Here is a 144,179-nt window from a genome sequence, read left to right as displayed (position 1 = left end):
TAAACATCACCAATATTGAGGAAAACCCAACACATAAGTGAAAAAGACAAGACTGAAGCATCTGTAACTGTGACCCGACTTTTCGTCCGACGTCACTTCGTCCAACGTCACTTCGTCCACGTCTTTTGGTCCTACGTCTTTTTGTCCGCACGTCTTTTGGTCCTACGTCTTTTTGTCCGTTTCGTCCAACGTCACTTCATCCACGTCTTTTGGTTAAAGTAGTATACTCATTCTCTCTCTTAGAAATTGCTAAAATTAAATGTAAACTTTCTGAATTTGCCCATCCCGAAATGGCAAAGTTCATTGTGTCGACCAAGAACAAAAGAAAAGTAGTTGATGAAAGTAATTACATCTACGATTTTCATTCAAGCAGTACAAAACTAGGAAAAGAATACTGGAGATGTGAGAAAAGAAGGCTGAAGATTTAATAGACGATGAAGAAATACCTGCTGAATTCATCGTTTACTTCGACTTGACTTACATAGGCATTGCGAGAGGACGTGGTGCCAGACGAAGGAGAGAACCACCTACATTCCCGATAGCTGTATGGAATGTTAATCAGCGTATTCTTCAAGATCTACCAAGAACAAATAATGCTGCAGAGGGGTTTCATTCTGCGATAAAGCGTTCGGCGGGTGGAGCACATTTGAATATTTGGAAATTAATCAAAACTCTGAAGGAAGAGGAAGGGTTCGTTAAAGGCAAAAAGACTCAAATTCTTCGGGGGATCCGTCAAATTCATGTACGCGATATAAAAAAATAACTGAATGCCTCAAAAGATTGGTCACTGAATATGGTTCAACAAGAAAAATTGATTTTTTGAGGAATGTGGCATATAATTTGCATCAATTTTAAGTGATATCTTATTACTTTTAGTAATTTTTAGTAATTAGTAAACTTTTAGATAGTTAAATCTTATTACTTTTCTTAAATAACTTTTTTTTAAATACATTTTTCCACTGTATTTTACTTGTATTTTATCAATAAAATTCTCATAATAAATCATTAGTTCTGTGAATCTATCATTGAAGATATTATACCTTGTTTTCTACGGAGTTTATTTACAATTGGACAAAAAGTCGTTGGACAAAAAAACATCGCACAAAAAGACGTAGGACCAAAAGACGTGGACGAAGTGACGTTGGACGAAGTGACGTCGGATGAAAAGACATAGCACCGTCTGTAACCATCAGTAATTTGGAGTTATTGCCACATGTAACATTCACTCTTTCCACCACCGACACACAGTAGCAGCCGAGTGTACCATCTACATGATGCAATGCAGTAACTCACCAAGGTTCCTTAGACAGCACCTTCCAAACCCACAACCACTGCCATTTAGAAGGACAAGAGCATGGGAACCCTACCACCTGGACGTTCCCTTCCAAGTCACTCACCACGCCGACTTGGAAATATATCACCGTTCCTTCACTGTCGCTGGGTCAAAACCCTGGAACTCCCTCCCTAATAGCACAGTGGGTGTACCTACACAACATAGGCTGCAGCGGTTCAAGAAGGCAGCTAACCATCACCTTCTCATGGGCAATTAGAGACGGGCAACAAACGCTGGCCTAGCCAGCGAAACCCACATCCCGTAAAGTTGAATTTTTAAAAAAAGTTAATGAATTTTTATTTTATTTGCAAAAATTCTTTCATTTACACACCAGGAGAAATGTTTCTCTGCATGCACAGACCTCATTCCCTGATTGGTGCAAATAACTGGTTCTTATACAGAGCAGTAAGATAGCACAAATAACTCTCAGCAAATGGTCATTATTATCTGGGCGTCTATGTCCATAATGGCTTTCAAACAAAACTCACGTCTCAGCATCAAAACAAAGCTCAGCAACAAAACTAACGTCTTGTGCATGGCTTTGGAACAGCGTTAATGAGATAATGAAGCACAGATTTTTTTTTAAATTCACAGTACATTTATTCAAAAAACTCAATCTTATTATTATAAAATGTACTTGGATGCAGAGCTGAACTTGCAGTCTCTAAACCATTATGATCGTCAGCGATCAACATTTAAAAATTTTTTTAAAAAATAATTTTAATTCAAATTTTCACAACAATTTTTCTCCCAACAATAAAGTAACAAGGTGTAGAAATAAACAGAAAGAAGGACCTCCCCCCCCAATACAAAGCAATAAATTTATAACAATAGGCAGCACGGTAGCATAGTGGTTAGCATCAATGCTTCACCAGCTCCAGGGTCCCAGGTTCGGTTCCCGGCTGGGTCACTGTCTGTGCGGAGTCTGCACGTCCTCCCTGTGTGTGCGTGGGTTTCCTCCGGGTGCTCCGGTTTCCTCCCACAGTCCAAAAGATGTGCGGGTTAGGTGGATTGGCCCATGCTAAATTGCCGTAGGTCCTAAAAAGTAAGGTTAAGGGGGAGTGTTGGGTTACGGGTATAGGGTGGATACGTGAGTTTGAGTGGGGTGATCATTGCTCGGCACAACAGTCGAGGGCCGAAGGGCCTGTTCTGTGCTGTACTGGTTCTTAAAAAAAAAATACAAAAAAGAAGGAAAATAGCAAACACACCATCGCAAAAACAAACCTCCTTGACAGCCCCCTAACCACCCTCCCCCCCCCCACCCCCCCACCCCCCGGGGTGCTGCTGAGACTGACCACCCTCTAACCCTCCGCCAGAAAATCAAGAAAGGGCTGCCACCGCCGGAAGAACCCTTGTACCGACCCCCTCAGGGCAAACTTGACCTTCTCCAGCCTGATGAACCCGGCCATGTCATTAATCCAGGCCTCTGGGCTCGGGGGCTTCGCGTCCCTCCACTGAACATTGAAAAATTGATCACCTATTGCACTGACTTAAAACATACTGATCGGAGCAATGATGCCAGTGATCTCCATTGATCTCTCATTTCTAACAAGATTAATGCGAAAAGTGATCAACTCACCCAGTTCATTTTTGGAATGCCCCCCCCCCCCCCCCCCCCCCCCCCAACATCTAGCCAATTGTTTATATTCTTCACCCCCATGTTTTTAAACACTGTTGCGGACATTCTAAATTCTCCCTCTGTGTACTCGAACAGACGTCAGAATGTGGCAACTAGGGGATTTTCACAGTAACTTCATTGCAGTGTTAATGTAACAATAATAAAGATCATTATTATAAATATGTTTCTGTAGGTGCTGGCAGTCCTCAAGGGCATTCTTCCTGAATGTGTTTCTATGCTACTGGCAAGCTTTGAGACTATGGAAGCACAGCAAGCAACACATAAACATTCTTTCCAATTGTGGCCACCGGACAAAAGGGTTTTATGACTGATTCACCCTCTCGAACCTGGGGAGGCTCAGGCTAACTGCAGTGCCAAAACTGATCCCAGCTGAAATAAGAGCCAAAAATTTTGTGAATACTCAGTTCAGGCAGAATCCTGAGATAAAATGTTAATGTTTCAGGTTGATGATCTTGAGCTTGCCCCACCATTCAATAAGAACATAAAAGCAGGCTTGTTCTACCATTTACAAGTCCATGACTGATCTTCTACCTCAACTCTGCTTTCCTGCCATAACCCTGTATCTCTCCATTCCATTCCATAAGACCATAAGATAGAGTAGCAGAATTAGGCCATTCAGTCCATCGAGTCTTCTCCACCATTTGATCATGCCTGAAATATTCCTCATCCCCATTCTCCTGCCCTGTTCCCATAAACCTGATCCCCTTATTAATCAAGAACACCAGATTTGTGCTGAGGTGCTGTTACCTGCAGGACCACAAACCAAGAACTGGAAGGTGGAATTAGACAGAATAGGTCTTTCTTAGAACGTGAGAACTAGGAGCAGAAATAGGCAAATTTCACCTCTCGAGCCTGATCCACCATTCAATATGATCATGGCTGATCTCAGCAGGGCCTTTACTGCACCATCCTACCCGTTCTCTATAACCCTTCAACCCATTAATAATTAAAAATCTGTCAAACTCCTCCTTAAATTTACTCACTGTCCCAGCATCCACCACACTCTGGGGTAGCAAATTCCACAAATTCACAACCCTTTGGGAGAAATAGTTTCTCCTCAACTCTGTTTTAAATTTGCTATCCTTTGTCCTGAGACTATGACCTCTCATTCTAGAATGCCCCACAGAAGGAAGCATCCGCTCCATATCTACATTATCTATACCTTTTAATCATTTAATATACTTCAATTTGATCTCCCCTCATTCTTCTAAACACTAGAGAGTAGAGGCCTAAACTGCTCAATATCTCTTCAGAAGACAAACCCCTCATCTCTGGAATCAATCTAGTGCAGTGTTTTTCAAACGTTTTTTCCAGGGACCCATTTTTACCGACTGGCCGACCTTCGTGACCCACCATTTTCGCTTACCTTTAATGACCAGTAAGCACACAGAACAGAGCAGCCAATCATCAGACAGGACACGACCACTCTAAAGCCAGAGGGCACCAGTTTTCCCGCTCTCTCGGGATCCAGCCTCTGAGACAGTCAGAGCTTGTGAGCAGCAGCCAGTGCAAACACCATGTGGTAGTCAATTAGTCTGGTCAGGCTAGCCTCAGGTCTCCAGTCAAGTCAGCATAGTGTCAACCCACAGTTGAACATGTAAATTAGTTTAGATGTTAAATAAAATCGTGTTGCATCTCATCAAGTGTTGGACGTCTGTCTCTCGCTACACTGCATCAAGTGCAGTCCACATCGACCCAGCCTGCCCAACACATCAATGACAGGTGAGCCTGCTTGGTCCCCATGATTCTATAATTAGGAGTTTTGAAAGTATCATTTGTAAGCAGGATCGAGAGTGCCCCATGGTATGTTGCCTGCCCAGTGCCAGGGTGAGGAGCATCTCTGACCAGCTTGAAAGGATCTTAGGAATGGGAAGGGGAGGATCCAGTTGGCGTGGACCACAGTGGGACAAATCACATAGACAAGACTAGGAAAGAGGACCTGTTGGAGGATTATCAGGCACTAGGAACTAAATTAAAGAGCAGGTCCTCAAGGGTTATAATCTCTGGATTACTACCCAAGTCATGTGCAAATTAGCATAGGGATGAGAAAGTGAGGGACATAAATACGTAGCTAAAGGAGTGGTGCAGGGAAGAGGGGTTCCATTTCATGGGGCATTAGCATCAGGATTGGAACATGAAGGATGTGTACCGATGGGAAGGTCTCCACCTGAATCAATCTGGGACCAGTATTTTAGCGGGAAGGATAAATAGAGTGGTTATAAGGACTTTAAACTAGCAAGTGGTGGTGGGGTGGGGAGGGGGAGTAAGGGAGGTGGTGTAGCTCTGATATTTAATGATGACGTCAGAATGTGGTGAGAAATGATATAGGTTCTATGGAGAAAAAGTTTGAATCTATTTGGGTGGAAATTAGAAATAGTAAGGATAAAACGTCACTGATAGGAGTAGTCTATCGGCCACCAAATAATAATGTGCCAAATTAGGTTCAGAATTGTAGTTCTATGTTTGTAGGTGGGACAATCTAATATTTTCTAAATACACAGATGCATAATTAAGTGCGATTAATTAATCTAATTAAAAACATCTCTTCTTGTCAGCTTGCACTATTTCAAGTAATAACTCTGCAGAATTACAAAACAATTCTTGCATGGAACTGCAATGCAAGCTTCAGCATCCAGAACTTGTGGCATGAACATTAACTTTAAAAATTTGATGAGAAGGTTTCAAAAGTTAAATCCACCCACTACTTTTATTTTCTGTGTAATGGAATATTGACCCAGGACTTCCTTTTTTAAGTTACATTGCTTAAAAATATCTGGCACCCAAGCCCAATGCCCCTTCTGATGGTCAATTATTTTCTGGGTGAACAGATGTTGTGTTGGGATTGGAAATGGATTTACATTGCTTCGTAAATAGGTTTTGCTAACCCATAGAAAATGTTTTCATGGCATGTGAAAAGCTAAATGGATAATTTTAAAGAGAGTACAAGAACAGAGAGATCAGAGTGTGTATGTGAACATATATTGGAAGATGGCAAGATAGGTTAACAAACAAATTAATAAAGCATATGGGATCTAGAAGCTTGGACGGCATGGTAGCACAGTGATTAGCACTGTTGCTTCACAACTCCAGGGATCCGGGTTTAATTCCCGGCTTGGTTCACTGTCTGTGCGGAGTCTGAACGTTCTCCCCGTGTCTGCGTGGGTTTCCTCCAGGTGCTTCGGTTTCCTCCCACAAGTCCCGAAAGACGTGTTTGTTAGGTGAATCGGACATTCGGAGTTCTCCCTCAGTGTACCTGAACAGGTGCAATTGTGTGGTGACTAGGGGATTTTCACAGTAACGTCATTGCAGTGTTAATGTAAGCCTGCTTGTGACACTAATAAATATTATTATTAAGTATATACCAGTGAAAAGGAGGACTGTAGGAAAACGTAACTATTGGCCAGTTAGCTTAACTTCTATGGTGGGGAAAATGCTGAAATCTATCATCAAGGAAGGAATTGCAAGACATCTAAATAGAAATTGTCCCATTGGGTAGGTGCAGCATGGGTTCATGAAAAACTGGTCATGTTTAACCAATTTACTGGAATTCTTTGAAGACATTACGAATGCGGTGGAAAATGGGGACCCAGTGGATGTGGTGTATGTGGATTTCCAGAAGGCATTTGACAAAAGAGGCTGATTTAGCACACTGGGCTAAATAGCTGGCTTGTAATGCAGAACAAGGCCAGCAGCACGGTTCAATTCCCGTACCGGCCTCCCCGAACAGGTGCCAGAATGTGGCGACTGGGGTCTTTTCACAGTAACTTCATTGAAGCCTTCTTGTGACAATAAGCTATTATTAGTCAGCCATGGATAACTAAGGAAATAAAGGAGGGTATCAAATTGAAAGAAAATCCATACATAGTGGCAAAGATTAGTGGGAAACTAAAGGATTGGGAAACATTTAGAAGTCTACAGGGAGCCTTGAAGAAAACTATAAAGAAAAGTAAGATATATTATGAAACTAAACTAGCTCAGAATATAAAAACAGATAGCAAAAGGTTCTACAAATATATAAAACGAAAATTGGTCAACATTGGTCCTTCAGAGGATGAGAAAGGGGATTTAATAATGGGAAATGAGGAAATGGCTGAGGCCATTGTTGTGTCGGTCTTCACAGTGAAAGACACAAATAACATGCCAATAACTGATGGCGAGGAGGCAAGGACCTAGAAACGATCATTATCACTAAGGAGGTAGTTTTGGGTAAACTAATAGGGCTAAAGGTAGACAAGTCTCCTGGCCCTAATGGAATGCATCCCAGGTTTCTAAAAGAAGTGGAGGGGAAATAGCAAATGCGCTCGTGGTAATTTACCAAAATTCGCTGGACTTTGGGGCGGTTCTGACAGATTAGAAAACAGCAAATGTGACGTCACTGTTTTAAAAAGGAGGTAGACAAAAGGGCAGCATGGTAGCATAGTGGTTAGCACAATTGCTTCACAGCTCCAGGGAACAGGTTTGATTCCCGGCTTGGGTCACTGTCTGTGCGAGTCTGCATGTTCTCCCCATGTGCGCGTGGGTTTCCTCCGGGCGCTCTAGTTTCCTCCCGCAGTCGAAAGATGTGCAGGTTAGGTGGATTGGCCATGCTAAATTTCCCTTTCGTGTCTATAATTGCCCTTAGTGTTGGGTTGTGGGGATAGGGTGGAGGTGTGGGGTTGGGTAGGGTGCTCTTTCCAAGAACCGGTGCAGACTCGATGGGCTGAATAGCCTCCTTCTGCACTGTAAATTCTATGAAATCTAAAAGGCAGGTAACTATTTGCCAGTTAGCTTAACTTCTGTGGTGGGGAAAATGCTGAAATCTATCATCAAGGAAGGAATAGCGAGACATCCAAATAGAAATTGTCCTATTGGGTAGATGCAGCATGGGTTCATGAAAGACTGGTTATGTTTAACTAATTTACTGGAATTCTTTGAGGACATTACGAGTGCGGTGGAAAATGGGGAACCAGTGAATGTGGTGTATGTGGATTTCCAGAACGCATTTGACAAAAGGCTGCTGTGTAAGATAAAGGTGCTGCATAAGATAAAGATGCGTGGCATTACGGGTAATGTATTAGCATGGTTAGAGGATTTGTTAACTAACAGAAAGTAAAGAGCTGGAATAAATCGGTGTTTCTCTGGTTGGCGATCAGTGGCTAGATGGGATCGGTGTTGGGACCGCAATTGGAGCTCCATGTTGATAAATGTGAGGTCACCCATTGTGGTAGGAATAACAGCAAAATGGAGTATTATTTAAATGGTAAAAAATAGCAGCATGCTGCTGTGCAAAGGGACCTGGGTGTCCTTGTGCATGAACTGCAAAAAGTTGATTTGCAGGTACAGCAGGTAATTAAGAAGGCAAATAGAATTTTGTCTTTCATTGATAGAGCGATGGAGTTTAAAAACAGGGAGGTTATGTTGCAGCTGTATAGGGTGCAGGTGAGGCCACACCTGGAGTACTGTGTACAGTTTTGGTCTCCTCACTTGAGAAAGGATGTACTGGCCCTCGAGATGGCGCAGAGGAGATTCACTAGGTTGATTCCGGAGTTGAGACTAAGCAGACTGAGACTGTACTCATTGGAATTTAGAAGAATGATGGGGATCTTGTAGATACATATAAAATTATGAAGGGAATAGATAGGATAGAAGCTGGGAGGTTGTCTCCACTGGCGGGTGAAACTAGAACTAGGGGGCATAGCCTCAAAATAAGGGGAAGCAGATTTAGGACTGAGTTGAGGAGGAACTTCTTCACTCAAAGGGTTGTGAATCGATAAAATTCTCTGCCCGGTGAAGCAGTTGAGGCTTCGGCGCTGAATGTTCTTAAGGCAAAGATAGATAGATTTTTGAACAGTAAAGGAATTAAGGGTTATGGTTAGCAGGCAAGTAAGTGGAGCTGAGTCAACAAAAAGATCAGCCATGATGTCATTGAATGGCGGAGCAGGTTCGATGGGCTAGATGGCCTGCTCTTTTTCCTAGTTCTTGTGTTCTTACAAATGTACAGTTCTATATGGGTTGTACATGAGAGGTCATGGAGCTGACACCAGCAGTGCTTTGCTTGCCATGGACTGTCCTGCGAAGCTCTCTCCAGCAGATTCAGTTGTGAGATTCTGGCCTGTTTGTGTCTTTGGGCCTCTTTTCTTTAGTCCAAAAAGATCCAGCTTCAGTTCTTCAAGCGGTTCCGATGCTTGCTTGATGGCATCTACAAAAAGGAGGAACCTCTCCTCAGTAATTTTGCACCCAGAGTACGTGACATCAGTATACTAGGCGGGTGATCTGCTCTCTGCGCTGCTTCAGGTGGGAAGACAAATTGATTTCTGAAATAATGTGCTCCTGAACAGTGCGCTGACATACGGAGGAGGTGGTCTGCCTTACTGTGCTCCAGGTCTGCGCTCTGCTACATCCGCACGCGTGGGACGGTCGGAATTCTTGAAAGCCGGTTGCAGTCGGCATTTTAAAAAGTTTGCCACGGCAGTTGGCCAGTTCTTCTCGTGATCGGGAACGCACGATGATTGCTCCATGATCCTCCCGACAACCGTGGGTGGCAACCCTGAGTTTGAAAATGACTGATCTAGTGATCCTCCTCTGAACTGCCTCCATCAGCACTACAGCTTTCCTCAAATATGGGAACCAAAACTGAATAATACATCAGGTACACCCTCACCAATGCCTTGTACAGTTGCAACAACACTTCCTTACCTTTATACTCTATTGCCTTAGCTATGAATGCCAACATGCCATTCACTTTCTTTATTACCTGCTGCACCTACATGCTAGTTTTCTGTGATTCATGCACGAGGAGCCCAGATCCCTCTGCATCGGAGCACCCTGAAGTCTCTCCCTGTTTAGACAATAAGTTTCCTTTCCCATTTTCTGACGTAAATGAATGACCTCACATTTATGCACATTAACCTCCATCTGCCACATTTTGGCCCACTCACCTAACCTATCCACATGCATTTGTAAGGTTCTTATTTTCTCATTGCAACTTACTGTGCCATCTATTTTAAAATCATCTGCAAATTTGGCTATAGAACCTTCTATCCGTGCATCCAATTAAATAACTGGGGCTCAAGGACTAAACCCTGTGGCATCCCGCTAGTTACGTCTTTCCATCCAGAAAAAGACCCATTTACCCCAACTCTCTCTTCTTTCCGTCAGCCAGTCTTCTATCCAAGCTAATAAATTACCCCTAACCCCATGTGATCTAACCTTGTGTCTTATTCTTCTGTGCGGTACCTTCCGGAAGTTCAGATATACTACATCTACAGGATTCCCATTATCACTTGGCTTGTTACATCTTCAAAGAACTCTGGAAAATTAGTCAAACATGAGTTAACCTTCATAAAACCATGCTGACACCGTTGGATTGTATTTTGGCTTTCCAAATATCCTGATATTACTTCCTTAATAATGGAGTCTAACAATTTCTCAACAACAGATGTTAAACTAACTGGTCTGTAATTTCCTACATTCTGCCTGAGGAATTAACATTTTTCCATCCACTGGAACCCTTCCGAAGTCTAGGGAATTTTGGAATATCATTCACTCGTTCTGTCCCTCACCTTTATTTCTGATGTGGAGATGCCGGCTTTCGACTGGGGTGAGCACAGTAAGAAGTCTTACAACGCCAGGTTAAAGTCCAACAGGTTTGTTTCGAATCACAAGCTTTGGGAGCACTTCTCCTTCCTCAGGTGAATCATTTATTTCTGGTAACCATCCACCACAACCCCCCCCCCCCCCCCCCCCCCCCCCCCCCCCCCCCCCCCCCCCCACCCACCCATAATTCAGTTTTCTTTACTGTCTAAAAATCTATTGATCTAGTTTTGAATATATTCAATGACTGACCATCTACAGCCAGGATGAAGCAATTTCTCACATTAGTCCTAAATAACTGACCCTTATCCTGAAACTATGAACTTTAGGTCTAGACTCCTCAGCTAGGCTTCCTCAAGCTAGATCTCTTTGACAAAGTCTTTGGTCATCTTTCCTAGTAATGCCTTATTTCCTCACTTGAAAAGTCCTCATCACATCTTTTAAACTCATAGGTTAAAGTGAACCTCAGACATTGTTTCCCAATACTGCACCCGTCCAACTTCTGTACTCCATCAAAAGATGGATGCAGTTGGCAGAATAATGGCCTGCAAAGCTGTTCTCAATTCTTCCATGGCTCTCTGCTCAAAGCTCACTCTGGCTTCTTCCTCCTTGCAGTTTTATTCCTGGTGCTGGAATAAAACAGCAGAGCCGAGAACAGAGTCCAAGAGCAGAGGCATTTCAACTGCTGCCTTTTGGCTGCCACCTGTGATCATAGCACACAAACGGTATGTTATGTGGGTAGCACAGTGGTAAGCACTGTTGCTCACAGCACCAGGGTCCCAGGTTTGATTCCTGGCTTGGGTCATTGTCTGTGCGGAGTCTGCACATTCTCCCTGTGCCTGCGTGGGTTTCCTCCGTGTCATAATATACACACAAGTATATGATGGTGCACAGACAGACATTGATTGACACACAGGATGACCAATGAACACACAGAACACAGCAGCTAATCACCAGACAGGACACGACCACTATAAAGCCAGAGGGCACTAGTTTTCCCGCTCTCTTGGGATCCAGCCTCTGAGACAGTCAGAGCCCATGAGAAACAACTAGAACTTACACCATGTGTTAGTAAGATAGTCTGGTTAGGTCAGCCTCAGCTCTCCAGTAAACTCAGCATAGTGTCAACCCACAGTTAAAGTTTGTTTAATAGTTAAGAGTTCAATAAAATAGAGTTGCATTTCTTCAAGTGTTGGAAGCCTGTCTCTCTCACTGCTGCAGTAAACGCAGTCCTCGCAAACCCAGCTCACCCAACACATCATGGTACCAGTGAGTCATGCTCAAGTTTGACGGACCTACCTTTTGACCAGCGATCAGTCATCCGGTAACATGGACAGCGTCCGCCCTCCCCCGCCGCTCCGCATCACCGGCAACCTCGGTGCAAACTGGAAGATTTTGAAGCAGAAGTTTCAGCTGTATCTTGAAGCCACCGACCTCGAAGCCGCATCGGATGCCAGGAAGATCGCTCTCTTCCTCTCTACAGCCAGGGACCACGCTATCCACATTTTTAACTCCCTCATCTTTGCTGAAGGTAAGGACAAGACAAAGTTCAAAACAGCCCTGCTGAAGTTCGACAGCCACTGTGACATCGAAGTCAACGAGAGCTTTGACCGCTATGTGTTCCAGCAGAGGCTTCAGGGTAAGGATGAACCTTTTCAGTCCTTCTCAGCCCATCTCCGTATCCTCGCGCAATCCTGTAACTACGGCTCCACTTCCGACTCCATGATCCGCGACCAGATCGTTTTTGGGATCCACTTCGAATTCCTTCGCCAGCAGCTCTTTAAAGTTAAGCTTCTCACCCTCACCATCGCCATCGCCATCGAGACCTGCGTCCTACATGAGCACGCTAATAACCGGTACTCCCATTATCAAGGCGGCAAAGACGGCGCGGCACGGCCCCCACGATGCGGAGCGGGTGCAGGCCGTAAAACTGCTCCAGGGCCTGAGTCTGGATGAGGGCTGCCATTTCGTGTGCTTTTCCCGGGCTCCTGCGCATGCGTGCAATGACCAAGGGGACGGCGAGGCCGAGGACGAACTGCGCAGGTGCGCACATTGATCGACCGCACCGCGCATGCGCGGTGGCGCATGGAGCATCCTGACGTCAGTGCCATGACGTGCAACAAATGTGGCTCCGCCCATTTAAAGCGGCAATGTCCCCCAAAATCTCGACGCTGTCTCCAGTGTGGCAAGCTTGGCCACCACGCAGCCCTGTGCAGATCTGCTCAACTGCCCAACACACAGCAATCCCAGCCGCAGCGCAGGAACGTCTGGTCAGTGCAGCAACCCCTTGCAGACTCCGACACCGATATGGTCACAGAAAGTTGGTTTACAGGTGCAACAGGTGATTAAGAAGGCAAATGGAATTTTGTCCTTCATTGCTAGAGGGATGGAGTTTAAGACTAGGGAGGTTATGTTGCAATTGTATAAGGTGTTAGTGAGGCCACACCTGGAGTATTGTGTTCAGTTTTGGTCTCCTTACTTGAGAAAGGACATACTGGCGCTGGAGGGTGTGCAGAGGAGATTCACTAGGTTAATCCCAGAGCTGAAGGGGTTGGATTATGAGGAGAGGTTGAGTAGACTGGGACTGTACTCGTTGGAATTTAGAAGGATGAGGGGGGATCTTATAGAAACATTTAAAATTATGAAGGGAATAGATAGGATAGATGCGGGCAGGTTGTTTCCACTGGCGGGTGAAAGCAGAACTAGGGGACATAGCCTCAAAATAAGGGGAAGCAGATTTAGGACTGAGTTTAGGAGGAACTTCTTCACCCAAAGGGTTGTGAATCTATGGAATTCCTTGCCCAGTGAAGCAGTTGAGGCTCCTTCATTAAATGTTTTTAAGGTAAAGATAGATAGTTTTTTGAAGAATAAAGGGATTAAGGGTTATGGTGTTCGGGCCGGAAAGTGGAGCTGAGTCCACAAAAGATCAGCCATGATCTCATTGAATGGCGGAGCAGGCTCGAGGGGCCAGATGGCCTACTCCTGCTCCTAGTTCTTATGTTCTTATATAAATATTCCAGAAGATAGCACTTAATTGAGGCTGTTATGCATCGGGAAGAGCCGAGGAATACATTTGGATTTGTTTATGGTCACGTGTACCGAGGTACAGTGAAAAGTATTTTTCTGCAAGCATCTCAACAGATCATTAAGTACATGAAAAGGAAAGGAAATAAAAGAAAATACATAACAGAGCACCACAAGGTACACAATGTAACTACATAACACCGGCATCGGGTGAAGCACACAGGGGTGTAGTGTTAATCAGGTCAGTCCATAAGAGGCTTGTTTAGGAGTCTGGTAACAGTGGGGAAGCTGTTTTTGAGTCTGTTCGTGCATGTTCTCAGACTTTTGTATATCCTGCCCGATGGAAGAAGTTGGAAAAGTGAGTAAGCCAAGTGGGAGGGGTCTTTGATTATGCTGCCCGCTTTCCCCAGGCAGCAGGAGATGTAGATGGAGTCAATGGATAGGAGGCAGGTTTGTGTGATAGACTGGGCTGTGTTCATGACTCTCCGAAGTTTCTTGCGATCTTGGGCAGAGCAGTTGCCATACCAGGCTGTGATGCATCCGGATAGGATGCTTTCTATAGTGCATCTATAAAAGTTGGTAAGAGCTAATGTGGACAGGCCTAATCTCCTTAGTTTCCTGAGGAAGTATAGGCGAGGTTGTGTTTTCTTGGTGGTGGCGTCGATGGGGTGGACCAGGATAGATTTTTGGAGATGTGTACCCCTAGGAATTTGAAACTGGTAACCATCTCCACCTCGGCCCCATTGATGCTGACAGGGGTGTGTACAGTACTTTGCTTTCTGAAGTCAATGACCAGCTCTTATTTTTCTGGCATTGAGGGATAGATTGTTGTCGCTGCACCACTCCACTAGGTTCTCTATCTCCCTCCTGTATTCTGACTCATCGTTATTCGAGATCCGGCCCACTATGGTCGTATCGTCAGCAAACTTGTAGATGGAGTTAGAACTAAATTTTGCCATGCAGTCATGTGTGTACAGGGAGTATAGTAGCGGGCTACGTATGCAGCCTTGTGGGGCCTCGTTATTGGGGACTATTGTGGAGGAAGTGTTGTTGTTTATTCTTACTGTTTTAGAATGACTCCAGGTTTATATGGTAAAGCATGTTATGCTGCAATTTTTTAAATCTTAGTTGTTCATGGGACGTGGCTGTCATTGGCTTGCTCACAGTTTTGCCCATGGCTGTATGCTACCTTCTTGAACAGTGCAGTCCATGTGTTGTCAAAACACTCGGTGCTGTTAAAGGGAGTTTCAGGATTTGACTGAGTGACAGTGAAGGATCAGCAATATAGTTCTAAGGGTGGTGTGTGGCTTGGAGGGAGAAGTTGTAGACGCTGGAACTACAGGCATCTGCTGTCCTTGTCCTTCTATGTGGTAGAGGTCGCAGGTTTGGAAGATGCCTTTGAAGGAATCATGGTAAATTGCTGCAGTGCATATGAAAGATGGTACACACTGCTGCCACTGTATTGGTAGTGTGGGGGAGTAACTGTTTTAAGGTGGTGGATCTGGTGCCAATCCTGGATGGTGGCGAGCAGGGGATTGTTGGAGCGGCACTCACCCAGGCAAGTGGTGAATATTCCATCGTACTCTTGACTTGTGCCTTTGTAAATGGTGGGCAGGCTTTGGGGAGTCACAGTGAGCTACTCATCACAGAATTCCACCCCTCTGACCTGGTCTTGTAGCCACAGTATTTAACAGAGATACCTTTTGTCCTTAAATTGTGCCTCCTAATTCTACTCTCCCTGACAAGTGAAACATCCTCCCAGTATCCATCTTATCCAGGCCTCTCAGGATCACACATGTTTCAAAAGATCAACTCTCTTTCTTCTAAACTCCAAAGGGTATAGGCCCAACTTGTTTAACGTTTCTTTATAAAATAAGCCCTTCATCCCAGGAATGAATGGTGAATCTTCTCTGTACTGCATCTAAAGCAATCATATATTTTTCAATAAGGAGACCAAGGGTGGGATTTTCTGCCCCCCTCCCCAGCATGTATTTTGATGAGGCTGAGGCGGCACGCCATTGGTCAGCGGCGATGTCTTCTGGTCCTGCCCTTGTCAACGGGGTTTCCCATTGAATCACCTCCCACCGCCGGGAAACCCACAGCGGTGGTGAACCATCTGTGTGAACGGCCGGAAAATTCCAGCCCAAATCAGTAGTGCGGATGTGGTCTCACTAACATCCCAGCTGCAGTAAAACTTCCTGATTTAAATATTCTATTTCCTTTGCAATTGTCATGAGAGTACCTTTAAGAAATGGATGTTTATAAAAATAGCTGTAATGGATGTACCTTTACGAAATGGGTATTTATCAGTGATGTCAGAGTGTGGGTGGAGCTGGGCTGTCTGTCTGCTTTACTTTCATTTTAGGCCGTTTGCTACAGGGTGTGTTTTAGTTTTGTTTTGAGAGCTGGATAGCTGCAGGCAAAGTAAGAAGCTGCATAAGAATCTCTCTCTGCAAACTAAAGATTGTCTCCAGATCAAGTGGGTGATTTCAAAGTGCTGACTGCTCTCAGTAGTGAATTTAAACCTGATCTTTGTGTTCAAGAGGGTCTTTTGTCTTATGGATGTTAATAAGGAAAGATTAAGGTTTACTTTCACTTGGCTAAATCGCTGGCTTTTAAAGCAGACCAAGCAGGCCAGCAGCACGGTTCGATTCCCGTACCAGCCTCCCCGGACAGGCGCCGGAATGTGGCGACTAGGGGCTTTTCACGGTAACTTCATTTGAAGCCTACTCATGACAATAAGCGATTTTCATTTCATTTCATTTCATAAAGTATTGTATCTGTGGGGAGGATTGGTGTTGACAGTTGTTAAGATGTTTACTGTGGGTTCATAAAGTGTTAACTGGTTTCATAAATAAACATTGTTTTAATTTAAAAGTACTGTGGATCTCTGGTACATCACACCTATAAGGTGGGCCTGTGTGCTCCCCATAACCACAATATATTAAAAGTTGTGAGTCAGGTGAACTCCATCATACACTTTGGGGTTCTCTAAACCCTGGCCCATAACCCAATAAACACCAACTGGAGGAATTGCAGGCTATGAGTTGGAAGGCCAGCTTAAGCGTTCCTGTAGCCAGAAAGCTCAAATAATTTGAGACCCAGTTTCAACATTTCATGAAAAAGTTGAACAATTGTAAGGCCAAATTCCTCACAACCACTATCTGCTTTCTTCAATTGCACCAATGTTCGGTATATCCCAGAAACATGGGATATGTTATGAAATATCTGAGCCATGAAAACCTATTTTGTCATGAATTTTACATCTTCTAGAAAGTCTACATTTCGAAGTAGCCCAAGCCAATGAGTATAGCCAGTTATTTAAGCAAATAACAGCCAATTAACACAAAATAGCAATAATCTAGTGTTGTGGTGGTTGAATGATGAATACTGACTGGGAGAGTTCCCCACAAAGAAGTGTTATGGGATTCCTTGCATCCACCTGAACAGACAACCTTTGATTTAATTCTAATCCAAAAGATTCTGTCGACAATAACATGTTTTTTTATGACAGGATTTGATTAATTTATCCACTCTAAATAATTCTCCTTTACAAACATTCATTTTTTTCTTAACCCTTAAACCTAATTGACTATAGATACTGGTCCAGCCATTCACCGAAGTCCCAGAACTTCTGCAGCCTCACCATGCTATTGTCAGCTCGAACTCCAAGAAGATTATGGCTTAAAAGATTTCAGCTGGAGTGCTGAAAAATAATTTGCAAGGCATGCTGCAAGATGCCCCACTCCAGCAAGATCCAACCAATGCCAGTGGCACCAGTCCAATGGTGCTTGCACACAAATGGGCTCCCAGCGGATCATCTATTTGCATCACTTACTTCAGTGTGGGTTTCTCAGGACACATCTGGGTTGTATTGTGGGCAGCAGCAAGTGCTTCTGGCTGCTCATTGTGCATTTGCATGCAGGAAGGGACTCAAAATTTATGGTAACAACCTACCTTTTCATTTCAAATAGATGCAATGCCTTATTTAAATAAAAAGTGCACAGCCTTTATGGGCCTGACATACAACACAAGCAAAAGTAATCAAAGAAACCAATCCATGCTTTGCCGCCTCCTCCAAACCACTGAGCATCTGTAAGGCAGAAACAAAGGGATAGGTCACTGCCAGTAGAATGTTTAGTCATGATGTAGAGATGCCGGCGTTGGACTCGGGTGAGCACAGTAAGAAGTCTTACAACACCAGGTTCAAGTCCAACAGATTTGTTTCAAATCACTAGCTTTCGGAATGCAGCTCCTTCCTCACCAGATTCACCTGAGGAAGGAGCAGTGCTCTGAAAGCTAGTGATTTGAAACAAACCTGTTGGACTTTAACCTGGTGTTGTAAGGCTTCTTACGGTAGAATATTTGATAGAAGCAAGGAGCATTTTGAAGGTCGTAACTAGGGTTAATCGGGTACTTTATGTCTGGACTTTCAAGTTTTTCGACAATGTCCCAGAACAACTGCAGTTCAGCAGAACATTTGGAAAAACAATGTAGATGGTTTTAAATGCCCAATTCTCCAGGATTCTGCAAATGTTCGGTGGGCAATCGTAAAAGTCCTACGGCAATTCTCCCCATGTTTAAAATAGATTTAAAGGCAACAAGATTGTGTATGTTTGACGCCACTACCTCTCTAATTCACCCCCAGCCACAAATCCAATTATCTCATAGAATCCACCACCCCACATACCTGGCCACTCTGTTACACCCAATTAGACTACTGTATCTGCATCCTGCTCAACCCTGGTATGAAACTGTGACAAGATAGCTGATTTCAAATTGCACACTATTTCTTGCCTCTGCCCCAATTTACTACTGAAATATGCCTGTCATCTAATATAACATAAACCTGATGTCAAGATGATGCACATACCATAGTTCCACTTGCTCATCACCTCAGTCACACACATTGCCTCCCAACACCCAGTACGTTAAGGTTAAAATCCTTGCCTTGGCCTTCAAATACCCCAAGTTCTTGCATCACACTCTCAGAATTCCCAATGTCACCCTGACAGCTCTTTGCTCCTGACCCTGACCTCTTTTTTCTCATGGCATTAAACTAATTTCCAGCTATGCTTCCTGGCCTTTCTAGAATAAAAGGGCTATGTCATCCATTTTCTAATTCTCAGATCTGGCTACCCAATTTAACATCGGTTAAAGCATCACTAAATTCAGTCCCCAGTTACACATGGTGACAAACTGCTGCAGCCAGTTACTTTTGGAGCGTCAAACCTATTTATAATAACCATAGGGGAAATCATGGATGGCACGGTAGCATAGTGGTTAGCACTGTTGCTTCACAACGCCAGGACCCCAGGTTCGATTTCCGGCTTGGGTCACTGTCTGTGCGGAGTCTGCACGTTCTCCCCGTGTCTGCGTGGGTTTTCTCTGGGTGCTCCAGTTTCCTCCCACAAGTCCCGAAAGACATGCTTGTTAAGTCATTTGGACATTCTGAATTCTCCCCGTGTACCCGAATAGGCACCGGAATATGGAAACTAGGGAATTTTCACAGTAACTTCATTGCAGTGTTACTGTAAGCCTACTTGTGACAATAAAGATTATTATTCCTCCAACTGTACCAGATTCCTTGCATAATTTCAAAGCCTTTTGTTTAACCGTACATTAATAATATGGCTTATGCTGCACATTCATTGTGATTGCAACCATGTGTCCGATTCTCCGGAACGATTTGTAAGTGCGGTAGCAAACGGGAACATCCACGAGTTTCCTGGCGCTTGCAATACAATGTTAATTGGTCCACTTAACAAGACCCCATAGGCTTCACGCCACAAATGAAGGCTCGCCAGCCGATTTGTCAGGACCGGGTTCGCCAGCCCCCCCCCGCTAACAATGTCGAGTAGCACTTAAATAACTCTTGCACAGCCAACCCACACAGCTTGCAGCCATGGCGGCGAGACGCCCGGCCCCAAGGTTTGGAGCCAGCCTTCCTGCACCTAGGAAGCTCCTAGATGCGGTTGAGGTCAGGAGGGATGTCCCGTTCCTCTGCGGGACCCACAGGGTGAGCCACAGGGCAGCATGCGTCACCTGGGATGAAGTAATAGCGGCTGTCAGCTCAGGAAATGTGACGAGGACTGGCCTCCAGTGTTGCAAGGTCAATGACGTACACTGGGCGGCACCGGTGAGTTGACACCAACCGCCCCCCCCCCCCCCCCCCCCACCCTTGCTGCCCCACGTGAGCAACCCCACCCTCTACCCTCTATGTGGCCCCCAACACTCCCTTCAACCACCCACCAATCTTCCTTCACCACCTCCTCCTCTCTCCCACCACCATGCATGTGGCTAATGATGCCCTCTCTGACTCCAAAGGAGAAGCTCTCCCACAATCGCTGGGAGAGGATCCAGCCTGGCAGGAAGGTGCTGGGTTAAGAATCCTCATGTCCTTCGAGGAATGGGGCCTTGAGGTGACGGGGGTGGCTGAGGACAGAGCAGTCACCATTGCAGAGGTTGACGCACGTCGCAGAGTTGAGGATCCACCGGGCCCCACCCGGAGGACCTGTAAAACATGAGTTGTTATTGCCGTACAGACTAACTTATCACTCCCACTGACCACATGTCCATTCTCCAACCGGTTCTTCAGCCGATGGTGCCACCCATATTGGGTGGCCTCATTCCCTGCCTCCGATGAGATCACCTCGGAGGAGAGTTCGGAGGATGCCACAAGCAAGGCGTCACAGCTGTCGTCCCCACCCTCCACCAGCAAGGAGACAAACATCATGATGGCAATGTTCGTAGTCAGGCTTCTGGCTCACACTCTGGCTCACACCACACAGTTGCTGATGTACATCAGGTGGAGGCAGTAACGCCCAGTGCTCTACTGGATCCCAGGACCCAGCTGGGTCCCAGCCAGATGCTGAGCCTATGGACGAGGCTATGTGGAGCTGATAGAGGCGTTAGGGAGCGTCTGGGACATTCAGAGGGGAATGTCTGCGACACTTAATTAGGTCCATAGCTGATTGGAGGAGTCCCAAAGGCTAAGAGCTCAGGAGATGTCGCTGGCAGTGTGTGACACTGAGGCCAACACTGCTAGGGGGTTGACAACAGTGGAGAGCCTGGTGCACAATGTCATCAGCATGAGTGAAGTTGCCAAGGCCTGGCACAGTCGGTGATGGCCATGGCTGAGGACTTCGGCGAACTGTCCGACTCAACGTGACACAGTACCAGGCTGACATTGATGAGATCCTGCAGGGCACGTTCCGTTCTCAAATGGTAATGGTCGAGGCGCTGCAGAGATTGTCCTAGTCAGAGGTGGGCATTGTCAAATCACTGCAGAATATGTCCCGATCACTGAGGAGCATCGCCAAGAGCATCGACATCATGGTACAGACATTGGGTAGCTGCGAGGGCTGGCACTTTCAGATGACGCAGCGGTCCAGAGGTGAACCCCAAGGTCCCATGGGCAGCAGGTGGGAGGAGAGGGCGTTGGGTGGAACCAGGACCCGTCCCATAGAGTGTGAGCTTCCTTGTGTCCCACCCCTCTGATGAGGCACCCAGAACAGGGTGGCACGGCTGTGCATGTGCCGAGACGTGCGCCGGGGTCCTCCGGCCCCAGCGGATGCTCGCCAGGGGCATTGAAGGCCACGGGACGTGGTAAGCAGTTGGCTGCCTGCACCTCTCATGTGCATCCTGGGGACACAAGACGTAGCGATAGAACAAGGAAGGCAAAGCACGCCGAGGACCACTGAGAGTGCACAGGGAGTGGGGGGGGTGGGTGGAAAGAGAGGAGGTGCATTGTTGGACACTTGAACACTAAACATCTTCACCACAAGCAGTATGGTGCTTCTGTCATCTTCTTCCGCAATATGGGCCAACCTCTGAACACTTGACCCATCTCTCCAGGCATGGCACTCCCCTCCTCAGGCACAATGTGTGGTGATAGGTGTGAGCGAGCACTCAGCAGGCAGACTATGGCATAGATTGAGGAGCACTAGCACTCAGCTCTCTGCAGGTTATCATCACGGCCCTGCCCTGGACAGTGACCTGCTGACAGTTCCAACACTCACAGCAGGCTTGGGTGATGTTACACATTCCCTGGAAGGGTGGGAATTTGTGGGAGGGAGGGGGGGGGGGGGGAAGAGAAACCAAGCTAAAATGGACCAAGCCACGTCATAAGTGAAGTGGGTGAGTTAGGAGGGCCGACCTCCCTGGCCCTCCGAGCGTGCCAGATCCTCGCCGTTGCTGCCTGTCCTGCAACATCTGACTGGTCCCCCGGTTCATCCCCAGGATCGTCCTCCAGTCCTTAAACAAGGCCTCATCATCCTCATCCTCGGAGGTGGTCACATGTTCCTTATCCCCCACCTCCAGAACGTTGCCCAACAGACCATCACCAAGCAGTTGACCCTCTGGGGGGTGTACTGCAGGGCACCACCAGAACGATTGAGATATCAGAACCGCGTTTTGAGCAGTCCGATTCACAGCTCAATGAGAGCCCGAGTGGTTACTCTGGCCTCTCTACTGGCGTCATTAGCCAGGTCCTCAGCGGGTTTCCCTTATCCCCAAGAGTCACCCGGCGATCCTGGGATGGTCCTCGAAAAGGCCAAGGATGACTGACTGCCCCAGGATGTAGCTGTCGTGCACACTCACTGGGAAACATGCAGACACATGCATGATCTTCATTTGGTGATCACACACGAGCTGTATATTCATCTGTTCAAACGACCAGTGACGCCGGTACACCCTGGGCCATCGCAGGACTCCCCCTCTCGGTCTCACCCTGGCTTGATGGGCAGCTGGGTCCGCAGGGTGTGGGGCATTGTCTGGCGCATGGGCCGCCGCTTTGAGCCTCTGCTGCTGTCTCCAGCGTCTGGCCGCCCGTCGACCAGCAGCAGAAGTAGGACCTGCTCTGTGGGGTCCAAAATACCATCAATATCTGTAAGGAATTGGGAGAGGGCGTTAGACTGACAAACAGTGATGGCTCCCAGCATGGGACCCTCTATTCCCCCACTGATATCCCCCCACTCACAGAAAGCCCTGCCCATACCCTCCCAACTGCAGCAGGCCCCCTAACAGACTCGACTCTGTACTCCAGGCACCCACAGATAACGTTACCTGGACTGGGCGCTGGTCCCTGCACCATTGCACTCACCCACCCTCCAGCCGTGGACATGTCCCCAGAGCTGTGTCCCAATGCCAGGATGTTCGGATGTTGGCTGCTGCGTCCGTGGCGTGGCCTCCCACAGTGTACAGGCATAGTGGTCTGATTGGGATGCTAGGCAATGACTCCCACATTCTTACTGGCCCGCCCACCCCCAGAAATCAACTTTGGATGTGTGAAATGCTTACTTAACCACGATTGCCAATTCAGCAATAGCCTTCAGCCAAATGGCCAGAGACCTCAGCAGTCGGTGGGGGTTATGGTGATCGGTGGGGCAGATGGGCAGGGCCAAGGTTGCCTGCCCCCCTGCAGCCAAAGGTGCCCCCCCCCAATGAGCATTGGGGAAACAAGCCCAGTTCCCCCAGGTTCTTTGCCTGTGAGCAAAGATGGCTACTCGGCTCCCCACAGAATCCCTTCCTGCCAGGTTCACGTTTTTTAAAAAAGTACTAATCGGCGCCAGTGTGACCACTTGCTGGGGAAGCCACTGAATCCTGTTGGATAGGATGGTGGATCCGTTAATTGTATGGAAATAGAGCTCAAGTGGTGATTATTGGCTTCTCGCCACACTACAGTGGGATCCCGATTTCGCCTACAGGAGCTGGCCTGTTGCATCGCAAACTGTTTGCCGCCTGTCCCAGTTCTCGTTTTGGCCTCCCGCTTTCACTAGCCTCACTTGAGCAAAACGAGGCCGGAGAATTGTGCCCCATATATTTTCATTAATATTTCTGTAAATCTTTCTGTTCTGGATTTCCCAACTTAGGAGTACAATTCAACTATTTTTAAACTCTGAAGTTCAATATTTCTGTGTCAATGTCCTTTTTTTATACCTTTGTGATCACTATAAAGATCACATCCGCTGATCACTGATTCTCTTTGCTGTCCACGAAGGATAAAGCATCACTACATATCAGACAGAATTCAATGCAGAAATGTGAGAGGTTATACATTTGGTAAGAATGAGGAGTGCCACACTTGCCAAATGATGCAAGCACAGAAACACATAGGAAGGGTTTATGCACACACCTTTGAAGGTTGCAGTGCTGGTTAACAAAGCAGTTTAGCATACAAGTTTCTGGATTTTATCCAAAGAATCATAGATTATAAAAGCAAAGAGGTTATGCTAAATCTTTACAAAACATTAGTTCAGTTGAAGTACTGTGTCTAATTATGGGCACCACACTTTAGGGTGTGTGTTAGGCTTTGGTGAGGGCGCAGAAAAGGTTTATTAGAATGGTTTCAGGAATGTTTGATTAGTTATATGGATAGACCGGTGAAGAGAGTGATTTTTCTTAGAGCAGGAAAGGCTATGAGGAGTCTCGATGAAGGTGCTTAAAATTATGAAGAATTTAGTCAGAGTAAATGAAAATAAACTGTTTCCAATGGCTGATGGGTTGATAACCAGAGTACAGATTTAAAGTGGCGGCATAAAAACCTGAGGCAACAAAGGGCAAAAATGCAGTGAACAGTTAAGAGTATGAAAAGCAGTCTGATGGGGTGGTGGTTATAGATTCAACAGCAGCCTCCAAAAGGAAACTGGATAAATACCTTAAGTAGAAAACAATGCAGGAATATGGGAAAGGTCTACCTGGTTTGCTTTTCAAAAGAGCAGATGCAGACTCACTAGTTTCAATAGCCTCCTTCTGTGTTGAACTAGTCAATGGTTCTGTAATTATATGAAAAGGGCTCGATGGGGACGACATGCTGTTTTCCTGAATTATCTTTGTATATTCAAAGTTAAATGTTTTTATGTGAAATGCATGAGAAATCATTATTCTCTTTCAGCCCCGCAGAAAAAGTCCCTAGTTTACATCAAGCTCCGACAAAATACATACTTACACTCAAACTTTAATTTCAAGATTGGAATTATAAACATCCGAAACAAAAGCTGGAAATTTCCTCAGAGCCGATACTGCTCTGCTGGCATAACTTTGCCGGAAGAAGCGGCAGAAATTGCATTTGCACACAAATGGGGAACTGGTTCTCGTGGAGATACAAGAACAGATCTTCGGGAAACCCAAGAACTTAAATGTGTTATTTGTAACTCAACAGGTAAATTAGAAGTAATTAATTTGCTTCAAATCTAAATGACAAATTGATGCACTGTAGCATTCTGTCTATGCACTTGATGCAAATTTACTGATTCCCTCAGTGTAAAAGCACAATTTCAATCAAATTGATTTCAATTCTGTAATAACAGATTTATAACTTTAAAAAATATACATTTTAAAAAACCTGAAATGTTCACACCAGTGATTCAAAACAAAGGTCAGAAAATCAACAGTGCTGTGAGGGCAACACGGTAGCATGGTGGTTAGCATAAATGCTTCACAGCTCCAGGGTCCCAGGTTCGATTCCCAGCTGGGTCACTGTCTGTGCGGAGTCTGCACGTCCTCCCCATGTGTGCGTGAGTTTCCTCCGGGTGCTCCGGTTTCCTCCCACAGTCCAAAGATGTGCGGGTTAGGTGGATTGGCCATGCTAAATTGCCCGTAGTGTCCTAAAAAGTAAGGTTAAGGGGGAGCGTTGTTGGGTTACGGGTATAGGGTGGATACGTGGGTTTGTGTAGGGTGATCATGGCTCGGCACAACATCGAGGGGCGAAGGGCCTGTTCTGTGCTGTACTGTTCTATGTTCTATGAAACAAAGGATCAGGCAGCAGGCAGATGTGATTTTATTTATTAAATGCTTAAATTGTTTAGAAAATTAGTATAAATGATTTCCTACAGAATATAGACAAACCTCCATCCACTCAAAATACACACTCAATGCATTATCAGAATTCAGAGCAAACAGCAATTGGTCTGTTAACTGACCAATGATATTTGAATTTAAAACATTCTGTACGGCTGTCTTTTTAATATGGAGTCCCAGCATTCAAGCAAGACCTTTTCCTAATGACATGGCTTTTTCCTTGGGCTAGAATATTTGACCTAGTTTCAGTTTTATTTTTGCTGCCACTTTTGTCATGTGTAGTCAGGCATAGATTCTGAGTGCTGGCCCTGCCCCCAAGTTTCCGCTGTCTGGTGCAGGTGCTGAAGATGTTGAAAAGCCCTTATGCTCATATTCAATGCAGGATGCACTTTACAAACACCAGATTCTCCAATTAAGGAAAGACCACAGATCCCAAAGTACGCATGCAAAGCATCTGAAACAGACAGACAATGGTCAGAATTAGAAGCATGTTTGAAGAAAAATAAAACAGGGTTGAAAACAGAATGAAGCCTTCCTTATTATAATAATTACGGAGTTGTCACATTTTGCTGTCTCTGCAAGGTAATGAACTCCTAATTTTATTGCTTTCTTTCTGAAAGGTGCTAACTAAAAATACAGCAGCATTGAATCCAACTGGCCCTTCAAAAGCTGAACAGAAGACTTCAGGGTTGCTGCAGTCAACTGTGATATACTTACTGCAGTCAACTGTGATGTGCTTACTGCCACCTTAACTCAGCATAGATCCAAGAGGGAACAGGGAATCTTAAAGCTGTTACCGCATTTGGCTGCTGAGTCATCAAGGAAGTGCATGATCTATTTTGTTGAGATGAAGGTTTAAGAATCAAGGTGGAAACCAGGATACTGGTGTGCAACCCAAAATAGTTTACCCCACTGACATCATGCAGTTTAACTACTGCCAAGCCACTTGTTCACTTCAGATAGGAAAGCTGTACAGAACTGTGACATCCCAAACAATTTTTTTCATTACATGATAGAGGGAAGGAGGAAGTGATAAAAAGTAAATGTGCAAACATTAAAAATTTGAAAAAAGTCAGTCACTATTTAAAATGTAAACAAAATGACCTATAATGAAAGGTCCCACACCAAACATTAACCATTATCCTCTTTCAGGTATTGAATCTTTCATTTCCTGCATTTTACATTTTTATTTTGCCAAACTTAAAAGAATATTTCTTGTATTGAAGAGATCAAGTATCTTTATGCAGTACATTATTTGCCTAGTCAAAGTGAACAAACACCTGGAGCTGACAAATGTTCTGTGAATGATGGATGACAAGCCTTGACTGCCTGAATTTCATGACCCAGATAAAACTCAGCAGTGCAATAACAGCCACACAGAAGAAAATGGTGGTCATTGAGAGAAAGAGGAAGTTGAGCACTATGTAGCCATGAAGGCGCATTCATTGCAACCGTAACTGCATGATTAGTCAAAGAGAATTTGCCTAATTGTACTCATACTAGGTAGTAATCAGTTTCAGAATTATACTTTAAACCAAACTGGAACCTTAAAATAACTTTTGCTTTCTATAAAATCCATCCACATTCAGCTTTCTAAATCACAAAGAACAATTCCATTTTACCTGGGTGACTATCTGGCCACTTCGCAAATCCTCCAACGATACGATCCTGGGTCGATAAAATGTAATTTCTGTTTTTCTCAAAATGAGTATACTGGAAAATCTGCAGAAGCTGGAAAAAGTATCCAAAATGTGTACTGATGTCTTTTACAATGTTCCAGAAGTCAATAGTTCTAATATATTATATTGCATGTCAGTGAATCATTCGTTAGGTAACACTTATGGGCTATCATAAAAATTGCTGAATGAATAAAACTATTTATTTAGCACTTTTCTCATCACTCAAAAGATGTAAAACATTTTACAGTGTACTATACAACCATAAGACATAGGAGCAGAATTAGGCCACTCGGCCCATCGAGTCTGCTCCGCCATTCAATCATGGCTGATATTTTTCTCATTCCCATTATCCTGCATTCTCCCCATAATCCCTGATCCCCTTATTAATCAAGAACCTATCTATCTCTGCCTTAAAGACACTCAGGGATTTGGCCTCCACAGCCGTCTGCGGCAAATTGTTCCACAGATTCACTACCCTCTGACTGAAGACATTCCTCCTCATCTGTTTTAAAGGATTGTACCTTTAGTCTGAGATTGTGTCCTCTGCTTCTAGTTTTTCCTACAAGTGGAAACATCCTCTCCAGGTCCACTCTATCCAGGCCTCGTAATATCCTGTAAGTTTCAAAAAGATCCCCCTCAACCTTCTAAACTTCAACGAGTACAGACCGAGAGTCCTCAATCTTTCCTCCTACAACAAGCTGTTCATTCCAGCGATCATTCTTGTGAACCTCCTCTGGACCCTTTCCAAGGCCAGCACATCCTTCCTCAGATATGGGGCTCAAAACTGCTCACAATACTCCAAATGGGGTTTGACTGGAGACCTATATAGCCTCAACAGTAGATACCTGGTCTTGTATTCTAGCCCTCACGACATGAATGCTAACATTGCATTTGCCTTCCTAATTGTCGACTGAACCTGCACGTTAACCTTAAGAGAATCATGAACTAGGACTCTCAAGTCCCTTTGTGCTTCTGATTTCCTAAGCATCTCCCCATTTAGAAAATAGTTTATGCATCCATTTCTCCTTCCAAACTGCATAACCTCACAATTTTCCACAGTGTATTCCATCTGCCACTTCTTTGCCCACTCTCCTAGCGTGTCCAAGTCCTTCTGCAGCCCGCCTGCTTCCTCAATACTACCTGTCCCTCCATAGATCAGTCTATCATCTGCAAACTTAGCAACAGTGCCTTCAGTTCCATCTTCACGATCATTAATGTGGGTTTGGTACGTTTCGGCGTGGCCAGTTCGGCGTGGCCAGTTCGGCGTGGCCAGTTCGGACGGAGGAATTTTCGACGGAGGGACGTTTTCGGCGTCAAATTAGTTATAGTCGCAAAATGTTTGTGCAGCCCATTTCTTGCATCTTTTCCTTCCAGCCGCCTCAGATATCGTGATTGTGCACCAAACCGGGTCTCTTAAAGAAAGGCACCAACATTAAACCAGTTCGCCAGTGATCTACACTGCTGTCTGACTTTACACAGCCGGTGTTACTGAAGATATCGTGTTTGTGCACCAAGCCGGGTCTCTTAAAGAAAGCCGGTGTTACTGAAAGTATTGAAGCAGCTGCCCAGTGATCTACACTGCTGTCTGACTTAACACATTGTGTAAAGTCACAATATCTTCAGTAACACCGGCTGTGTAAAGTCAGACCCGGTTTGGTGCACAAACACGATATCTTCAGTAACACCAGCTGTGTAAAGTCACAATATCTTCAGTAACACCGGCGGTGTAAAGTCAGACCCGGTTTGGTGCACAAACACGATATCTGAGGTGGCTGGAAGGAAAAGATACAAGAAATGGGCTGCACAAACATTTTGCGACTATAACTAATTTGACGTCCCTCCGCCGAAAAACTCCTCCGCCGAATCGGCCACGCCGAAACGTCCCATTCCAATCGGCTATGCCGATTGGCCCCGCCGAACTGGCCACGCCGAAACGTCCCATCCCCCATTAATGTATATTGTGAAAAGTTGTGGTCCCAGTTCTGCACATAAATATATCAAGTTGTTATGCACACAACAATGGAATAATATTTAACTTGTCTATTAGTAATATTTGCAGGAAGATACGCAGGAAATTCCCAGCCTTTTTCAAATAATATCTGAACGGTTCAATATCTTAGTTGAAGGATAACACTTTTGACAATTTAGCACTTCCTCAATATGACAATGAAGTGCCATTGTTGATTATGTGCTCAGGTTGTAAAGTAGAGCTTGAACTCATCCAGGTTAGATTTCACCGTGCCACATTAACAGGACAAGTCCTTTTTACAGGTCAGTTTTCAACTGGAGTGAACGTCACAAAGAGCAGCCAGGACAAAATCTCCTGGGAAGGCCGAGTAAGTAATCTGGATTTGCCCACCACCAACCCCACCCTCCTTTGACTTAGGGCAGGGTATCGACTAGCCAGTCCCTTTGAAAAAGACTACCAGAAAGAACCAGGGCAGAATTCCCACAGAAGTAGGTTCTAACTCAAATTGCAGCAATAGACTTTTGATCTGCCCACTCTCTACCCTTGAGAGAGGATGGATTCTTGAGCCAGTGGTTCCAGCATAAACATGGGAGTTGAATACAATATAAACAAAACCAGAAGATCTTATAGAAAATATTTCAGCACAAGCACAATTTTGAGTTTTGAATTACCTTGAGGGTTGCACCAACCCAGAATGAGTAGCATGTATCTACAGGTTTATTGGGTCGGCCATGGAAACCATTCTGCTGTCTCATTATACACCATCGTCTTATTCTATTTAGTTCCTTCTCAGAGAAGACCTCTTTCAGTTTCCCCATCAGGCAGAGTGAGGCAATGGCACAAAATGTGGATCCACCTAATAATCAACACAAGGGCAAATTTAATAGCTAGGTGTTGCTGGTTTAAAAATTACACAAGAATAACTAATGAAGACAATTATGACCATGCTTGTGAAATAATTCACTATGGTCAGATGAAGTACAACTAATTATAAATTACCCATAGTTTAATTTTTTTTGGGGGGAGGGGGGGGGGGGGAAAGAGTGAGAGAGAAGGGGCCTTAATTGGAAGAAAATACGTTTTCATTTTTTAAGGGTATAATGTTGGAACAATTTGACCAATTTCCACTTCGCTCTAATTAAATATGAATAGAAATCCTGTGTATAAACCAAGGATTATTGCATACATTGGAACTGAATGTACGATGCAGTCAGGGGATTCCTGGTCCTTCGCAACTGCCTGACAGTCACTCATTCCTTCTCTGCCTGCATACCCTTAAGGTACGGGCTGGTGCAGGAAGGTGTTATCCACAAAACTCTGAACTTCCCAGATGCGCCACAATAACACTAGTTGTTGTTAAGCTGCGAAACTCAGAGCACAAGCTGCTGCAGCTGAAGACACTTCCTGCACATGATTATCTGGGACATGAGAAGGACCATGGAGTTCCCACATGGAACAGAATGTGTACTCCACAGATCTGAGCTGTTGTGCCATATCCTTATTTATTCAACAGTTAAATTTATTGCTTAAGTAAAGAAAGGCTCACCACTGATCTAGCCATTGTTACTCTCCTTTTAGACACAATGTTTAAAATGAAATTAATACCCACCAAGTGACCAACAGACCTATGCCACAAGGTTTCAAGAGTTTAAACAAAACACATTTAATTGTATATCAAAAGGAATTAAACAAAGTCAACTCTATAAACTAAACACTACAGCCTACAAATATTTATGTTATAAACTCTACTTTCTATTTGCTCTTATCTTGGGAAATTCTGAAGACTCATTCATTTTTCCTTGGACCAAACCAAAAGGTATATCACAGCTCATCAGCATTCACTCTGATTTCTCTTCAGAGTTTCAGCTGTTTTCAAAGGTTTGGGTTCTATTAGCTTTTAGCTGAACGGCCCTATAACTTTCCTTTAAAACTTCATGACTCTGGATTCCATAGCTGAAACACAGGCTTTCCTGCAACTCATGTACAGCGGCTTAAAACATCAGAAAACACTCTTGGTTTCCAATATTTCAGTGATATGGTTCCAAACTGCAAGCAAACGGATTACTTCCAGAACTCCAATAGCAACAAGATTAACTGTCTTTCATTAAGAGGATTACTGTAGATTTATTTAGTTAGCATTCTACTAAACAAATCTTCCAGTCCTTTTTTCCTCATCAACTTTGCCTTATACGGAGTACCAGCTTTTAATCAGAGGCTGCCTCCTGTAGGATAAATCTAGCATTTGCCCTATTTCAGGTGTAGATCTGGCTTTATCTCCTGGCTTTCAAGGAGCTACAACTTACATAAGATGCAAAGCTAACAACAGTCTCTTAGCTGCTTTTTCAAGCGTTAACCAGTCTGCCCTGCTGGCTATATCCTAACTGCATTTACAGAGATATACTCAAAAATAAAACATCTAATTTAGCTCCATCCATCTCCAAGGCACTGAACGTACATGGCCTGTTCGCAGGTACAAGTGCAGGTCACCTTTTTACTCCAAAGCTTCCTCAATTCTGGGAAGCCACATGAACAACATATCTGTTACTTGAATAATTTCTAATGGCATGTCTCCAGTTCATTAGTGAAGTAAGCCCACCTGCTGTTTTATGAGTCTTATCCTTTTCCTTTACTGACCTCATTCCATAAACACAAGGTACCCATTGAATTGTAATTATCTTAAGTTTATGGGATTTGCCAGCCTCTAGACATTTACTAGGCCAGTCTTTTTCAAAGTGGGGTCGCAACCTGTGGGTGGATTGCGGGAAGGTGTAAAAAGGGTCGCACCCTGAAATTAACATAGGTATCCAAACTACTGGGTAAAATCAGCAGGATGACAAACAGAAAAAAGCTTCTGTGAGGGGAAGTTACGGGAAAATACATGGTCCAGGAGTGAGAAGCAGAGTGGACTGGCCAGACAGACGGACATCTCAACATCAAGCCAGACAGTTAGCTGAAATTTGGAACCAAGACTGATGCCGAGTAACAGGACATTGGATCATCATCAATCAATCTGAAGTCTTTCAATCAACTAAACTTAAATTGAGTAGCTTTTCAGGTTCACCCACCAAGAGGCTCAGTTCCCATTTCTGTACAAAGGCAAGCACAGACCCCCACCCTGAAAGCCCTCCGCTTACACACTCACTCTCTCAGTCCTCTTGCTGGAAGGAGCTTTTGGGACGCTAAACATCAGGTGGGAGAGTTTACGCATCCATTCAAAATGTGTGAAGGACAACAGGGTTTGGGGAAAACTGGCACCAAAACTCACTGCATTTGCCAGATTAAACCTGGTAAAGAACAATCACACTCGGACTCTTTCAGAACAACTACTGAAGGAAAATTCTCCGCATTTTATGGAAACTCACTGCCTTTGTCTACACCACCAGCCCCCCCCCCCCCCCCCCGCGCCCCCCCAAATCATCTGGTCATAAGTGAAACCATTTATTAGCACACTTCATCTTCTCCTGCAAGATTATCTTTGAGATTAAGGGCTATTAAAGCATAATTTTCTGTAGTCTCTCCTCTGTGTTCGTCGTGGCTCAGTAGGTAATGCTCATGTCTCCACATCAGACGGTTGTGGGTTCACCTTCACAACTAGGCTAAGTGTAGTACTGCAGGCATGCTGCCCTGCTAGAAATGCCATTTTTCAGCTACCATATTACATGGAGGCTCTGTGGATATAAAAGATTCCATGGAATACATTGAATAAGAGCAGGGAATTATCCCTGATGTCGTAAGTAACATTTAGCCCTCAACCAACATCACAAAATCAGATTTTCTGTTCTTTTAAAATTGCTGTTTAAGGGACCTTTTTGTGCATAAATTGGCATTGCAGTAGTGACTGGTTGCAAACTACTTTATAGTCATGTAGTTGTGAAGGTCCTCGAACAATATAATTTTTTTTCCATAATTCAAACATTGACATCAACCTCGTGGCTCTCGAGTTCGTTTACAGCCGGTTAAAATGAATGTGTTGCCACGATTCCTGTTTATTTTCCAATGCCTATTGATTTTCCTGCCAAAGGCATTTTTTAAAGAGAGATTGAAGGGATGATTACCTCATTCATATGGGGAGAGAAGGTGGCCAAAATTAGAAAGGTGCTACTAGAGAGTAAGGTGGGCAGGGAGTTTGGGTCTTCCGAACCTGATGTATTATTACTGGGTGGCGAACGTGGAGAAGGTACGTAGCTGGGTCAGAGGGGTTGACTCCCAATGGGTCAGAATGGAGGAGAGTTTGTGTAGGGGGTCAGGATTGAAGGCGCCAGCAACAGCGCCGCTCCCGACAGCCCCAGGGAGATATTCAGGGAGTCCGGTAGTAATAGCTTTGTTGAGAAATTGGAGGCAGTTTCGCCAGCAGCCAGCACTTTGGGTTGGGGGCAGGGTCAAGGGAAGTGCTGATTCTGGGGAACCACAGATTTGAGCCAGGGAAGTGGGATGATTCCTTTTTGTCATTTGTTTATGTTAACATAGAATTTACAGTGCAGAAGGAGGCCATACGGCCCATCGAGTCTGCACCGGCTCTTGGAAAGAGCACCCTACCCAAGGTCAACACCTCCGCCCTATCCCCATAACCCAGTAACCCCACCCAACCCCACCCAACACTGAGGGCAATTTTGGATACTAAGGGCAATTTATCATGGCCAATCCACCTAACCTGCACATCTTTGGACTGTGGGAGGAAACCGGAGCACCCGGAGGAAACCCATGCACACACGGGGAGGATGTGCAGACTCCGCACAGTGACCCAAGCCGGAATCGAACCTGGGACCCTGGAGCTGTGAAGCAATTGTGCTATCCACAATGCTACCATGCTGCCCACAACATGCGGACTAATGTTTGGGGTTTTGGTGAGAGGATGGGATCGTTGGTATTGATGTGGGGATTAACATTGCATTTGTTACTGATTGTTATTTATTGTTGGGTGTAAATTTGGGAGAAAAAGGAGAATAAAAATATTTATTAAAAAAAACCTCCTGGCTCTCCTCTGCACTTTGAATATATCTCTACTTTCATACAGTCATATAGTTTTACAACACAGAAAGAGGCCCTTCAGCCCATCATGTCTGTGCCAGCCGTCAAGTGTGTCCCGAAGGTCAGCCAGCTGGCAAAAGTAGGTCCTGGGAAAAAAAAGCTTGAAAAACACTGTACTAGGGGTTTCCCCACAATGAACTTATTTAACATTCAATTTATAAAATCAAAACGTTATGTCTCCAGATGTCCAAAGGTGTGGTTAGGTGGATTGGCCATGCTAAAATTACCACTTAGTGTCCAAGGAGGTCCAGGTTAGGTTGGGTCATGGGAATTATGGCGGCGAGCGGGCCTGATTAGAGTGCTCTTTCAGAGGGTGGGTGCAGACTCGATGGGCCTAATGGCCTCCTTCTGCACTGTAGGGATTCTATGGTTCTATGTACAGCTGCAGTAAAACATTCCTACTTTTTTTAATATTCTATTTCCCTTGCAATAAATGCCAACATTCTCCATTTGCTTTCCTTTTTTTTTCTATTTAAATTTTAGAGTACCCAATTAATTTTTTCCAATTAATAGGCAATTTAGCATGGCCAATCCACCTAACTTACGCATTTTGGGTTGTGGGGGCGAAACCCACGGAAACACGGGGAGAATGTGCAAACTCCACACGGACAGTGACCCAGAGCCGGGATCGAACCTGGGACCTCGGTGCCATGAGGCAACAATGCTAACCACTGCACCACCGTGCTGCTCCAGCCATTTGCTTTCCTAATCACTAGCATACTTTAAAAACTTATTTTAGAGTGTGCAATAATCACCAAGCCAGGTAGCTTCCGAAATGGAGCTCTCCGAGCCCTCCACTGAATTTTGTTAGAGGACAACATATTAACCTTTTGTGATTCGTGTACCAAGACACCCAGATTCATCTTGACCAGAGTTAGGCAATCTCTCTCCATTTCGAAAAGTGTTGTCTGAGGTTCCTCAGACAGCACCTTCCAACCCCACGACCACTACCATCTAGAAGGACAAGAGCACCAGGGTGCCGTGAGGCAGCAATGCTAACCACTGTGCCGCTCCTCAGATAGTAAATAGTTGAGGTCCCAACACTGATCCCTGTGGCACTCCACTAGTTACACTTGCCAACCCCCCAAAAAAGACCCATTTATCCATACTTTCTGCTTCCTGTTAGATAACTAGTCCTTTATTACCCCCTACACAGAGCCGGGATCGAACCCCCTACACAATGCCCACTTATTTTGAGCAGTAACCTTTGATGTGGCACATTGTCAAAAGCCTTCAGGAAATGAAAATACTCATCTACAGGTGCCCCTTTACCCATCTTGCTTGTTACTTCCTCAAATAACTTTTCTTTTAATAAATATTTTTATTAAAGTTTGCATTTTACACTGTACAAGAGATGGATGAAATGGTTATTATTTACAATTTACATGTTGTTCCTTTTTGGCACCCCCCCTCTCCACCTGCCCTTTGTTTCCACAACCCCCTGCTGCCCACACCTCTTTTCTACGGTCTCCGGGTCCTATCCCCAGCCTTCACTTCACCATAGATGGTTTGTTTTGCTGTTTGTTTTACTCTTGTAGCTTTGTGAGAGGCCCTCTGGTCCCAGTGTCGGTCTCTCCTTGGTCCCAGTGTCGGTCTCACCTTGGGTTACCCTTTGTTCTCTCCCCCCTGTTGCGCCCCCCCCCCCCCTCCCCCCGGGGTGATTAGGGAAGCAAATGCAAGGACATCAGCCCTCTTCCTCCATGAGATGTTCTGGCTGGTCCTATGTCCCGATGACTGCCACTCTCGGGCATGGCTCCACCCTCACCCCCATAACCTTGGACATCGCCCCGAAGAAGGCTGTCCAGAACCCGACAAGTCTGGGGCAGGCCTAGAACATGTGGGTGTGGTTGGTAGGGCCTCCCTGGCACGGTTCACATTTTACCTCCACCTCCAGAAAGAACCTGCTCATTTGGGTTCTTGTCAATGTGTTCTGCGCACCACTTTAAGCTACTTTGCGCAGGAAGAGGTGGAAATGGCCCTGTTCAGTGCTTCGTCCAGAATCCCCACCCTACTTGCGTCCCTAATGCCTCCTCCCATTTCTCCCTCGTTCTGACCAGTGGTGAGCACGCCCTTTCTAAAAGTCATCCGGATATGTCCCCGCAGTTCCCTTTTTCCATACTGTCCACGTCCAGTAGCTCCTCCAACAATGTGTCTCTCGGGGCCCTAGGGTACCTCGTCGTCTCCTTGCCGAGAAAATTTTTGACTTGTAAATATTGGAGTTCCTGTTTGTTCGGTAGTTCGAGTCTCTCGGTCAGCTCTTCTAAGGTCGCAAGTATGTTCCCCATGCAAATAACTTTAATGTATTAGTTAAACATGATTCCTCTTACATAAAACAAGGCTGACTCTGCCTGATCAAATCATGATTTTATAAATATCTTGTTATTACTTCCTTAATGATGAATTCCAGCATTTGCTCTATGACAGATGTTAGGCTAACTGGTCTATTTTTTCTTCTTTCAGTTTCTCTCCTTTCTTGAATAACAATGTTACATTTACAATTTTCCAAGCTGCTGGGACCCTTCCAGGATCTAAAGTATTCTATATTTAGACTAATACATCTCCATTGGTGTTTTGGTTTAAGGGTTAATGCAGGAGTGGGGAAACCGTACCACCCACATTATGATGGAGTCACATGATGATAAAATGTGTGTCAGAGAAGGGCGGCATGGTGGCACAATGGTTAGCACTGCTTCCTCACAGCTCCAGGATCCCAGGTTCAATTCCAACCTCGGGTGATATTGTGCGGAGTTTGCACTTTCTTCTCGTCTGCGTAGGTTTCCTCTGGGTGCTCCGGTTTGCTCCCACGGTCCAAAGATGTGCAGTTTAGGCGGATTGCCATGATAGATTGCCCCTTAGTGTCAAAAAAAGGTTAGGTGGTGTTCCTGGGTTACAGGGATAGGGTGGAAGTGTGGGCTTAAGTAGGGTGTTCTTTCCAAGGACTGGTGCGGACTCGATGGGCCGAATGGCCTCCTTCTGCGCTGTAGGGATTCTATGGATTCTTCTAACAACAATATGCCCTCGAGCTAAGTCAGCATGAAGATAGCACCAATTAGAGTTATCCCTTGGGGTATGTATATACTTGTTTGTCAGCAATAAATGGGTTTATATTCAACCACACAAGCTTCTAAGCCTCTTGGTGAGACACCAAACAACCTTACAATATCTATCTCTGCAATAACTTATTTTAACACTCCAGAATGCAGTCCATCAGGTCTTGGAGACTTGTCAGCCATTAAATCTAATAGTTTTTTTGAGTGCCTTTTCCCTGGTGATGGTGATTGTTTTAAGTTCCTGCCTCTCTTTCGCCTCTGATTTGAGTACATTTGAAAACTTTTCTACAATCAAAACAGACACAAAATACCTGTTTGATGTTTCCACCATTTCCTTGTTTTCCATTGTTAATTCAACAGACTCATTTTAAAAATAAATTTAGAGTACCCAATTCATTTTTTCCAATTAACGGGAAATTTAGCGTAGCCAATCCACTTACCCTGCACATTTTTGGATTGTGGGGGCAAAACCCACGCAAACACGGGGAGAATGTGCAAGCTCCACATGGACAGTGACCCGGAGCCAGAATCGAACCTGGGACCTCGGATACGCGAGACAGCAGTGCTAACCACTGCACCACCGCGCTGCCCTTCCCCAGACTCTCTTTACCAGAGGTAGAGGGAGGCAGAAGCCAGGAAATTTTAGGCCGATTAGCCTGGTTTCAGTAATTGATAAGATTTTAGAGGATGAGACTGTGGAGTACTTAGAAGTGCATGATAAAATAGGACTGAGTCAACATGGATTCATCAAGGGGAGGTCATACCTGAAAAATCTGCTAGCATTCTTTGAGGATGTAATGAAGAAGTTAGACAAAGGAGAACCAATGGACGTGATCCATTTGGATTTCCAGAAGATCTTTGACAAGGTGCCATGCAGGAGGCTGCTAAATAAGATGAGGGCCCATAGTGTTATGGGCATGGATAGAAGATTGGCTGACTGGCACAAGGCAGAGTGGGGATAAAGGGGTCCTTTTCAGGATGGCAGCTGGTGACTAGTGATGTTCCGCTGGGGTCAGTGTTGGGACTACAGCTATTCACGTTATACATTAATGATCTGAAAGAAGGAACCGAGGGTACTGTTGCCAAGTTTGCAGATGATACAAAGATATGTAGAGGGACAGTTTGTGCAAAGGAAGCAGGGAGGCTCTTAAAGGACCTGGACAGGTTAGGAGAGTGGGCAAAGAAGTGGCAGATGGAATACAATGTGGAAAAGTGAGAGATTATGCACTATGTGAAGCATAGACAATTTTCTAAATGGGAAAAGGCTTAGGAAATCAGAAGCACAAGAAGTTCAGGATTCTCTGAAGGTCAACATGCAGGTTCAGTTGGCAGTGAGGAAGGCAAATGCAATGTTAGCATTCATGTCGAGAGGGCTAGAATACAACAACAGGGATGTACTGTTGAGGCTGTATAAGGCTCTGGTCAGACCATTTGGAATAATGAGAGCAGTTTTGGGCTCCGTATCCAAGGATGTGCGGGCCTTGGACAGGGTCCAGGGGAGGTTCACAAAAATGATCCCAGAAATGAAGGACTTGTCATATGAAAAGCGGTTGAGGACTCTGGGTCTGTACTTGATGGAATTTAGGAGATCTGGATTTGTTCATTGCACCTGGGCCCAGTCGATGCAGACCGGGCGGGGTTTGTACAGTACTTTGCTTCCTGAAATCAATGACCAGCTCTTTAGTTTTGCTAGCATTGAGGGATAGATTGTTGTCATTGCACCACTCCACTAGGATCTCTATCTCCCCTCCTGTATTCTGACTCGTTGTTATTCGAGATCCGACCCACTATGGGCGTGTCGTCAGCAAACTTGTAGATGGAGTTGGAACCAAATTTTGCCACGCTGTCGTGTGTGTACAGGAAATATAGTAGGGACTAAGTACGCAGCCTTGCGGGGCTCCGGTATTGAGGACTATTGTGGAGGTGGTGTTGTTTTCTCTTACTGATTGTGGTCTGTGGATCAGAAAGTCGAGGATCTAATTTCAGAGTGAGGAGCCAATTCCTAGGTTTTGGAGCTTTGCTATGAGCTTGGCTGGGATTACAGTGTTGAAGGCAGAATTGTAGTCAATAAATAAGAGTCTGCTATGGGAGTCCTTGTTGTCGAGATGCTCTAGGGACCAGTATAGAGCCAGGGAGATGGCGTCTGCTATGGACCAGTTGCGGCGGTATGCAAATTGCAGTGGATCAATGCATTCTGGGAGTATGGAGTTGATGCAATCATGGGGCAGCACGGTAGCACAGTGGTTAGCACAGTTGCTTCACAGCTCCAGGGTCCCAGGGTCGATTCCCGGCTTGGGTCGCTGTCTGTGTGGACTTTGCACTTTCTCCCCGTGTCTGTGTGGACTTCCTCCGGGTGCTCCGGTTTCCTCCCACAGTCCAATGATGTGCAGGTTAGGTGGATTGGCCATGATAAATTGCCAGGGATCCCGTCCGGACCCGTCGGCTTCCAAGGGTTCACTTTCAGGAAGGCTGATCTGACTTCGGAAGTTGTGACGGTGGGTATGGGTCTGCTTTGGGCTGCTGGGGCAGTCGGCAGCGGATCAATGGATTCCTGCTCAACTGAGCATAGAATGCATTGAGTTCATCGGGGAGCAGTGCGCTGCTGCCGGAGATACTGCTCGGCTTCACTTTGTAGCCCGTTATGTTGTTAGGCCTTGCCACAACCGACAAGAGTCTGTTACGCTAGTCTGTGATTCTAGCTTGGTCTGATATTCTCTTTTGGCATCCTGGATGGCTTTGCAGAGGTCGTATCTGGATTTCTTGCATAGATCAGGGTCGCCTGACTTGAACGCCTCAAACCCGTCCTTCAGTAGGGAGTCAATCTCCTGATTAAGCCATGGTTTCCAGTTCGGGAACGTACATTTTGCTTTCTTTTGCACACAGCTGTGCACACATTTGCTGAGGAAGTCTGTGACAGTGGTTGCATACTCATTTAGGTTGGTCACTGAGTTCTTAAATATGGACCTGTCCACTGTCTCCATGCAGTCATGTAATAGCTCTTCTGTTTCCTCGGACCAGCACTGCACAACCTTCTTAGCCGGTTTCTCCCTCTTAAGTTTCTGCTTGTATGCCGGGAGAAGGAGCACTGTCTTATGGTCTGGATGAGGGGGGGAACACATTGAAACTTAGAGTATTAAGAGGCCTGGATACAGTGAACGTGAAGAGGGTTGTTTCCACTAGGAGGAGTAACTAGAACCAGAGGGCACAGTCTCAGACTGAAGGGACTAGCCTTTAAAACAGAGATGAGGAATTTCTTCAACAAGATAGTGATGAATCTGTGGAACTCATTGAAGCAGAAGGCTAAGGAGGCCAAATCACTCAGTGTCTTTAAGACAGAGATAGATAGGTTCTTGATTAATAAGGGGTATAGGGGTTATGGGGAGAAGGCAGAAGAATGGGGATGAGGAACATAGCAGCCATGATTAAATGGTGGAGTAGACCTGCGGGGCTGAATGGGCTAATTATGCTCATAGGTCTTATGGTTTTATGGATTTACAATGAAATACACAGTGCTGCAGCCTGGGCCCCCAGCCATTGGTGATGGTGGGGGGCGGGGGGGCATACTGATTGCTGACTGTGGTGTGGGAGCACCAGAGTCTGGTGGTTCTGAATTTGCTGTGCGCTTATCATTGAGCTGATTAGCAGGCAATACAGAACAATATCGGGCTCTAATTAGTGGAGCGGGCAAACTGTTTGTCAGACTTTGAGAAGTGGTTGAGACTCAAGAGCAGTTCAAACGGATTTCTTTAATTGGAGTGAAGTTTCTGAACTTTCATTGAGTGAAGCAGCAGCCAGGTTTCTGACATTCGATCCGGTGGACAACCCGAGGCATAAGTGAGGTCACCAACCTAACATTGGGGTGCGAGCTTGTGAAGTCTTAAGTGAGGCGAGGTGGCGGCGCTGGCTGACGGACATCGGGGGCAGCAGCAGGGCATTTCTTGACCTCCAGGCCAGGACTGAGGAGGGCGGGCAACCACCAAACGTAAAACAGAGACCCAGCGGCAGCCAGCCAGGAGCACACCTACAGCCATTGATGATCAAGGCCCAGTCACCTGACCAAGAGCCGAGCAGTCAGGAGGTGTTAAGGTCAGGCAGGCGCTGACGTCGTGGTTTCCGGGGAGCAGCTGCCAGTGGGGTGACTCGACCAGAGCCAGGGCTGAGAGTGAGAGGGCTGGGCAGCAACCAGATCAGTGAGGGTGAGAGAGCAGAGGCGAAGACAGATCGGCAGCAGCCAGCCAGGAGCACGCACAGTCGTTGAGGTTTGAGGCCCGGCTGCCCAAATAAGAACCGAGAGGTGAACAGTCAGGAGGTGTGAAGGTCAGGCAAGCCCTAATGTTGTTGATTTCGGGAAGCAGCAGCAAGCGGGACAACTCGACCAGAGCTGAGAGTGAGAGGGCTGGGTAGCAACCAGATCGGTGAGGACGAGAGAGCAGAGGTGAAGCCAGATTGCCAGCAGCCAGCCAGGAGCACGCACAGTCATTGTGCTTCAAAGCCCAGCTACCCAAGCAAGAGCCGAGAGGTGAGCAGTCAGGGGGTGCGAAGGCTAGGCAAGCACCAGTGTCGTAGTTTTTGGGGAGCAGTGGGCAACTTGATCAGAGCCGGAGATCAGGACTGAAAGGGACAGTGCTGGGTGGTAACTGGACCGGTGTGGACGAGACAGCAGAGGCCAGTCCGGATAGCCAGCAGCAACCAGGCAGGAGCATATGCGGTTGTTGAGGCTCAAGGCCTGGCCACCTGAATGAGACCAGAGAGTTGAGAAGTCAGAAGATGTGAGGGCCAGGCAGGCACTGGCTACGTGCTTTTCTATCAGAGCCAGAAGTCAGGCCTGAAAGTGAGGGGACTGGGTGGCAACCGGACCAGTGAGAGCGAGAAAGCAAAGGCCAGGCCAGATAGTCAGCAGCAGCAGTAGCCTTCCAGGAGGACACATGGCCCTCAAGGCTCAGCCGCCCAAGTGAGGAGTGTGAGCAGTTCGGAGGTGAGGGGACTAGACAGGCACCGACGTTGTGGCTTTTGAAGAGCAGCGGTTCGACTCGACCAAAGTCCAGAGCTGGGTGACAACCACAGCCAGTAGGGACCTTCAAAGAGGGAGCATGTGGTACTCCCAATGTAAGTCCACCTCTCATTAGGAGAGAACCAACACTCACATTAGTGACTCTTTTCCTTGTTAAAATACTTGGAGAAACTCTTACCTTCTGCTTTTATATTTCTAGCTACCTTTCTCTCATAATCTGTCCTCTCTCTGACCTGCCACAAATCTTTGCAGTTTTTTTTTTCCAATTTTATGCTTTTCATAACTTTCTCTTTTGCCATGTTCCATCCTTGTGCTAGACTGCTGAAAGCTATTAAATATCTCCTTAAAACAGTGGAGTCTGGGTCACTGAATTTATTCAAGGCTGGAAAAGATTTTTGATAGACCAGGGGTTGAGGTTATGGGGGGTGGAGAGGAAAATGGAGTTGAGACTACAATCAATATTTTTGAGTGGCACCGCAAACGGGAAGGGAACAATGGTCGACTCCTGCCCCTACATCCGGTGTTTAAACCTCTAAAACATATGAACTATGACATCAGGCATTTGTAACACCAACGTAAATTATAACAAGGTATTACCCCGATAGACTGTTAAATAGGGTGGCTTTTGGCTTTCATGATGGGCGGCAAGGTGGTACAGTGGCTAGCACTGCTGCCTCACAGCTCCAAGGACCTGGGTTCAATTCCCGCTTCGCGACTGCCTGTGTGGAGTTTGCACTTTCTCCGTGTCTGTGGGGGTTTCCTCCGGGTGCTCCAGTTTTCTCCCACAGTCCAAATATGTGCAGGTTAGATGGATTGGCCATGCTAAATCGTCCCTTCGTGTCCAAAAGGTTTGGTGGGATCACTGGGTTGCGGTGATAAGGTGGAGGCGTGGACCTAAGTAGGATGCTCTTGGGGCAGCACGGTGGCACAGTGGTTGGCATTGCTGCCTTTGGCGCCGAGGACCCAGGTTCGAATCCCGGTCTTGGGTCACGGTCCATGTGGAGTTTGCACGTTCTCCGTGTCTGTGTGGGTTTCACCCCCACAACCCAAAGAGGTTTTCTTTGGCAGCACGGTAGCATTGTGGATAGCACAAATGCTTCACAGCTCCAGGATCCCAGGTTCGATTCCGGTTTCCTCCCACAGTCCAAAGATGTGCAGGTTAGGTGGATTGGCCATGATAAATTGCCCTTAGTGTCCAAAATTGCCCTTAGTGTTGGGTGGGGTTACATGGGTTATGGGGATAGGGTGGAAGTGTTGACCTTGGGTAGGGTGCTCTTTCCAAGAGCCGGTGCAGACTCGATGGGCCGAATGGCCTCCTTCTGCACTGTATATTCTATGAAATTCTATGTGCAGGTTAGGTGGAGTGATCACGCTAAATTATTGCCCCTTAATTGGGAAAAAAAAATAATTGGGTACTCTTAAATTTAAAAAAAAAAGTAGTGTGCTCTTTCCAAGGGCTAGTGCAGACTTGATGGGCTGAATTGCTTCCTTCTGCACTGCAAATTCTATGATTCTGAAATAATAGGATGCATAAACAGCTTGTGGCTTTGAAAGGGCATCCGTGTTATTTCACAAACAATCTATAAGTAAATCTAGAGAAAGGTTTTTTGGAACTTTAATGCCAAACAAGCTCAGCTAATGATCCTTTATGTCAACCATGCCAATCATTAAAATGAACAATGAGAGCAAGTGGGATCAATTTAGCTTCAGCTAGAGAGCTTCCTTTCCTGCAGATACTTTTACTTAATTCATACTGCTAAATAGCCTAAACCACAGAAGTTACATGTGAAAACTGTGGACTTAAGAATTACATTTTGCAGACAAAGCAACAGTTTTTAAATCAATCCAATTTAATCAATAACAGAATAAATATACAGAAATTATGTTTTGTTCATTAGATTGATGGTGTTTAGAAGCACAATAGGCAAACAAATACGTTGACAAACAATTTTTCTACTATAAAATGATGCTCACCATGTGATTCCAGTCCACCTCCCTGGGCAAGTCCACTGTCATATGACTGAGAAGAAAATAAATGTAAAGAATACAATTTCTAAGTAGATGAACACAGTAATAAACATCTAATAAAGCTTTACAATCTTTGAGTTTCAGTCAATAATATTTTCAAAGATGATAATGCATATTATCTATGCTTTTAGAAAATTGAAAATATTGATTCTGTTTTCTCATCAGCTTGACTATTGACTTATTCAAAATTGTTTACTCAGTGGCACATTTATTTCAGTAATCAAAGTAGTATGTAGGAATATGTAATCTATACCTCTAATTGACTGCTTATAGAAAATACAATCACCCCTCTCCTTATGTGCGCACATCAACACACCCATTACACGTCCAACTCTATTCACATTGCTGATTAATATGCACAAGTACCATGTATACATTTCTGATCAGTGCAAACTAAAAAATCTGAAGTGAGTTGGTGCATGCTTGGTGACTGAAAGCTAGGGACATAAACTGGAAGCTATTACTGCTCATGGGTGTGTGTATGAGCATGTGGGTGTGTGAGTGTATGTGTGCACGTGGATAATAGGGACAGAGTCCAAGTGAGACCAAAACATTAGGGCAATTAAAACAAAAAGTTAATTCAGGCACCATTGAAAAACTTAAAGGAGGACTCATCAGCAGAAAAGCAGGGCATTAACACAGGCTTAATAGTGCAGCTCAAAACCAGCATAACTGTGGCCATACTATTTTTGGAACAATTGTATTTGGGGTACCTTATAAAATAATCTTAAATATTCATCTTGTAACAGTATATTGCACACAAGTAGAGGAAATGTTTTGAGGTGTAGGTCCAATTTGTAAGTAGAAAATGTAATAAATTGAATTTTATACATGCCTTTGCTGTGATGCATTTTGGCTGTGTTTTTCGGAATGAATGCAATCTGAACTTAAAAGTTTAAGTAACATTGTAAATATAGCCTTATATCTACCAAATTCAAAAGCAGCCCCCAAAAGTTTGCAAATAAGATTACGGCAAATATTGCCAAGCTCTGATTGAAAATCTTCTCTTCATGTTTACAGGCATCCACAAATACATTTCCTGCTTAATTCAGCCAGTACATTTATTTCTACCTCCTATTGTTCCAATGCAGTGATATTAGAAGTGGTAATTTTTCCTCCCCCTTCAGCTGGTTTTCAGCTCAATCAATCAATATTGACCGAATGTCACAATGAATTTTGAAATTGTTTTAATGGTGTTTTGTGATTCCATCTTAGATCCATTCCTTCAGGTCCAATTCCATTATGGATTATGGCATTCTGTTGTTGTATGGAGAATTCTGCAATTGTGTCCATTTTTATGTGAACAAAGGCTATTTTGTTTACCCATGGTACGATCAGTGGGCAATGCAAACAGAGAAAGTAGAAGCAGGGAACGTGTAATAGAATTGCTGGCATTCCACCTTTTAAAAGGGGAAATACGATTTCCCAAATGTAGACCCAAAGAAGGCCAGCCATTTTAGGACTGGTTATACCCTCAGCTAGCTCTGTAATTGTATCTATTTAAATGCAGATCAGCACTGCAAAATAGCCTGAGAGCTGCTTGTGAGTCAAATACAGCACACAAAGACATCCGAGGCGTAGAATTTAATTCACGGTTCATGGTCAAGGAAGAAACTATGTCAACATTTAAAATTAGATTGGATGCATAGATGAAGGAAAATCAGTTTAAGGGCAATGGGAAACAGGGTGGATAAATATAAATAGAACTATTTTTATGTGGATGGATGAACCCTCAAAATTCCATAAACCATAATGGAATTGGACCTGGAGTTGGTTAGGTCAAATGGTTCCATTTCCATGCTGTAACATCCAGGGTATTAAAAGATAGAAATTGCGCAAGCAGTTAAGTGAGTGAGAGAGTGACAAAGGGTCACACAACAGAGAGAAGGAGGGACTTTGATAAAGAGGCAGCAAGAGTCTACCATAGACGACAATGAATGAGTTGTACAGAGAGAGTTTATGCTAAACAAGGAGAGAAAGGAAGTACAAATAACTGGAGTATGAATCAAGTAGAAATGCAGCTTGCAAGAATAATTTTTTTTTAATCCGTGTGCAATGGCATAGAAGATTACATCCTGATAATTAAGTATTCAGATAAATTATATCTCCAAGGATAATGTTTCCTGGTTAAGGGCATGTGTCATAGTCTTATATGCTAATGTGTTGAAACAATCCACAGGTCTTTTAGTATATTTTTCAGGAAATGCTCATTAGCTGCCCAGTTAAGTACACCTTGGGAGCGTGGTGGAGGCGGAATAAATCATGGCTTTCAAAAGGGAGTTGGACAATTACCTGAAGAGAAATTGTCTACAGGACTACGATGAAAAGGGAGGATGAGCTGAGATGCATCTCAGGGAGCCAGCATGGACATGACCGGTTGAATGGCTTCCTATTATGCGATAACCGTTATGTGTGGAATTCTCTGCTCTCTGGTGGCAAGTTTGGAGAAGGGAAGGACATTTATTTAGGTAGGCTGGTGGTGTACCTGAACGCCACTAACAGAATTAAGTAATGGGTAAGAAGGCTCACAGTTGCTTCTCCCATCCTGCTACCAATTGAGGCAATTAATGACGACTTAAGGACTTCACCCTGCCGCTGCTGGTATTATCCCAGCTGCATGCAGGCCTGTCACCATGCAGTATGCATGGCAGTTAAAACCATGCGTCCAATTTATCACCTCCTGAGGAGGGGGATGGAGTCCATCAAAGGCACTCTGTATCTAATCATGAGATTCGCTGATTCAGCATTACGCGACCTGTTGAGCAGCCATCTACAACACCCCACTGGCCACTAGAGTATCCATCTATTAAAAACCCAGCAATTTGAGAAAAGATATGCCACCAGTTGCAAATCACCACAAATTACCCCACTATTAGTCTCAGAAAATGTTTCTAAGTCGCACACCATCCTGACTTGGAAGCATATTGCCATTCCTTCATCATCATTGGATCAAATTGTTGGAACCTCCCATGCACCAGCATCATGGGAGTCCTGCCACTATATGGACTGCAGTGGTTCAAGAAGGCAGTTCATCATCATTTCTCAAGTGCCAAGTAGGGATGGACAATAAACGTTGGTCTAGTAAGCAATGCCCACATCTCATGAAAGAGAAAGAAAATGGAGCCTACTGTCAATCTCACGAGTGTCACAAAATTGCTATTTTTGCGATTTAAATAAGAATTAAACTCGCCGCAGCAGGTTAGGGATGTTATTCCCTAGCTAATGAGATGATTAATGGTCTGGATATATGCTACTCAATCCAAGTCCCAGAAAGGAACAAATAAAACCATGGAATGTCATGCCTGCAGATAGCAAATTGTCCAGAGACTTTTTAAAAAGTGTGTACATATTTTTTTCTTTCTTCTACTTTGGCTGTTTCTCTCTGAAGCCAATCTTTCTTTTCCTCTTTCTTTCCTGTCTGTATCAAACTTAGTTTTAATGCACCCTAGCCCATCATCCATTTTCATTCCCTTTCTTTTTCTATCCTTAAATTTCCTTGGTTAAGGAGATAGACTGCTGATTCTGTCATTCAGGAGCCCAGATGCCCCAGTGACCTCATGCACTTCCAACGACTTGCAATGCAAAAATCCAACTCAAGGCACACACCCCTGCTCCAGGAAATTCTGGACCATCGTAAATAATGAAAATATTTGTTTTCTAATCTACTTCATATGTATTTTTTTTAAAAGTCAATAGAAACAAATTATTGAAATTAAGTACACTGGTCCCTTTCAGTAGCTTTGCATTTAAGCACACTATTTGATGCGCTATACAACCATGTAGATAGGGAAGGTTAATTTGATCCACACTCCGTGCTATTTTCCAGTCCTAGCAGATCGGTTTAATCATTTTAATTTGCCTAATTACTTCAGTTTCAGAAGATAAAATTCATCCATGTTCCCACTAATCAACATCCAGTGACCACTGCTTGAAAATATATATGTTTCTCATCTCCATTCCACCGCCTCCTTCCCATAACCCCATATACCCTTATTATGCATCCTGTGGTCAACTTATTGGACGTTAGTCACAGCCTGGAATCCCATGTGCAGAATGCCACTGCATTAGGATAACAGAAAGCTGCGGACCTATGTGGAGCTTTATTTAAGGTAAGTATTCATTTTACGATGAAGGAAAAAAGGAGATGAATAATACATTTGCATGTGTTTTATTATTAAAGAAAAGGACTGTGATGCTTGGATTAAATATGCACTGCATTATATCATGCCTGCTATGGCTGAGAACAAGTTAATTTATTAATCAGTGTATTCAGCTTTTCGTTCACTTATGCTCTTTGAGTAGTTATTTATATCTGACTCATTGAGATAGCTCGTGAATAATGAAGGTTTTCCCCAATTCTTCGCAATTAAATAGCACGACTGAACCCTCAACATACAAAATCAAACTAAATGGATTCATTTACGTTCAGTATAGCGAGTTTTAAAATAACTTTAATAGCATTGAAACCAGCAATGTTTAAAAAACTGAGAGTCGTTACTTCTGTTCAATTTCTTGAACTTTCCTGATGATAGACCCTTCATCCCAAATAAAACAGCTTATTTACATGCTTGCATCATTAATACAGCTGGTCTTGATATAATCCTCAGATTGCTGGGACAAAGGTGTACTGAAAAATAAGAGACACGTTGACCCTTAAATCTGAGATAACTTAAAGGAATAGGGCTTGGTCTGTTTCCACTAATCTTCCAATAAGAATGTGCAATGTATATTTTACTAAAACATTTGAGACCAAGGATTAACAAATGAGGCTGTTAGGGAATCATAATACACTTTTGATTAGGTGACTTAGGTGACATATAAACAACAAAAATCAATTCATCATGCCTTCCATAACGTTTTTCCCCACCTGTCATTTCCTGCCTATTTCTACCTTGGATGATTTTCAATGGCAGTTTACTTGCAAAGCAACAGATTGAGGAACAGTGGTTTTTAAACTTTTCTGTATGGAGAACCAGTCAAATCCAAACATATCCGTGAAGAACTCAAATCTTACAAAAGGAAGTAAAAGTACTATTATAGCAAAAGACATTTAACTTAGTTTACAGCAACAGCAATATTGCACTAGAAAGCCAAGTGATATAGAAAAATGCAGCCTGAAGAAACTGTCAAAAGTTATAAGACCTTAGAAAGAAGTAGGCGAGCATGATGGACAGATTCCAAATAAAGGGTATGGGATATGGCAAGTAACATCTGGAGAAAATTAAATTTACTGTACTCCACTGCACAAGTTACAGGAAGACATCCAAAAACTCAGAAAATTGCCCAAATGTGGAACTCGGATCTTCACTAACATAGTTATTAATAAAAGGTGATGTCAACAGCTTGGCATAATTTATTGGTAACTTTATAAAAGTAGGTAAGTGTAAATTAGAAATATGCAACCAACTTGGGTGGAGTAATTAAAATTCATTATTAAATCATTATTTGAACAAGGGTTTGACGTGAGAATTGTGAATCAGGACTAAATGCAGAACTAATAAACCAGAATAAAAAGTATATTCTGAACTGTGGCTGTAATAGATTGAGACTAGTAACTATCCGACCACCATGACCCTCAAAACCAAAAAGACAACATATTGCGATATAAGTTTGAAACAGAGGTGACTTTTAAAATGTCAAACGGTCCAGTGATATTACATAATATATTGCCTTCTTGACTAATTAGAGCAGTGACATCACAAGAATTGGAGCATTTGATCACATTGCTACTCTTGAAAGATATGCCATTGTGGTTGTGGCTTAAAAGAAATACCTGCTTTCAATAAAACTCCTTCAGCACTGGTTGACAGTTAAACGGGAGCTTCTATCTCAACACAATACTTATTAATACTGTTGCAACAGATGCTGACATTACTGCACTGTGCAACTGATCTATAAAGACCATTAAAGAGATACGAGAACACTCAGCTAAATCTACACCAGTGAATGTGTAGAAAAAGACCACTGCTACAAAAAAAATACAGCGGACGTTGGAAAACTGAAATTAAAATAGAAACTGTTGGAAATAGGTCAGTTGGTCTGGCAACATCTGCAGACAGAAAAACAGAGGTAACATTTCAGGCCCTCTTTCATCAGAATTGGAAAAAGTTAGACATGTATTAGACTTTAAACAACAAAGGACCAATTGTCCCATTCTAAATAAATAAGCGTAATATGCAACTTTGATATCTCAAACAGCCTTTGCCGCGGTTACCAGGATACTATTTAACATATTTATTTCTATTTACAGTTTTTCTCAATTTGCTTTCTAATTCAATTCCTTTTTTTCTCTTCTATAACTCTATTTATTTTGCTTTACAAATGAGCTCTTTATCTTTCCTCCATTGTAATATATTTAAGGTAAGCAAGTATTAGCATAAGTTCATTTTTTCTTAATACCAATATTGCCCATTAATTATTACTCATATTTCTAATTGTTCACCAAAGCACACCAATCAGGACCTATTGCCTTTACAGAGTTAGTTTTTTCAAAATATCATATGCTTAACCTGAGTTTGCTAACCTGTTACTTTGCCCAAGGATTACACATGATGTGCGCATCCAGATAAATTGTGATCAGTGGGATAACTGAGCATATTACAAGCAGACACAACCACAGCCTCATTCATGCACATCTAGCATGAATCACTGCAGTAGCAAGAGCAGCTAGCGATATTAATAAACCAATACTTAATGTTTTTACAACCACCCGGCATTAATCTTTTTGAAAATAAAATGTGTTAGCACTGCCATTAAAACAGTGGAAAAGAGGAAAGCTGCACAAATGTATTAATAATTTGCTATTATCACTAAAAAGAATTTCTACTTCAACAGAAAAAACAATCCCTGCCCAATTTTCAGATGCAAACGATGAGGAGAATTCTAGAGGATCTGTTCTTCTTGCTTTCATTGCTCTGCATCAAATGACATCATGCCTTTCTAAGTTATTTTGGAATACCTCACAGAGAACTGGCATAAAAGCTTAAGCTGACCTTCAACCTTCAAGTACATTTAAAACGTCTTTTTGAATACTTAATTGAATACAAAGACAGGAATTCTCTTTTTTTTGGGAAATATATGGCTCCCAGTGGGATTGTGCTCTTGCTTGGGGTATTGAATTTTGTTGCATTTTTGAAGGCGGGACGGGTAGGGATATTTCTTTCTCTTTTTTCGTTCTTGGGGAGGGGCTACCTTGCTCCCATTAAAGTTTGAGCTAGCGAACGGGAGTGAGGTGGGGGGTGGGCTGCGGCCGTTTGGACTTGTTTTTGTGGTTCAATGAGCCTTGCGGTTTTGTTTAGGAGGGGGTATTGTTCTTGAAATCTGATCAACGTGGATGTTTGGGTGGGGTTTGCTTGTTGGGGGTTTGTTTTCTGATGATGTTCATGGGATTCTTGTTTCGTTGTGTGGGTTGGTTTGGTGGCCATCTTGGGTAGGACTTGGGTCTACATCTTCTGGGCAGGCACTTGTTAATCCTTTACGGTGGAAATGGCTAACTCCGGGTTTGGGGGGGGGGGGGGGGCGCGGGGAGAGGAGAGACCACCAGCTCTGTTGGTCATCTGGAACGTAAGGGGGTTGAGAGGCCCAGTGAAAAGGTCGTGTCGGACTCGCTGGGGCTGCAGATGGAAGTGAAGGCAGATGTCCTTGCCTTCGCCTTGCTGATTGCCGGGAAGCAAGTTCTGGTGGATTGGAGATCTTCGTCTCCGGCCAGCACCTCGAGAGGATTGGGTGACCTAATGGAATTCTTGTACACGGAGAAAGTCAAGTATACCATTAGCGGGTCGACTGAAGGCTTCTACCGGAGGTAACGGCCATGCATAACCTATTTAAGGAATTGGTCACCGTCAGTTCTGGGGGATGGGTTTGGGGTTTGGTTTATTTTGTTTGTTTTTCCAATAGTCTTTTTTTGCATCTTGGTGGATGGGGTAGGCATGATCAGCCAGGGTTTTTGTTATGTTGGTTTTTGTGATCACCTGCTGTGGTATTATGTTGTAAGATTTATTGTAAAATTGGAAAATCTTTAATAAAAATATATATTTCTTTTAAAGTAAGAGATTTCCGGAGTTTATGGCAGCTGAAAGGATGACGATCTATGATGGGACAATTTTAAAGAGCTAGAATTAGATGAGCAGATATTTGAGGGTTGGGAGGCCAGAGGAGGTTACAGAAATAGTGAGGGGCAGAGCCATGAAGGGATTTGTAAACAAGGATGACAATTCTAAATTAAAGGACCGGGATTTTTGTGCTCCCGTTCACGTCGGGCGGGTTTAGTGACTGGCCTTGTTTGCCAAAGTTCAACGGTGGAAACATCATAATAAACTTCCATGCCATCAGGCCCATACACCAGAATCAACCAGCCTCCCCGCATCAAAAAATCCATCCATGGTGGCGTATGGGTGAATTGGTTTGCAGTGCGCTGGAGCGGCCTCTAAAGTGGAACCCCAAATCATTGAATGTTTGAATTGATGGCAGGGTGGGTGAATCAGAGGTTGGCTCAGTCAGCAATACATCATGGGACCCGTGCCTTAAATATCCCCCCCACCCAGTTCATCTTGGGGTAAAGGGGTTCTCTTATCTGGAAAGGTTGTGTGCAAGTTGGGCATAGCAGGGGCTGGTTTAGCACAGGGCTAAATGGCTGGCTTTTAAAGCAGACCATGGCAGGCCAGCAGCGCGGGTTCAATTCCCGTACCAGCCTCCCTGAACAGGCGCCGGAATGTGGCGACTAGGGGCTTTTCACAGTGACTTCATTTGAAGCCCACTTGTGACAATAAGCAATTTTCATTTCACTTCATTTCATATATTCACGCAAGGATAGAAGAATCAGAGGTGATCTTCTTGAAACATGAAAGATTGAGGTGGGCTTTATAGGGTAGATGCTGAGAGGATGTTTCTTCTCATACAGGAATCTAGAACTATGGGGCACAGTTTTAAAAAAGGGGTCTCAAAAGAGCGAGGTGAAGAGGAATTTCTTCTTTCAGGATTCTTAGTTGGTGAAATTCTCTTCCACAGATAGCAGTAGAGGCTGGGTCACGGAACATATTCAACACTGAGTTGGACGGATCTTTGAGAAGGGAGTTGAGGATTATGGGGGGGTAAGAGAGTGACGTTAAGGACACAATCTGATCAGCCATGATCTCAATGGGTTGATTGGCCTATCCCTGCACCTATTTACTATAATCTTATGTTACCACTGGCAGCTAGTTCAGAGGCTGAAAGATTAAAACATGCGATCTGAAAGATAGTTGATGCCTTGGATGATGAGAGCATTGTATTAATAGCATCCTTGCCAGTGGTAGCAATTTTGAGTGTAAAGGGGGCAGAATTCAAAAAATACGTTCACCAAGTATCTCCTTGGATTGGATTATGATTTGTAAATATTTCACTTCTATATAATTACTGAGAGTAACAAAAAACTTTAGAATCAGTAACATAATCATGTATTGCCTATATAGTGGAAAACCTTTCGACCCAAGCAGCAACCTCATGCTTAAACCTGCCCTATAACACTGTAGCATGGGATGACATTTTACAGGAAAAACAAATTATGCACATTGCATGCTTTAAACACATTAATATAATTACTAATTATCACAGTTTAAATGATTAAAGTTCTGGCTCTATCTTTTTCAAACTCCAGCATGCAATTGCACTTTTGCAAGCAAACTGTCAGATATTTCCTTCAATTCCCACTGCTGCCAGCTCCCTGCTGTTTTCGTTATAGTCCCGAAATATGATTATACAGTTGTATACTTCTGTCAGTCCAAACGCTTACTGTCAAGCATTTGAAATGAAAATACTGATGGGAGTAACACCAAGAGGGTGTCCAAGTGTTGATTGCAGTGAATGTACATATAACTCAATTAGCACAAGTCCTGATTCTGATGTAGTTTATGAGGATTAATTTTTGTATTAGAATAGGGGACCAGGTACCGACATAGAACAGGGCATTGGGAGACCTCTGTTCAAATTGTGTCACACCGTTGTTGAGGCACATATAATTGGTGCTCAAATATACCGTGCCACTGCATTGTTCCTTCAATAGGCAAAGGTTTAAAAATCAAACCTTTATCTCCTAACTGCTTGGAGGTGCACCCTCATCTGTTTTCTTGATAATCCTGTGGGGTCCAAGATTTTTGGAAAGTTGCAACTTGTTTCTTGTCAACAGTTTTAGAATACATATCCCGTAAGATACCATCTTGGAAAGCCAAACACCAGCAATAACTGGATGTTTTCTCAATTTTACGATCTTGTATATTTCCTGAAATCTCAGTAAGTGAATTCCGTTAAATAATTAAGTGCCAGCTCTATTAACATTTAATCATGAGACACTTCTAGGGTAAAAAAGATAACATGTAGCTCTAGCACCACAGCCACAGACATGTTTAGAAAGACTGATAATGTGGCCTGCAGTAAATCCCAATATTTTATTACTACACTTGCTGCAAATTCAAATGGCTGGCCATTCTGCAGTGTGAGGAGCATTCTGAGAATGCAGGTAAATCTAAATATTTCTCCCTGACTGCTGCTCAACGCTGTAGAGGTGGGTGTATTCTAGGCCTACTGCATTTTAAGCTTGCTATGCCATCGACTCTTTAAAATATGAAATATCTGCACTTTAACAAATAGGTATATTTTAATCTTTCACTTCACAAGTTATTTTCTGAAGATACTCTGAAACGTCCACTGGAGGGTCAGGGCAGTTTTACCAGGCATATACTAGATTTACTATGGTTCCCAGTCATCTGTTGAAGCAAATCCAGCCATGTTATTTGAGTGGCTGTTGGCTGCATTGGACTGATGCTTCAGGGTCAGTGGTGTCAACATAGATCGCATGCAACCTAAGTTGCTAAAAGGATTGAATTGTATTCAAGGTAGCATGCCCGACAATGGGAAAACGTTAATACAATGGCACACTTATTAATCTTAAACTTGTGGCATGGGGGTTTGTAATACTGGAGAGCACTGTTCACGATTGACTCATTAATGGAATAAAGTGAAGCAGGCATGTCTTTGGGACTGGATTTGGTTATATTTGACTCCAAAAAATCAATTTAGACAAGCAGTTGGCAAGCCTATCAATCATAGACACAACGGCACGGAGACAGGCCCTTTGGCCCAAACTGGTCCAAGCCAACCAAAAGGCCCATATAAGCTAACCCCATGTGCCTGCATTTGGCCCATATCCTCTAAACCTTTCCTGTCCATGTATCTGTCCAAATGTCTCTGCCTCAACTACTTCCTCCGGCAGCTCATTTCACATACCTACCACCCTGTGTATAAAAATGCTGTGCCTCAAGTTCCCATTAATTCACTCTATTCATGCCTCTCATGATCTTATGCATCTCTATAAGACCACCTCTCAGTCTCCTACGATCCAAAGAAAAAAGTCCAAGCCAGTCCAATCTCTCCCTATAACTCAGTCCCACGAGTCCTGGCAACATCCTTGAAAATCTCTTCTGCACTCTTTCCTTTCGCAAGGCAACCAAAACTGAACACAATACACCAGGTACGACCTCACCAATGTCCTGTACAACTGCAACACAACTTCCCAACTTCTATACTCAATGTCCTGACTGATGAAGGCCAGAATGCCAAATGCATTCTTCACTGCCTATCTACATGTGATTCCACCTTTAGAGAACCACACACCTGAACTCCAAGGTCCCTCTGTTCCACAATACTCCCCAAGGCCCTACCATTCACGTGAAAGTCCTACTTGATTTGACTTTCCAAAATGCAACACCTCTCACTTATCTGTATTGAAATCCATTTGCCATTTCTCGGCCCACTTTCCCAGCTGATCAAAATCCTGCTGAAATTTTGATAATCATCCTCACTGTTTACAATACGACCTATTTTAGTGTCACCTGCGAATTTACTGATCATGCCTTGTACATTCTCATCCAAATCGTTGATATAGATAACAAACAACAATGGGCCCAGCACTGACCCGAGGCACACTCCTAGTCACAGGTCTCCAGTCAGGCAAGCATCCTTCCACCATTACCCTCTGCTTTCGACCATCAAGCCAATTGTATATCCAATTTGCCAGCTCTCCCTGGATTGCATGTGATCTAAACTTCCAGAGCAACCTATATTGTGGAACTTTCTCAAAGGCTTACTGAAGTCCAAATAGACTACGGATACAACCCTGCCCTCGTCAACCTTCCTGTTCACTTTATCAAAGAACTCGAACAAATTTGTAAGTCATGATATTCCATGCACAAAGCTGTGGTGACTACTCCTAACGAAACCCAGTCTTTCCAAATGTCTGTATATCTTATCCCTCAGAATCCTCTCTAGTAACTTACCCACCACAGATGTTAGGCTTATCAGTCGATAATTCCCAGATTTTTCTTTGCAGCCCTTCTTAAATAAGGGCACATTTTCTACCCTCCGGTCTTCTGGTACCTCATCCGTGGCTAACGATGATGCAAATATTTCAGCCACGGCTCCCACAATTTCTTCTCTAGCCGCGCGCAGTGTTCTTGGATATACCTGGTCAGGACCAGGAGATTTATCCACCTTGATACATTTTAATATGTTCATCATCTTCTCTACTGTAATGTGAACTGGGCCCACTATATCACCGCTACCGTTCCCAGGTTCCCAAGCCTTTCTCCACAGAGGAGAAATATTCATTGAGAACCTGCTCATCCCCTGCAGTTCTACGCATATGTCCACCTTGGTCCTTGAGGGATCCCATTTTCTCTCAAGATATTCTTTTTCCTTAAACATACTTATTGAATCCCTCTGGATTCACCTTAATCTTCTTGGCCAAAGCTAACTCATGTCCCCTTTTTGCCCTCCTAATTTCCTTCTTGACTATACTCCTGCATCCACTGTACACCTTGATTGAATCGGCTGCTTGTACCTGGGCCATGCTTCCTTTTCCCTGGCCTAAACCTCAATATGTTTTATCATCCAAGATTCCATACTCCTGCCAGCCTTGCTCTTCACCCTAACAAGAACATATAGACCTCTAGCTATTTCACTTTTAAAGGTCCCCCTCTTGCCTGAGGCCCCTTTGCCCTCAAACAAGCTACTCCTGTCTACTTCCATCAAAATTCACCTTGCCCCAATTCCGAACTTGCACCTATAGACCAGTTTTGTCTGTTTCCAGTGTAGCCACCTGGGGTGGCCACGTCCCGATTCCAAAATGGACACTCGCAAGGAGTGCAGGGCAAAACGGACAACACTAGAGAAAACAAGCAGGTGCAAGGTTTCCTGTGTATTAAGATTTGCAGAACCCAGACAGAACTGAAACCAATAGCCATTAACATATTAATGAGCTATCTCCAGGGACAAAAAGAAACATTGGAACAATCGAGACCAGGACAGACTCCCCGGCGCCAGTGGGAGCTAAAACAAAGGCAGGCCAACGGTCACATAGGGCCTGCCCAACGATCAGGGAACACCTCCGGTATTGTAGAAAATCAATACGAACGATTGGGACATGGTCCAATTAATTGGGACCAAGTCCGGGGGCCGCCCAGAAGGGCGCGATACCCCTTGGGGTATAAAGCAGAGTCCCGAAGGTCAGTTCGCTCTCTTACTGCTCTCCATCTTCAACTTGGCATTTGGCTCTCAGCGACAAGAGGCCGCCAAGCACCAACCAAGTAAGTCTAAGGTCAACGCACACTACGAGATAGACGCTCCTAGCTACTATTCCGTACCAGTTCGAAGCCAATAGTATCAGAACCGGACAACGGCCATTGTTCCTCTGACTGGGTGGGCCATTCGAAGCTAAGTATAGGTTTTTAGTAGTAGTTGTAGTTTAGCGAGTAAAGTTTATGCATGAGTAATTATTGACTGTGTGTGTAAATAAATGTGCACTGATTTCAAACTTACTAACTGGTGTATCGCGTTATTGACCAGTACTTGGCTTTGAACCCTGTGGTGGTATCAGAAAGATACCTGGCGACTCTTGAGCAAAGGTAATTAAAACAGAGCAAATTAAGGGAAAGCATAACGAGCAACATTAAAGCTATTTAAAAATTAATAGAACTCTGGTCACTGATCCCAAAGTGGTCCCCCACCGTCACGTCAGTCACTTGCCCTGCCCTATTTCCTAAGAGTAGGTCATGTTTTGCCCTTTCCCGAGTAGGACCCTCCACACACTGCCCGAGGAAACTTTCCTGAACACACTTAACAAATTCCACCCCATCTAAGCCCTTAACACTGTGCCAGTCCCTGTCTATGCCAGAAAAATTAAAACCCAGTCTCCCCAATCTCCCTGCATATTTGTTCCTCTAATTCCCGTTGACTATTTGGGGGCCTACAGTACAACCCCAATAAGGTCACCATTCAACAGCTCCTCCAGAAACCACTTTCTGGAAGCACTGATCGCCCAATGCAAATCTTCCCCGCTACAGCCAATCAGCGTCGCTGCTCTGCTGGACTCTTGCCTTCACTCGAACACAAGGGTGGCTTGCTGAGGTCGCCTTTCTGGAAGCACTGACCGCTCAATGCAAATCTTCCCTGCTACAGCCAATCAGTGCAGCCGCTCTGCTAGACTAGTCTGTGCCAGTGCGCCATGCAGCTTTTGTTGGTTAAAGATCAGTAGCACATACATACAAAACAAGAGGGGAGGCAGTGCTATAGTGGTATTGTAACTGGTGACTCAGGGTAATACTCTGGGGACCCGGGCTCCATCCTGCCACGCAGGTGATAGAAATTGAATCCAATCAATATCTGGAAATAAAAGTCTAATGATAATCATAAAACCATTGTTGACTGATGTAAAAAACCCACCTGGTTCACTAATACACTTTCGGGATAGAAATCTGTGTTCCTTACCTTACCTAAGAATGGCGATAGTGGCGTTTGGGACGTTAGGGGCTGGTTTAGCACAGGACTAAATTGCTGGCTTGGAAAGCAGACCAAGGCAGGCCAGCAGCATGGTTCAATTCCCGTACCAGCCTCCCCGAACAGCAATGTGGCAACTAGGGACTTTTCACTGTAACTTCATTTGAAGCCTACTCGTGGCAGTAAGCGATTTTCATTTCATCAGTATGATTCCGTGAGCATGACAATATTAGGCTGTCGCTTGACTAGTCTGTGAGTCAGCTCTCTCAATTTTGGCACAGGGTGTTAGTAAATGAGGACGTTGCAGGGTTTGGCAGAATTTGCAGTTATTATTTCCCATGCCTAAGTCAATGCCGAGTGGTTAATCCAGTTTATTTCCAATTTATTGACTTTTAGTGGCTTGCCATTTCAACGGGCACATCTGTGCAAAAGACAAGGCTGAAGCATTCGTAATAATCTTCAGCCAGAAGTGCAGAGTGGATGATCCATCTTGGTCTCTTTCAGAGGTCCCTAGAATCTCAGTCAAAGGGTGATTATTAGATTCTTTAGGAGATTCCCTTTCAGCCAATTCAATTCACTCCATGTGATATCAAGAAATGGCTGAAGGTACAGGATACTGCAAAGGCTAGGGGCCCTGGCAATAGTATTGACGACTTATGCTCCATAACTTGCCACACCCCTAGCCAAGCTGTACCACTACAGCTACAGCACTGGTATCTATCCAGCAATATGGAAAATTGCACAGGTATGTTCTGTACACAAAAAGCAGAATAAATATAATCTGGCCAATTACCACCCTATCAGTCTACTCTTCATCATCATAAAGTGATGATAAAGTGAAAGGGTCATCACAGTGCTATCAAGTGGCACTTAGCAATAACCTGCTCACTGATGCTCAGTTTTGGGTTTCGTCAAGGTCATTCAACTCGTGACCTCATTACAGCCTTGGTTCAAACATGAACAAAAGAGTTGAACTGCAGAGGTGAGGTGAGAGTGACTGCCCTTGACATCAATGCAAATTTTGACTGAGTATGGCATCAATGGGCCCTAGCAAAACTGGAGTCAATAGGAATCAAGGGGAAAACTCTTCACTGGTTGGAGTCATATCTAGCACTCAGGAAGATGGTTGTGGTTTTTGGAGGTCAATCATCTCAGTCACGGGACATCACTGCAGGAGATCCACAGGGCAATGTCCTGGGCCCAATCATTTTCAGCTGCTTTGTTAATTACCTCCTTTTCATCATAAGGTCAGATGTGGGGATATTCACTGACGGTTGCACAATGTTCAGCACCATTCGTGAATCCTCAGACACTGAAGTAATCTACGTGAAAATGCAATAAGACCTGGATAATATCCAGACTTGGGTTGACAAGTAACATGCGCACCGCACAGGTACCAGGCAATGACCATCTCTAATAAGAGACAATCTAACCATCATCCCTTAACATTCAATGGCATTACCATCACTGAATACCCCACTCTCAACATCCTGGGGGTTACCATTGACCAGAAATTGAACTGGACTAGCTATATTAATACTGTGGCTACAAGAGCTGGTCAGAGGCTAGGGATCCTGCAGCAAGTGGCTCCCAAAGCCTATCCACCACCTACAAGGCATAAGTCAGGGGTGTGATGGAATACTCTGCTTGCTTGGATGAGTGCAGCTCCTACAACACTCAAGAAGCTCAACACCATCCAGGACAAAAGCAATCCACTTGATTGGCACCTCTTCCACAAACATTCATTCCCTCCACCACCGATGCACGGTAGCAGCTGTGTACACTATTTACAAGATGCACTGTGGGAACTCACCAAGGAGCCTTAGACAGCACCTTCCAAACCCACGACCACCACCATCGAGAAGAACAAAGGCAGCAGATACATGGGAACACCACCAATTGGACGTTCTCACCGTGATTTGGAATATATCACCGTTCATTCAGTCGCTGGAACAAAATCATGGAACACCCTGCCTAACAGCACAGTGGGTGTACCTACACCACTTGGGCTGCAGCGTTCAAGAAGGCAGTTCACCTCCACTTTCTCAAGGGCAAATAGGGATGGGCAACAAATGCTGGCCTAGCCAATGGAGCCCACATCCCGTAAAAATGCATTTTTAAAAATAGGTAGAGAAAGGTCAACTTGTTAATTAAGTCTGTCCCACATTGATGCCTGGAGCATTCTCAGTCCAGGCACAAACTAGCCCCAACAGCCCCGTAATCTCCTGGAAGAGGGGAAAAAGGGAGAAAAACAAAATCCGAAGAATTCCACTGACCCTATCAGGTGATGAAAATGAATCTCTAAGACGACATCGAATAAGCATATTAACTGTTTATTTCTCAACTTTTAGAAGGTGTGACCACTACTTCAGATAAGGCCCAGTTCAGCTCTATTTTGAAGGGCGAGTTAACATGGCACACAACCCAACAACTATTCCAGTAGTCTCTAGTTAAAAAAAAACACTTAAAATTGAGCCTACTCCTATTTGAGTAGTTTAAAGGCATGGTCCCATATCCTCCCAAATACATCAAACTGAAATAATTACAACGGGTAATAATAACCTTTTGCTGTTTTATATATCTCCTTCAGATCCAATCTAAGTCGATGCTGCCCTGAAGTAAATGTATCCAGCTACCTTCCTATCAACACCTGTGGGAGTTTCTTCACCACAGACAGTTGCATGGCAAGGCGGCTATCGCCACCACCTTCTCAAGGGCAATTAGGGATGGGGTAATGCATTTTGGCCTTCCCAGTGACACCCACATCCCTTAAGCGAATGAAAGAACCTATCTGTGCAACTACAGAAGAAGTATCAGCAAACACAAGAGGCTAATTAAGAACAATGATTAGCCATTACTTAACTGAATGGCAGGACATGTTCAAGGATTGAATGGTTTACTCCTGTTCTTATATTCCTCAACCACTTGCATTTAAGTAGCATTTTAATGCCGCAAAATGTGCTGTGCTTCGCAGTGTGCTAACAAAATTTGATATTGAGCCACTTAAGGAGATATTAAGAAAAATAACCTTCGGCTAGGTTTGAAGCGCCTTAAAGGAGGTAGGAAAGTAAAATGGTTTAAGAAGGGGATTCTAGAACTTAGGGGCAAGGCAGCTGAAATGGAAAATTAGAAGGAAAAATATGGGAGTGCTGTCCTGCCAACAATATGCATGAAGGGAGAATTTGTATATTTAAGCAAACAAAGCAGCAGTGAAATAAGTCATTGGATGTTCTATGCTGATCGCCTGATATTGGGGGTTAGCCTACTGGAACAAAATTAGATGGCAGCTATGGCGAAGTACTGACACAAAAATTATTATTCCCATGAAGTACTCAGCTATTTATATAAACAAAAAAGATAAATGCTTTTTGCTAAAAAATCATTTCGAACTTAATCAAAGTTTGTCCAGAAGCTTTATGCAAATACGGTAACCAAAAACAGAAAAGCAATCTGTTATTTATGAAACAGAAATCACAGAAAGCCTGTTTTGTGTAATCAATAAGTGTTAAGATGATTACTGGCAACAAATCACTGAAGCTACTAGATTTAAGGCCAGAATGAAAAATAAAATTATAATCTTATTCTCCGGAAATGTTCTGTAAGTGGCCCTTAACTAGAGAGTCAGACTTCAATCTCAATATCTGTACCTTTTACTTCTCAAAACAATGCCATACAAGCTGCCAAAAATGTTAAACTTGAAAAATGAAATGAAAATGAAAATTGCTTATTGTCACAAGTAGGCTTCAAATGAAGTTACTGTGAAAACCCCTAGTCGCCACATTCCGGCGGCTGTTCGGGGAGGCTGTTACGGGAATTGAACCGTGCTGCTGGCTTGCCTCGGTCTGCTTTCAAAGCCAGCAAATTAGCCCTGTGCTAATCAGCCCCTAAACTTACTTTAAATTGATGAAATTCTGCATGAAGGGAAGAGAAAAAGTCTATCAGAAAGCCAGTATCTAACAGCGATTAACATAGCACGGTGTTCTAAAACTCAGATTCTATTTGGTACTGTAAAACAACAAGTTCAGTCCCTTTTATTCAGTGCCTGAGCCAATAAGTTACTCAGTCTCCTCTCACCCTTATCTAATTCAGACATGCAAAAAGATCATTGTGCAATGATGAGCAGGTTTTCATTTATTCATCCCCCTTCCCAGTTTTTTTCTTACTTGTTGCCACTTGATTTTATTTAAGAATAAAAGTCAAAAATACGTTCAAAGTCAATGCTTGTAGAAGTGAATAGTGAAACAAACAAAATTATTTTTTAGCCATAATTACTGACACCGGAGAGGGAACAAATACCATACCAAAGGGCAGTCAAGCAACCAATGAAATGTAAGCAAACAGATCTTTTGGTCAACTCTGGGTTCAGTGGAGTTACACTGCAATAAATTACAACAATTCCACAGATGCAAATGGCACCAACGTCAAATGAGGGGACTTTTTCTGGAGGCAGAACTCGGCATAAATATGACTTGCTTCCAAAATATAATAGGGATTATTGCTGTGGAAGCACCACAAAGCCACAGAAAAAATACAACCCAAAAGATATTTGGGTATTAACAATGCTGTGATATTTGCAATAACCTTTTCTGGCTTGATAACTAGGAGTTTAGCATTCGTTTGAGTTCCAAGGGGATGCTATATCCCCAGTTACCAGATCTACATAAAGCACAATATGCAATGGAAATGTAGCAAGTAATTGCAGTGTTACATCCACAAAGTGTCTTATGCCTATGCAGATGTTGATGAAAGGTTACCGGGGTAGGTAGACTTGACTTTTACTGAGCATGCCAGTCACCCATCAAGTACCCATGTTATGACAGATATGTTGCTATATCGTAAAACAGAAAGCAAATCAACAAGCTGTAATATAACCTGCATTGATATAGAACAGTTTTCCAATGCTTAATCCCTAATATTCATTTCTACTATGTTACTTAACTGGTGAACACAAAATATTAAAAATACATGAAACTTTGAGGAATCAACCAGAGTTCCAGAATTAAAAATTCTTTGGCATACATTTAATGACAAAGATGATGTTCAAAACATATTTTGACTGTTTAAACTTCTTGCTGTGCATTTTTGTACAGGTGGGTAGCTCAGTGGCAAATGTGACCATTGGTCACAAGTAGATACAGGATAGTGGAAGCATTAATAAATCACTTTATGTTTACTTCTGTAACTAATTCTTCAATAGACAGCTGGTAAGCTCAACAAAGAAAAAAGGCAAAAAAACACTCGTTATTTCCGACCCTTGAAAAATGTGCTTTCAAAATGCACTCAAGTGCATTTTTAAAAAACATGGTTTTGTCAGGACCGAATGCTGCATCTTTCCTGAACCACCCCTCCAATGAACAACTAAACGAGAATGTTCACCCATGTCACTTCATCATAGAACCCTCAGCATCACCCATAAGACTAAAGCAGCATATTACTAGTGTGCTATGTGCGCGAGCATGTGGATGAATAGCTATGGCTCTACATTGGCAACATTTGTTGTATTTTGGCCACTGCCTTGCTGCTCTGCATCTTTTAAACCATTGAAAAAATGTCAGTTCAGGATACAAAATCAACTCCATTAAAACAAAGTAGTGTCCATACAGAAGGTTCTGGAACAAATGCATAATCTAAAATCCATACATGCCATGTTACTGCAAAATTACAAAATCGAGTTGAGGTTTCCTAAGTATTATAGTCTATTACTGTTAGACTAATTTTATTAAAAAATGTTTGTGCAGTATTCATATTCAAGCATTTAATTAATCCATAGAGTATTTAAGATATTACTATACTAAAGGAATTTATTCCAATTTTCACAGATTAAGAGTGTCATGTGAGAGTGCCTTTAAGAATTGGATGTTTAAGAAATGTACCTTTAAGAAATGAAGCTGATCATATTGCTAAAGTGATGTCACGGGGGGGGAGCTGAGCTCACTTCTGCTTTTTGGGAGTTTTAGTTTCAATTTGAAGAAAGCTTGGGTGTGGCAGTGAGCTGCATTGCTGGTGATCTCTGCCATGAAGGACTATCTCTTAATTCTTTGGTGAAATCGGAATTGTAAAAAGGCCTCAGTATTGAATATAAATCTAACGTGCTTCTGTTTGAAGGATGTGTTAAGTCTTTTGGATGTGTAAAGGAACAGTTTGCAGGATTGGGTAGTGTTGTATTATTTTCGGGGTTATCTTTAAAGTAAGGAGTGTTAAGAGATCTAATGTTTATTTAAAAGGTTAATTCGAGTTCATCGAATAAACATTGTTTTGTTTTAAAAACCACGTGTCCATAATTGCAATACTACACCTGGGGAACAAGCCGTGTGCTTCAAAAGCAACAATCCATTAAAGGTGGGGTTGGTTGAACTCCATGACAACTTTGAGAACCATTGAATAGAACAAAGTCTTAAAATTCAACAACTCGAAAGATTTATTCAAGTTGCAGATCATATTTTCTTCTCTTTTCTCACTTACCATGCTTTTCCTGATATATTCTATGGCCTTCTTCATGTTCATTCCTGACCAGTCATTAAGCATGTAGCAGATACAAGTGGCACAGTACACAAACCTCATGTCATTTTCACTTCCTTCTGGCACTGCATAGAAACTGCAAACAAAGAGAAAAGCAAGGAGGAAATACTGCTGCAACTAACAAACTTGGTTATTCAAGCATGTTTCATTCTTCGCATGGAATTTCATTTACAGATATTGAAAATAAGAGGTCAGATTGTCAACGCAGGGTCAGGAATTAGACACACATGAATTCTTGGATGAAATGTTGTGTCACACTCACGTGATCTTCAAATGTAAATGGTCTTAAGTGGCTACACGCAAGCCTGATGCTCAATTAAAGGTGTTAAAAACCTTCACGATACAAGAGCTGCCTGTCTAGTGACAGGGCAATGGAATATGACATCCATGTTGGGGGCTGTAGCTGCCACTGCCTTGCCAAATAGAGCAGACAGTTCCTCAAGTAGGAACAAAGTTGCAAGTGGCCATGGTCGAGACAAGTTAAGAGCAATGCGAGGCAGACCCAATGATTTAAAAGGTTGCACAAGGCAGGTTATCCCAGCTGCGCAATATACCCGCCATCTGTGCATTAACATGCACAAAACTGTTTGGGGTCACCAGGTAAAATTTTCAATACCCCGTTTAATTTTACACAGGCCCCTTAACAAGCTCCTTAAGGAGTTAGGTTGCCATTAATTGGAGGCAGACACCTTGCCTGCTTCCTCTACCCAACTAACAATTGAAAATTTGAGACCTAGAGGAACTGGGAATCTAATGTCACCTCCAAGGCGTTGACTGTCATAGGCTGCCTGCAAGGGGCTCCAGGCCTGTACCATTTGAAAATCCTGGATAAGGTTTCTGTACTTTTCATTTTACAAAGATATCTGCTCTAGAATTTGAAGTTTATTTTGATCAGGATACTTTCAACTTCACTTCATTTTGTTTTAAAATGTTTTACTAAATAGCAAAATATATTTATTTTGCAAGAAGCAAAACTCAACCATTTTTTATAAATGTATGATGAGGTGCAATGTGGTCAACAATTTCAACCTTCAAGTGGTACTGGGACTTCCTGATGTTTCAGTGGTAAGTTGACCGCTTGGTGTGACATAGAATCTTGGAAATTACAGTGCAGAAGGAGGCCATCCTGCCTATCGAGTCTGCACAGGCCCTTGGAAAGAGCACCCTACTCAATCCCACACCTCCACCCTATCCCCGTAACCCCACTTAACCATTTTGGACACTAAGGCCAATTTAGCATAGCCAACCACCTAACCCGCATATCTTTGGACTGGGAGGAAACCGGAGCACCTGGAGGAAACCCATGCAGACACGGGGAGAATGTGCAGACTCCACACATACAGTGACCATTAGGGAATTGAACCAGAGTCCCTGATGTTGTGAAGCAACAGTGCTGACCACTTGTAACATTCAGCTCCTGACCTCAACCCTCAGAAGGCGACGGGTCCAGACGGGATCCCTGACTGTGCACTCGGAATCTATGCGGACCAGATGACAGATGTGTTCGCGGACATCTTTAACCTGTCCCTACTCCGCTCTGAGGTTCCCACCTGCTTCAAGAAGACCACCAATATACCAGTGCCAAAGAAGAACCAGGCAACGTGCCTCAATGACAACTGTCCGGTGGCCCTGACTTCAGTTGTAATGAGAGGTTGGTCATGAAGCGCATTACCTCCATACTCCCAGAATGCCTTGATCCACTGCAATTCGCATATCGCCACAACCAGTCCATAGCAGGTGCCATCTCCCTGGCCCAATACTCATTCCGAGAGCATCTCAACAACAAGGGCAGCACGGTAGCATTGTGGATAGCACAATCGCTTCACAGCTCCAGGGTCCCAGGCTCGATTCCGGCTTGGGTCACTGTCTGTGCGGAGTCTGCACATCCTTCCCGTGTGTGCATGGGTTTCCTCCGGGTGCTCCGGTTTCCTCCCACAGTCCAAAGATGTGCGGGTTAGGTGGATTGGCCATGATAAATTGCCCTTAGTGTTGGGTGGGGTTACTGAGTTATGGGGATAGGGTGGAGGTGTTGACCTTGGGTAGGGGGCTCTTTCCAAGAGCCGGTGCAGACTCGATGGGCCGAATGGCCTCCTTCTGCACTGTAAATTCTATGTAATCTATGTAAGGACTCCTCCATCAGACTCCTATTTATTGATTACAGCTCCGTCTTCAACATCATAATCCCAGCCAAGCTCATATCAAAGCTCCAAAACCTAGGACTTGGCTCCTCACTCTGCAACTGGATCCTCGACTTTCTGACCCACAGACCACTATCAGTAAGAGTAAACAACACCACCTCCTCCACAATAGTGCTCAATACCGGGGCCCCGCTAGGCTGCGTACTTAGCCCTCTACTATACTCCCTGTACACACACAACTGCATGGCAAAATTTGGTTCTAACTCCATCTACAAATATGCTGACGATACAACCATAGTGGGCCGGATCTGGAATAACGTCGAGTCAGAATACAGGAGGGAGATTGAGAACCTAGTGGAGTGGTGCAGTGACAACAATCTATCTCTCAATGCCAGCAAAACTAAAGAGCTGGTCATTGACTTCAGGAAGCAAAGTACTATACACACCCCTGTCAACATCAATGGGGCCGAGGTGGAGATGGTTAGCAGCTTCAAATTCCTAGGAGTACACATCTCCAAAAATCTGTCCTGGTCCACCCACGTCGACGCTACCACCAAGAAAGCACAACAGTGTCTATACTTCCTCAGGGAACTAAGGAAATACGGCATGTCCACATTAACTCTTCCCAACTTTTACAGCTGCACCATAGAAAGCATCCTATCCGGCTGCATCACAGCCTGGTATGGCAACTGCTCGGCCCAAGACCGCAAAAAATTCCAGAGAGTCGTGAATACAGCCCAGTCCATCACATGAACCTGCTTTCTATCCATTGACTCCATTTACACCTCCCGCTGCCTGGGGAAAGCGGGCAGCATAGTCAAAGACCCCTCCCACCCGGCTTACTCACTCTTCCAACTTCTTCCATCAGGCAGGAGATACAAAAGTCTGAGAACACACACGAACAGACTAAAAAACAGTTCCTTCCCCACTGTTACCAGACTCCTAAATTACCCTCTTATTGACTGACCTCATTAACACTACACCTCTGTATGCTTCACCCGATGCTGGTGTTTATCTAGTTACATTGTGTACCTTGTGTTGCCCTGTTATGCATTTTCTTTTATTTCCTTTTCTTTTCATGTACTTAATGATCTGTTGAGATGCTCGCAGAAAAATACTTTTCACTGTACCTTGGTACACGTCACGATAAACAAAATCCAATCCAATTAGAGCCCTGGTCCAAACATGAACAAGAGAGTTGAGCTCCAGAGGTGAGAAGTGAGTGACTGCCTTTGACATCAAGGTCACCTTTGACCAAGTGTGGCATCAAGGAGCCCTAGCAAAACAGGAATCAGGGGAAATCTCTCTTCTGGTCAGAGTCATACTTAACACAAAGCAAGATGGCTGTGGTTGTTGGAGGGCGATTATCTCAGCTCCAGGACATCACTGGAGGAGTTCCTCATGGTGGAGTCCTTGGCCCAACCATCTTCAACTGCTCCATCAATGACCTTTCCTCCATCATAAAGTCAGAAGGAAGGATGCTCACTGGTGATTGCACAATGTTCAATCATTCCCGACTCCTCAGATACTAAAGCAGTCATTTCTTAAATGCAGCACAACCTGGGCAACATTTAGGCTTAGGCTGACAGGAACGAGTAACATGTGCACCATAAAGTGCCAGGCAATGACCATCTCCAACAAGGGAGATCCAACCATTTCCCCATCAAATTTAAAAACTGTATCATTTCTAATCCCCCCACAATCAACATCCTGGGAGTGACCATTGACCAGAAACTGAACTGGACCAGCCAGATAAATACTGTAGTTACAAGAGGTCAGAGGCTCACAATCCTGCGGAGAATAACATGCCTCCTGACTCCCCAAGGCCTGCCCAACATCTACAAGGCACAAGTCAGCAGTGTGATTAAATAGTTTTCACTTGCCATCGTGAGTGCAGCTCCAATAGCAAGCTTAACACCATTTAGGATAAAGTAGCTCAATTGATCGGCACGTCATCTACTCCCTCTAATACCCACTGCATGTACTACCGATGCACAGTTGCAGCAGTGTATACATCCAAAAGATACACTGCAGTAATCCACTAAGATGCCTATGACAGCACCTTTCAGTCTATAACCTCTTCCCCTAGAAGGACAAGGGCAGCAGATGCATGGGAAAAACACCATCTGCACATTCCCCGCCACACCATACATCATGCCCACTTGGAACTATAATGGCATTCCTCAACAGTCATTGGGTCAAAGCCTTGGACGCCTCTCCCAAAGAGCACCATGGGTGTACCTACACCACATGGACTGCAGCTCTGGGTGGCTTTTGAGAAATTCATGACATCTGTCTTAACTGTATCTGCCATTTGATGTGTACTGTGGTTCAATCACAATTTCTCCGTTAATTTATGTGTACCTCTTACTAATTCTGGGATGTTGGGACTACATATTTCTAACTTTCTATGTAAAATTTGTCGTGTTTGCTCAAAACCCATGGAACTTTGTGGCTTTATACCAAAAGCAGGTAACTTGAACTTAGTTTAAATAAAATGTTGTTGATCCCAAACCTCTTTTCATCCCATGTCCTGGGGCCAGGGCAATAACCATGCAGGCTCACAAAAGGAAAGATTTGTTTGGATATAAGTATTAGCAACTTGCCACAGAAACTGAACTATAGGATAAATTGAAGTTTGAGCAAAAAGACCGAGGAATTGAACAAAAACATAAGTAACTGTGAGAGTGAATTCGAACACTATTCACAATATGGAGACACGAGTGCAATCATTCCAGTTTCATCTTACTCTCAGGCATCAAAAGGTCCCAGGTGAGCAAAACTTGAACTCTCCCAATCCAGTGAAGTTAAAGCTACAGAGCATAACATAGCACAATCGCTTCACAGCTCCAGGGTCCCAGGTTCGATTCTGGCTTGGGTCACTGTCTGTGTGGAGTCTGCACATCCTCCCAGTGTGTGCGTGGGTTTCCTCCGGGTGCTCCGGTTTCCTCCCACGGTCCAAAGATGTGCAGGTTAGGTGGATTGACCATGATAAATTGCCCTTAGTAGCCAAAATTGTCCTTAGTATTGGGTGGGGTTACTGGGTTATGGGGATAGGGTGGAGTTGTTGACCTTGGGTAGGGTGCTCTTTCCAAGAGCCGGTGCAGACTCGATGGGCTGAATGGCCTCCTTCTGCACTGTAAATTCTATGATAACTATCCCAACATTTACATGCTATTTTAAGTCAATTCATGATAGGTTCCAGAGTACTGGAGCAACTTGGTCAAAGTGTAACAAAAAAAGGATTTCATTTTACCTGCCATCTTCTAGTTGAAGAGCTCCAAGCCCTGCCAGACATGCTTCTTTATTTACCCGTTTCAGATCATCTCCAAGGATCACCAGGCTAGCTAGGCCAGTGTATGTCATGGCTATGTGACCGCTGTCATACAAATGATGTACACCATTATCCTAAAAAATACCAGTAAGCATCCATCAGACAAAATGGCTGAGTTTGAAATATTCAGCAAGTTTGGCAGCATTTGTGGAGAGAGAATGTTAATGTTTCAGGTCGATAACTCTTCAAAGAATCAAAGTTAACTGTGTTCCTTTGTCCACAGGTGTGGCTAGATCTGCTAGGGATGTCCAGCATTTTTTTATTTCAAATTTTCAGTACCTTGTTATTGTATGAATATTTTATTTGTTTTGCTCAAGGGTTACAATCAGATCAAATATTCAATAATTATAATTCTGCTTTTTGAGAGGTAAGGGAGCCAGAAGATAGAGAATGAGAGAGGAACTCTTCCCCAAATCCTTGAGATTAAAAATTACAAGTTTGAAATCAATGTCTAGCATTTTCTTTCTTGTATACAAATTATATACAGTGCATCAATATAAACAAGTTAGCATGCTTTTGTGTTTTTAATACGACACTGCAATGAAGTTACTGTGAAAATCCCCTATTCACCACACTACGGTGTCTGTTTGGGTACACAGAGGGAGAATTCAGAATGTCCAATTCACCTGTCAAGCACGTCTTTCGGGACTTGTGGGAGGAATCCGGAGCACCCGGACGAAACCCATGCAGACAGGGGGAGAACATGCAGACTCCACACATACAGTGACCATTCGGGAATCGAACCAGAGTCCCTGGCGCTGTGAAGCAACAGTGCTAACCACTGTGCTACAGGGTTACTCTTGACCCTGACACTCTTGCAAACTACCATCACATCTCTAACCTCTCCTTCCTCTCAAAAGCCCACTAAAGTATTTTCATCTCCCAAAGGTTTATGAAGAACGTTCAATGGTGTTGTGTCAAAACATCAGGAGGCTGTGGCACTGAAGGCAGGCATGTAGTAAAGACCAAAGTTAGAAAATCAGTAGGTGTGCAGGGCTAAAGGAAATTGCAACGGTAGAATAAGGCCGAGGAGAGATTTACAAATGATGACATGGATTTTGAATTCAATGCTTGATTGTTGGGAAGCCATGAGGTCAACAAGGATGTAGACCAGGTGTTTAGCTGAGAAGTATAACATTTTTAAAATCGCAGACGAGGGAAGTTTTGGACCATGAACAGATCGAGTGTACAAATAGATTTGCAAGGGAAAATGATCTTCCCTTGGAGGGGGACACAAACAGTAGGAGTTGATTATAGAGCGTTAAGTATCACATGTATCTGGAAGACACCTAGTTCAACCTCTTAATTCACCCACTGTAACTAAATCATCACTCTGACATCCTGTAGTTAAGGAGCAGGAATTTTCTCCAATTAAATATTGGGAAGATCAAAACCATTGTCTTTGGGCTACAAACTCGGTACTCTTGCTAGAAACTCCATCCCTTTACCTGACATCCGAGACTGAACCAGGTTGTTTGCAACCTTGATGTCGTGTTTGATTCAGAGATAAGCTTCCAGCCACAGCATGACTGCCTATTTCCACCTCTATAAGCGAGACGCTGCTTCTGTCTCAGTTTATTGCTGTTGAAACCCACATCCAATTATTTGTTACATCTGAATTTGACTATCAAATGCACTTCAGACCAACCTTCCACATTCTATCCTCCATAAACCTGAGTGTCCAAAACTCTGCTGCCCAAGCCAATATTCGGGGCATGCTCCGCTCACCTATCACCCTTGTGGTCATTGATCTGTACTGCCTTTCAGTCAAGCAGAGCCTCAAACTTTAAAATATATCTTTATTAGCTTTAAAAAAAATTTTTTAACAAGTAACGCAACAAAAAAAAAAGGCAAAACAAGTACAGTACAGAATAGAAATTATTGCAAATATAACCAACAAGACAGGCTAGGTTCAGAATAACAGATTTTATGAACTTGTGCCTCCAGTTTTAATACTGGATCAATCAGAAAACAACAATTGGGGGAGAAAGAGCGGCAGTCAGTTTAGATTTCCCTCCTAGTTGGTGGCCCATTCTCCACACTTCAAGAGTATAAATAATAATAGGACTTCTGCATCTAGCAGAATTTGTCCTGTTGTCTCATAAAACAAAACCTGCAAAGGGTAAACTAAATTATGTGTTTCAATATCGAGCCAAATGGAGGCAGGGTCCTTCCTAACCCAATTCCTCATAAATTTAAGGCGAGAGGCCAGTTGATATAGCCAAATATTTGAAATACCCAAACCTCCCTTGAAACCTGGGAGCTACAGCTTGGCAACCTTAGTCAAGGCCTCTTATTCCAAATAAACAAACTGATCATTCCATTAATCTCCTTTAACTCTCTAGCTGACAATAAGATTCGCAACATCTGCAAGGGGTATAGCTCTTTGGCAATACATCATTTTAATCAAGGCAATCCTTGCCAGCCATGAGATTGACAGGTAAGACAGAGTCAAATCCCACCTAACAGAAGCAATCATCTGAGGACGTTTAGCCCCATACAACTGTAGCTCCCAGGCAAACCCCAACAGGCAGAGTTTCCCTCAACTGTCCCACTGGCCTTGCCTCCCACTTTGCAAAATTAAGCTTATAACTGGAGGAAAAAAGCCCCGATTATGTGGTGGCACGTATGGAGCGGTTCTTCTCTTCTCTCGAGCTCCCTGTGGTTTCAGAGGATCCATACATGCAATTATATTTCAAAAAATTGCGGGAAACAAGACATCTGGCTTTGATACAAATAGTAGCACATCATCCGCATAAAGCATAATCATATGCTGCTTCCCCCACAGCCTTGCCCCAATACCAAGGGGTCCTGCCCCAATACCAAGGGGTCCTGCCTAATAGCCTCCGCCAGCGGCTCTACGGCCATTGCAAACCACAAGGGGGACAGTAGGCAGCCGTCTAGTCTCTCTCTGCAAACCAAAGTTCTCGGACTTAAAACCATTCATGAGTACTACTACCAAGGGCCTATGGTACAGCACCTGAACCAACTTAATATATTTCTCACCCAACCCAAATATCCGCAGCGTGTACACCAGATAATTCCACTCCACCCAATCAAAGGCTTTCTCTGCATCTAAGCAGATCACCAGACTGTCTAGTGCCTGCTTCTGAAAAGCCTGAATCACATTCAATAATCTTCTAACATTGTTACTGGAAAACAGACCCTTTATAAACCCAGTCTGATCCTCCCGAACACTTATCAGTAAAATGCCCTCTAACAGCCTCACCAATACTTTAGACAACAACTTCAAATTAACAGTCAGAAATGAGATTGGCCTATAGGAGGTACATTCCATTGTGTCCTTGCCTGCCTTCAAAATTAGGGACATGTTTGCCTCCTGACATGTCGGTGGCGCTGACCTGTCTCAAAGGAGTGACAGTACATTCCAACCAATAGCTCTATTAACAGATCCTTAAACTCCCTGTAAACCTCTCACCCAAAACGGTCTGGCCCAGAAGCCTTGCCTGCTGAAGTTCCTTAATGGCCACAGTCACTTCATTTTTTGAGATAGGAGCGCAAAGGGCCAAGCTCTGATGCACCGAAACCAGAGGGAGCTCAAATGAGAAGAACCGCTCCTTACATGACACTACATAGACGGATTGACCAGACTTGTATAATTCTGCACAGGGATCACTTAAATGCCCAGTTAATATCTTCAGCTTTCATTAACCTCCTATCCCCAGAGTTCCACACAGAGTGGCTAGCCCTAGAGTCTGTCGTCTCTTAGTCACAAAGGCCAAGGGTTGGATCTCCATTTTTGGGATTATGTCCCCACGCTGTCAGGAAAACTGAAGTGAAAAGGCCACATATTCATAACCCTGTAGTGGGCTGGCAGTGACCTATCGGAAGCTCCACACTTCTGGGTCGCCAGCAGCCTTGCTGTGCTCCATGGCGGACTCATACCACGGAGCTGGACCTCTCAAATAGTGCCCCCGATCGGCCACGCGCCCGACCCTGACCGCCTGCCCAAAAATACCCCAGGCCCGTTTGAGGCCCGTCCTCGGATCGGCCCGCCCCCGACCATGGCGGCTGTGGACTACGCGAGTATCCCGAACGGCAGGACCATGAGTGGTTCACGCCGTCGGGACTTCAGCTGGCCGGGGCGGAGCGGGCCTCCAGCAATGGGTACAGGTAGGTGATATGCGGCGCTGAGTACGCTGCTTTTCGGGGCCCGGAGAATCGGGGAACCGGCGTTGGTCTCAATTTCGTGCGGGGAAGTGGATTCTCCACCCGGCGCCAGACAAGATTTTGGCGTTGAGGCTGGATTCTCCGTACCCCAAGTACTTAATTGGCTTATTCCCAAACTCATAGTTGTTGCTTCGCGAACTTAAGACTGCTCTTGCTGTGCATCATCAATAAAGACTCAAAAGCTACCCTCAGCAATTGCTTGCTCGGAGCCTCCAGAACTTCTCCCATACATCAGCCAAACAGACTTCCAGCTGCCGCTGGCTGTCCAGCATTCTCCGCCTTTTGTTCGTGATGCAAGAAACACCCAACCCCCTAGTATAGGCCTTGCAGGAGTGATATAAGAAAGGGAATTGACCCAGTAAAAAACCTCAAACTCCTTAAAGTATGTAGTAAAGGATTAATCCCCAAGGAGCGAGGTGTCAAGCCACTACCACTCGGGTGGAGGGTCGCTCCTCAGGCAAAAGGAGCACGGTCAGAGATTACAATGTTTCCCCTAGAGCGAGAGGACACTAACTGTAGAAAAGTCGAGGCACAATTCTAGTGTGACATTGATGAGGGTCTGAGAGTTAGTGGAGGCCAACTGCGCATAGTCCAAAAAAGCCCTTGTGATAAATTCCAGAGGGGGTAAATGGGCAGGCTATATATATTCATTATTGAGACAGTTTCTCCTTGTACTATCTCCTCGACAATCACAAAGTTGCCTCCCTTATCTTAACACAATTCTCCTTTTCGAAGGGGCTAGTTTTGTTGCTCAAAACTGCCACAACTCTGCTGCTCAACAAGAAGGAGGCAAAAAAGACCTGCCCCACCCATTCCCGCCTGTATTTTAAGTGCTCCTGGTCATCCAAGTGAGTCTCCTGTAACAAAGCAATGTCCACTTTCTCCTTAACCGTCCTTTTCCTTTTGTTAGGATGCTGAAAGCTCTGCACATTCCAAGAGCAAAGTTTAAAATTAGTTACTGCCATTGAGTAGATTGAGAAAAGTAGGATCGGATATTCGCGCCACATTCAGGTGTCTGTCTAACACCCCTCCTCCATCTCACACAAAACCAGAGGTACCAAAATACTCCCAACATGTTCCTCTCTCAGATAAAAGACCTCTTTGTACCAGTGCAGGATATAGTAAATGGGACAGAAACCCCAACATAACAAAATGCAAAAGAATCACGACTACAAGAGTTCTAAGCGGACATTCCTCAACAAAGGTCAGGACCCGCAGGGCTAACCTATCAGGAGACAACCTCCTTAATGAGAAGGAAAAAGCCAACAAGGGAATAGGTGCCAAATGCCGCTCCCATATTTTGAACCCACCAATGAAGACCTGCACCTGCACCCCCCCCAAGCCGGTAACAGCACCATTCAGTTCTGACATTATTAAAGAGAGGATATGATAAGAAAAGGTGATGGGTAATTAGCGCTCGGCACAACTACCACGAATAATAAAGTCCCTGGGACACTGAACGACAAGAAAAATACACGCATTACAGGGCTCAAATGTTAATTCCTCCCATGAAGGGTCAAACAACGGGGCAGCACGTTGGCACAGTGGTTAGCACTGGGACGATAGCGCTGAGGACCGGGTTCGAATCCTAGCCCTGGGTCACTGTCCATGTGGAGTTTGCACATTCTCCCCGTGACTGCGTAGGTTTCACCCCCACAACCCAAAGCTGTGCAGGATGGTGGATTGGCCATGCTAGATTGACTCTTAATTGGAAAAATAATAATTGGGTACTCTAAATTTAAAAAAAAAAGATCTGTCATATAACAACATGACAGGAAGAATGTCCGGATTTCAGATTTTCTGAGTTGCTGATGATCAGTCCAACCCCTTGCCCTCTACGGACGTAATGAAAGCCAAGGCACTGGTCGGGTCATTGGAAGACTCAATGGAGTTATCGGATATCGCTTTCAGGGATGTAGGATAATGCATGAAACCAGCAGCCTCGAGTTGCCTTTGATCTTCGTTGAAGCCTCAACATTTCAGCCAAGTCGCTGCCAAAAAGCCCTGGAAAAAGGAAACCCTGGCCCCTCATGGAGCCAGGTCCCACCCACTGTGCCTTGCTGTCGCCAGGACCCTCTTGCGATCTTTAGAATTGTGGAAGCAAATTATTATAGGCCTGGGACCTTGATTGTCCCTCGGGGTCGAAAACGGGATATGAGTGCAGCATTTCTTATTTGAAACGCCAGCTTTCATTTAGCTTAAGAAAATGTGGCAGCCAGTTCTCAAAGAACTAACAGGTGTCTTCCCCTCCACTCGTTCTGGCAGACCGATGACCCGGACATTCTTCCTCCGGCCTCGGTTCTCCAAATATCAGGATTTCTGACATGTCACATAGCTGGTTTTCCAAGGATTGAATACATGCTGCAGCGAAGGAAGCAACATTTGATATTCAGGATTCTTTCCTTTTCATCAAGCCTTTTATTAGCATTCTGCAGCTTGGCCGCATGAACACTCAAAATTTTCAGTCAGCAAGCCGAGTCTCTGATCTACTATTCAGGTCTATTTGCAGTCATCATTTTCACTGCCTCAGCGAGCACCTGGCCGTGAGACCGCTCGAGGATCAAGTCGCCATATTGAAAAGGTGGCTGCATCCCCGCAGAATCCAACTGCAGCCGTTTATCACTAGGCTTCTTTGCGTTTTTCAGCATTTTCTTATTCAAAAGTCTTCCAGGGACATACTACCAATTATTAACTTTCAGATCAGGCGGGGAAAACAAGATAAGAGACGGATTATAAAGTGAGTGGCACCAGACCTCAAGGAAAAGCTGCTATTCCCATGCCCAGTCTGCATCATGTGGTCCTCCAGAGCCTCAATTTTAAAATTCTCATCCTGGATTTTCAGGTTTGCATGGCCCCAACTCTGTAATCTTCTTCAGCCCTGCAAATTTCTGGGATGTCTATGCTCACTGGGATATCTGCCTTGTTGAGCAACCTGAATTTTAAATGCTTTGCCACTGACAACTGTGCCTTTAGGTGCTTAGGTTCTAAGTTCTGGAATTTCCTCTCTAAACCTTTCCACCTCTCTTTAAGATACAAGCTCCATAGAACCTACCTCTTTCATTAAATGTTTGACCATCTGTTCTACCATCACCTTTGTGGCTCAGTGCCAACTTCTGCTTTATGACACATCTGTGAAGCGCTGTGGGATTACATTAAAGCTGCTGTATATGTAATGTTACCTCTGATTTATTTAGTTTTCAGCCATTTGTAGGAAATTCTACTTTCAGAGATGCAATATCGAACTTTCCACAATTTACTATAATACCTTCTCATAGAAACAATGCGATAAATTGGGAACATCAGTGCTGTTCTGGTTTTAAAAACAATTTTAATCTCTAGGTATAAAAATGCTCCTAAATTCTTCCTCCTCTTCTCAGAATTTCCTCTTTCCATACCTCGTCAGCAGTGAAATTGCAAGGTAAAATTACTTCTACTATCTGCTGAAATAGAAGGGGTTCTGTCCATTGGAATAATGAAGTGATAGCCCTTACTCTTGACGAGACTTCAATTGTTTTCTGATTTATTAGATTGCTGTGCACACAAGCTAAAATTATTTCAAGATAACAGTTAAATTCAACAGCATTTAGGAACTCTTTTTTTAATGATCAAATGTTACTAAATGCTTGTTTGTTGGAAGCTTCACCAACACAATTATAGCTAAGTTCCACAGAAAGCAAGACCCATGGAGCCTCGAACTGCACAGAAATCAACTCAAAATTACTTGTGGGTCCCCTTCAGGAATAATTCAGAAACTTCTATTAGGACCTTTGGAGTAGTCACCACTGAATAAAGGATTGGGTTCACACTGAGATGCTTTACACAGTCATAGCTAACCTTTGACTGACTATACGGAACTCCTAGATGTGAAGAACCCCTGAAACCACAGCGGTCCAGATTGGATTCTGAAAAACAAAAAATAAAATAATTGTTAATTTACACTAAAATAAATTATGAGTTTTATTTAAAACTTCTAAAAACGTAAGCATCTCTGAACTCACTGCTAAAAAAAACCAGGCTATCAACCTGAAATATTAACTTGGCAGGTGCTGCCAGGCAAGTAGAGTATTTCCAGCATTTTCTATTATTAGAATCGTAAACCACAATTGAATTTCAAACTCTGTAATCATTTGTAACCAAAATTCCATCGCAACACACATTTCACACATTTAAAATGTTTAAAAACATCTGAAAGCAGCTTCCAGCCATATAAAACAATCTTGATTTCTAAATGTCTATACCCCACTTAATTATTTTCTTTAATGCATTGCAGAACTCTTGAGACACAGTTTACAAGTAGTCTACTATAAATAGACTCCTTGGGAATACAGAAAATTATAGCACAGGCCATTTTGAGATTTGTCAATTGTTTGCAATTGAAAATCTCCCAAACAGCAACTGGCTTTCCTTTACTTAAGATCGTTCTTCATCTCTTCCAGTATGACAGAAGAATAATCTTGTCTTTACTGTTTTACCAATGTCTTCACCAAGAATCTAATTTTCAGTGTGGGCAAGCAGCTTCTGAGTTTTGCAATTGAGCTGATTTCTGTACTCCCTATAATTCACAGAAGTTCCCTTTTAATTAGGCACTGCCAGTTAGTTAATCCAGGTTACAGAAATCAACTGTAGCACTTTGACTACTGTTCTATTCATCACTCGTCACTCAAGGGAACAAAAAGACATTCTGCGTCCCACCTGTTCTCCATGTGGCCCCTAGGACGCTGGGACCTTGAGGGACACAGGAGGTAATTCAGCCCTCTTGAGCCTGCCCCACCACTCAATAAAGTTGGACTTTAACCTGGTGTTGTAAGATGTCTTACTGTGCTCAGCCCAGTCCTGGTGTTGTAAGATGTCTTACTGTGCTCACCCCAGTCCGACGCCGGCATCTCCACATCAAGTTCTATTCATAGTTACTCGAGTTCAATTCATTTATCATTCTTGCATACCACTGTTGTAATTCCAATTTTCTCAGTTTATCTCGATCTCTTCGGATACTACTGCAGCAACACCATACATTCTGCACTTTGGTGACAAAGATTTTACATGTACATTGATGGCATCCAGTTCTACCAGCCAGTACCTCCTCGGTTCTAAATTTTCAAACTGCTTGTCTGATATCCAGTGCTGGATGAACAGAAATTTCCCCAAATAAATATTGGGAAGATCAAAGTCATAGCTCTGGTCCTCATGACAAACTCCATTCCCTAGCTAGTGACACATTTCCTTTTACTGCCAATTGTTTGGAGTGTGAACCAGGCTGTTAGCAAGCTTGGTGTCCCAAACACATATCCGCACCATCATTAAGACTGCCTATTTCTACCCCCATAACACTACATGGCACAACCACTATCTCAGCTCGTTTGCTGCTGAAATCCTCATCCATGGCTTTATTACCTTGAGATCCAACTATTCCAGTATGCTCCTGGGCAACTTTGACCTTCCCCAAGGTGAAGGTCAACCAAAATTTCCTTAATCTATAACCTCGGTACTTGTTGATGTAGATCGTCTTCCAGCAGACTAATGTCTCAACATAATTCTCACCCCATTGTCAAATTAATTCATGACCACAGCCCTCCCGACCACTGTTTTCTCCTCCAATCCTAGAAGCCTCTGAGATGATATCTATGGTTCATCTAATTCTGGCCGGTGGAGCATCTCCGATTTTAATCACTCCACCACTGGTGGTTGTGACTTCAGCTGCCAAGGTTGTAAGCTCTGAAATTTCCCCTTCTTCCTTAAAGTCTACCCCTTTGACCATTATCTGCCCTAATACCTCTAATATGATCCCATATCTTATTGTGATTTATAATGCTCAGAAAATAGCATAAGCAGCAAGTAATAGATGGGGCTAAGCAATTCCACAAACAAGCAATCAGATCTAAGCTCTGTAGTCCTACCGCATCCAGTCGTAAATGAAGAATTAAACAACTCACTGGAGGAGGGTGCTCCACAAACATCCTAATCCTCAATGATGGAGGAGCCCAGTACACTAATGCAAAATATAAGGCTGCAGCATTCACAACAATATTCAGCCAATAGTGCTGAATGGATGATCCATCTTGGCCGCCTTTGGAAGGCCCCAACCAATCCTCACCAATTCGATTCACTCCACTTGATATCAAGAAACGGTCGAAGGGACTGGAGACAGCATTGGCTATGTGCCCTGACAATACTCCGGTAATAGTACTGAAGACGTCTGCTCCAGAACTTGCCGCATCCCTACCCAAGTGGATTCAGTAGAGCTACAACACTAGAATCTACTCAGCCATGTTGAAAAAGGTATTTCCTGTACACCGAAAGCAGAGCAAATCCAACCCAGCCAAATATCACCCCATCAGTCTACTCTCAGTCATCAGTAAAGTGATGGAAGGGGGTCATCAATAGTCCTAATAAGCTGCACTTACTTAGCAATAGCCTGTTCACTAACTCTCAGCTTGGTCTAACAGGGTCACTCAGCTCCTGACCTCATTGCAGCCTTGGTTGAAACATGGACAAAAGAGCTGAATGCCAGAGGAGAGAGGAGAGTGATTGCCCTCGATAACAAAGCAGTATTTAACAGAGCATGGCACCAAGCAGCCCCAGCAAAACTGGAGTCAAAGGGAATCAGGGGGAAACCATTCCAGTGGCTGGAGTCTAACCTAGCACAAAGGTAGATGATTGTGGTTGCTGAGGGTCATCAACTCAGTCCATGAGACATATGAGCAGAATTAGGCTATTCGGCCCATTGAATCTGCTCCGCCATTCAATCAAGGCTGATGTGTTTCTCATCCCCATTCTTCTGCCTCCTCCCCATAACCTCTGATCCCCTTATTAATCAAGAGCCTATCTATCTCTTTCTTTTAAAGATACCTAGTGATTTGATTTCCACAACTGTCTGCGGCAAAGAGTTCCACAGATTCACCACCCCCAGGCTGAAGAAATTCCTCCTCATCTCAGTTTTAAAGGATTGTCCCTTTAGTCTGAGGTTGTGGGTTCTAGATTTTCCTACTAGTGGAAACATCCTCTCCAAGTCTACTCTATCTAGGCATCTCAGTATCCGGTAGTTTCAATAAAATCCCCTTTCATCAAGGAACAAAGAAAAGTATAGCACAGGAGCAGGCCTTCATGCCGATCATGATGCCCTAACTAAAAAAATACTCCTGCCCTTACTCCTCCCTATTCATGTACCCATCCAGGTGTCTCTTAAATATTGCTAATGTGACTGCTTCCACCACATCCTCTGGCAGCTCGTTCCAGGCACCCACCACTCTCTACGTGAAAAACTTACCCTACACATCTCCCTTAAACTTTCTCCCTCTCACCTTGCATCTATGCCACCTTGTAATTGACACTTCCACCCTTAGAAAAATTCTCTGACGATCCTCCCTGTCTCTACCTCAATTTTGTACACATCTATCATATCTTCTCTCAGCTTCCGTCTTTCCAGTGAAAACAATCCTAGTATATTTAACCTCTCCTCATAGACAACACCCTTGAGACCAGGCAACATCCTGGCGAACCTTCTTTGCACTCTCTCCAAAGCTTCTGCGCCCTTCTGATAATGTGTTGACCAGAACTGCACGCAATACTCCAAATGCGGCCTAACCAAGGTTTTATATAGCTGCAACATGATTTCCCAACTCAATGCCCCGGCTGATGAAGGAATGCATGCTATATGCCTTCTTAATCAATTTGGCCACCTGTGTTGCCACTTTTAGGGAACTGTGGACATGCACGCCCAGATCCCTCTGTATGTTAATGTTCCTAACGTTCTGCCATTTACAGTCTAATTCATACCTAGATTTGATCCTCCAAAATGCATCACCTCACATTTGTCCGGATTAAACTCCATCCGCCATTTCTGTGCCCAAGTCTCCAATGTAACTATATCCTGTTGCATCCTCTGACAATCCTCGACACTATCAGCAACTCGGCCAATCTTCATGTCATCCGCAAACTTACTAATCAGACTACCCACATTTTCCTCCAGATCATTTATCTATACTACAAACAACAGAGGTCCCAGCACTGATCCCTGTGGAATACCACTAGCTACAGATCTCCATTCTAAAAAACACCCTTCCACCACTACTCTCTGTCTCCTATAACCAAGCCAGTCCTGTATCCATCTAGCCAGTCCACCCCAAATCTCATGTGATTTTAGTTTTTGTACCAGTCTGCCATGTGGGACCTTGTCGCTCACCTTGCTGAAGTCCATATACACTACATCCACAGCTCTCCCCTCATCAATTTTCTTTGTCACCTCTTCAAAAAACTCAATCAAGTTGGTGAGACATTACCTTCCCCGTAAAAAACCACGCTGCCCATCCCAAACTGGTCAATTTTCCTCCAAATATGCATATATCCTGTTCCTCAGTATCTTTTCCAAAAGCTTCCCCACCACTGATGTCAGGCTCACCAGCCTATAAATTGCTGGATTATCCTTGCTTCCTTTCTTAAACAAAGGAACATTGGCTATTCTCCAGACCTCTGTCCTTCTAAACTCCGAGTACAGACCCAGCGTCCTTAACTGCTCCTCATAGGGCAAGCTCTTCACTCTAGGGATCATTCTTGTGAACCTCCTTTGAACCTTTTCCAAGACCAGTTCATTCTTCCTTAGATATGGGGCCCAAATCTGCTCACAATGTTCCAAATGGGGTCTGGCCAGTTTTATGCAGCCTCAGAAGTACATCCTGCTCTTGTATTCTAGCCCTCTCAGCATGAATGCTAACATTGCATTTGACTTCCTAACTGCCAACTGAACCGGCATGTTAACCTTAAGAGAATATTGAACTAGGACTTCCAAGTCCCTTTCTACTTCTGATTTCCTAAGCCTTTCCCCATTTAGAAAATAATCCATGCCATTCTTCCTATCAAAGTGCACAACCTCACACTTGTCCACATTGTATTCCATCTACCACTACTTTGTCCACTCTCCGAGCCTGTCCAAGTCCTTATGCAGCTTCGCTGCTTCCTCAATACTACCTGTCCCTTTGCATATCTTTGTATCATCTGCAAACTTAGCAACAGTGCCCTCAAGTTATTTCTTCCAGATTGGTGTCCTGAGGCACACCACTAGTCACCGGCTGCCATCCTGAAAAAGACTCCTTTACCCCCATTCTCTACCTTCTGCCAGTCAGCCAGTTCTCTATCCATGCCTTAACACCATGAACTCTTCATTTATTTAATAGCCTCTACGGCACCTTGCCAAAGGCCTTCTGGAAATCTAAGTCGATTATGTCTGCTGGTTCTCCTTTGTCTAATTTCCTCGTTACCTCCTGAATTCTAACAGATTTGTCAGACATGACCTCCCCTTGATGAAGCCGTGCTGACTCAGTCCTATTTTATCATGCACTTCCAAGTTCTTCGCAATCTCATCTTTAACAATGGACTCTTAAGATCTTACCAATGACCGAAGTCAGGCTAACCGGCCTATAATTTCCCGTCTTCTGCACCCCTCCCTTCTTAAACAGGGGTGTTACATTAGCCATTTTCCAGTCCTCTGCGACCATCACTGCCTCCAATGATTCCTGAAAGATCACTACCAATGCCTCTACAATCTCCTCAGTTATGTCCTTCAGAACTCTGGGGTATAGTCCATCTGACTTATCCACCTTCAGACCTTTCAGTTTCCCCAGAAACGTATCCTTAGTGATGGCCACTACACCCACCTGTGCACCCTGATTCTCCTGAAGTTCTGGTATCCCACTGGTGTCTTCCACCGCGAAGACTGATGCAAAGTAACTATTCAGTTCCTCTGCCATTTAGTTTTTTCCTATTACTACTTCTCCAGCATTATTTTCCAATGATCCAATGTCTATGTTTGCCCCTCTCTTACCTTTTATGTATTGAAAAAATCTCCTGCTATCTCCTTTAATATTTCTAGCTAGCTTGCACTATTTCATCTTCCCCCCCCCCCCCCCCCAAGCTATTGTTTTTTTAGTTTAGCTTTTAAAGACTTTCCAATCCTCTGGCTTCCCACTAATCCTCGCCATTTTGTATGCTTTTTCTTTTGCTTTTATGCTGTCCTTGACTTCCCTCAATTGGCCATGGATGCCTTGTCCACCCCTTAGCATGTTTCCTCCTTCTTGGGATGAATTTCTGTTATGACTCCCTAATAACCTTCAAATACACCTGCCATTGCTGTTCCACTATTTTTCCTGCTAGGTTTCCCTTTCAATCAACCCTGGCCAGCTCCTCCCTCACGTCTTTGTAGTTACCTTTATTTAATTGTAATACTGTTACATCTGATTCTAACTTATCCCTCATTTCCTCAACTTACTGTCCCATCTATTTTTGTGTCATTTGTGATGACTTAAACCCTCTGAGCTCTTAAAACTGTTTCCACAGTCATATAACCTTCTATCCCTGATCCAAGTCGTTTATACAGATTGTAAATAGCTGGGGCCCTAAGGACTGAACCCTGTGATAATGCCTCCGACCGAGGAAGCGAGGGAAATGCGGCATTCTGCAGGTGAGACTAAAGCAACGTGGTTTCAAGACTCCTCTCCCCAGCAAACACTTGGCAAACATCCAAGCAATGGAAAACAAGCTGGACGAACCAAACACTAGACTTACCTCTCAGAGGGAAGAAAGAGACTGCTGTATGCTCTATTTCACAGGGACATGGCTCACCCCTGCCTCACTGGATTGTGCCATACAACCTGAAGGCTTCTCGATTCACCGGATGGACCACAACGGGTCATCAGGCAAAGCAAAGAGGGAAGGGGTTTGTCTCCTCATCAACTCCGCCTGGTGCTCGGAAGTGGCGACCCTGGCGACCTGCTGCTCCCCGGACCTGGAATACCTGACTGTGAAGTGCCGCCCGTACTACCTTTCATGCGAGTTCACTTATCACAGCGGCCTACATCCCGCCCCCGGCAGAAGTGAAGAAGGTGCTGGGCGAACTGTACACAGTTATACACAACTATGAAACAGAACACCCGGAGGCCTTGTTCATCGTGGCCGGGGACTTCAACAAGGCCAACGTCAAGAGTGTACTGCCAAGAGGGCGGCGTGTGGTGCAGTAGTTAGCACTGGGACTGCAACGCTGTGGACCCGGGTTCGAATCCCCGCCATTGGTCACTGTCCGTGTGGAGTTTGCACATGCTCCCCATGTCTGTATGGGTCCCACCCCCACAACCCAAAGTTGTGCAGGTTAGGTGGATTGGCCATGCTAAATTGCCCCTTAATTGGAAAAAAAATAATAATTGGGTACTCTAAAGTTATATTTAAAAAAATGCACTGCCAAAATTGCACCAACACATCCCCTGTCCCACCAGGGGCAACAACACTCTCGACCACTGCTACACCAAAATCAAGGGAGCCTACTGTTCCATCCCCCGACTGCACTTTGGAAAATCAGACCATAAAACAGTGCTCCTTCCCATACAAACAGAAATATGGACCAGTCCATTAACTCCAAGCAGTCAGGTCGTGCAGTGCTGGTCTGAGGAAGCAGAAGAGCTCCTACATGTCTGCTTGGAGTCAGTGGACTGGTCCATATTTAAGGCCTCCGCAACCAACCTAAACGAGTATGCTACCACCATCACAGACATCATCAGCAAATGTGCGGACAACTGTTTGCCAAATAAAGCATTACATACGTTCCCCAACCAGAATCCATTGCTTGATTGGGAACTTTAATCTATACAAGAAATCCAGGTATGACCTCCGCAAAGTCATCCGGAATGCCGAGAGACAATATCAGACCAAGCTAGAGTCATAGACTATCATTACTGACTCGCATCGGTTGTGGCAAGGCCTAAACAACATAATGGGCTACAAAGACGAGCCAAGCAGAATCTCCTGCAGCAGCACACCCCTCCCCGATCAACTCAATGCATTCCATGCTTGGTTCGAGCAGGAAACCATCAAACCGCTGTCGACTGCCCCAGCAGCCCTGGACACACCATAGCCACGATCACAGCTTCCGAAGTCAGATCGGCCTTCCTGACAGTGAGCCCGCGGAAGGCGACGGGTCTGCACGGGATCCCTGGTCGTGCACTCAGATCATGTGTGGACCAACTGGCAGATGTGTTTGCGGACACCTTTAACCTGTCCCTTCTCCGCTCTGAGGTCCCCAATTGTTTCAAGAAGACCATCATAGCAGTGCCAAAGCAGAACCAGGCAATGTGCCTCAATGACTACCGTCCGGGGCCCTGACATCGATCGGAATGAAGTGCTTCGAGGGGTTGGTCATGAGGCACATTAATTCCATACTCCCAGAATGCCTAGATGCACTGCAATTTGCATACTGCTGCAACCGGTCCACAGTAGACGCTATCTCCCTGGCCATACACATCCCTGTAGTATCTCGGCAACAAGGACTCCTACATCAGACCCCTATTTATTGACTACAGCTCCGCCTTCAACACCACAATCCCAGCCAAGCTTATGTCAAAGCTCCAAAACTTAGGACTTGGCTCCTCACTCTGCAACTGGATCCTCGACTTGCTGACCATAGACCACAATCAGTTAGAATAAACAACACCTCCTCCACGATAGACCTCACTACCAGGGCCCCGCAAGGCTGTGTACTTAGCCCCCTACTATACTCCCTGTACACACACGACTGCGTGGCAAAATTTGACTCCAACTCCATCTACAAGTTTGCTGATGACACGACTGTAGTGGGTCGGATCTCAAACAACGACGAGGCAGAATACGGGAGGGAGATAGAGAACCTAGTGGAATTCCGCCCTCAGTGCCAGCAAAACTAATGAGCTAGGCATTGACTTCAGGAAGCAAAGTACTTCACACACGACTGTCTGCATCAACGAGGCCGAGATGGTTGACAGTTTCAAATTCCTAGGTGTACACATCACCAAAAATCTGTCCTGGTGCACCCACGTCGATGCTACCAGCAAGAAAGAACAACAGCACCTATACTTCCTCAGGAAACGAAGGAAATTCAGCATGTCCACATTGACTCTTACCAACCTTTACAGATACACCATAGAAAGCATCCGATCTGGCTGGCTGCATCACAGTATTGTTCACTGTTACCAGATGCCTAAACGACCCTCTTATGGACTGATCTGATTAAGACCACTTTTGTATGCTTCATCCGATACCATTGACCAAAATGTGAACTGGACTAGTCACATAATACTGTGGCTATAAGAGCACATTAGATGCTAAGAATTCTGCTGAGAGTAATTCACCTCACAACTCCCCAAAGGCTGTGCACAAGTCAGGAGTGTGTTGGAATGCTGAACATTTACCTGGATGACTGCAGCTCTAATAGCACTAAAGAATCTTGATACCATCCAGGACAAAGCAGCCTCTGATTGGCACCATACACATTCACTCTCTCCACGACCAACCTACAGCAGCAGCAGTGTGTACAACTACAAGATGCACTGCAGAACTCATTAACGTTCTTAAGGCAGCACCTTCCAAACCCATGACGATTACCATTACCATCTAGAAGGACAGGAGCAGCAGATACATGGTAACACCATCACATGGAGATTCCCCGCCAAGTTGCTCATCACCCTGACTTGGAAATATATCGTTGTTCCTTCACTGTTACTGTCAAAATTCTGGACCTCACTCCCTACCCTACCAGCAGTATGGGTGTACCTACACAACAGAGGCTGCAGTTGTTCCAGAAGGCAGCTCAACACCAGTTTCTCAAGAAATCGAACCATACTGCTGGCCTGCTTGGTCTGCTTTAAACGCCAGTGATTTAGCCAAGTGAGCTAAATTAGCCCCTATGGATGGGTAAATAAATGCTGGCCTAGCCAGCAACGTCAACATCCCATGGGGGAAAAGGGAAAAATGAAGCTCCATGGAATGTTTTATTATGTTAAAGGTGCTGCAGAAATACCAACTGTTGTTGTAGCCTCACAGCTTCCTACCAATAAGGATAACCTATTATCAGTATCCCTTGAGGGAAGCAACGAGCCTCTGCTCTGCATGCTATCTTTCCAAACACCAAAGATCATAAACATACACCAATGCTCATTTACATAGCACCTTTAATATATTAAAATATCTCAAAGCAGTTATTAAATAAAATTTTATACTGAGCCACATATAAAAATAGGAGGTCAGATGATCTAAAGCTTGACTAAAATGCTGGAGTTTGGATGTACAAGTATCAGAATTAGAGGAATGCAGCGTTCTCAAGAGGATTGTCGTACTGGAGAATATGGAGTGCAAAGCCACAGAAGGATTTCAAAAGAAGGATGAAAATTTGAAATTTGGACACGTAATTGGTGAATAGTGCAAGTTGGGAGAGGGAAAGCAGTTTTGAATGAGCTGAAAGTTCATGAAGAACGGAAATAGAAGGCTGACAAAGAGAACATTCCAATTGACAATTCCAGAGATAACAAAAGGTATGGATGAGGGTTTCTGATGAGCTGAGGCAGGAGTGCAGTTGTGTGATATTAGAGAGGTGGGGTTTTAGCACTGGAATGGATATCTGATCGGTCGCTCACCTCAGGGTCAAATATAACACCATGCAACTGCAAGGAGAAAAGGTGGAGCTGGTGGCTAGGGAACCAGTTTGTGGTGGGCTCCGAAGGCAATGGCTTTGGTCTTCCAAATTGTTAGGTGAAAGAATTTCTACTCATCCAGTACTGGATGGTGGACGAGTAGTTTAACAATTCATAGACTGTGGAGAAGTTGGAGTGATCAGGTGGAACTGCACAAGCAGACGTGTGGAACCCGAGGTGTTGCACGCTAATGAGAAATAGGAGGGGGCCAAGGATAGTCCCTTGGCGATAACACTGAGTAGGAAGAGAAGACATTGCAGGAGACTCTCTGGCTACTCGTTTGAGGGCTAAGACAGAGGGTAAATTTTAGATAAGATTAGCACAGGATCGGGGGGGGGGGGGGGGAGAGGGATGAAGGGACAGGGAAGAGACAGTTATATGATCGCTTAAATTTAGCGAACAAATCCATTAGTTCTCACGCTTGAAGGTGAAAATAGAGCACGACGGAGAGAGGGGCTTAAGATGATAATTTTACTGGAAAGGAGAAGCTTGGTGGGAGCAGTGCATGGTGGTGGTTGGTGAATCTTTGCATTCCATAACGACCTGAAATAGTACGCAGTTTATATGGAGGACACCAAGATTGAGATGTGCTTCATGCGATCTGACAACAACAGCCGGTAAAACCACAAATCTAAAATTTAACCTCAGCAGCAGTACTAAACACCAATATACAGTCAAGATTTTTGTCAACATGAAACTTTCACATTTTAAGTCATAAACAGTGTTTATCAAAACTGCAAGCCACTGATTCTTTTGTTCCTGCACATCACAAGATTTAGTTAAGTGCTGTCGTGGACACAATATATGTGTTTACCGATTGCCAATGATCAGTATGTTTTATACAGAAAGAAGAGTGTTTTCTTATCCATATCTCCAGCTACCACACCAAAACAGGAAGCCAGTGCTGCTGACATCATCATTTTGCACTTGGAACAGGAAGTCAGCACCCACTCTTCCCATAGATGAATGCAAGATGCCACTGATGTAATTGTTGTATACCCATTGAATGTTTTTCCCTCCCACACTCCCAAACCTTGGCCTCTTCCCTCACCACCCGCTTGCAACCTGTGGAGTGAAATTGCAAGGCAGCGAGGGAGAAGATACAGTGAAGGGTCAGGAGCAAACGGTCAGTGAGGCAGAGAGCAAAATCACAACTGTAATCCCAGGAGTTTTTAAACTGGTGCTTGGGGTTCAATATTCTGTGAAAACTACAATCCTTAACCATGATGAAAACAAATTATTGAATGTTTAATTCATCTTTATATTGTTCGATATTAAAGGTGATCCTATTGTTGATAGCTGTGGCTGATACTGATGTCACAGGCACTGCAATTGGATGAATGCACCCCCTTCCATTGTGGTGGCAGAAAATACAGCCATTCCAATTAAATAATACAGCAGCAAGCTTTCACGAGTTAAAAAAAAACATTTTTTACCCTCTCACACTAATCCCGAATTAAATGCAACATCACACACATGGTCTCACTCACACAAATACACACAGAAATAGTGGATACAGATAAATGTGATGCACCTGGGAGGTTATCTCAGTCTCAGATTTAGGACTTCCAGCTTCCACAGGAGGCCGGCAGTGTTTTGAATAGATTTCTTGATTTCAAGTTGAAGTGAGGATCTTGTAACTCAAGGGGTTCTAGCAGGTTTAGGTTTTTTCTTGTAGTTGAATAACAGGGGCTGGTTTAGCACAGTGGGCTAAATAGCTGGCTTGTAAAACAGATCAAGGTCAGCAGCGTGGGTTCAATTTCCGTACCAGCCTCCCCGAACAGACGCCGGAACGTGGCGACAAGGGGAATTACACAGTAACTTCATTTGAAGCCTATTTGTGACAATAAGTGATTTTCATTTTTTCAACTGGGAGGTCGGTTCTCAAGCAAACACTAAACTCCATCAGGTTACATATTCTGGCCCTCACTGACTTGCGGCTGGTTTTCAAGTCTGGTTCACAGACTGGCTAAACTGATGCCTTTTATGATTTTGGTGGAACTAAACCTGGGTAGCTCAGTTGGTAAAGTATCAGACTTTTAATTTGAGGGTGCAGGCTTCCAGGCCTTGTCTGGATGGTGCTCTTTTTCTTTCTGTAAACAATATGCAGTGATTAGTGTAAAAAGCAGGTGTTTAAGTCATGGTGTTCGTTTGGGGAGCTGGTGCAGACACAATGGGCCAAATGGACTCCTGCGCCGTAACAATTCTGTGATCAGCAAACTGCTCTCAGCTGAGCTTTCAAATAAACACAACATATCTTCTGCCAAATCCAAGTCTTTTCCAAATAAGGTGTGGTGTTCATGTTGATTAGGTTAACACGTCTGAGGCTCACCCAGTCTCGTTTGAATGGGGAAAACAATTGGGATACAACAGAAGTTGATAGTGACCATTTCATCTGCCACAAACTGAGTTTCAATCTTTCCTTTTGTCCCATTTGAGGCACATAGTGAGGCAGTCTCATAACTGCATTGTCTTTTGTGTTGGCCCATCCTTAAAGAAATGTTCAAATTCTTGGATGGTTGTGCATTGTAGTGACCTACTAGGGCTCTCTCCCACACTCTCTCTCTCCCACACTCTCTCTCTCCCACACTCTCTCTCTCCCACACTCTCTCTCTCCCACACTCTCTCTCTCCCACACTCTCTCTCTCCCACACTAGGGCCATTTTAAATTAAAGAATTGGGCACTTTAAAACAAACCAGTCACTCCAGCACAGCCTCATGGGAATTCGAACTGGCCAGGTTTGAATACGCTAAAGGTTAGACAGGCTGCCAAGACATGTCCGGACCTGCCCTGTCAATCAGCCATCAAGAGATAATCGATCCGATTGATATGCACCAGTCTACTGTTGCAAACCCAGGCTGGGTCAGACTCTAGGGTGTCTAGAATTCGCACCGTCACCTTATTTGGCAATGGTATGCGTGCCAACCAGGGTCAGAACCAAAGAGACAAGGACAGGAAGGAGAGACAAGGAGAGGAGAGGGAGAAAAGTGCTTGCTCCAAAGTGAACCTTCAACTCAACATTTCCCCAACACACCCTCTGAGCCTGAATTAAGAGGGCAAATGCCCACGTGACGGCCAGTCTTGAGTGAGTGAAGGACGAATACAGATCTCAACCAGTAAAATTGGGCCATAAATTAGGTGTCTGGAAAACAAGGCTTACAAGCTGTACTTAGCATTAGGATAACCGAGAACATTGCAAATACTCTGTGGGAGGAAATTTAGTGCAAGCTGGACCCCTACCCAGATCAGTTTCCAAAGCCCTGCGATGAACCTTACACTTCAAAATAGACATGACCAGTCGTGGGGAGTGGGAGGAGGTCCTCCGTAAATATTTGAATAGTAAATGGCCCAAGTTGGTTCAGTGGGGTGACACCCCAACATTGGATCAGGGATCCGAAGGAGCAAATTGTTGGTGCCATGCCCATACAGAGGTGGGTAAAAGGAAACAAACTAAGTAAGGTGATTGCAATCGCAAGTTGCCTGGATCAACTCTGTGGAAGTGAGAGAGAGATAGTCAGGATTAAAAGGGACAGGGAAGCCCAAATATCCAAATTGAGGGCAGGCACAGAGAAACTGGTTAACCAGATTAAAGACGACAAAGAAGCTCAGATGTCCAAATTAAAGGAGGACAAAGAGGAACATTTTAACCAAAGATCGCCAGATCTCACAATTACAGCAAGACATGGTGGGCGCCACCGCGCGCATTCACTAATTAGAAACCGATGTAGCGCAGAGAGAAGAGAGATACTGACTCAACCTCATACACATGAGCCAGTTTCAGGCTCAGTACGATGAGGCAAATCAAAAACTATAGCGCACCGCTAGTGACAAAGACAGTGTGCTAACACAACTGGAAGAATTAAAATTGAAAAGCAGCGACCTGCAACCTGCAGTAAAAGTTTTACACCAAGCAGTGAAAGACAATAGTGCCCACGCAACTGACCATACCAAATGCCTGCACGAGATAGACAGACTACAGTCCCAACTAGCTATTAAAAGAGGGGTAATGTGCGCGTACACGACAAATTCCAGGGACAGCAACACAGAGGTAGAATGGGAGGAATTAGAAGAGGCTGTCTGCAGTTATGTGACCACCAGCCCCACAACCACTGGGGACCCCACCTCCGACTGGGGACCCCACCTCCGACTGGGGACCCCACGTCTGTTCCAAGTGGCGGAGCCTGCTGCACCCCCTGAACTACACCCAGCACCGGTCCCCATTCCAATGATTCCAGTCACCACCCGCAAACAGAACGGACAGAACTCTCATGTGACCTACTTAACATCCTGCACCATGACCCAGCTCACCATCACAAAATCAATTGGGGTATTCGAACCTTCCTGGGACCCAAACGCACTTTTTGACAATGTCTCAGTACCGGGTTCTAAATGGCCTGGATGAGGCAGAGAAGGTTAAGCTAATACTATTATGTTTAAGCCCCGCCATTCGTTTCACCCTACCTGCTCCCCAAACATAGCAGGAGGAAACCTACTGGACATGAAAGCAGCCGTTCTAACCACTTTAGGACTCAATAGGGATGACTCAGTGAACGGTTTGAACAGGTGTCAACAGAAACTAGGGGGCATCCGATGACTTTTGCCGGTGTCTCTGGAACCAGTTAACTGGGGCATTCGGACCATTAAATGGAGTCCAATTAGACCCATATCACTGTTCCATGTGGATCAGAACCCTGATAACCCATGTCAGACAGCAGTCGCAAAGCATGCGAGAACTACAATCCCAAGGATAACATCCATAATGAAGCCTGATTCACGCTTGGGAAAGGGACATTAAATAGCTAAACACCCTTGAAACCACCAAACCAGAGAAGATTAATCCTATCCATCCAAGCCCACATCCCAGCCGGGTATGGCAAAATGATGGGGGAGGTAGAAACAAGAAGACCAGACCATTTGTCCCCATATATGTCTCCCGATCGCCAAAACAGGGAATCACAGGCCAGTGCCGGCTGTACTCCCAATCCCCAAAACCGGGAGCAGCACAGAACCAAACCAAGGTTTCCACTCCAACAAGGCACCCACCCCAACCAGCAGTGCTAGAACTGCAGCCAGCCCAACCATTTCACCCGGGACTGTAGGGCCCCACCCAACTCTCCCCACGACCAACTGCATGATTCCCCAAAGATAAAACCCTACCCATGCCCCTGGAAGGATCAGCACAACAGGCCACCATTATCCCAGTAGAAAACCCGAGACTCCCTTCGGATTGTACCCTCAAATAGAATACGGACCAGAGACATGACGGTGCCAGGCCTCACTGACATGGGTGTGTAACACCACATGGAATAGTGTCGGGAGACCCCTAGTAAAAGGTGAGGTACGAGGCCGCCCGTCGAGTTCTGATGGGACACAAGAGGATCCTGCACTACTCTAAACATATCCCCCGGCCTTGACTGCACATGGCGCACCTGCAGGACAATTATGTTGAGTGGCTTCACAGGAGGGAGCAGAAACTGACACACTAGAATTTGCCATTCAGCTATCTTGGTTAAACTCCACCCCGAGACAGGGCATATATTAAGATCTGACTTAATGCGAAAATGCAACTTGTCCTTCGACCCAGCCAATGCCTGCGACTGGTTGATGCCAACCATCCAGGAATCCCCGATCGAGGTGGCCACTGTTAAGTATATACCGTATATACTCGCGTATCATGCGATCTCGCGTATCATGCGACCCCTAAATTTTCGTCCCCAAAACATGATTCTATGCTATGTCTCATGTTTCATGCGAGTAACTTTTTTGGAAATTAATGCCCAAACTAAAACTTCCAAATGGCATCATTGTCTGTGGATTCTGCAGAGTGGATTCTGTTGTGAAAGCTGTACGCGAATCGAACAGCTTTCCAGCTGTCTTTACTAGCGTCGTTCTGCCACTTGACGTTTCCATTCATAAAAACGGCAAGTAAAACACCCGCGAATTCTGTATCGGAAAAAGACGGCCATGTATTGAATAAACTACCCATATGATCAGGAATACTACTCTTCAGATTTTGACCACAGCATTCTGATGGGAAGATGTTCAGCCACTTGACGTTTCCATTCATGTTTTTATGAATGGAAACGTCAAGTGGCAGAACGACGCTAGTAAAGACAGCTGGAAACTGCCAGATTTTGCCAAGGAATTACCTGCCTTAGTCTGCCAACTGTGCCGTCATCTGGATGACAGTCTGGTAAAGCTCAGTCTGGAGTAGTCCTCTAAAGAAATGCCATCTGCTGATCTGTCTTCTCACCAGCGGCCCTCACAGCGCCCCCATCCGCTTCACTGCCCCCCCCCTGAGCACAGCAGTGGTGGCTAAAGGTAATCTGTGGTCATGCACTAGAACTGACCGGCAGCTGAAGTATTAGGTGAAGAAGGATTGAATAAGGGCTGAGAAAATTAGGGGTGGGAGACCCCAGACGCTTATGGTGATGGTGGAAGGGCCATCCCGTGACCCACCAGAAACCGCGCTTCCCCCACAGGCAGCTCACAATGGAGCAGCAGCATATTAATCAACCCACAGACATGCATAAAGAATGAGCTGTTTTTGTTTACCAGGAGCAGTAATGTATCTGGCCCAACTGCTTCCTTTTTACTAGCTACAAATTCAAAACCAATAGAGAAAAGTACAGAGGAAGTTTATGAAGATGTTACGAAGAACGGCAGAGTTCTTCCCATCAGAAAAAACAGCAAGTAAAACACCCACGAATTTTGTATCTCGCGTATCATGCGACCCCCCAAATTTAGGTTACAAATTAGGTCTTCAAAAGTCGCATTATACGCGAGTATATACGGTAGATAGAATTGCCACTATCAGAGAGCTGTAGGTGAACCACAACGAGATGGCCGATGACCCGGTAGCACAGGTGACATTGGAAAAACACACCAGGGCATTCGGTGTATCCCCTCTTGGAGGCCCACCACTGACTACCGTGCACTGAACCAGACCACCCCAGTCATGGCCCCCACAGTGGCGACCAGCCCTGAAGCCATGATGTGATGGGCCCCACATGCCAATTACTTCATGGTGTTAGACAGCAGTAATGGCTTCTGGTCGATCCCCCTGGAGCCTTACTGCCAGTATAAATTTGCCTTCACATTGCAGGGGCAGCAGTACACCTGGATGTCTGCCCCAAGGTTTCCACAACTCTCCCTCCATCTTCCACCAGAGGTTAGCCAAAGGCTTGGAACATTTTTCCAGGCCAGAATGTCTCATCCAATATGTGGACGATCTCCTCCTACAAACGGAAACCAGAGGAGAACATTTTAAATTATTAAAGAAACTGCTGAATCTCATCACTACATTAATATTAATAATAGACCGCAAAAAGGCCCAAATCATGAGACCGCAAGTCACCTCCTTGGGTACGGTAGTGACCGAGGGAAAGCAAGAAATTGAAAGGAAGCAAGTAGAGTCGGTAACACACCTTCCCTTGCCAAAGGACGTGACATGACTACGCTCCTTTCTAGGATTGGTGGGGTACTGCCGAAAGCACATTGACGGTTTTGCCACCAAAGCTGCCCACCTTCCAGAACTCCTACGGAAAAACATTCCGTGGACCTGGACCAAGAGACATACACACGCAGTCTGGAAATGAAAAAAAAAATAATCATTAGCGCAAGCACCTGCTCTAACCCCTCAATCAACAGTTGACTGCCTTGGGAAAGAAGGTGTCCCCAGTTGAACACGCCTCTTCCCATTGAGGCCATCGGGGTCACACACCTACTCCAGTCAATACACACTCCCCACACTGTGTCATATCCTTCAACAACAGAACACAGATTGTGGTAAGGACGTATTCATAGGAAGAATGTACCTTTTCCCCGTCAAACCCACTCCAGCCAAGCACACCCAAGTACCACTACACCTCTTCCCCGTTAAACTCACTCCAGCCAAAAAACTCACTCCAGCCAAACACACCCAAGTGCCATCACATCTCTTTCCCATTCCTGATCGATACCCACCCCAGGCCATAAAATTAACCTTTTCTTTTGAACATGCACACCCAAGTGCTACTTCACGTCTTCCCCGTTAAACTCACTCCAGCCACAAGCGCACCCAAATGCTGCTACACCTTTCCCCCGTTACCTACCCACTCCACCAGGACTATCTTGCAATCGAGTGTTCGCCTATTTTCAAACTGCCTGTAGAACCAGCCCATGTTCCTGTTGCGAACCTCTGCTTTTACAACAATCCACCATTGCACCCCTTCCCTGATCAACACACCCAATGTCATAGAATTAACTTTTCTTTTGACATATACCTACTCCAACCACAAGCACATTTAGTGCTACCACACCTCTTCCCCATTAAACTCACTCCAGCTCAACATGCCCAAGTGCCGTCACATCTCTTCACCATTCCCCATCGACCTATAATTAAAATCGAAAATTGCCATCAAACTTGATAAAATAGACAGATGATTTGGCCTGCACTTGATGAATTGTTATAACGGCCGTATGTGCCAATACCATCCCTCGCCATTCATTCTTCGATCAGTCATCCTTAAACATGTTCTACTATGTGCTTTGCCAGGTCACCATCCATTATTTTGCTTACATCTCTTCTCCATTAAACTCCAATCCCAGCCAGGCACAACCACGTGCTACTAGACCATGTCCCCATTGAACACCTACTCCAACCAAGTACACCCAAATGCTCTGGAACAGTCCTGCTATTGAGTCCTCACATATTTCGGACCCACCGGTGTAATCCCGTTTCCTTTTGCTGTGTGTGGCACTAATCCCCACCTCAGAAAATACTCTGCCCACACAGCCCCATTAAACACAGATCACAAAATCCTGTAGGAACTATTACATTTATATATCAGGTAGTTTGTAATTTTACATTTTATTTTCAAAAAGGTGGGGAAAGGAATCGATGCTGCCTTAAATGCCCCTCCAGAATTAACTACATACTACTTTACCATCTGGGACTCCTCATCCCAAAATAGTTGCAGCAACCCTGGACTACAGATGCCGCATCAATCGAAGACCAGGAGATCAGCCTACGATACTCAGAATATATGTGGTTCACCCCACCGGATGCAGGCGAGTGTGAAATGGCATACTATGAGTACAGCCAAATAAGAGTCTCACCTGTGGGTGCAACAACCAAAGAGTGGTGTACAGGAAGAATTAGGTGAGCTCTGATTATTGTTCCCCCGAAGGACAACCCTCACTAGTGATTGGTGGGTATATAACAGCCATGGATGCATGGAGCTATCCTGACTAGCCCATGGCCTGGAAAAAGGGCTGGAATTAGGGCAGAGTTACCCCGGTGAGGTTATTCAGAATGAATACATTTACCATGAGATTAGAAATGGGTTAAAGCCCACAGTGAGTACGGAATGTCTACTTTATCTCCCTTTGGCTTCACGTCTTTTGGGACTTGTGGAAGGAAGGACGTGCTTGTTAGGAGAATTGGACATTCAGAATTCTCCCTTAGTGTGCCTGAACAGGCGTCGTGATGTGGCGACTAGGGAATTTTCACAGTAACTTCATTGCAGTGTTAATGGAAGCCTACCTGTGACACTAATAACAATTATGATTACCTTGGGTACCTCTAGTAATCTGTAGGTAATATATGGGTTAATTGTGTTAAATACATATTGTTGAATTTTGAACTTGTGTTTGTGGTTTGTTCTCCTTGTTAATAACCTATGGTCAATGCAGAATATACTTTTTGATGCAGATCTGTTTTCTCTGAGGTATTACATCTCATGTTTTCTCCTGTTTGGTGCTTAGCTCAAAACTAATTTATTTTCAGATCCCTAAAATAAATGCATTTCTTTTCATAAACAGCAGCAACCCAGGAATGACATTTATCAACATCTCACAACTTTATACTACCATGCTGCAAAGGCATGCCATTCTGACTCAATGGCGCCATCTAATGGAAGAGCAAAATACTGCAGAAACTAGAAAGCTGAAATAAAACTAGAAACTGCTGGAAATATTCATTAAGTCTGGTAGCATCCATGAAGAGAGAAGCAAAGTTAAAGACAAAGGCAAAGACAAAACAAATCTGAACAGAGAATAAAAATGTCTGAAAATGTGTGACATGCTAAATTTAATTTACTGTGCAGCTTAGCTCTTCAGACAGTGGAACATATTCTAGTTCCAAAGGCAGATCGTTTTATAAACATGTCAGTTTCCACACATGCACTAACAACACCCAGCTCTACCTCATCATCACCTCTCAAAACACTCCAAACTTGAAACTCAAACCACTTATTCAACATTTAGTACTGGTTGGGCATATATTTCCTCCAATTAAATATTCAGAGGACTAAAGCCACTCTCTTGGCCTAAGTTGAAATCTGTTCCCAAGCCACTAGTTTCATCCCTCTGCGAACTAGATTTGTCTGGTCCGAAACAAACTTTCCACCACACATCTGTATCACTAAGATTAACTATTTCCGACTCTTCATCCATCGCAGCCAGTCTGCTGCCAACACCCTCATCAATGTCTTTATTATCTCTAGATCTGACTAGTTTAAAGGAATCCTGGCTGGTGTCCCTACCCTCTGTAAATTGAGGTCATCCAAAACCTTGCTGCCTGTATCCTTAATCACTCCAAAACCTGTTCACCTAACACCCATGTGCTGCTGACCTACATTGGCTACTGCTTCAGTAACACCGCTTTCAAATTCTAATGTTTGTTTTGAAATCCCTCCATGGCCTCAACCCCTCCCTATCTCCATAATCTTCGCTGGCTCCATGAATTCTGTGTTTAAATTCTTGCCTCTTGTGCATCCCTAATTTTAGTCACTCTACCATTGGTGGCCATGCCTTTAGCATCTAGTTCACTCATGTCCTTTAGGAAGGAAAACCTGCTATCTTTATCTGATCTGGCATACATGCGATTCCAGACCCACATCAATGTGGTTGTCTCTTAAATGCCCTCAGGGATGGGCAATAAATGCTGGCTCAACCTGCGATGCCCACATCCCAAATTAATGATCATTCTACTCACTTAAGCTTGGGGACTCAAGGTCCAGATTATAGTTGACCTGGGAGTCTTTTAATCTGAAAAATTGCTGGGTTATTGAGGTTTTTGTTTGAGCATTGCTTTAAGAGTTTTGAATTAACTTGTTAATCCTAACTGAAATGCACAGGCTTTTGAAGAGGATGGAACTTCCAAATAAAATAAAAGCAGAAAAGCAACTTAATGGGGAGATGATGGTGTAACGCTAATGTCCCTGAGCTAGTAATCCAGAGGTCCCAGATGAAAGCTCAGGGGCATGGGTTCAAATCCTACCAGGGCAGTTGGTGGAACTGGAATGCAGTTAATAAATCTGGACTATAATTGTATAATTGTGACCATGACAACCATCATCAATTGTTGCAAGAACTATCTAGTTCACTACTGTCCTTAAAGGAAGGAAACGCTGCCATACTTACCTGGTCTGGCATCCATGTGAGTCCAGACCTACATCAATGTGGATGACTTTTAACTGCCCTCTGAAAGTAAGCCACTCAGTTCAAGGTCATTAGGGATGGGGAACAAATGCTGACCTTGCCAATAACACCAACATCCCATGAAAGAATAGAAAAAAAGTTACGGTGAACTATTGTTAAACACATATTTCATGCATTGATGATGCTATCAGCAAAGGGACTAGGAAAATAAAATTGCAGAGTTGTACAGCATTACCATGCTTGCAAACTGCACTCTCTGGAAGTCGGCTGAAATGAAAAAAATGAAATGAAAATCGCTTATTGTCACGAGTAGGCTTCAATGAAGTTACTGTGAAAAGCCCCTAGTCGCCACACTCCGGCGCCTGTTCGGGGAGGCTGGTACGGGAATTGAACCGTGCTGCTGTCCTGCCTTGGTCTACTTTAAAAGTCAGCTATTTAGCCCAGTGTACTAAACCAGCCCCTGGTGGACTGCACAATGTTTAGCACCATTCACAACTCCTCAGATAACGAAACAGTCCAGCATGCCTGATTTCATCCCAGTCTGTAGTTGTGCTCAGGGATATCCCACCTTCCCGGTCTGTCTACATGCAATTTCAGACTGTCGCTATGCTTTGTGACTTTACATGCCACATTCGATCCTTCCCTCCTCTCCCAGCAGCTCGTACTCCAGTACATCTAACAAAGCTACAGATTCACACATTGCAGAGTTAAAAAATGTGTGATATATTTCAAATACATCTCTGCAGCAATCAGAAAAAAAGAACAGAATTCTATGGTCCCAAAGTCGTAATTCCACCATATGGTGCAAATGTCTCACTTTTGACCGTCATTTCACCAGACCCATCCAATGATATGCTACCGTTCTTCCAGACTTAGGGTAAAGCGCTTTTTTGTGAACGAAGCGGCCTTCCTTTTTTGTGTGTTTATGTACAAAATGTACTTGTTAATGTTCTCTAACTTGAATATACAGCAACGATATAACTGCTCAAATAACAGGCTTTGAAGAGGCACATTTTTATCGCCTTAATTATTTACCGATCTTTGAAACTAGCTTTCGAGAGTCTGCTGTCTTGGTTTACAACCATACATTAGTTTATTTTAATTTTAATTTGTTTAAAATTCAGCAATTTATTCAACCTAATAAATCCTACGAGCAGCAATTTCAGTGCCTGATGTCTCCTTATTTCACAAGGTTGTGATTGTAATGAGGATAATGACATTAACAGTTTTTCCTGGGTTTGCCAACCCAGAGGAAAGACAGAATATCCAAACATATTACCCCAACAAGCGCACACAGATTGCTTTTTTGTTGCTTGGGCAGTCCCTCATTGTCGAGGATGACTTGCTTCCACTCCGGGGAGGTGGATTCTGTGTTGGTTGAATTGTCCAATCCTGGATTTGCAGGCTCTGGCTCAGGTTTGGCAGGTGGTGCTTGATGAGGTGGGGGGGGGGGGGGGGGGGGGCGTTGGTGGGATGCTCTGGATTCTGCAATCTCCTTCTGCTGTTTATGCTTGACCTCTAAGTGTTCCACCCTACGACGCTCGTGGTGATTGGCGCCCTCGCGGATACTTTTTCTCCAGCTTGTGCGGTCTAAGGCAAGCGATTCCCATGTGTCTACAGGGATGTGGCATTTATTTCTGGAGGCTTTCAGAGTGTCCGTGTAGAGTTTCCTCTGCGCTCCTAGTGATTGCTTGGGGCAGCAGGGTAGCATGGTGGTTAGCATACATGCTTCACAGCTCCAGGGTCCCAGGTTCGATTCCCGGCTGGGTCACTGTCTGTGTGGAGTCTGCACGTCCTCCCCGTGTGTGCGTGGGTTTCCTCCGGGTGCTCCGGTTTCCTCCCACAGTCCAAAGATGTGCGGGTTAGGTGGATTGGCCATGCTAAATTGCCCGTAGTGTCCTAAAAAGTAAGGTTAAAGGGGGGTTGTTGGGTTACGGGTATAGGGTGGATACGTGGGTTTGAATGGGGTCATCATTGCTCGGCACAACATCGAGGGCCGAAGGGCCTGTTCTGTTCTATGTTCTATGTTCTATTGTGGAGCTCGGAGTAGAGCACGTGTTTTGGGAGTCTTGTGTCGGGCCAGTCTATCTGGCGTAAATACATGCACAGTACTATTAGAAAAGGAGCTCCAGGATTTTGATGCAGCAAGCAGTGAAGGAACAACAATATAGTTCTAAGTCAAGATATTGTGTGGCTTGGAAGGGAACTTGCAGGCAGTTCATGTTCCCATTCATCTGTTGCCCTTGTCCTTCCATGTGGCAGAGCACTTGAGTTGAAAGGAGCAGTCAAAGGAGCACTGGTGAATTTCTGCAATGCATCTTGTAAATGGTACACACTACATAGAGAGAGTGAATGTTTAAGTGGGTGGATGGGGTGCTAATCATATAGGCTGTTTGTGCTGAACGGTGTCAAAACCTTTTGAGTGTTTCTGGAGCTGCACTCATCCAGGGATGTGAAGAATATTCCACCAGAATCCTGAATTGTGCCTTGTAGATGATGGAAAGGCTTTTCAAGACAGGCAATAATTGATGGATGATAATAAAGTACAGGTAAAAAAAAACCTTTGCTTGAAATGGAAAACATTTGTTTGAATTACCTTAGACAATGTCACTCTACTGACCATTCATTCAAATAAAAAAGCTTTTCTGGTTAATCCCCTAGTTCATCCACTTTTAAAAAATGAGAATGGCAATGGCAGCTTGCTTTACACTGTATGAATGAAAACAATCAATGTAAACTGGGCACAAAATTGCTATCTTCAGAATGTTTTCAGCTTTACATTTTAACTCCTATGATTAAACGCAACAGTTTTTCTTTCTGGAATTAAAATCTGTCTCAATTACTTGTATTGATCTTGTGAGGAGTAGGTGCCACTTCTTCTGACAAAATGTCTCTGCGGATTTCAATAAGCCTGCTGTCTACTAGCTTTTAAATGCCAAAAATATGTTTCCAGCGACGAACTGCAGAGCAAAGGGCAGATTTTGTGAAACCTGAGAACTATGCAATTGAAGTTACTGACAGGGGACAATGGATTATCTTTCAAGCAGGGAAACTTGCCAGATGGGACAATTTACTGTGTTCTTCTTTAAAATCAGAAAGGAAAATTTCAAGAGCATCACGGAGTGCTAGCTAAACAGGAGTGGGAATCAGGGGGGAAATACTCCACTGTTTGGAGTCATACCTAGCACAAAGGGAAGATGGTTGTGATGGTTGGAGGTCAATCGTCTCAGCTCTAGGGCATCACTGCAGGAGTTCCTCAGGGTAGTATCCTAGGCCCAACCATCTTCAGCCGCTTCATCAATGACCTCCCTTGCTCATAAGGTCAGAAGTGGAGGTGTTTGCGGATGACTGAACAATGTTTAGCTCCATTCTCAACTCCTCAGATAACGAAGCAGTCCATGTCCAAATGCAGCAAGACCTGGACAATATCCAGGCTTGGGCTGACAAGTGTCAAGTTACATTTGTGCCACACAAGTGCCAGGCATTGGCTATCTCCTACAAGGAAGGTTCTAATCATCACCCCTTGACATTCAATGTCATTACTATCGCTGAAACCCCCACAATCCACACCCTGGGGGTTACCATTGATCAGAAACTGAATTGGACTAGCCATATAAATATTGTGGCTACCAGGATCGGAATCCTCCGGCAAATAACTCAGCTCCTGACCACCCCCCCCACACAAAAGCCTGTCCACCATCTACAAGCACAAATCAGGAGTGTAATGGAATACTCTCCACTTGCCTGGATGACTGCAGCTCCAACACTCAAGAAGCTCAACACCAGATGTCTATAAAATAATGAGGGGCATAGATATGGTAGATAGTCAACATCGTTTCCCAAAGGTAGGGGTGTCTAAAACTAGACGGCATAGGTTTAAGGGAGGTGAGAGATACAAAAGGGTCCAGAGGAGCAATCTTTTCACACAGAAGGTGGGGAGTGTCTGGAACGAGCTGCCTAAGGCAGTAGTAGAGGCAGGTAAAATGTTGTCTTTTAAAAAGCATTTAGACAGTTATATGGGAAAAATGGGTATAGCGGGATGTGAGCCAAATGCGGGCAATTGTGACTAGCTTAGTGGTAAAAACTGGGCGGCATGGACAAGTTGTTCCCGAAGGACCTGTTTTCACACTGTAAACCTCTATGCCTCAGGACAAAGCAGCCCGCTTGGATTTCCCCCCTTCCAAATATACAAACCCTCCACCACTGACGAATGGTGGCAGACGTGTGCACCATCTACAAGATGCAGTGCAGTAACTGACCAAGTTTCCTTCGACAGCACCTTCCAAATCCACGACCACTAACATCTAGAAGGACAAGAGCAGCAGATACTTGGGAACGCCACCACTTTGGAGGTCCCTCTCCAAGTCACTCACCACCCCGACTTGGAAACATATCGCTTTACTTCACTGTTGCTGGGTCAAAATCCTGGAACTCCCTCCCTAAAATCCTGGAACTCCCTCCCTAACAGTACAGTGGATGTACCTGCACCTCAGAGACTGCAACGATTCAAGAAGGCAGTTCACCACCACCTTCTGAAAGGCAACTAGGGATGGGCAATAAATGCTGACTTAACCACCGCCGCCCACATCCCATAAACAAAAAAGAGTGGCTAAGGTAAATATTGGTTCTTTAGAGGATGAGAAGGGAGATTTAACAATGGGAGATGAGGAAATGGCTGAGGAACTGAACAGGTTTATTGGGTCAGTCTTCACAGTGGAAGACACAAATAACATGTCAGTGACTGATAGAAATGAGGCTATGACAGGTGAGGACCTTGAGATGATTGTTATCACTAAGGAGGAAGTGATGGGCAAGCTAATGGGGCTAACGGTAGACAAGTCTCCTGGCCCTGATGGAATGCATCCCAGAGTGCTAAAAGAGATGGCTAGGGAAATTGCAAATGCACTAGTGATAATTTACCAAAATTCACTAGACTCTGGGGTGGTCCCGGCGGATTGGAAATTAGCAAACATGACACCACTGTTTAAAAAAGGAGGTAGACAAAAAGCAGGTAATTATAGGCCAGTGAGCTTAACTTTGGTAGTAGGGAAGATGCTGGAATCGATCAAAGAAGAAATAGCGAGGCACCTGGATAGAAATTGTCCCATTGGGCAGACGCAGCATGGGTTCATAAAGGGCAGGTCGTGCCTAACTAATTTAGTGGAATTTTTTGAGGACATTACCAGTGCAGTAGATCAAGGGGAGCCAATGGATGTGGTATATCTGGATTTCCAGAAAGCTTTTGACAAGGTGCCACACAAAAGGCTGCTGCATAAGATAAAGATGCATGGCATTAAGGGTAAAGTAGTAGCATGGATAGAGGATTGGTTAATTAATAGAAAGCAAAGAGTGGGGATTAATGGGTGTTTCTCTGGTTGGCAATCAGTAGCTAGTGGTGTCCCTCAGGGATCAGTGTTGGGCCCACAATTGTTCACAATTTACATAGATGATTTGGAGTTGGGGACCAAGGGCAATGTGTCCAAGTTTGCAGACGACACTAAGATGAGTAGTAAAGCAAAATTGCAGAGGATACCGGAGGTCTGCAGAGGGATTTGGATAGGTTAAGTGAATGGGCTAGGGTCTGGCAGATGGAATACAATGTTGACAAATGTGAGGTTATCCATTTTGGTAGTAATAACAGCAAAAGGGATTATTATTTAAATGATAAAATATTAAAACATGCTGCTGTGCAAAGAGACCTGGGTGTGCTCATGCATGAGTCGCAAAAAGTTGGTTTACAGGTGCAACAGGTGATTAAGAAAGCGAATGCAATTTTGTCCTTCATTGCTAGAGGGATGGAGTTTAAGACTAGGGAGGTTATGCTGCAATTGTATAAGGTGTTAGTGAGGCCACACCTGGAGTAGTGTGTTCAGTTTTGGTCTCCTTACCTGAGAAAGGACTGGAGGGGGTGCAGAGGAGATTCACTAGGTTAATCCCAGAGCTGAAGGGGTTGGATTACAAGGAGAGGTTGAGTAGATTGGGACTGTACTCGTTGGAATTTAGAAGGATGAGGGGGGATCTTATAGAAACATATAAAATTATGAAGGGAATAGAATAGATGCGGGCAGGTTGTTCCCACTGGCAGGTGAAAGCAGAACTAGGGGGCATAGCCTCAAAATAAGGGGAAGTAGATTTAGGACTGAGTTTAGGAGGAACCTCTTCACCCAAAGGGTTGTGAATCTATGGAATTCCTTGCCCAGTGAAGCAGTTGAGGTTCCGTCATTAAATGTTTTTAAGATACAGATAGATCGTTTTTTGAAGAATAAAGGGATTAAGGGTTATGGTGTTCAGGCCGGAGAGTGGAGCTGAGTCCACAAAAGATCAGCCATGATCTCATTGAATGGCGGAGCAGGCTCGAGGGGCCATATGGCGTATTCCTGCTCCTAGTTCTTATGCTCTTATGTAAATTATTTTTTTTTTAAATTACCTAATTTAAGCGGTATTCTTGGTCTAGTTTCCTAAGATGATGCCGATAGTTAGAGACAATGCTTACAATTATTCAAAGAATTCCACTACCAGGATGGCTGACACATGTATACAAGTCATTACAGTTTTATGTTTCTAGCTTCAGCACCCAAAGGAGCATCAGTTTTTAGTTAAAAGCAATACAATGAAATGAACATACTTCAAATTTATCACAATTAACAGAAAATAAACAAACAAAATTCAGGTTGTGAACATTTCAAGGAGTTGTGAATACATTGTGCACTTCGTATTAATTTTTAGTTTTATTACTTTCCTGGAAAGTTTTCAATTTGAAAAATAAAATCTGGGTCAACATTAATTATTACGAGAAAGTCTGAATTTTTAATGCCATTCCAGTTTTTAAAAAAAGTTAGATGATGCAAATGAACATAGGAAATCGGAGCACGAGTAGACCAAATGGACTCTCAGCCATCCAATACTATCATGGCTAACCCGTCACCTCGCTTTCACTTTCCCAACTGCTCTCCATTTCCCTCATTTTCTTGAAAAATCAAAAATTTGTCTCTCAGTCTTGGACATGTTCAACAATGAAGCATTCACAATCACTGGGGTCAAAAATTTAAAGGATTCACAATCCCCGAATGAAGGAATTTCTCCTCATTTCAGTCTCACACAATTGGCCCCTTATATTGCCCATGTTAAAGATTTCCTAACCAGGGGAAACAAATATATATCAAGTCCTTCAGAATCTTTTACGTTTCTAAGAGCTCACCTCTCATTCACTGAGAGCACAGGCCCAGTTACTCAGCTTATCATTGGACATCCTTCAAATCCCAGGAATAAACCTGTGTGAACTTTGGTTGTGCTGCCTCTAATGCAAGTATATCTTTTCTTAAATATGGAAACTAAAAGTGCACCTAGTGGTCCCATTAAAACCCTATACAACTGCAGCAAGACTTCCTAATTCCTGTATTTTAATCCCCTTGCAATAAAGACCAGTATGCCATTTGTCTTCCTAATTGCTTGCTGTACCTGCATGAGTACTGTGTACCTTAAACAAGTACACCCAAATCTCTCTGATCATTTAATAACATTAAAATTCTGTTTTTCTCTGTGAAAAAAACATTTCTCCACATTATACTCCATCTGCCACTTTGTTGTCCAGTCACTTAATCTGTTTGTATCTCTTTGCAGCCTCTTGCCCCATTCCCTATCTAAGTGAATCGCTCCTTACATTCTGATCCCAAGTCTCTCATATCACTCGTCCATGTGGGCGGCACAGTAGCACAGTGGTTAGCACTGTTGTTTCACAGCTCCAGAGTCCCAGGTTTGATTGCCGCTTGGGTCACTGTGGAGAGTCTGCACGTTCTCCTCGTGTCTGAGTGGGTTTCCTCCGGGTGCTCTGGTTTCCTCCCACAGTCCAAAGATGTGCAATGGATTAGCCATTCTAAATTGTCCCTAGCGTCCAAAAAGGTTGGGTGGGGGTACGGGGTTATGGAAATACGGTGGTGGTGTGGGCTTGGGTCGGGTGCTCTTTCCAAGGGTTGGTGCAGACTAGACGGGCCGAATGGCCTCCTTCTGCACTGTAAATTCTATGTTCCACCATGCTCCGAATTGACATCACTCAAGAGTCTCATTTCGGAACACCATCCTCGCAAACTTCTGGCTACTATGTGAGCTGACTCTAAAAAATGCTTCAGGTTCTGTCCCATTTCCTTTCAAAACTGTAATCAGTCCTTCATAAGAATCCCACCCTCAACACCCTTGTCCTTGGAAACAACTCCTTTTTCACCTCCCTTTCGTTTCCAAAGTCCTTGTCCATGCCCATCTCTCCAATCAGGTTTCCATAAGACCACAAGACATAGGAGGAGAATTAGGCCACTCATCCCATCGAGTCTGTTGTGCAATTCAATTGTGGCGGATATTGTTGTCATCCCCATTCTCCTGCCTTCTCCCCATAACCCCTGTTCCCCTTATTAATCACAAACCTATCTCTGTCTTAAAGATACTCCGTGATTTGGCCTCCACAGCCCTTTGCGGTAAAGAGTTCCACAGATCACCACCGTCTGGCTGAAGAAGTCCCTCCTCATTGCAATTTTAAAGGATTGTCCTTTCAGTCTAAGGCTGTGCCCTCGGGTTCTATTTTTCCTACTAGTGGAACCACCCTCTTCATGTCCACTCACTACAACACCCAACCAGCATAACCAAAGTCACTAACGACATTTGCCTTTGAGCTATGGCTGTGATAGATATTTCTCCTCTCTCTCCACCTTTCGCCCCATCTCCATCTAATATGATCAAGCACATAATTATCTTTCAAACGTCTATCCTTGGCCCCTCCTCTTCCATATTTACCCTTGGTAACCTCACCCACAGACTGCTTGTCTGCAATTTAGTCTTAGAAGTGCCCTTATTTCCTGGAGTGAAACACTGGGGAAGACCAAACCCATCACCTTCTGCACCTGCCAAAAATTTTGAACTTTCGTTTACATCACTTTTGCTGGCCAATGTCTCATGTTGAACTGTACTATTACAATCCCCAAATCAATTGATTGATTTTTATTGTCACATGTCCCGAAGTACAGTGAAAAGTATTTTTCTGCGGCCAAGGGAACGTACACAGTACGTAAATAGTAGACAAAAGAATAACCGACAGAGTACACTGACAGTGGTGCATCAACAAATGGTGATTGGTTACAGCGCAGAACAAGGCCAAACAAGAGCAGCATAGGACATTGTAGATAGTGTTCTTACAGGGAACAGATCAGTCCAAGGGAGAGTCTTTGAGGAGTCTATCTAAATTAACTTTTGCAGAATTAACAAACCCCACATACTCCATCACAAAGACCATCTACTTACATCTCCATGCTTGAGCTAAGTCAGTTATATGCAAGCAGCCAGTATCAATGCCGATGAGTCAGTGCACTCCACACTAAGTGTACCAAAATTAACATCTGTAATATCATCCAAGGCACAATTGGGAAACATATTACAGTTCAATGCTGGGATAGTCTGTATTCCACATAAATTAATAATAATAATCTTTATTAGTGTCACATTAACACTGCAATGAAGTTACTGTGAAAATCTCCTCACCGGCACCTGTTCGGGTACACTCGAGGGAGAATTCAGAGTGTCCAATTCACCTAACAAGCATGTCTTTTCAGGACTTTGATGCCAATTAGTAAACATGGTACTTCATAAGAACATAAGAACTAGGAGCAGGAGTAGGCCACCTGGCCCCTCGAGCCTGCTCCGCCATTCAATGAGATCATGGCTGATCTTTTGTGGACTCAGCTCCACTTTCCGGCCCGCACCCCATAACCCTTAATCCCTTTATTCTTCAAAAAACTATCTATCTTTACCTTAAAAACATGTAATGAAGGAGCCTCAACTGCTTCACTGGGCAAGGAATTCCATAGATTCACAACCCTTTGGGTGAAGAAGTTCCTCCTAAACTCAGTCCTAAATCTACTTCCCCTTATTTTGAGGCTATGTCCCCTAGTTCTGCTTTCACCCACCAGTGGAAACAACCTGCCCGCATCTATCCTATCTATTCCCTTCATAATTTTAAATGTTTCTATAAGATCCCCCCTCATCCTTCTAAATTCCAACGAGTACAGTCCCAGTCTACTCAACCTCTCCTCATAATCCAACCCCTTCAGCTCTGGGGTTAACCTAGTGAATCTCCTCTGCACACCCTCCAGTGCCAGTACGTCCTTTCTCAAGTAAGGAGACCAAAACTGAACACAATACTCCAGGTGTGGCCTCACTATCACCTTATACAATTGCAACATAACCTCCCTACATAACCTCCATACTTATTAAAAAAATCATCCACTCCACAGTGCACTTCTCATTACCACTAACCCAGAATTAATTCAATCTGTATTGGGCCACTTCTACTTTAATCCACCGGATATCAACATCACCTACGAGCTATCCTGTGTGAATATCAATGTTGCAGTGCTGAGTGAAACACGATTTACCAGAACTCATTCACTCTGTGAAAATGACTACACCTTCTACTGGCCTGGGAAGCCAAATGGGACAAGGCGCGAGTATAGAGTAGGTTCTACCATCAGAAATTAATTGATTTGAGACATTTGACAAGCCAGAATATCATTCAGAAAATCATGTCTGCCCACATCCCAATAAATCCAGCAGGTTTGGTATCTTCATCAGTTCAAGATCTAATGATGTCCTAAGATGGAGAAAAGGAAGTGTGATGCACTTGGCCAAAGGTGAACAAATGCATCAGAAAGTGATGAAATATTTATTTTGAGACTTTAATGCACACATTGGAAAATACTTTGATGCCATGGTATTGGAGCTTTGACTTCAAAATGGACAAACTGTTAAGAGTCCTGCAGTAATCACAACTTGGTCATCATCAACATAGTTTCCTATGAAAAACAGATGATGCAAAATGACATAGGAACACACCCACTCCACCCAGTGGCATCAACTGGATTTCATTTTTGTTGATGTTGGGATATGAAAGATGTCTAGATTTAAAGATCTATGCATTCTGCGGATGTGGAACTGACCGCAGAATGAGCCCGTCAGAATACTGGTTTGATCTTGTTCAGCATATCCAGAAGTGTGCTGAAAACAATGATGCAATCAGACTTCGAGAATATTGGCCCTATTGTTACCATATTCGCACCACTACACCTTAGCACGAGAAATTTTCACCTTCAAAGGTTATGCACCATTGGTACTATGCACTATTACACAAGAAATTATCACCTTAAAGCATGTTGGTACCATGCATTACTTCATGAGAAATGATCAGTGAACAAAGAATTATGGACCATTGGTAGAACTCTATCTGGATTTGAACAATAGACAAAATACAGTATGTGCTTTTAAGACCAATCAGCTATGAATTAATTCTCCACACCCTGACCATAGAAGATGTCAGAACAACACAAATAAAAAGTCATCTGTTGAAGGACCTGGGGCTGATGAATTGCCAGTAGAACTTGCTATGTTAAGCATGCATCATGCCATCATCAGCATGGGTAAAAGAAAAACATTCAGAAAATGAAAGATGCTAAATAATAGCCACATACAAGAATGAAGGTGGCAAGTCAAATTACAAGCATTGTAGCATTTCACTCTTTTGTGCAGCCAGAAAGATCTTTACCCAGATAATGCCCCATCACCGACAAAAACTTGCCAATTATGCCGGTTCAGAAAGTCAATGTGGATTCAGAGCTGGTGGTTCAACCACAGACATGATCCTTATTGAAACAACTTCAAGAAAAATGCAGAGAACAGCAGAAGCTAGTACATACTGATTTGGTAGGCCTGACCAAAGCCTTCCTTCTGGTTAGTAGAGCTTGGTTGTTCTTTCTTCTAAAAATCAGTTGCCCAGCAAAACTACTCCAAATCCTGAAAATATTCCACTGTGATATGAAAGGAAGAATGATTTACAATGGAATGACATTCAAGTAATCTCCAATACCAAGTAGAGTAAAGCAAGATGGTGTTCTTGCACCAATACATTGGCATCATCTTCTCCTACCTCGTCCAGTAAGTTTCTGGTACACATTTTCCAGAGAGAGGGTACTACCACACACGAACAGATGCAAGACTGTTCAAATTGTACAGATTGAGAGCAGACTACAGTGAGACATATTGCAATACATGAAGATAAGAATCAGGAGTATGCCATTGTCCTGGAGCCCGCTCCTCCATTCAATAAGATCATGGCGGATCAGATTGTGGACTCAACTTCGCCTTGCTGTCTGCCGCCCCCTCCCTCATAATCCTGGGCTCCCTTGTCGGTCAAAAAACTATCTAATTCAGCCTTAAATATGTAACACAGCCTCTATCTATTATTCTTTGGGAAAGAGAATTCCAGAATAACTGACCCTCAATAAATAAATTCTCCTTATCTCAAGTCTTAAATGGAAGACAACTAATTTTTAAACTGTGTCCGTCCCTTAGTTTTAGACTCCTCCACAAAGGGGAAATATCCTTTCAGCATCCACCCTGTCAAGTCTCCTCAAGATCTTGTATGTTTCAAAAAGATAATCTTTCATTCTTCTAATCTCCAAGAGGGATAGGCACAACCTGCTCAAAACCCTCCTCATATCTTAACCCTTTCATCTCAGGAATCAGTTGAGTCAGCCTTCTCCAAACTGCTTCTAATGCAATTATGTCATTTCTTATGATGTGGAGATGCCGGTGTTGGACTGGGGTGAGCACAACACCAAGTTAAAGTCCAACATGTTTGTTTCAAACACTAGCTTTTGGAGCAGTGCTCCTTCCTCAGGTGAATGAAGAGGTATGTTCCAGAAACATATATATGGACGATTTCTTCCCATTTCTTATGCAAGGAGACCAAAACAGTACAGAGTACTTCAGTCTGTCTGCGGTCTCACAAAAGCCCTGTATAGCTGTAGCAACATTTCCCCAATTCTATACTCTGACCCCCCCTTGCATTAAACAGCAACACTCCATTTCCCTTCCCAATCACTTGCTGTACCTGCATCCTAACATTTCGTGATTCATGTACCAGGACGCCCAGATCTCTGTACCTCAATATCTCTCAATTTAAACAATAATTGGCTTTTCTATTCCTGCTGCCAAAGTCAACAAGTTCACATTTACCCACATTAACTCCACCTGCCAAATTCTTGCCCACTCACTTCACCCATCTAAATCCCTTTGTAGACTCTATAGCTTTTTGACAACTTACTTTCCTACCTATCATTATCCCTCAGCAAAGTCGTTGATGCAGACTGTAAATAGTTGAGGCCCCAGGATTGATCAGTGCGGCACTACAGTCACAGCTTGCCAAACTGAAAATGGCAACCATTTACCCCTCTTCTCTGCTTCTTGTTAGTTAACCAATCCTTTACCCTGTGAATTTCTGTTTGCTGATGCTGCTGTTTTTGTGGTGCATTCAGCTGTCGGCCAGCAGTCAATTCGAAGTGTCTTCTCAAAATTTGGGTCATGATCAGTCTACAAATGACTCAAAGTGGTCAAAGTTATAGCAGCACTATAACTAAACAAAACTGAAAAATATAGACAAATTCTGCTCCTGGGGTCAACAGTCTAAAGACAAATTAAGCTTGATGAAATATCAGCTGGGGTGGCATGGTGGCAAAGGGTTAGCACTTCTGCCTCACAGCGCCAGGGACCCAGGTTCGATTCCGTCCTTGGGTGACTGTGTGGAGTTTGCACATTTTCCCCACGTCTGCAATGGTTTACTTCGGGTGCTACAGCTTCCTCCCACAGTCCAAAGATGTCCAAAATTGGGCGGATTGGCTATGCTAAATTGCCCTTAGTGTCAAGGGATGTGCAGTTTATGTTACACGGTCGGACGGAGTGGTGGGGGTGTGGTGGCGGAGTGCACCTAGGTAGAGTGCTCTTTCAGAGGGTCGGTGCAGACTCAATGGGCTGAATTGCCTCCTTCTGCGTTGTAGGGATTCTGTGATAATTATATTGATAGCGCTGCCACAGCATTTGGAAGGCTTCAGACAAATCCCTGAAACATCCCAGACTCTCAGTTACCACACGACTAAGAATCCACTGGCAGCATGGACTAAGATCCACTGGCAGCATGAGAGACCCCAACATAGAGGTAGTCCAGCTGTCTAATTCAGAGGTTTCACATCAATGTTGACTACAATGCAAAGCCGTGTCATCAGAATGGATGATGATCGCTTACTAAAATATGCACTGTATGGAAAACTTGGTGGTACTTCTAGATCCGTTGGGTGACCAAAACTAAGACACAAGGATTCATGCAAGCAAGACATAATTTCACTTCAGACGGCTTCAATAACCGAGAACAGTCTGCACATGGCCAAATCACTTGGCTCTGAAGTCTCCAGACTGGAGCATGGAAATTTGAAGAACTGGGAGTCCAGATAGCCACATAAAAATGCGGTCACAAAAAGGAGCAGGCAGCAGTAGCTCCCACATCAGTGAATGACGATCTATGATACTCAGACTGCAACGGACAATGCCCAGACTGCAATGGACAATGCCTTGCTCGAAATGGACTGCACTACTCCCACTTGAAAACTCATGATGTTCATTGGCAATAACGCAAACCTAAAGATCAACTGGGCATAGATGAACCATTCTCAATGAAAAAATGTAATTCAAATCAAAACTTACAAGAAGCCTGAACAATAGAGTGAAAACAGGAATCAAAGAATGTGATACAAAATCCAAACTTACCTCAAAGTTAGGTGGAGGCTGCGAACACCCAATCAGCCTGGGGGCTTTGTGCTTGCTTGGACTGGGACAGGACTGGACGGCACCAGCACAATCCAGAGTTTTGAAGTTTTTCGGCCGAAACAATAAAGAAACGGTGCAAAACCTGATCATGTGATCCAAAGAGAAGTCCCAGGCTAGGGACAGGTCCTAAAAGAAGCTCCAGTGAGAGGACAGAGGGAACAGGAAGAGGTCCCAGTTAAGAAGGGAACAAAGGGGTTCAAAGCAGACGAAGGGCTGCAGCTGTCAGACTTTTAAGTGGCGTAGGCCAGGCAACCAAAATGTGCCTGGGAGAAGGCTGGGCAATTGAAGGAGGCAGCAGAAAGTTGGTAACTCCAGCATGGAGTCAGAAGACTGTTGGGGCAAAGGTACCCCTTTGGAGCAGTCATGTTCTACTCAGCACAGCTGAAATAGTGCTTATGATTTGGTGCTGGAATGCAAACCCATGAATTCAGGGTAACGGAGTCTCTGAAGAGAAGGCTTAACCCCTGCAAGGTGGGCTGCAGTTCAGGCCATCCAAGTTAGAAAGACTCGGAGAATTCTCAGTCAACATCTTCAAAGATGAAGACTGGAATACATCGTGAGGGAGAGTGAGTTTCAATTACAGATATTGGGGAGGGTTGTAAATGAATCGTCTTGGCTGCACCTATTTATTATTGTAAAGATATTGTACAGGGTGTTAGACCACAGTTTGTCTGTTCATGCACATGTACCTCATATTAACCCTAAATGTTAGAATTCAAAATAGATAGTCAATTTTTATATCTTTCTGATGATAATAAAGTTTATTTTTGCTCTTTAAAAACTGGAATCTTGTGACTTTATTCTCTTTGCAAGTGTCTCGAATCACAAATTTTGACCACTTTAAAGGAAAAGTAATTGGCCCCTCACTCGATCGTACCAATGACTTTGGGATCTGTTCTAAGATGGTATCTCTAAGGCATTAATTAAGATCAAAAACAAAAACTCACTCACTGTCTTCAGTGGGAAGAACCTGGAGTGAATAAATCCATTCAATGATGCTGGCTTTATCCACCAGATGCAAGGCACTCAGCATGTCCAGGCCAGATAGTGCAAAGAAAGCAATAGTCAATCTGTGAATGTCAAAAAACAAAACAAAACACAGAAAAATTAAGATTAGTCAAGTAAGCATCTTCACATTCCAACTTGTATAGGATGTACACAGGGTAAATTATTAGCTGAGAACAGGAAAATGCTCATCATTGTAACTTGCATATCAAGAGTCAAATTCAGTTCCTGTATGCTACGCGTAATACTCTGGAAATCCTAAGTCACAAACTTTAAAAAACAACATGAACTGAAGATTAGACAATGTGTGTAGAATGGTTTTAGTCTGAAAAGCCATGTTAAGAGGAGTTTCTCTCCAAGAAACTCCTACTGAGTAGGGTACTCAGCTTTAAAATTTCACAGTCCACATAATTAATGCTAGCACTAGGGCGGCACGGTAGCACAGTGGTTAGCACTGTTGCTTCACGGCTACAGGGTCCCAGGTTCGGTTCCCAGCTTGGGTCACTGTCTATGTGGAGTCTGCACGTTCCCCCCATGTCTGCGTGGGTTTCCTCCGGGTGCTCGGGTTTCCTCCCACATTCCAAACATGTGCAGATTAGGTGGATTGGCCATGGTAAAATTGCCTTCAGTGTCCAAAAAGATTAGGTGGGGTTACGGGCCGGTGCAGACTCAATGGGCCACAAAAATAGTGTCCTTCTGCACTGTATAGTCTTTGATCCATGAAGTCATCACCTACTTGCATTATTCCATCAGAAAATTAGTCATTAGATTCATGCAGACTTCTCCAAGACACATTTAACATTTAGATAGTTACTACTTTCACAGCTTTCACAATTTCAATTAGCCCCATATGACAACACTCTTATCTGATAGATGATTTATTCAATGCATATTCCTAGATTAGTTTTAAAAGTCTAAGGAAACCATGCGCAGCATGATGGACACATCCTTCTGGAAATCAAATGTATTATACCATAGTAAAGTGGGATAGTGTCTTGCTTATCTTTTTCCAGAAGGTGCACTCCAGACCGAGAAGATATCCAAGCTATCCTCAGCTGGCAGTGGGTTGACATAACAATGCCCAAAAGTGTGGAAAGGATGAAAATGTAAAGTCAATATAGAAAACAGGTTGGGGTAGTTACTGGATTTCAGTATTGATTAGCAAGTCAAAGCTTCTGAATGTATGATTATGCTATTCTTTAGCCTATCAGAGACTTAGGCCAGACTAATTCCTGGAATGACAGGATTGTCCCACGAGGAAAGATTGAAAATAACTCTGTGTTCTTAAGAGTTAAGAAGAATAAGAGGTCATCTCATTGAAGTGTACAAAATTCTTACAGGGCTCGACAAGGTGGACGCAGAAAGGTTGTTTCTCTTAGTTGGTTGGGGGGAGGGGGGGGGGGGGGGGGTGGTATAGAACCAGGGGGCATAGTCTCAGACTAAGATTGCCAGTCAAGGTTGAGATGAAAAGGAACTTCTTCACCCAGAGGGTGGTAAATCTTTAGAATTCTCTAACCAAGAGTTGTGGAGACTGAGTCACTGAGTTTGTCCAAAGCAGAGACCGATAGATTTCTAGATAGTGATTACATCAAGGATACAGGGATATTGCGGGAAGATGAAGTTGAACTGGAAGATTAGCCATGATCCAGATAAATGGGGCAACAGGCTCTAGGGGCTGAATTGCCTGCTCCTGTTCCAATGTTCTTCCAATTCAGAGTTCAATGTAATGCTCTGCAGCACAGTTTTTCAAAGCATTACAAACTGGGCAGATACAAACAAACCAAAAAAGGGTAAAAATAAATAAATTCTTCATTCGCGTCTATATTTATGCCACTTACGCTGATGTTATACAGCAAGTACCAGCTTTAAAATGTGCAAGTCATCAACATTTAATTATACAGCTGACTGACTCTACACGATTGTTGAATGAGCAGAGCATGCACAAGTACTGAAGTACATGCATGGTATTAGGACAGGTTCTCTAATGTGGAGGAATCTATTGATAAAGGCAAGTTCTTCAACCAGTGCTTTTCACAATTATAGAACATTCCAAAAAGTGCTTTACAGTTCATGAATGCTTCAGCAGTAAAGATAGGAAACAACAGCCGTAATGTGCAGATTGGTTTCACAAACAGCAAGGAAATAAATGACAAGCTGTTTTTTTAAAAGGTGATGATTGGGGGATAAATGTTGGTTATAACACTGGGAGAGTTACACTTTTCTTTTAGGAGTAGTGCCAAGGGTTCTTATATACCCAAAATGGCAGACAGGAGATTGGTTTGACATTTCATCTGAAAGACAGCATTTCTGACGGTGTGGTAATATCTCTGTGTGGCACTGAAGAATCAACTAAGACTAGGTTCTCAAGGCTCTAGGATAGAGTTTAAACCACATTATTTTGGCTCAGAAGCTAAAGTGCTATCACTGAGCCAAGATTCTCACAAATATTAATTAAGATAAGACTGTTCTCTGAAGCCATTAAGTTGCTTAAAACTGCTGCCAGTGGTTGAAAAAGGAAGCCCATCATCAGCTGCTCAGGCAAACTAGGGATGAGAAATAAATGCCACCTTTGCCAGTGATAACATCCAGATAAATTATCCAAAAAATAATTTATTACTATATGTAGCACTTCCTACGAAAGGAGACAAGGACGTACCCACAACCGCCACGACAGACACTACTGGAAGACCTACTGGACGCAAGTATCCTAGAGAAAGGGAACTGTAGTGACATGTATGACCGACTGGTAGATAGGGACGACACCGTACTGGACGCAACAAGGAGGAAATGGGAGGACGACCTGGGGATGGAGATCGGGTGGGGACTCTGGAGCGAAGCACTGCATAGGGTCAACTCCACCTCCACGTGCGCAAGGCTCAGCCTGACGCAACTAAAAGTGGTACATAGAGCCCACTTAACAAGAACCCGTATGAGTAGGTTCTTCCCGGAGGTGGAAGACAGATGTGAACGGTGCCAAAGAGGCCCGGCCAACCACGCCCACATGTTCTGGTCTTGCCCCAGACTCGTGGAGTACTGGACAGCCTTCTTCGAGGTAATGTCCAAAGTGGTGGGAGTGAGGGTGGAGCCATGCCCGATAGTGGCGGTCTTCGGGGTTTCAGAACAGCCAGATCTATTCCTGGGGAGGAGGGCGGATGCCCTTGCCTTTGCCTCCCTGATCGCCCGCCGTAGAATCCTGTTTGGCTGGCGGTCAGCAGCACCGCCCAGAGCTGCGGACTGGCTGTCCGACCTCTCGGAATCTCTCCAAATGGAGAAAATCAAATTTGCCATCCGAGGGTCGGACGACGGCTTCCACAGAACGTGGGAGCCATTCATGCAACTGTTCCGGGACCTATTTGTGGCCAATGTACAAGAGGAAGAATAGTCGGGGGAAGGTAGCGGGAGGGGGGGGGGGCTACAGGTTCGTTACGGGGGTTCGATGGCTAGCTAAGGCCCAAAACCAAACTAAATAAACATGTTGAGGGGGGGGGGGGGGGGGGCGCAGTTACTACTACGAAGATGCTTACCTGTAAATATGTATGTTAATTTTTGCGTGTTTGTTTTTTTTTTCTTTCTCCTAACAATTTGTAATTTGTTCAATATAAAATATGAAAACTGAATAAAAACATTTATAAAAAAAAAATTACTATATGTAGCAAAATTACAACATATTAACAATTTCATTACCGCACAGAAAACATCTACAAATTATACCCCCAACTGAAAGGAGCAATATTATGTATCTAATGCAGAGACAGGGTTTTTCAGCAGAATCCACCCACGTTTTCTCAGTTGCTTTTGTGAAAGAGAGACATGAAGGTTCCCATTTACATTATCCATCATTCTTCAAGAGCATTCTAGAGCTTGAGCTTGCAATATCTCTGTGAAAAGTTACAAGAAATTCCATACAGCATCCCAAAGTTCATTCAATATTTGTATAATCTCAATTGATTGGTGAATGATCTATTTAGAACTGCCTCTCCACCTATTGTCTATATCACCAAAAATTAAGACAAGGTAACTTAATTGTGAGAACAAGGATAATCAAGGAAGGGTGGGCTGATTGGAAACCAAGAAAATCATCTTGTGGAGGCAGAGGGCATGGTTGAGGTATTAAATGGGCACTTTCCAGTTGTTGTTACTAGTGACAAGGCGGCTATCAATGTAGCAATAAAGGAAGAGGCAATTTTGACATTGAACAGGATAAAAATAGATAAAAATTTACTTTAAATCTTAAAAGACATCTGGTCCTAGAATACGGTGGGAAGGAAATGTGGAAATTGCAAAGTCTCTAGGCATAATCTTACAACCGTCCTTGGGCATGGTTAGGTGCCACAGAAAGCGAGTGTAGGACACCAAATGTTACACCGTTGTTTAAAAAGAGAGGGGCAAACTTGGCAACTACAAGCCAGTCAGCCTAACATCAGTAGTACGAAAACATTTAGAGACAACAATCTGAACAAATTAATTGACATTCGGAAAAGAATGGGCTAATAAAGAAAAGCCACCACAGATTTATTAAGGATGTATTCTTGATGAAGTAATGGCGAGAGTTATTTTATTAGGGAAAACTAATTCGAACAAGATAAGGAATGTTAAAAATACAAGCCTTAAGACTTTGTGCCTTAACGCGCAGTGCATTCGCAATAAAGTGGATGAATTAATCACGCAAATAGATGAAAACGATATGATATAGGCAGGATTATGGAGACATGGCTACAGGATGACCAGGGATGGGAACTGAACATCCAGGGGTACTCGGTATTTAAGGAAGGACAGCAAAAAAGGAAAAGGTGGTGGGGTTGCATTGCTGGTTAAAGAGGAAACGAACGCAATAGTGAGGAAGGAGATTAGCTCCGATGATGTGGAATCTATATGGGTAGAGCTGAGAAACACCAAGGGGCAAAAGGGGTTGGGGGGGGGGGGGGGGGGGTTGTGTATAGACCCCCAAACTGTAATGCTAATATTGGGAATGGCATTAAACAAGAAATTAGAGAAGCAATAAAGGAGCATTATGGCTGGCTTTAACTTGCATACACATTGGTCGAATCAAATTCGGAACAATACCATAGAGGAGGAATTCCTGGAGTGTCTGTGGGGTGGTTTTTTGGACCAATACATTAAGAAACCAATGAGAGAACAGGCCATCCTAGACTGGGCATTGCGCAATGAGAGAGGAATACTTGGTAATCTAGTTGTGCAAGGCCCATTGGGGGTGAGCAACCATAATATGATAGAATTCTTCATCAAGATGAAGTCTGACTTTGTTGATTGAGACTAGGGTACTGAATCTAAATAAAGGAAACTATGATGGTATGAAGCACGAGTTGGCTATGATGGATTTGGGGATGTTTCTTAAGGTGGATAGGTAATGGTAAACATTCAAAGAGCGCATGGGTGAACTGCAACAATTGTTCATTCCTGTCTGGTGTAAAAGTAAACAAGAAAGGCGGCCAAACCATGGCTTACCAGGGAAATCAGAGATGGTATTAGATCTAGGAAGAGGCATACAAATGGAACAGAAAAAGCAGCAGATCTGAGGATTGTGAGTAGTTTAGAATTCAGCAAAGGAGGACAAAGGGATTGATTAAGGGGAAATTAAAATGCGAGAGTAAGCTTGAGGGGGAACATAAAAACTGACTGTAAAAGCTTCGATAGGTGTGTGAAGAGAAAGACTTTTAGAATGAGAAACAGGGGAATATATAATGGGGAACAAAGAAATGGCTGACCAACTAAATACATAATTTGATTCTGTCTTCACAGAAAAGTTGGGGAACACATGGTTCAGTGAGAGGGTGGAACTGAAGGAAATCAGTATTAGTAGGGAAATAGTGCTGGTTAAATTTTTGGGATTGAAGATCGATAAATCCCCAGGCCCTGATAATCTACATCCCAGAGTACTTAAGGAAGTGGCTCTAGAAATAGTGGATGCATAGGTGATCATCTTCCACTCTGAACAGTTGTTACAGATTGGAGGGTAGCTAATATAACCCCACTATTTAAAAAGGGAGGTAGTGAGAAAACAGGGAATTATAGACCAGTCAGCCTTGTGGTAAACCACTGTTACACCTTTATTAAGTGATGTATGATGGGACCTGTACTACAGGTTCGCCGGTAGTCCCTGCCTGCTGGCTCTGCCCAGTAGGCGGAGTATAAATAATGTGTGGGAGGCCACACATCTTAGAGCAATAAAGCCTCAGTTGGACACAACTATAGTCTTTGTTCAATTGATTGTGCATCAATTTATTGCTCTAAGATTTTCTAAAAATGGACCTCCGTATCAAACCGGATCGCTTGCAGCTGGATCCACAATCAAGTGACGCCAAAAAGGACTTTAATCACTGGCTAGCTTGTTTCGAGGCGTATATCAACTCGGCGCCCAGGGCTATCTCAGAGGCTCAGAAGATACAGATCCTGTACTCAAGGTTGAGCTCCAAAGTTTTCCCGCTGATCCGGGACACGCCGACCTACGCCAAAGCCATGACGCTTCTCAAAGAAAACTACGCGCAGAAGGCGAACACACTCTTCGCCAGGCACGTACTCGCCACTCGCTCTCAACTCCCTGATGAGTCCATCGAAGACTTCTGGCGGGCCCTCATCCCACTCCTCCTGGACTGTGACTGTCAGGCCGTTACGGCCACTGAAAATTCAAACCTCCTTATGAGGGACGCGTTCGTTACGGGGATTGGGTCGGACCTCATACGCCAAAGACTGTTAGAGGGGGCCAGCTGAGACAAAGAAGCTAGCGCTCTCCATGATGGTCGCCTCGCGCAACATTCAGGCCAACACCCCCAGCCGCGCAGCCCACCCCTCCTACGCATCGTGGACCCCACAGACGGCCGCCCCAGCGGGGGCCTTACCCAGCCAATACGCCTGCGCCGCCCACCGGCCATCGCACCCCGGGGACCCCCGATGCTATTTTTGCGGCCAGCAGAAACACCCTCGCCAACACTGCCTGGCCCGCGCTACCCTTTGTAAAGCTTGCAGTAAAAAGGGGCACTTCGTCACGATGTGCCAGGCCCGTGCAGTCGCCGCTGTCGCCCCCACCCCCCCGGGTCTACACACAATGGCCGCCGACATCTCCCCCCCCCCCCCGCCTCAGACCACGTGCGGTCTATGGGTGCCGCCATCTTGTCCAACCCCCGCAATGTGCGGCCCATGGGCGCCGCCATTTTGTCCCCCTCAAGATCTTCCGACGCTGCCATCTTGTCTTCCCCACGGCACATGGACACTGACAGCATTTCAGGACCTGGGCCCCCCAGGCTCCCCATTATACGACGCCAGCGATGATTGACCACGACTCGCCTCAGTAATAATCGACCAGTCTTGTCCACACAACCTGGCCACCGCATAGACCAGCATGAAAATCAACGGCCACGTGACCTCTTGCCTGCTGGACTCCGGGAGCACCGAAAGCTTCATCCACCCGGATACGGCCAGGCGCTGCTCCCTCGGGGTACACCCCGCCAACCAAAGAATCTCCCTGGCCTCCAGATCCCATTCCGTCACGATCCGGGGGTACTGTACGGTCACACTCACGGTCCAGGGCGTAGAATTCAGCGGCTTCCACCTCTACATACTCCCTAACCTCTGCACTGCCCTACTACTAGGCCTGGACTTCCAGTGCAACCTCCAGAGCCTAACCCTAAAATTCGGCGGGCCACACCTCACTGTGTGCGGCCTCGTGACCCTAAAGGTCGATCCGCCTTCCCTCTTCGCAAATCTAACCGCGGATTGCAAACCCGTCACCACCAGGAGCAGATGGTACAGTGCCCAGGACAGGACCTTCATCAGGTCGGAGGTCCAGCGGCTGCTGCGGGAAGGCATCATCGAGGCCAGCAACAGCCCCAGGAGAGCCCAAGTGGTAGTCGTTAAAACTGGGGAGAAAAACAGAATGGTCGTGGACTACAGCAAGACCATCAATCGGTACACGCAGCTCGACGCGTACCCCCTCCCACGCATATCTGATATGGTCAATCAGATTGCACAGTACCGGGTCTTCTCAACAGTAGACCTCAAATCCGCCTACCACCAGCTCCCCATTCGTAAATCGGACCGTCCATACACGGCCTTCGAGGCGGACGGTCGCCTCTATCACTTCCTCAGGGTTCCCTTCGGCATCACTAATGGGGTCTCAGTCTTCCAAAGGGAGATGGACCGAATGGTCGACCGGTCCGGTTTACGGGCCACCTTCCGGTACCTAGACAACGTCACCATCTGCGGCCATGACCAGCAGGACCATGATGCCAACCTTTCCAAATTTCTTCACACCGCCACTCTCCTAAACCTCACTTACAACAAGGAGAAGTGTGTGTTTAGCACGACCCACTTAGCCATCCTCGGCTATGTGGTCCAGAACGGAGTTCTGGGGCCCGATCCCGACCGCATGCACCCCCTCATGTAGCTCCCCCTTCCCCACTGCCCCAAGGCCCTCAAACGCTGCCTGGGGTTCTTCTCCTACTACGCCCAGTGGGTCCCAAACTATGCGGACAAGGCCCGCCCACTCACACAGTCCACCCGTTTTCCCCTGACGGCTGAGGTTCAATATGCCTTCAACCGTATTAGAGCCGATATCGCCAAGGCCGCGATGCACGCGGTAGACGAGACACTGCCCTTTCAAGTAGAGAGCGACGCCCTAGCCGCCACCCTCAATCAGGCAAGCAGACCTGTGGCATTCTTCTCGCGCACCCTTCATGCCTCAGAAAGTCGGCACTCATCCGTCGAAAAAGAGGCCCATGCTATTGTTGAAGCTGTGCGGCATTGGAGGCATTACCGAGCCGGCAGGAGATTCACTCTCCTCACTGACCAACAGTCGGTAGCCTTCATGTTTAATAACACACAACAGGGCAAGATCCAAGAATGATAAGATCTTGAGGTGGAGGATCGAGCTTTCCACCTATAATTACGAGATTTTGTATCGCCCCGGCAAGCTCAACGAACCCCCAGACGCCCTATCCCGAGGTACATGTGCCAGCGCACAAGTAGACCGACTCCGGGCCATGCACGACAGCCTTTGTCACCCGGGAGTCACACAGTTGTACCATTTTATCAAGGCCCGCAACCTGCCCTCCTCCGTCGAGGAAGTACGGACAATCACCAGGAACTGCCAGGTCTGTGCAGAGTGCAAGCCGCAATTCTACCGGCCGGACCGGGCGCGCCTGGTGAAGGCCTCCCGCCACTTTGAACGGCTCAGTGTGGATTTCAAAGGGCCCCTCCCCTCCACCGACCGTAAAACAAATTTTCTCAGTGTGGTCGATGAGTACTCCAGATTCCCTTTCGCCATCCCATGCCCCGGCATGAGGTCTGACACCATCATCAAAGCCCTCAACACAATCTTTGCTCTGTTCGGTTTCCCCACCTACATCCACAGTGACTGGGGATCCTCATTCATGAGTGATGAGCTGCGTCAGCTCCTGCTCAGCAGGGGTATCGCCTCCAGCAGGACGACAAGCTACAACCCCGGGGAAACAGACAGGAGACAGGTAGAGAGGGAGAACAGGACGGTATGGAGGGCCGTCCAACTGGCCCTACGGTCCAGGAACCTCCCAGCCTCTCGCTGGCAGGAGGTCCTCCCTGATGCACTACACTCCATTCAGTCACTACCGTTCACTGCCACTAATACACTCCATGAACGTCTCTTTGCCTTCCCCAGGAAGTCCATAACCGGGGTGTCACTCCCGACTTGTCTCTCAGCTCCAGGGCCGGTCCTGCTCCGTAGGCACGTCCGGCTCCACAAGACGGACCCGTTGGTGGAGAGGATGCAATTGCTCCATGCAAACCCCCAGTATGCCTACATGGCGTATCCCGACGGCCGCCAGGCTACTGCCTCCCTCAGGGACCTGGCACCAGCAGCCTCCACACACACACCCCCCTCCGGCCCGGCGCCTCCCTCCCCTCCAAAGATAGACCAAGAAAAGTGAGGAAATTGAATTAAATAAAATGAAGCTAACAAATGAAACAATTAGAAATGCAGGGAAAACAAAAGGAAAAAGAGAAAGCAATAGAACTAAAGAAGCTTGCAATGCAGGAAAATGGAAAAAAACGAGAGGTATTCAAAGGGAAATTGAAATGAGAATTTGATGTGGAAGTGGAAAGATTAGCAACAGCAGAAAGAGAAAGAGAGAATTTTAGCTTAAGATGCTGGCAGTTAAGAAAAGGGACACTAGACAAGGGTGAGAAAGGAAGTCATTCTAGACACAAACAGAGGAGGGAAATGTTTAAATTTATATAAGCACTTTGAAAACTTGAGGGAAAGGATGTGGAAGAATTCTTTATTCCTTTAGAAAAGGCAGCTAAACAGATGAAATGGACATTACTTTTACAAAGTAGAATGGTAGGTAGAACTAGTGAGATGTATGCATAATTGTCGGAAGAAGTACCTGTAGATTATGAAGTAAAGAAAAATATTCTTAGTGCGTACGAGTTGGTTCCTGCAGCAGGCTAGGATATGTTGGTCTTCATACCATGCTGTGTGGCACGGTAGCACAGTGGTTAACACTGTGTTTCACAGCGCCAGGGACCCAGGTTCGATTCTCGGCTTGGGTTTCTCTCTGTGTGGAGACTATACGTTCTCCCCGTGTCTGCGTGGGCTTCCTCCGGGTGCTCCGGTTTCCTCCGACAAGTCCCGAAAGACTTGCTTGTTAGGTGAATTGGACATTCTGAATTCTCTCTTAATCTGTTCCCGAACAGGTGCCGGAGTGCGGCAAGGGTCGGTGCAGACTTGATGGGCCGAATGGCCTCCTGCACTGTAGGGATTCTATCTTTCGTCAAAGGAAGATGGTGGTGTATTGCTAATGTCACTGGACTAATAGCTCATTAGCCTATTGGCTCAGCTGGCTGGATGGCTGGTTCATGATGCGGAGCGACGCCAATAGCGTGGGCTCAATTCCCTTACCGGCTGAGGTTATTTATGATTATAGCAAGAGGATTCAAGTACAGGAGCAGGGATGTCTTGCTGCGATTTTACTGCACCTTGGTGAGACCACACCCGAAATAGATTGTTTCCTGAGATGGCAGGACTGACGTACAAGGAGAGATTGAGCCGGTTTGTTTGCTGGAGTTTAGAAGAATGTGGGGGATCTCATAGAAACCTATAAAATTCTATGAGGACTAGATAGGGTGCATGCAAAAAGGATGTTCCCGATGGTGGGGTGTCCATAACCAGGGGTTATGGTCAAAGGCTATGGAGTAGAACACTTAGGACTGAGATGAGGAATTTCTTCACCAAGAGAGTGGTGAGCCTGTGATATTCACTATCACAGAAAGCAGTTGAGGCCAAAACATTCACTGTTTTCAAGAAGGTGTTAGATAGCACTCTTGGGGCTAAACAAAATCAAAGATATGGGGGAAAGTGGGAACAGGTTGATCAGCCAGGATTATATTGAATGGCAGAGCAGGTTCGAAGGTCCTGCTCCTATTTGCTATGTTTTTCCGTGTTTCTATTTTGTTGTAATATGGGATGTAGGCATTTAAGAGGCAAGAATGTCTCAGGAAAACGCAAGACCGACATGGCCCAAAGGTCCATTTCACTAAAACCAACACTGCAGCTCGAGGAGAGAATGGAGTCACAGCCACACAGTGCTACTTACACTTCAAACCAACAGACAGTACACAAGGCAGTGCTGTGAAATGATTGAGCCTGGATTTCTCAGCTGTATGTGATGTGACTCAGACAATGCTACCCAAGGAAAGTGTGTTTAACATTTTGATTTACTGGTGATGCGGAATAAAAGTAGCAATTGCTGTGGATCTGGAGTTACCTGTAGGCCAGACCAGTTCAGGGTAGTAGATTTCCTTCCCTAAAGGGAAACAGTGTATCGGAAGGGTTTTTAAGTTAATGGTCACCATTATTACAATGGTTACAAAGGCTAGATGTAAATTCCAGATTTTAATTGAATTTAAATTCAACATGCCATGGTGGGGTTTGAACCCATGCCCCTTGCATTAGCCTGAGCCTCTGGATTAAAATGTAACTGTCGCCACAGTCTAAAAGGACCATAGGCTGCTCTCCCCTTTGAGAGCTGACTGCTGCCGATTTAATCTGAGGGTCACCACACCTCAGGCGAGGAGTGAGTTTAAGAATGCAGGACCTTCATAAATAACCTCAGCCGGTAAGGGAATTGAGCCCACGCTATTGTCGTCGCTCCGCATCATGAACCAGCCATGCAGCCAGCTGAGCCAACAGGCTAATGAGCTGTTAGTCCAGTGACATTAGCAATACACCACCATCTTCCCTTGATGAATCATAGAATCCCTACAGTGCAGGAGGCCATTCGGCCCATCGAATCTGCTCCAACCCTTGGAAAAAGACCCTACCTAGGCCCACACCCCAGCCCCATACCCATAACCCAGTAACACCACCTATCCTTTTGGACAGTAAGGGGCAATTTAGCATGGCCAATCCACCTAACCTGTACATCTTTGAACTGTGGGTGGAAACCGGAGCACCCGGAGGAAACCCACACACACACACGGGGGGGAAAGTGCAAACTCTACATAGTCACCCCAAGCCAGAATGGAACCCAATGTAATGCGATTATATTTAACAAACTTTCAAAAAGGCATTTGAAAAGTACCAATAAACTTGTTATCAAAATTGAAACTCATGGGATTAAAGTGGCAAACGTAATATGGACACAAAATTGACTAATCGGGAGAATGAACATCAGGTCAGTACTGAGCAATTTATTTTTCATTCTGGAGAGGCATACAATGGTGTTCCCAGGGGTCACTAATAGGCCCACTGCTACCACTCCTAGTAATGGCATCATCTTAAAAATTTACAGATGGTATGGAACTTGGAAACAGAGTGAACAATGAGGGTTGTAAAACATTTCTGTAGCGCGTAGACAGCCTGCTGAAAAGTACAGACACAGGGCAGATGAATTTTAACTAGATAAATGTGAGTGAAGAGAGACAATCTGAATTAAATGGTCCAATTTTAAAGGTGCAAGAAGAGAGATTTTCGTGCATATGCAGACAAATGTTTGAATGTTGAAAGACAGGTTGCAAAGGCTGTTGAAGAGCAAATAGAACCCTTGGCTTTAGTAGCAGAGGAATAGGGTACAAAAGCAAGGAAATTATATAAGTTTAAAGAACAGCAGCTGGAGAATTGTGCTCAATTCTCAACATCACACTTTAGGAAAGATACTAAGGCTTTAGACGGGTGCAAAAGAGATTTACTAGAATGGAGTCAGGGATGAGCGATATCAACTGTGTGGAGAGACGGAAGAAATTAAGATTGTTCTCCTTATAGGAAAGAAGCTGAAGAGGAATGATTTTGTAGCAGAAATAAAGAGAAACTATCTCCTGTAGGAGAAGGGTGGATAACCAGAGGGCAGAGATTTAAGGTAATTGGCTCAAGAACCAGAGACGACAGATGGAAACTTAAAACATAGCATGCAATAAACATAGTGATCTGAATGCACTGTTCAAAAGAGTGGTGGGAACAGTCTCCTTCAGCTCTGTTGCACCATTCTAATAAATCTCTTCTGTACCAAAGCCTTTAGTATTTTTCACAACATATGCTGTGGATAGAATGCAATACTCTGCTGTTTCATAAATGTTCAGCATAATTTCCTTGCTTTTGCACTCTACAGTGTTGAGGGCAGAATTCCACTAAACGTAGTTGAAGCAGATTCAACAGTGACATTATAAAGAAAATTGCATAAATATTTGAAGGGAAACATTTCCAGGGCTGTGCAGAAAGAACAGGGAAATGATAGGCACAGAGACTTCAGAGAAAATGGCCTCCTATGGAGCTTTATTCTTCTTCATCTCCAGTTCACTGCCCAAAGGTAGGTCCAACCCACAGTTCCTTGACCACTAGGAGTAGCACAAGGAATCAGGTCCCAAATCCACCCCCATTTCGAACAGGGATCGAACTCCATGCTGCTGGTACGAAGCTGGTCAATACCAGATGTCGGTCAACTTTGCCAACCAGCCCACCCAATGATGCCAAGTTGTTGCAGCAACCTACACAATAATGGGTAGAAACTGCAATTACTCTCCATCACATGATAGACAGGAATCTCTTCTCTTACCACCTTCCATTTGTGTTTGTTGGAAGGGTGTATTGGTTAATCATGTTGTTGCTGCCTAGGCTATCAAGTATGGGGGCTTGAAATAAATAAAAGTCACAATTTGGGGAAGTTTTAGGACTGGTTCAACAAGCACTGCTGCCTCACAGCACCAGGGACCCAAGTATGATTCTGGCCTGGAGTGACTGTGGAGAATTGCACTCTCTCCCCATGTCTGTGTGGGTTTCCTCGGGGTGCTCCAGTTTCCTCTCATGGTCCAAAGATGTGCAGTTTAGGTGGATTAGCCATGCTGAATTACCCCTTAGCTTTCCAAAGAAATGACAGTAGGCGGGTTTTTAAAAAAATAATTTACGTGATGTGGGCGAAGCTGACTAGGTCAGAATTTATTGCCCATCCTTGTTGCCCTTCAGAAGGTGGTGGTGAGTTGCCTTCTTGAACTGGTGCAGTCCCAGAGGTGTAGGTACACCCACAGTGTACAGAGTTCCAGGATTTTGACCCAGTAACAGTGATATATTTCCAAGTTGGGATGGTGAGTGACTTGGAGTGAAACTTCCAGGTGGTGGGGTTCACAGGTAATAATATAATAATAACCTTTTATTGTCACAAGTATGAAATTACTGTGAAAAACCCATAGTCGCCACATTCCGGCACCTGTTTGGGAATTGAACCCGCGCTGCCGGCCTTGTTCTGCATCACAAACCAGCTGTCTAACCCACTGAGCTAAACCAGCTCTATTAAGCTAAACCAGTCCCAGATTCTGCTGCTCTTGTCCTTCTAGATGGTAGTGGTCGTGGGTTTCGAAGGCGCTGCTGAAGGAACCATGGCAAGTTCCTGCAGTGCATCGTGTAGATGGTACACATAGATACCACTGTTCATCGGTGGTGGAGGGATTAAATGTTTGTGGAAGGGAAGGCAATCAAGCAGGCTGCTTTGTCCTGGGCGGCATCAAGCTTCTCGAGTGTTGTGGGAACGGCATTCATCCAGACAGGTGGAAAGTATTCCATTACACTCCTGACTTGTGCCTTGTCAATGGTGGACAAGCTTTGACAGGTCAGGAGGTGAGTTACTCGCCATAGAAATCCAAGCCTTTGACCTGCCCTGGTAGCCACACTATTATTAATATGGCTAGTCCAGTTGAGTTTCTGATCAATGGTAACCCCCAGGATGTTGATGGTGGGGGATTCAGCGAATGCCATTGAATGTCAAGGGGCAATGTGGGCAGCACGGTAGCACAGTGAGTAGCACTGTTCTTCACAGCTCCAGGGTCCCAAGTTCGATTCCCGGCTTGGGTCACTGTCTGTGTGGAGTCTGCATGTTCTCCCCGTGTCTGAGTAGGTTTCCTCCATGTGCTCCGGTTTCCTCCCACAAATCCCAAAAGACGTGTTGTTAGATTAGGTAATTTGGACATTCTGAATTCTCCCTCTCTGTACCCAAACAGGCACTGGAATGTGGCGACTAGGGGCTTTTCACAGTAATTTCTTTGCAGTGTTAATGTAAGCCTACTGTGACAATAAAGATTATCATTAGATTCTCTCTTATTAAACATGGACATGGCCTAGTACTTGTTTGGCACAAATGTTACTTGCCACTTGTCAGCCCAGGCCTGGATACTGTCCAGGTATTGCTGCATTTAGACATAGACTGCTTCATTATCTGAGGAGTCACAAATGATGCTGAACATTGTGCATATACAGTCATCTGCGAACATCCCCACTTTGGAATTTATGATGGGACGGAAGTCATTGATGAAGCAGCTGAAGATGGTTGGGCCTAGCACACAACTCAGAGGAATTCAATGATGTCCTGGAGTGGAGATGATTTCCAACCACCACAACCATCTTCCTTTGTGCCAGGTATGACTCCAACCAGCTGCTAGGGCTCCTTGATGCCATACTCGGTCAAATGCTGCCTTCATGTCAAGGGCAGCCACTCTCACCTCACCTCTGACATTCAGCTCTTTTATCCATGTTTGAACCAAGGTTGTAACAAGGTCACAAACTGATGACCCCGGCAGAACCCAAACTGAGCACCTATGAGCAGATTATTGCTGGGTAAGTGCCGATTGGTAGTAGTGTTCATGACTCCTTCTGCCACTTTGCTAATGGAGAGTAGACAGATAGGACAGTAATTGGCTGGGTTAGATTTGTCCTGTTTCTTGTGTGCAGGACACACCTGGGCCATTTTCCACATTAAAGGGTAGATACCAGTGTTGTAGCTGCACTGGAACAGCTTGGTTGGGGTGCGGCAAGTTCTGGAGCACAAGTCTTCGGTACTATTGCTGGAATATTGTCAGCGCCTGGAGCCTTTGCAGTATCCAGTGCCTTCAACCATTTCTTGATGACACATGATTTTAATCCAAGTGGCTGAAGGCTGACATCTGTGATGCTGAGAACATCCAGAGGAGACCACGTTGGATGATCCACTCAGAAATCTGGCTGAAACTTGCAGGGATAGAGCGGGTGAGTGGGCCTGAGTGGGGAGCTCTTTCGGAGGGTCGGTGCGGACTTGATGGGCTGAATGCCATCCTTCTTCACTGTTGGGATTAAATAGATCTATGAACTCGGGCTTTTATGAAAAATCAGGATAGATCTCAATATCATCATTTACAAAAGTAATCAACAGCTGAAGAGCTGTGAGGAGAAAGCAACACGGGCCATTTAAAAGTCATGTTTGGTTAGAAGTTTTCGGTGACAAAACTCTTCCCTTTGCTTCCGAATTGTATAAATTACAGGAAGGACCCGATTGCTTTTTCATCCACACTCTGTAGTTTCTCGTTACCCTCTCCATTGCCCCACCTACGAAGAAACCCGCCCCGACAGCCCAATAACCCCCAATAACGCATTGGAAGCTGCAGCCCGCCTTTTAAACAACCTGTCAGTTGAAGAGACCCAGGCTTCCAACTGGGAAGTGAGGAGGCGAGTGGGATGCAGCGCCTTCAGCCACTGCCCGTCCCCGAGGTGTCTCTCAGCGCCGGGCTGGCGGGTGGGGCCCAGCTTGCAGATATGCACCGGGCCAGTCGGCCGGCCTCACGGTTTACTCCGCCCGGGCTTACCTGCTGGTCTCCAGCGAGCAGTATCTCTCGGGTAAGATCTTCAGACATCGCTCGAAGAAGCAGATATGCCTCTCCCTCAGGAACTCCAGGTTCTCAGCAGCCACCGTCTCTTCGGCCATATTGGATCGCCATGGACACGCCCCCCCCGCTCCATCCGCCCCGCCCCCCCCCGCTCCATCCGCCCCGCCCCCCCCCCGCCTCCTCCCCGCCCCCCCGCTCCATCCGCCCCGCCCCCCCCCCCCGCTCCATCCGCCCCGCCCCCCCCCCCCGCTCCATCCGCCTCCGCCCCCCCCCCCCGCTCCATCCGCCCCGCAACCCCCCGCTCCATCCAGCCCCGCCCCCCCCCCTCTCCATCCGCCCCGCCCCCCCCCCCCGCTCCATCCGCCCCGCCCCCCCCCCGCTCCATCCGCCCCGCCCCCCCCGCTCCATCCGCCCCGCCCCCCCCCGCTCCATCCGCCCCGCCCCCCCCGCTCCATCCGCCCCGCCCCCCCCGCTCCATCCGCCCCGCCCCCCCCGCTCCATCCGCCCCGCCCCCCCCCGCGCCATCCGCCCCGCCGCCCCCCGCTCCATCCGCCCCGCCCCCCCGCTCCATCCGCCCCGCCCCCCCCGCTCCATCCGCCGCCCGCCCCCCCGCTCCATCCGCCCCGCCCCCCCGCTCCATCCGCCCCGCCCCCCCCCGCTCCATCCGCCCCGCCCCCCCCCCGCTCCATCCGCCCCGCCCCCCCCGCTCCATCCGCCCCGCCCCCCCCGCTCCATCCGCCCCGCCCTCCCCGCTCCATCCGCCCCCCCCGCTCCATCCGCCCCGCCCCGCTCCATCCGCCCCGCCCCGCTCCATCCGCCCCGCCCCCCCCGCTCCATCCGCCCCGCCCCCCGCTCCATCCTCCCCTTCCCCCCCCTTCCCCCCCTCCATCCTCCCCTTCCCCCCCCTTCCCCCCCCTTCCCCCCCCATCCTCCCCCCTTCCCCCCTCCATCCTCCCCTTCCCCCCCTCCATCCTCCCCTTCCCCCCTCCATCCTCCCCTTCCCCCCCCCCCTCCATCCTCCCCTCCCCCCCCTCCATCCTCCCCTTCCCCCCCTCCATCCTCCCCTTCCCCCCCTCCATCCTCCCCTTCCCCCCCTCCATCCTCCCCTTTCCCCCCTCCATCCATCCCCTTCCCCCCCTCCATCCTCCCCTTCCCCCCTCCATCACCACCCCCCTCCCCCCCTCCATCCACACCCCTCACACCCTCCATCCACCCACCTCCCCCCCTTCCATCACCCCCTCTCATCACACCCCCTCCATCCACCCCACCCCCACCTCCAGCCGCCCTCACCCCCCTCCATCGCCCACACCCCCTCCGATCCGCCCCAGCCGCCCCCCGCAAGCCGCCCCTCCCACCCGCTCCATCCTCCCCTTCCCGTCCACTCCATCCACCCCGCCCCCTCCCCCTCCCCTCCGCTCCCCTCCATCCGCCTTTCTCCCCTCTCCACCCGCCCCTCCCCCCGCTTCACCCAACCCGCTCCATCCTCCCCTTCCCCTCCCCCCACTCCCCCCACACTCCCCCCACCCCTCCTCCCGCTCCACCCACCCCTCCCCCGCTCCATCCGCCTTTCCCCCCGCTCCATCCGCCCAACCCCTCTGCTCCACCTGCCCCTCCCCCCCGCTCCACCCACCCCGCTCCATCCTCCCCTTGCCCTCCCCTCCGCTCCATCCTCCCCTCCGCTCCATCCGTCCCCCAGCTCCATTCTCCCCTCCCCCCGCTCCATCCGACTCTCCCCCCATTCCATCCGCCCCCCCTCCAGCCGCCCCCTCTCTCCAGCCACCCCACCTGCTCCAGCCACCCCCCCGCGCCCCACTCCATCCGACCCTCCCCCACCCTCCATCCGCCCGTCCCCGCCACTCCAGCCACCCGTTCCCACGCTCCATCCGCCCCTCCCGCTCCAGCCGCCCCTCCCCCTCCAGCCACCCCTCCCTCTTCCCCCCCCCCCCCCCCACCCCTGCTCCAGCCGCCCCGCACCCCTCTCCAGCCATGATGTGGAGATGCGGCGTTGGACTGGGGTGAGCTTCCTCAGGTGAATGACGAGGTAGGTTCCAGAAACATATATATAGACAAAGTCAGAGATGCAAGACAATGCTTTGATTGTGAGCATTTGCAGGTAATTAAATCTTTACAGATCCAGAGAGAGGGGTAATCCCAGATTAAAGCAGTGTGAATTGTCTCAAGACAGGACAGTTAGTAGGATTTTGCAAGCCTAGGCGAGATGGTGGGGGATGAATGTAATGTGACATGAATCCAACGTCCCGTTTGAGGCCGTACTAATGTGTGCGGAACTTGGCTATAAGTTTCTGCTCGGCAATTCTGCGTTGTCGCGTTACCCGTAGATCAGAGGCTGAATGCCTTTGACTGCTGAAGTGTTCCCCGACTGGAAGGGAACATTCCTGCCTGGTGATTGTCCCGCGATGTCCATTCATCCGTTGTCGCAGCGTCTACATGGTCTCGCCAATGTACCACACTTCGGGATATCCTTTCCTGCAGCGTATGAGGTAGACAACGTTGGCCAAGTCGCATGAATATGTACCGCGTACCTGGTGCGTAGTGTTCTCACGTTTAATGGTGGTATACATGTCGATGATCTGGCACGTCTTGCAGAGATAGCTATGGCAGGGTTGTGTGGTGTTGTGGTCGCTGTTCTGAAGGCTGGGTAGTTTGCTGCAAACTATGGTTTGATTGTGGTTGCGCAGTTGTTTGAAATGAAAATGCAGTGGGGGTGTGGGGATGACCTTGGCAAGATGTTCATCTTCATCGATGGCGTGTTGAAGGCTGCGAAGAAGATGTCGTAGTTTCTCCGCTCCCGGGACGTACTGGACGATGAAGGGTACTCTGTCGGTTGTGTCCCGCTCCAGCCAATCAGTGGGGGAGCCGCGTGCAATTCTAGCACAAAAAACGAGCTCGCGCCGCACTCACCTCTCCTTCACTTGCAAGGATTTACAAAGAGCAGGTTTTTGATTTGAATTTTACCAAACCTCCTGGAACTAATAAATAGGGCAATTCCTTCCGTTACAATAGTTTAGATTCAGCAAGCCTGCAATTGTATCTAAATACTCATGTGTAGAATTTCCAAAATATAGTCTGGTGTCATATTTCTCTGCCTAGGCATTTAAATACAAGCAAGGAACAGGTGCCAAGTGTAATGATTGTAGAAAATTGTTATATTCGATTTTTCTTTGAGCAGTAATTAATTAAAACCTGGGTTAAGATGCATACAGACTGAATGACTGCTAGTACTGTGACTAAGGTGTCCTAAAAGTGTGGTAATCATTGATTTGCAGGTGAAGTGTTCTGGTAATAGATCTTGAGAACTATTTACAGCTAATGGAATATTGTTTGTTTGAAGCACCCCTGGGGTGTCAATAATTGATGTGGGGTATTATGTTTGGTCCTGGTTAAACAAGTCAAGGGAAATCTTGTAACAAGAGACAAAAGAATGCCTTATGCTTCGGGTACAAATTATGTAGTTAATTGGAGGAGCCAAGTCTGAAAAGGCAATTGGTTCGAGAACTCTCATCTGAACAGAGGTGTTTCAGTTTGCTCCTGAAAAATTTCTCTCCAAATATTCTGCACAGAGAAAAGCAAGTAGAAACCTGGTTGTTAACTTTATTCATGAGTGATATTTGAAATATATTGGTTTGCTCAGTGACAATATTGTGGCACGTATAGGAAGTAACTTAATGTTTTCTCCTTTTACTTAGGAACTTTTAACTGTAAAGCTATTTATTTGTTGATAATGAGCTGTAATGAATCTGTATTTAAATTAAAGATTGTTTTAACATAAAAGATACATAAAAGATACCTGTAGGTCAGTGTTATTATTCCTGTGGTGCAGTAACATTACCTTACAGTTTTACAAATTGCAAATTGTTGCGTTCTAGTTTGCGATTTTAACAGAAAACAAACCTCTTATCAGTTTGGAGGTAAACCATTATGATCATCACCCCTCTCCCCTTCCGTTATTTTTGCTAGAACCTATAAAGTTTAATAACTTCAAATGAAGATAACGACAGCATTAATTCTCGATGCACTTCAAATTCTTGCCCCAGCCGAATAGGACAAAAGCTTTGGCATCAAATCCCAACACGTTTTAATTATAGTCCCTGCATCAGTAAGAAAAAACTGCATGATTATGGCCTTTACTTTCCTGTTTGGCCCATAACTCCCTTGTCAATTAATATTACCTAACTCAGCCTTAAATATATTCAATATCCTAGCATCTTTGTAGAAGTGATTTCCAAAGGCTGATAGCCATCTGAAAGAAGGAAATCATCAACAAACCTAATTAGGAAACCCTATGAGGGGAACCATTATCTTGGTAGAGAATCATAGAATTTTACAGCACAGAAGGAGGCCATTCGGCCCATCATGCCTGCATCAGCTCCCAAAGAGCTAGCTAGGTAGTCCCATTCCCCAGCACTATCTCCATAGCTCTCTAAATTCATTACTTTCAAATATATATGCAGCTCTTTTGAAACCTCCTATGGAATCCAACTCCACCACTCTCCTAGGCAGCGTATTCCAAATCACAACAATTCTGAGTAAATAACTTTCTCCTCATCTCACTCCTACCTCTCTCGCTGACTATCTTGAAATTGTGACCCCTAGTCACTGACTTACCAACTAGTGGAAACAGAATATTCTTCTTTACCCCTGTCAAAATTGATCATAGTTTTGAATACCTCAATAAAGGTCACCTCTTAATCTTTTCTGCTCGAAGGAGAACACACAATTTTTCAAGAGAACAAGCCCAATTTCTATTCCTCATTCATCGTATTGTTCTAGTAAACCTCTTCACTCTCTCTAGGGCTTTAACATCCTTCATTAAATCAGATCCCCAGAACTGAACATAATATTCCAAATTTGGTCTGACCTATGATTTGTAGAGATGTCTGCCCACACCCCTGCGGTACCTTGAGCAGGGTGGCGTTCGGATCGACGCCAGTGGCCGCCAGACGTTCCTCCCCGAAGGGAGTCTTCTCCAGACCCAATAGATGAGGAGCCATGTTAGTGTCGGACTTATAGGCACCGACCCCGTCGCGGACGCCAGTCCTGGGGGTGCCAGAGGCACCGTCGTTCCGACAGAAACTGGGACCAGTCCATGGGCCGTACCTTCCATTTGGATGAACCTGCGGCGACTACCCCCAAGGACGTGGAGACGGAGGATAACTGCCTGCAGCAGCATTGTGTGGCAGCTCCCCGTGTGGCCCCCATTAAAGTGACAGTACGGGTCAATGGTCACCCGCTTAAGATGGAGTTGGACACTGGCGCAGCGGTCTCTGTCATCGCCCAGAGGACATTCGACCGTATCAAGCAGGGTATAAAGACATTTACATTAACGACATACAGGCCAGGTTGGCCACCTATACGGGGGAACCATTGGACATTGCAGGAACTATGATGATCCCTGTTGTTTATGGACGCCAGGAGGGGCGTTTCACACTTAGTGCCCAGCCTGTTGGGTCGGGACTGGTTGCGCCATTTGAGGCTGCAGTGGCAGCACATCCTCCAAACAGGTTCTGGAGGGTTGATGGAGGTACTAGGACGGTACCCAGATGTATTTCAGCCTGGTTTGGGGAAAGTAAAAGGGGCCATAGCCCGTATCCAAGTCGAACCAGGAACCACGCCGCGCTATTTCCGGGCACGCCCAGTGCCTTATGCCTTGCTCGAGAAGGTAGAAGGGAAGCTCACGTGTTTGGAGTCCTTGGGTATTATCAGGCCCGTCCGTTTAGCTGACTGGGCAGCACCAATTGTACCTGTAATGAAGCTAGATGCCACAGTCCGGCTTCCTGGCTCGACCGATATCCAATGCCTCACATAGAGGATCTCTACGCGAAGCTTGCAGGCGGACTCTCGTTCACAAAATTAGATACGAGTCACGCCTACCTACAGTTGGAGCTGGACCCTGCCTCTCGGCCATACGTAACTATCAATACACACCGGGGCATGTATGAATATACACGGTTGCCCTTTGGGGTATCCTCTGCCTGCGCTATTTTTCAACGCGTTATGGAGGGCAACTTGAGAGGTTTACTGTGTGTCGCTGTCTACTTGGACAACGTTTTGATTACAGGGACGTCGGAGCAGGAACATTTGCAAAATTTGGAGGCTGGCCTCAGACGCTTTTCAGAGGCTGGAGTCCGTTTACGTCGTACAAAGTGCGTCTTTCAGGCGAAGGAAGTAGTCTACCTGGGTTATTGGGTGGATCGCGAAAGTTTGCACCCTGTCACAGAGGTGTGCGCAATTCAACAGGCCCCTGCCCCGACTGACACTTCGCATCTTCGTTCTTTTCTCGGCCTCGTAAACTATCACGGGAAGTTCCTCCCCAATCTGGCAACTACGCTGGCCCCGTTGCACCTTCTGCTAAAGAAGAATGTCATCTGGGTTTGGGGTCAGCCGCAAGAAACCGCTTTCCGGCGGGTAAAACAACAATTGTCGTTGTCTGGGTTACTAACCCATTATGATCCTGGAAAGCCTTTGGTCATCACGTGTGATGCATCCCCGTATGGTATTGGCGCCATCCTGTCCCACATGATGGAGAACGGGGCCGAGCGATTGATAGCTTTCGCCTCCCGCACATTGACTACAGCAGAAAAGAAGTACGCACAGATCGAGAAGGAGGGCCTGGCGGTGGTCTTTGCAGTGAAACGTTTCCACCAGTACGTATATGGCCGCCACTTCACTATCGTGACTGATCATAAGCCTCTGCTGGGACTTTTCCAAGAGGATAAGCCAATACTGTCCATTGCTTCCGCACGGATCCAGCGCTGGGCTTTGTTGCTCGCTGCCTACGAGTATTCTCTAGAGCACAAACCAGGAACGCAGATAGCGAATGCCGACGCACTGAGCCGATTGCCTTTATAGACCAGCCTCATGTCGACCCCCACGACCGGTGAGGTGGTTGCAACCCTAAATTTTATGGACTCCTTGCCTCTCACGCCATCACAGATCCGTGAGTGGACCCAGACGGAGCCAGTCCTGTCAAAGGTTCGGCACATAGACAGCTCCCAGGCGAGTTGCGGGCATTTTCCTCCAAGCTGTCAGAATTCAGCATGGAAGACGGTATCCTCTTGTGGGGGACGCGTGTGATTGTCCCGGAAAAAGGACAGGAACTGATACTAAGGGACCTGCACAATGGGCATCCGGGTGTGACCAAAATGAAAATGTTGGCCCGGAGTTATGTCTGGTGGCCAGGCCCCGACACCGACGTCGAGAAGGTGACTCAAAACTGCTCCATTTGCCAGGAGCATCAGAAGTTTCCGCCGGTCGCGCCCCTACATCACTGGGAATGGCCAGGGCGGCCTTGGGCGTGTTGGAAGCGGATTTCGCCGGCCCTTTTCAAGGATCCATGTTCCTTCTATTAATCGATGCCCAGTCTAAATGGTTAGAGGTGCATAAGATGGTAGGCACAACGTCCAGCGCAACAATCGAGAAGATGTGTTTGTCTTTCAGTACGCATGGCCTCCCCGAGGTGCTGGTCATGGACAACGGCACTCCGTTCACAAGTGAGGAGTTTGCGAGGTTCATGAAGATGAACAGCATACGCCACATCTGCACCGCTCCATACCACCCTGCTTCCAATGGGTTGGCGGAGCGCACAGTGTAGACATTCAAACGAGGCCTAAAGCAGCAGTCTTCCGGGTCTATGGACACGAGACAGGCTCATTTTTTGTTTTCATATAGGACCACTCCACATGTGGTGACTGGGGTAGCTTCCATCGAACTCCTAATGGGCCGGAGACTTCGCACCCGCCTTAGCATAGTTTTCCCGGAAATTGGCGCAGAAGTGCGCCGCACTCAAGAACGGCAGGGACATGGTTTTTCTCAGCACGGCCGATTCGGCAGTTTGCGCCCGGTGACCCAGTGTTCATTTGAAATTTTGCTGGTGGTGCCCAGTGGGTCCCTGGCGTTATCTTTCGCCGAACAGGCCCCATCTCTTACCAGGTGCAAGCCCAGGGTCATCTCCAGCGCAAGCATGTAGACCATGTTCGGTCCAAAGACCATTTCTTTCAAAGATTCCCCGCCCCCGGAGCTCATTTCTACAGCCAGAGACCAGACACAGCGGAGAGTATTCCTTACAATCTTCCTCTGGTGCCGCACTCATAGCCTGCGCAGGTCGTTGCAGAACCGCGTAGAGATAGGGATGCCTAGACGACGGAGGCAGCGGACTCCGACTCCGAGATGGAGACACAGGACGCCTCAGAAGGCGAGCCCTCGGGCCCACAGGCCGTGGATGTACAACCGTTACGCCGTTCATCACAGAAGCGCCGTTCTCCGTCTTGTTACACGCCGCCCGATCCAGCGCCTTGTGCAAATGGTGTCCGGCCTGCGGCAAAATGAGTCCGACGCCCTCCTTCGCCAGTGTCTTCGGTGGATTCCTTGGACTTGGGGGGGTGGCGAGGCAGGGGAGAGATGTTATAACCTGCCTGCTTACCACTTGCTGGGGACTAATGGCAATCCCACAATCCTTAGGGAGTATGAGCTCCCCAATGAGGGGGGCGGAGAAATCATTAGCGGATTCCCTGCATAAATAGAGCTGGCCAGTTTGGAACCAGCTAGAGTGGAGTGAGTAGCAAGGGAGTTACTGCTGCCGATATAATATATATATATATATATATATATATATGTTATTGTAAATAAGTGTTATTTCTTTCTATCTTTCAACTCGTGCTGGATTCTTCGTGGCCCTCACAAAACCCACCTAACCCTTTGGATACTAAAGAGCAATTTAGCATGACCAATCCACCTAACCCGCACATCTTTGGACTGTGGGAGGAAACCCACGCAGATACGGGGAGAATGTGCAAACTCCACAGATTCACCCAAGGCCAGAATTGAACCGGGGTCCCTGGTGTTGTGAGGCAGCAGTGCTAACCACTCCCACCATATTGCCCTTTCTCTACATTGAAATTCATCTGCCAGGTGTCTGCCCATTTGGCCAACTTGTCAATGTCCCCCTGACATTGCCCAGCATCATCCTCACAATTCATTATTCTCCCTAGTTTAGAGATTTTGCCCCCAACATTCACCTCTAAATCGTTTGAATAAATCAGAAAAAGCAAGGGTCCCACCACTAAGCCCTGGGAAGCATCATTTTCAACTTATCTCCAGTCTGAGAAATGCCCATGTATATCTACCCTGTTCCCTAGCTCTTAGCCAACTTCTAATCCATGCTCACAAGAACCCATCAATCCCAAACATTTCTAAAATGCGAACCAACCTGCCATGTAGCACGGTATCAAATGCTTTCTAGGAGTTCAAATACACAACATCCACAGCACTACACTGATCTACTGCCTGGGTCAGCATATACCCTGAAAAGCCAACTCTGGCTGGACATATCCCAAGAGATGTCAGTGGAAGTGATGTCACAGAAAGCAGTCGTGTGGCATAAGCATGTTCTAGCAGAGCGCAAGGAGAGAAAACGTATCAAGACAAATGGGAGAATTTGCATAGAGGGTGAAAGTGAATACAACAGTTTAGGAAAAACTGTTTCTTAAGAGGCTCCATAAAAGATCCAATGCCATAGTTTTGAACAGGGATATTGAAAGCTGCTAAAACTGAAAACTTTTTTTTTTCTCTATCTCTATGAAAAGATAAGGTGAAGTGATCTAAAACCCTACTCGTGATCACACTCAGACTACTGCCCAATCACTCAATAAAATTCAAACCCCACTAAATCCATTGCAACCTACCAATATCCCCATGCAATCCATGGCTCTATTTTATTTTGGCTTTATTTTGGTTTAAGGTTTGAATTGACTGGACACTGCTGCTTCAGATATGCCACTGCGTGGCAATGCTGTTTGACAGAAGTTGTCATTTCTTTCCCTTCATGGTGGTTGTCACTGATCCAGCTGTAGCTCAGAAATATGCATGTACATCAGTACCAGTTTATGTTTTACTAATGTCAGTTATGAAAATAGATTAATGCTTCAATGAATAATGAGCTTCTGTACAAATTATGTGCTTTGTATTATTTGTGTAAAATATTGTTTTAAATTCTGAGTGTTTTCAATAGCCACTGGGAGATAGATGCAGATTTCAGTCTAAGCCCTCTCAGAATCATACGTTTCAAAAAGATCAACTCTCATTTTTCTAAACTCCAGTGAGTAAAGACTCATACAGGCTCAATCTTTCCTCATAAGACATACCCTTCATCCCAGGAATTAGCCTCGTGAATCTTCTCTGAACGTCGTCTATTGCAGTGCATCTCAAACTATCTGATGTGGCGGACCGGCAATTTTTTTTTCAATGTGCCAGGGACCGGTGAGCGAAACAAGCCAATCCAGGATTACTGTCTCTTTCTTTTCTGGAAACACTCCAAGTACCGGCAGACGATGG

At 45.1% G+C, this 144,179-nt stretch overlaps 1 protein-coding gene across 2 annotated transcripts; it reads right to left on the bottom strand.

Moving 5' to 3' along the window:
- Positions 1 to 25,335: 25,335 nt before the first annotated feature.
- pggt1b (protein geranylgeranyltransferase type I, beta subunit) lies at positions 25,336 to 133,950 on the bottom strand. Of its 2 annotated transcripts, XM_038805067.1 has the most exons (10): positions 133,809 to 133,950; positions 116,663 to 116,785; positions 97,028 to 97,188; positions 78,954 to 79,021; positions 70,851 to 71,002; positions 65,400 to 65,532; positions 44,079 to 44,124; positions 29,687 to 29,871; positions 26,990 to 27,098; positions 25,336 to 25,821 (listed from the first exon to the last, which is right to left on the bottom strand). In XM_038805067.1, the coding sequence occupies exons 1-10, from the start codon at positions 133,925 to 133,927 to the stop codon at positions 25,640 to 25,642; spliced, it is 1,278 nt and encodes a 425-aa protein (XP_038660995.1). In that variant the 5' UTR covers positions 133,928 to 133,950; the 3' UTR covers positions 25,336 to 25,639. The 2 variants fall into 2 exon arrangements, with proteins under 2 accessions (XP_038660995.1, XP_038660996.1); XM_038805068.1 differs by lacking the exon at positions 97,028 to 97,188 and having other exon boundaries at positions 25,640 to 25,821; positions 116,667 to 116,785.
- Positions 133,951 to 144,179: the final 10,229 nt, after the last annotated feature.

The sequence above is a fragment of the Scyliorhinus canicula genome, chromosome 8 (genome assembly GCF_902713615.1).
Source record: "Scyliorhinus canicula chromosome 8, sScyCan1.1, whole genome shotgun sequence".
NCBI classification, from domain to species: domain Eukaryota; kingdom Metazoa; phylum Chordata; class Chondrichthyes; order Carcharhiniformes; family Scyliorhinidae; genus Scyliorhinus; species Scyliorhinus canicula.
This window is presented reverse-complemented; position numbering and strand designations above follow the sequence as displayed.

Bases quoted from the DNA above. Each gene is read 5' to 3' on its own strand.
- pggt1b (XM_038805067.1), bottom strand. From the start codon at position 133,927: ATGGCCGAAGAGACGGTGGCTGCTGAGAACCTGGAGTTCCTGAGGGAG. The intron at 44,125-65,399 runs GTAAGTGAGAAA...TTTTCTTCTCAG, and splicing joins AATATATCAGGAAAAGCATG to TCATATGACAGTGGACTTGC. The intron at 27,099-29,686 runs GTAATTCAAAAC...TACTTTTTCCAG, and splicing joins GGGTTGGTGCAACCCTCAAG to CTTCTGCAGATTTTCCAGTA.